The sequence below is a fragment of the Eucyclogobius newberryi genome, unplaced genomic scaffold (assembly GCF_026437365.1).
Source record: "Eucyclogobius newberryi isolate DKJ021-1_F unplaced genomic scaffold, fEucNew1.0.hap1 SCAF_20, whole genome shotgun sequence".
NCBI classification, from domain to species: Eukaryota; Metazoa; Chordata; class Actinopteri; order Gobiiformes; family Gobiidae; genus Eucyclogobius; species Eucyclogobius newberryi.
The window spans coordinates 17,094,510-17,224,106 of NW_027315835.1; the positions used below are offsets into that span (position 1 = coordinate 17,094,510).

The 129,597-nt window shown below is 40.1% G+C and overlaps 20 protein-coding genes and 1 pseudogene across 25 annotated transcripts in view; 11 read left to right on the plus strand and 10 right to left on the minus strand.

The window, feature by feature from the left end:
• taco1 (translational activator of mitochondrially encoded cytochrome c oxidase I) overlaps nucleotides 1–530 on the plus strand; it is a 2,321-nt gene extending 1,791 nt beyond the window's left edge. For both annotated transcript variants that reach the window (XM_072455506.1, XM_072455507.1), the window contains one exon: nucleotides 1–530. This exon is cut by the window's left edge and continues 85 nt beyond it. In XM_072455506.1, coding sequence (XP_072311607.1) covers nucleotides 1–125 — 125 coding nt within the window. In that variant the 3' untranslated portion in view covers nucleotides 126–530.
• Nucleotides 531–617: 87 nt separating this feature from the next.
• Nucleotides 618–6,284, plus strand: kcnh6b (potassium voltage-gated channel, subfamily H (eag-related), member 6b). Of its 2 annotated transcripts, none has more exons than XM_072455500.1 (12): nucleotides 618–934; nucleotides 1,313–1,454; nucleotides 2,267–2,692; nucleotides 2,999–3,392; nucleotides 3,477–3,676; nucleotides 3,772–4,024; nucleotides 4,096–4,289; nucleotides 4,561–4,669; nucleotides 4,758–4,979; nucleotides 5,196–5,355; nucleotides 5,443–5,647; nucleotides 5,719–6,284. In XM_072455500.1, exons 2-12 carry the CDS (start codon nucleotides 1,323–1,325, stop codon nucleotides 6,007–6,009), a joined length of 2,586 nt encoding a protein of 861 aa, XP_072311601.1. In that variant the 5' UTR covers nucleotides 618–934; nucleotides 1,313–1,322; the 3' UTR covers nucleotides 6,010–6,284. The 2 variants fall into 2 exon arrangements, with proteins under 2 accessions (XP_072311601.1, XP_072311602.1); XM_072455501.1 differs by having other exon boundaries at nucleotides 1,313–1,412.
• Nucleotides 6,285–12,385: 6,101 nt separating this feature from the next.
• LOC140369262 (G-protein coupled receptor 15-like) lies at nucleotides 12,386–13,301 on the minus strand. The gene has a single exon (XM_072456541.1). The coding sequence runs from the start codon at nucleotides 13,299–13,301 to the stop codon at nucleotides 12,435–12,437; it is 867 nt and encodes a 288-aa protein (XP_072312642.1). The 3' UTR covers nucleotides 12,386–12,434.
• A 611-nt stretch (nucleotides 13,302–13,912) lies between these two features.
• On the minus strand, nucleotides 13,913–33,904 carry erbb2 (erb-b2 receptor tyrosine kinase 2). Its single transcript, XM_072455509.1, has 27 exons — nucleotides 33,632–33,904; nucleotides 26,413–26,564; nucleotides 25,872–26,052; nucleotides 25,659–25,799; nucleotides 25,512–25,577; nucleotides 24,563–24,678; nucleotides 24,337–24,478; nucleotides 23,997–24,122; nucleotides 23,482–23,608; nucleotides 23,319–23,392; nucleotides 23,144–23,234; nucleotides 22,507–22,709; nucleotides 22,267–22,396; nucleotides 21,477–21,567; nucleotides 21,106–21,260; nucleotides 20,989–21,030; nucleotides 20,015–20,153; nucleotides 19,786–19,908; nucleotides 18,970–19,068; nucleotides 18,706–18,891; nucleotides 18,134–18,289; nucleotides 17,769–17,844; nucleotides 17,529–17,675; nucleotides 17,366–17,463; nucleotides 17,065–17,256; nucleotides 16,248–16,632; nucleotides 13,913–15,901 (listed from the first exon to the last, which is right to left on the minus strand). Exons 1-27 carry the CDS (start codon nucleotides 33,702–33,704, stop codon nucleotides 15,534–15,536), a joined length of 3,879 nt encoding a protein of 1,292 aa, XP_072311610.1. The 5' UTR covers nucleotides 33,705–33,904; the 3' UTR covers nucleotides 13,913–15,533.
• Nucleotides 33,905–39,733: 5,829 nt separating this feature from the next.
• pgap3 (post-GPI attachment to proteins phospholipase 3) lies at nucleotides 39,734–42,272 on the minus strand. The gene is made up of 8 exons (XM_072455505.1): nucleotides 41,874–42,272; nucleotides 41,215–41,312; nucleotides 40,975–41,127; nucleotides 40,817–40,879; nucleotides 40,669–40,730; nucleotides 40,443–40,579; nucleotides 40,160–40,364; nucleotides 39,734–40,083 (listed from the first exon to the last, which is right to left on the minus strand). The coding sequence occupies exons 1-8, from the start codon at nucleotides 42,103–42,105 to the stop codon at nucleotides 40,020–40,022; spliced, it is 1,014 nt and encodes a 337-aa protein (XP_072311606.1). The 5' UTR covers nucleotides 42,106–42,272; the 3' UTR covers nucleotides 39,734–40,019.
• A 3,037-nt stretch (nucleotides 42,273–45,309) lies between these two features.
• Nucleotides 45,310–47,809, minus strand: mylpfb (myosin light chain, phosphorylatable, fast skeletal muscle b). The gene is made up of 6 exons (XM_072455508.1): nucleotides 47,654–47,809; nucleotides 46,982–47,080; nucleotides 45,877–46,057; nucleotides 45,719–45,797; nucleotides 45,516–45,564; nucleotides 45,310–45,423 (listed from the first exon to the last, which is right to left on the minus strand). Exons 1-6 carry the CDS (start codon nucleotides 47,654–47,656, stop codon nucleotides 45,319–45,321), a joined length of 516 nt encoding a protein of 171 aa, XP_072311609.1. The 5' UTR covers nucleotides 47,657–47,809; the 3' UTR covers nucleotides 45,310–45,318.
• Nucleotides 47,810–49,105: 1,296 nt separating this feature from the next.
• Nucleotides 49,106–51,063, minus strand: LOC140369284 (sesquipedalian-1-like). Its single transcript, XM_072456575.1, has 3 exons — nucleotides 50,959–51,063; nucleotides 50,327–50,630; nucleotides 49,106–49,699 (listed from the first exon to the last, which is right to left on the minus strand). The coding sequence occupies exons 1-3, from the start codon at nucleotides 51,037–51,039 to the stop codon at nucleotides 49,257–49,259; spliced, it is 828 nt and encodes a 275-aa protein (XP_072312676.1). The 5' UTR covers nucleotides 51,040–51,063; the 3' UTR covers nucleotides 49,106–49,256.
• A 1,118-nt stretch (nucleotides 51,064–52,181) lies between these two features.
• On the minus strand, nucleotides 52,182–54,145 carry LOC140369252 (uncharacterized). The gene is made up of 3 exons (XM_072456526.1): nucleotides 53,948–54,145; nucleotides 53,534–53,721; nucleotides 52,182–53,456 (listed from the first exon to the last, which is right to left on the minus strand). The coding sequence occupies exons 2-3, from the start codon at nucleotides 53,718–53,720 to the stop codon at nucleotides 52,603–52,605; spliced, it is 1,041 nt and encodes a 346-aa protein (XP_072312627.1). The 5' UTR covers nucleotide 53,721; nucleotides 53,948–54,145; the 3' UTR covers nucleotides 52,182–52,602.
• Nucleotides 54,146–54,695: 550 nt separating this feature from the next.
• LOC140368888 (ras-related C3 botulinum toxin substrate 2 pseudogene) lies at nucleotides 54,696–55,454 on the minus strand (annotated as a pseudogene).
• Nucleotides 55,455–57,127: 1,673 nt separating this feature from the next.
• Nucleotides 57,128–61,004, minus strand: pkmyt1 (protein kinase, membrane associated tyrosine/threonine 1). Its single transcript, XM_072455963.1, has 8 exons — nucleotides 60,922–61,004; nucleotides 59,557–59,956; nucleotides 59,239–59,476; nucleotides 58,591–58,861; nucleotides 58,413–58,519; nucleotides 58,164–58,336; nucleotides 57,846–58,069; nucleotides 57,128–57,759 (listed from the first exon to the last, which is right to left on the minus strand). Exons 2-8 carry the CDS (start codon nucleotides 59,923–59,925, stop codon nucleotides 57,414–57,416), a joined length of 1,728 nt encoding a protein of 575 aa, XP_072312064.1. The 5' UTR covers nucleotides 59,926–59,956; nucleotides 60,922–61,004; the 3' UTR covers nucleotides 57,128–57,413.
• Nucleotides 61,005–61,023: 19 nt separating this feature from the next.
• LOC140368839 (elongin-B-like) lies at nucleotides 61,024–64,866 on the plus strand. Its single transcript, XM_072455965.1, has 4 exons — nucleotides 61,024–61,125; nucleotides 61,801–61,935; nucleotides 63,769–63,877; nucleotides 63,956–64,866. Exons 1-4 carry the CDS (start codon nucleotides 61,123–61,125, stop codon nucleotides 64,066–64,068), a joined length of 360 nt encoding a protein of 119 aa, XP_072312066.1. The 5' UTR covers nucleotides 61,024–61,122; the 3' UTR covers nucleotides 64,069–64,866.
• Nucleotides 64,867–65,216: 350 nt separating this feature from the next.
• Nucleotides 65,217–72,221, plus strand: LOC140368928 (transforming growth factor beta-1-induced transcript 1 protein-like). Of its 3 annotated transcripts, XM_072456094.1 has the most exons (12): nucleotides 65,228–65,449; nucleotides 67,258–67,305; nucleotides 68,167–68,315; nucleotides 68,393–68,448; nucleotides 68,732–68,868; nucleotides 68,950–69,013; nucleotides 69,641–69,725; nucleotides 70,293–70,481; nucleotides 70,577–70,750; nucleotides 70,827–70,908; nucleotides 71,080–71,228; nucleotides 71,535–72,221. In XM_072456094.1, the coding sequence occupies exons 1-12, from the start codon at nucleotides 65,437–65,439 to the stop codon at nucleotides 71,799–71,801; spliced, it is 1,413 nt and encodes a 470-aa protein (XP_072312195.1). In that variant the 5' UTR covers nucleotides 65,228–65,436; the 3' UTR covers nucleotides 71,802–72,221. The 3 variants fall into 3 exon arrangements, with proteins under 3 accessions (XP_072312197.1, XP_072312195.1, XP_072312198.1); XM_072456096.1 differs by lacking the exon at nucleotides 67,258–67,305 and having other exon boundaries at nucleotides 65,217–65,449; XM_072456097.1 differs by lacking the exons at nucleotides 65,228–65,449; nucleotides 67,258–67,305 and adding an exon at nucleotides 65,507–65,545.
• Nucleotides 72,222–73,105: 884 nt separating this feature from the next.
• patl2 (PAT1 homolog 2) lies at nucleotides 73,106–76,897 on the plus strand. The gene is made up of 19 exons (XM_072456153.1): nucleotides 73,106–73,228; nucleotides 73,385–73,535; nucleotides 73,600–73,841; nucleotides 73,919–73,981; nucleotides 74,054–74,092; nucleotides 74,158–74,316; nucleotides 74,381–74,437; nucleotides 74,501–74,634; nucleotides 74,755–74,829; nucleotides 74,899–75,022; nucleotides 75,110–75,227; nucleotides 75,302–75,408; nucleotides 75,470–75,523; nucleotides 75,578–75,720; nucleotides 75,792–75,948; nucleotides 76,201–76,341; nucleotides 76,426–76,523; nucleotides 76,589–76,729; nucleotides 76,819–76,897. Exons 1-19 carry the CDS (start codon nucleotides 73,205–73,207, stop codon nucleotides 76,850–76,852), a joined length of 2,061 nt encoding a protein of 686 aa, XP_072312254.1. The 5' UTR covers nucleotides 73,106–73,204; the 3' UTR covers nucleotides 76,853–76,897.
• A 2,485-nt stretch (nucleotides 76,898–79,382) lies between these two features.
• LOC140368755 (uncharacterized) lies at nucleotides 79,383–81,097 on the plus strand. Its single transcript, XM_072455815.1, has 11 exons — nucleotides 79,383–79,419; nucleotides 79,655–79,714; nucleotides 79,899–79,964; nucleotides 80,036–80,086; nucleotides 80,155–80,208; nucleotides 80,273–80,320; nucleotides 80,399–80,455; nucleotides 80,580–80,633; nucleotides 80,704–80,766; nucleotides 80,838–80,876; nucleotides 81,018–81,097. Exons 1-11 carry the CDS (start codon nucleotides 79,383–79,385, stop codon nucleotides 81,095–81,097), a joined length of 609 nt encoding a protein of 202 aa, XP_072311916.1.
• A 128-nt stretch (nucleotides 81,098–81,225) lies between these two features.
• Nucleotides 81,226–82,746, plus strand: LOC140368756 (uncharacterized). Its single transcript, XM_072455817.1, has 9 exons — nucleotides 81,226–81,263; nucleotides 81,341–81,385; nucleotides 81,458–81,493; nucleotides 81,582–81,623; nucleotides 81,691–81,738; nucleotides 81,802–81,861; nucleotides 82,029–82,070; nucleotides 82,149–82,643; nucleotides 82,742–82,746. Exons 1-9 carry the CDS (start codon nucleotides 81,254–81,256, stop codon nucleotides 82,744–82,746), a joined length of 783 nt encoding a protein of 260 aa, XP_072311918.1. The 5' UTR covers nucleotides 81,226–81,253.
• Nucleotides 82,747–84,475: 1,729 nt separating this feature from the next.
• Nucleotides 84,476–87,104, plus strand: cmn (calymmin). Its single transcript, XM_072456076.1, has 17 exons — nucleotides 84,476–84,539; nucleotides 84,615–84,722; nucleotides 84,790–84,858; nucleotides 84,942–84,983; nucleotides 85,103–85,168; nucleotides 85,237–85,293; nucleotides 85,369–85,431; nucleotides 85,542–85,613; nucleotides 85,676–85,741; nucleotides 85,807–85,881; nucleotides 85,946–85,999; nucleotides 86,182–86,241; nucleotides 86,307–86,366; nucleotides 86,453–86,491; nucleotides 86,576–86,815; nucleotides 86,877–86,945; nucleotides 87,016–87,104. The coding sequence occupies exons 2-17, from the start codon at nucleotides 84,659–84,661 to the stop codon at nucleotides 87,018–87,020; spliced, it is 1,101 nt and encodes a 366-aa protein (XP_072312177.1). The 5' UTR covers nucleotides 84,476–84,539; nucleotides 84,615–84,658; the 3' UTR covers nucleotides 87,021–87,104.
• Nucleotides 87,105–87,542: 438 nt separating this feature from the next.
• On the plus strand, nucleotides 87,543–89,662 carry LOC140369309 (progestin and adipoQ receptor family member 4-like). Its single transcript, XM_072456605.1, has 3 exons — nucleotides 87,543–87,868; nucleotides 88,533–88,751; nucleotides 89,098–89,662. The coding sequence occupies exons 1-3, from the start codon at nucleotides 87,706–87,708 to the stop codon at nucleotides 89,529–89,531; spliced, it is 816 nt and encodes a 271-aa protein (XP_072312706.1). The 5' UTR covers nucleotides 87,543–87,705; the 3' UTR covers nucleotides 89,532–89,662.
• A 180-nt stretch (nucleotides 89,663–89,842) lies between these two features.
• Nucleotides 89,843–92,487, minus strand: pelo (pelota mRNA surveillance and ribosome rescue factor). The gene is made up of 13 exons (XM_072456381.1): nucleotides 92,326–92,487; nucleotides 91,979–92,071; nucleotides 91,736–91,886; nucleotides 91,553–91,643; nucleotides 91,328–91,491; nucleotides 91,198–91,258; nucleotides 90,954–91,115; nucleotides 90,829–90,875; nucleotides 90,679–90,752; nucleotides 90,529–90,600; nucleotides 90,369–90,443; nucleotides 90,184–90,215; nucleotides 89,843–90,094 (listed from the first exon to the last, which is right to left on the minus strand). Exons 1-13 carry the CDS (start codon nucleotides 92,364–92,366, stop codon nucleotides 90,000–90,002), a joined length of 1,158 nt encoding a protein of 385 aa, XP_072312482.1. The 5' UTR covers nucleotides 92,367–92,487; the 3' UTR covers nucleotides 89,843–89,999.
• A 345-nt stretch (nucleotides 92,488–92,832) lies between these two features.
• Nucleotides 92,833–97,043, plus strand: ppp1cab (protein phosphatase 1, catalytic subunit, alpha isozyme b). The gene is made up of 7 exons (XM_072455644.1): nucleotides 92,833–93,221; nucleotides 93,614–93,745; nucleotides 93,927–94,157; nucleotides 94,528–94,632; nucleotides 95,410–95,633; nucleotides 96,077–96,211; nucleotides 96,301–97,043. Exons 1-7 carry the CDS (start codon nucleotides 93,167–93,169, stop codon nucleotides 96,394–96,396), a joined length of 978 nt encoding a protein of 325 aa, XP_072311745.1. The 5' UTR covers nucleotides 92,833–93,166; the 3' UTR covers nucleotides 96,397–97,043.
• A 6,712-nt stretch (nucleotides 97,044–103,755) lies between these two features.
• On the plus strand, nucleotides 103,756–112,152 carry atp2a1l (ATPase sarcoplasmic/endoplasmic reticulum Ca2+ transporting 1, like). Of its 2 annotated transcripts, XM_072456596.1 has the most exons (23): nucleotides 103,756–104,047; nucleotides 104,816–104,833; nucleotides 105,095–105,177; nucleotides 105,793–105,897; nucleotides 106,425–106,563; nucleotides 107,048–107,128; nucleotides 107,224–107,309; nucleotides 107,384–107,681; nucleotides 107,764–108,019; nucleotides 108,112–108,214; nucleotides 108,300–108,431; nucleotides 108,515–108,631; nucleotides 109,104–109,322; nucleotides 109,399–109,510; nucleotides 109,579–109,802; nucleotides 109,878–110,098; nucleotides 110,176–110,378; nucleotides 110,455–110,540; nucleotides 110,623–110,756; nucleotides 110,869–110,986; nucleotides 111,075–111,192; nucleotides 111,392–111,436; nucleotides 111,905–112,048. In XM_072456596.1, exons 1-22 carry the CDS (start codon nucleotides 103,930–103,932, stop codon nucleotides 111,394–111,396), a joined length of 2,976 nt encoding a protein of 991 aa, XP_072312697.1. In that variant the 5' UTR covers nucleotides 103,756–103,929; the 3' UTR covers nucleotides 111,397–111,436; nucleotides 111,905–112,048. The 2 variants fall into 2 exon arrangements, with proteins under 2 accessions (XP_072312697.1, XP_072312696.1); XM_072456595.1 differs by lacking the exon at nucleotides 111,392–111,436 and having other exon boundaries at nucleotides 111,905–112,152.
• sult1st6 (sulfotransferase family 1, cytosolic sulfotransferase 6) lies at nucleotides 111,919–117,307 on the minus strand. The gene is made up of 7 exons (XM_072456604.1): nucleotides 117,047–117,307; nucleotides 116,612–116,740; nucleotides 115,522–115,619; nucleotides 115,262–115,388; nucleotides 113,215–113,309; nucleotides 112,959–113,139; nucleotides 111,919–112,838 (listed from the first exon to the last, which is right to left on the minus strand). Exons 1-7 carry the CDS (start codon nucleotides 117,231–117,233, stop codon nucleotides 112,726–112,728), a joined length of 930 nt encoding a protein of 309 aa, XP_072312705.1. The 5' UTR covers nucleotides 117,234–117,307; the 3' UTR covers nucleotides 111,919–112,725.
• Nucleotides 117,308–129,597: the final 12,290 nt, after the last annotated feature.

Genomic DNA, 129,597 nt, shown 5'->3' on the forward strand with positions numbered 1-129,597 from the left:
TTGTTCCTCGTAGAGTCTTGCCTTTAGATGAGGATCAGATAAACAGTGCATCAAATCTGATAGAAAGCCTAAATGACTGTCCTGAAGTCATCCGTGTTTGGGACAACATCCAGGCCCAAAGCTGAGGATGCTTTGAAGACACTTGATGGACACTTTAAATTTCACATATGAATGAAATACAATAGACTATTATGAATTCAAAAACATTAAAAAAGATTTGCTATTCTTTTAGTCAATTTGCCTATTTATTTGATACCACATATATAGTTTCTGTTCTTTTAAATAAATCAAATGGCCATGATTTTTTTTATTAATTGGCTTAAATAATACATATGTCTAAAGGTTAATAATGAAGAACAATGTGGCCAAAGTCATCACAGCTCATTACCCATTCATATTACTTTAATGTCAACAATCCAGTCAATAAGATCCCACATTACCAACATGCATGCAACATATCGAACATATAATACACTAAGATATTCAATATTGGACTTCCTTTTATGTCACAAAGTCACATATGTGGCTGATGGCTTTACTCATCATTCATTCTTAAACAGGACAGCATTCAGGAAAAACATAAACAAGGAAGTTCAGTGTTATGACTTTGAGCCTTTTTGCTCCGTTTATCAATGCCCACCATTGATCTGCCTGTCAGTTCCTCTTAGCTATAGGATGGCATTGATTAGTTTCTAGTGTTGGCGAATGGTGCGAATCAACATGTGAGCCAGCAGTCAGTTGTTTGCCCTGTGCCAGAGCAGAAGGTTCATCATTGACCTCTGTATCACACCAAAACCTATTTGTTTTGCCTCAACATGAAACGTGAATGAGGAACCAAGACATTTCTCTTAAGTCAAATGAAAGTCGAGGGACTGAAGCTTGTGTCATGGATGCTTGAAGATCAAGGGGGAGAAACACATTTTATTTTCTACAGGTATGTGTATTTATTTTCTCATTTGATTGTGTTTTATTTAAAAGTTTCAATAGCTGTTTTATAATTAGCTTGCTCTTTGTAGCATGTTCCCTTGCTATGATATAACTATGAGCCGGTTGTTGGGATTGTCCAGTAATTAAAGCCAAAGTGTTTGGGGAGGGGCTAAATTAGATGAGCATTCTGGGAAACCTAGGTAATTAATCAGACTCCCCATCTGTGTAGACACGCACAACATGTTATACAAATCTGCTTTAAATCAATACATTAACAATTATTTTCTATTTACAATAAAACAAAACAAATGGAGACTTTTTAGACTAGACGACAGACAATTTATTTGGTACACATGTGACAGTTGTATTGTACAATCATGTTCAGGTGAAGCTTGATGTCCGACGTGACCCTGATGAGGACTGGGGGCCCAGTCGAGTGCAGATCCCCTCCGACCCCTCAGGTGGAGCTGCTCAGTCCCTCCAAGGTGATGGCCCGATCTCAAAACGTCACAGAGAAGGTCACTCAGGTACGGGGCTAGGAACCTTGGGCTCTAGTGTGCAAGGATTAGCACAATCTCTTTTAATTTTATGTTTTATAAGTGAGTTTGTTTATCATATGTTCCCCAAAAGCTATCATAATAGCAAACAGACACTAATTAGCCCACTAGTGGAAAAATCACTAAGTTTTGTGGCTGGATGCTTTCCTCCTGGGTGTGAAAAGCAAAGTTAAATTGAACCACTGTTCTATTGAATCCCACTGTTAGTGGAGGAGCCCTGGGGCTCGGCCTTCTGCATCACTGCCTCTGCGTGATGCTAAGCTCTGGATATGAAATAAATGAAAGGGAGGCATCTGTAAAAGCCAATGACCTTGCTGTGGTGGATCACTTGTTGATCCTGATGTGTTCAGTCTCATTCATGTGTCTATCCGCTGTTATGGCTGGGTCAGTAAGGATGCTTAAAATGTGCTAAATGGGCTGACAGAATAGACGTGAACTTCGTTATGGGACAGGCACCTGGATGGGGCAGCCCACCAGCTCCCAACAACTGATTATCGCTTTGCTTGGGAGACTTTATTGGGATTCATATTTTTATCTGGATATTATTTTGTCCTACTACTCAAGAAGACAGCATGATAAAGGATTTAATTGAGCTGCAAAGAACATGCAGCATTGACAAAGCATCGTCTCGAAAGGTCTGTTGGTCAGTATTAAAAATGTAGGCATTTATCTATCAATACAAATCATATTTACAATCATTTATTCAAATAATATACATTCAAAACTAGTAAAGACTATTCATATTTATATATTTATTTATAGTGGTGTATCGTTACCTACAGGTGCTTTCCTTGGAGTCGGATGTCCTGCCTGAGTACAAACTCCAAGTCCCAGAGACTACTCGGTGGATCTTACTTCAATACAGCCCCTTCAAAGCTTTTTGGGACTGGATTATCCTCATTTTGGTCCTATACACGGCTGTATTCACCCCTTACTCGGCTGCTTTCCTTCTAGACGAGCATGGGGATGTGCGCCAGAGGAGTTGTGGCTACACTTGCAACCCCTTGAATGTGGCGGACCTTCTGGTGGATGTGTTGTTTATTGTGGATATAGTCATCAACTTTCGCACTACTTATGTGGATCAGAATGACGACGTGGTGACTCAGCCTGTGCGAATTGCCAAGCACTATATGAAAGGCTGGTTTCCCATTGATCTGTTTGCAGCAGTCCCGTTTGACCTCCTCATTTTCCGATCCGGCTCTGATGAGGTAATGTATTTTTATTTTTTCGAGGCATTTCAACATAAGATAATCTTGCTATTTACAGTGCCCTCCAACAATATTGTAATTCAAAAATAAATACATGGTAAGATAATTAAGTGCCATCATTGCAGTTTATGGTGACAAAACCAAATACTCTTTATGTCAATTATTTAAAACTAATTGTAGTCTATCTTCTTGGCTATGTCCAGTAGAAATAGAAATGGAGTGTGCTATATATGTGTAATTAACTGCAATACAAATACAATTATCATCTGAACCGCCTTTTCCCTTTTCCCATTCTTTTTGTATAAGATGGCTACATTGACAAGTCTCCTCAAAACGGCTCGACTGCTGCGTTTGGTTCGTGTGGCCAGAAAGCTTGACAGATACTCGGAGTATGGGGCGGCAGTGCTTTTCCTGCTCATGTGTACCTTTGTGCTCATTGCCCATTGGCTGGCTTGTATTTGGTATGCCATTGGTTTTGTGGAGAGGCCGTACACAGAGACAGGATGGCTGGACAATTTGGCCGAGCAGCTGGGCAAGGCTTACAATGACAGTGACTCCCGTACTGGTCCATCAGTCAAAGACAAGTACGTCACAGCACTGTACTTCACCTTGAGCAGTTTGACAAGCGTGGGCTTTGGGAATGTCTCCCCCAACACCAATTCTGAAAAGATTTTCTCCATTTGTGTCATGGTCATCGGATGTAAGTGAAGTTACATTTCTGCTGATCATACTTCATTTTATTGTTTGTTCTTTAAATGTATTTGTATGACACATTTTTTTACAGCCCTGATGTATGCTAGTATTTTTGGGAACGTGTCTGCCATCATTCAGCGATTGTACTCAGGAACAACGCGTTACCATACCCAGATGCTGCGCGTAAAAGAGTTTATTCGGTTTCACCAAATTCCTGGAGGCCTGCGGCAAAGGCTGGAGGAATACTTCCAACATGCGTGGTCCTATACCAATGGCATTGACATGAACGCAGTAAGTAATAGGATTCAGAGCAGGTTGAGGGCTTCCATGCCACTGTTTCTGTTTCTGTTTTATATTTCTTTATCGTATGGTCTTGCTGTCAACAGGTGCTGAAAGGCTTTCCTGAGTCTTTGCAGGCCGACATCTGCTTGCACCTGAACCGGTCTCTGCTGCAGAACTTTAAAGCTTTTCGTGGAGGAAGTCAGGCTTGTCTTCGAGCTCTGGCAATGAGATTCAAAACAGTGCACGCCCCGCCAGGAGACGCCCTCATTCATTATGGGGACATTCTGGACTCTCTGTTCTTCATTGCTCGAGGGTCGATCCAGGTCATCAGGGATGATGTAGTTTCTGTCATATTAGGTAAATGTTCTTGTTTGCTCAAGTTTTTTCCATAGTAAGCAGATATACTATAGGTTTTTTCACTGTTGTAGAAAGGAATGACATCTTTGGTGAGCTCATTTACCTGTATGATGAGCCAGGGAAATCCAATGCTGATGTGCTCACTGTCTCCTACTGCGACCTGCATCGCATCCTCAGAGATGACCTGCTGGAGGTGCTGGACATGTACCCAGGGTTTGCAGACAATTTCTGGAGGAATCTGGAAATAACCTTTGATTTAAGAGATGTAAGTTGTTTTAACATAGTCAAGAGTACTCCGATACTTATCGATAATAGGCCTGGTCAGAGCTTTTTAAAAATGTATTTAGAATGAAATACAAATGTGTGTATAAAAATATATTTTTCAACAATAAAATGGAACAGAAATGATAGTCTCAATTAGTATTATTATTATTATTGTTGTGTTTTCAAACATTTATATTGCGTATTGATCCTTTTCATGAAGTTTAAGAAGTGAGACACTTGTTGGGAGACATTTTCTTTTTTATATATCTTAGACGGATCAAGTTCCAACCATAATAACAACAGATGATTCTGGTGATGAATGTGGATATCATCACAAATCCAGACACAAAATACACACTTTAGACTGTCGCATCAGGCCTGGTGAGAGCTTTTTTTATTTATTTATTTGGAATTCAATGCAAACGTGTGTATAATTATGTGGATGACAAGTCAATGCTTACTGTTCCAGATGGTATTGATCACGAAGACTCCTACCCACGGCAGGCTTTCCATCATCGCCACTCTCCCCCTCAGAGCCACTGGAACGACCACTGCAGCTGTGGATCAGCGTGTTCTCAGTCCAGTGAAGAGCTTCCCAAACCCCCAGCACACAGCCCCAAAGTGGAGCTGTACCCCCCAGATGATGCCCCATCAGTGGACAGAGAGCCAGGACTAGATGGAGGACACCAAGGTTTGAGTTTATATTTTCGTATAAACAGTTGTGTCTGTGTCATATTATGTGTAGGGCATGGACTAAAATACATAAAACAGCCTACTCTACTACTAGAAAACATTGTGCTCAACATTTATTATTGGTATAGTCTGACCTCTAGAGGTAAAACTACATCATGTTCCTGTGAAATTTTACAGTTTAAAACTGTCCCCTTTCTTCATGTCTCTGTTTCAGGAACGTATCAATTCTGGCCGGAGAGTCAGTCGCAGCAGTTCTCCAGTCGTCAGTGGAGGTCCTCCTCTGTGCGTCACACTCCCCATCCCCCACCTTTCACAGAAGACCGACCCAGTGAACTAGAGTCTCGCCTTGAGGTGCTGCATTCTCAACTCAACAGGTGCTTTAATAGACATTTACGTATTGAACATTTGGGGATAATTATCCTCAAATGTTAGCCAAACTGTCTACTCTTTGTTGGTCATAGACTGGAGACCAGGATGACAGCTGACATAAACGTCATTCTGCAGTTGCTGCAGAGGCAGATGGCCCCTGTGCCTCCAGCCTACAGCACTGTGTCATCCAGTGCCATACCGACCCATTCCACTGGCATTTACGGCACTGGAACTCCAGTACTGCATTCCATCTTCCCCATCTCTCCCATTCAGATCAGCAGCAGGACACCCACTGAGGTATGGTCCCATACCTGATCTTGTATACTGTATATTTTATATTGGCTAATGACCCTTTATTTTTTTTTCAGTGTTCAACGCAGACTGATCTGAAATTTAAAAAGAAGTCCCAGGAGTCGTTTTCCAGTGGGATCCATGTGACATCAGATGACGCTATGTCCATGATGGTCACCCCTGAAACTGAGAACCAGACAGGACTGGCCTCACAGCTGCCTGAATCCTCGGGTGTGTCCTCTCTTTTGGACAATCCCAGGTTGAGCAACAATCTGCGCTACCCCTCACTGCCTGGAAACCTGGATCTCACCTCTGGACTGAGCGATATGCAGAAGCACCTCTCAGACCCAGTGCTGCCAGTCACCTGACATCTACGGCCATCGTCACACCTGTAGAGGGATAAACTGCTGCTAGCACACCTGATGGTAGAACCAACTCATTCGGTCCACTACTGTCTAGAACAAGTTCTACTGCTGACAAAACCAGAGACGTTATGATTTATACACTATGATTGAGACGTTTTATTTTCTCCTTAGTATACATGCAACACAGTATTACTCATTTGAGTATTTTTATTTGTGGCTGTATATGGTCAAATAAAGCAGAACCTTAAATTGTTCACTCTCACTGTTTGAGAGATGTTGACAGAGCTATTCACTCACTATGCCTGGTAATATTTTATTAAAAGAAAAAGGAGAATTTCAACTAATTGTCCGCTTAATATAGATTTATTAGTTTAAAATTATAGACTAAACGAAACACAATTTAATGCTAGGACTACTTTAAATGCAAAAAATAAAATGCAAACTTGGTTAATTATGACAATCTAATAGAATGTTTAGAAAAAATTGACCTTTGACATGCAACATTTTTTGTATAAATGTTAATGATAAACACAATGTCATCCACATTAAAGCAAATAAGTGAGAGAGTTTTAGGTCCTTAGACCCGTAGAAAGAGTTGTTGTAGCAGATAGTGATCCAGTCTGGCTGTGTAGAGGCCCACTGGACATATTGATCTCATGCTCAGCAGTATAGGCCAGTGGCCTGTGGCGTCTGCTGGATGTCCCAGATCAGAGTCAGGTGGTCATCAGCTAGAGCAGACACCACTAGCTAATGCTATTAAACAAAAATGTGTACTCTGTTTATTGTGATGTAAGTGTATAGTCTATTGTTTTTTGTATCAAAGGTCCTGCCCTCATTCTCACAAGGATGCATGTTGTTATGTGTTAACCTGACGCTGGGATATTTTTTGAGTAAACTCTCATTCTGGTGCAAAAACAGCATATACCACTGTGACATCTAGTTTTATTTACCCTCCAGATTCTTTGGTCTTCTCTGTTGGTGACCAGTCGGGGTATAGGCTCCTTTGTGGATGGAGTCCACATAATACTGAAGTTAAAAAAGTGGTAAAATATATTTCGACACACAAACTTGGGGCTCTCATCCTTCAGACCCACAATCTCAATCTAAGGAAACACAAAATCATCATTATCTTGGGTTAGCCATGTGGAGTTACTGGTCTGAGCCACAGAGACACACAGATCTAAACTGAAGCAATGGGGGTGTTCACAATGCTAAATATGACGTATATGGGTGTAGAATGACTCGATGCTATTTCAGAATATTTATTAACAGAGCATTTTATTTAAATAAGACCATATTCTTTTCAATAATACATAATATTTTCTATATATATTTATTTATGAAAATAAATAAAAGTCTCTAGAGTCCAATTTCTACTTATTCCATTCAAATATTAGCTTGAAGCCACATTATTTTGTCATTGTTAAATTCCCAGTAGCTATGGCTATTTTTTAAATCAAGCTCTATAAGTTTTCATCATTGAAAGTGCACTGAAGGCTGAACAGTATTGAACCACTCTTTGCGGAGCATTGACTAAACACCAACTCAGTCAGTCTACCTGAATATGTATATGAAATGCTACTTGATGTCTTGACAATTTATATTATAGGCCTAATGTTAAAAAAAAAATGCAAATAAAAAATACAAATAAATCCCTATCTTTGTGTCCTTGTATTGCGCAAGCAAATTAGGCTTACCAATTGACAACACACACCCACATTTGCATGTTTCATAGGCTACAGGGCCCCTACAAGCCTACATTTTCCAAACAAGCTTTTTTAAAGTTGATTTGCATAGTTTTCTCACAAAGGGGCTACTGACTGATGTGTTAAAAGAAGTGTTGCAATGGCCCACACCTAACTTGCCATTCGTCTTTGAGCTGTGAGTGTGCGCCTTCTCTCATTTTATTATTAAATAATAATTCTCTGATATTTTTAAGTAGGCTATATAAACCATCTTGAGTATGCAGCTGCGTTCTAGACATCCAGAAGCGTCAATTTCTTTTGAAGAATTGATGAATTCCACCATTTGCAAAGGCCACGAATATGGAAAGATCATCTTTTGGGTTTTTAGCTTAATTTTTTTTCTTCTCGGCGTCTCCACCTACATTTGCATCTTTTATGAATGGTATAAAAAGTACAACTCTGGCTCCTTACCTTTGACCCCAAATGTCTTCTTTATGCTGAACCTGGCCATCATGGATTGGGTCTTCTTGGTCGTCTTTCCATTTGGTTTGAGCAATCATTTCTTTTTCCTGAATTGGACAATAGAAGCAATCTGGAATGGCATGTATGCCCTAAGTATATGTGGTAGACCTCTTGTGATGGCGTGCATTTGTATTGACTGCTATCTTGCTGTAGTTCACCCACTCTTTTACAGGAACTGGACCACGCTCACACCCAGGGTTGTTACAACAGTTGTCATATGGCTTTTAACTGTGGCTTTCGGGGTGGCAGTAGGAGTCAATTATTTACTATTCATGACCTTTATAGCAGTTCTTCCTTATGTCATTGCAGTGGTAATAATCATAATCTGTAATTGTTTCATCCTCTACACTCTAATGAAGACAGGTCCAGGGAGTAAAAATGTTCATCCACAAAAGCAAAGAGCCATACAAACTGTCATTAACAGTTTTGTGGCATCGCTGCTGTCTTATATCCCTCCAATCTTCATATATATTATTGGGAAAAGGCTTATAACTGATGCAGTCATGTATTATTGCACAATTTCAATGCCAATATCTGTTTTCTCATCCATGGGATGTACTGTGATGCCTATACTCTTTCTTCAAAATCTTGGTGGGTTTGATCGATTTAAAGTTTTGTGTGGCAAACAAAAGATAGAACCTAATGTTGATAGTTAAATAATATTGTTTGTGTATCAAGCATTATACTGTTAGTTGGTTTATTGGCCAGTTAGAGTGAAAACTACTTTTTTATGATAGAAATTTGTCAGAATATTCAATGTGTTGCATATATGAATGTGTAATAGCCTTGTATTATGTCATCTTTAATATAATGAGAATGGTATACCCAGACAGCATAGTGGTGGTGGTAGTAGTGGCAAAACTACAGTGTGTCTATAATTTTTCTCTTTTTTGTTCTTGTTTTGTTTAAGAAATTCCACTATGTTGTATTTAATCAGTGTCATTATCCTTCATGTTATTTTAGATGTTTGCATGTACCACAAATAATGAATACATATTTGTATTTTCAAGGAAATAAAAATGAAATTGAAATCAAAAATTGTGGCTTCACTTGTGACAGGGTTAATAATCTAATTTGAATGCCTCAGAGTGTGGTTTTTTATGCATAAGATAATGTTTCAAATGGAAATTATTATCACCACAACAGCAGCAGATGCAAAAGCATAGAATAAACATTTCCACACTGAGCCATGGACATATGAGAGGGGAACATTTACTCATTTTCTATAAGCACTAGGCTTTAGAGGTTATGTGTGATAACCCATTTACTTATTACATCAGTAAACTCTGAAAAGTTCCAATCAGTCTGATATTTCTGGCTTGTCCTCAAAAGGTTTTCAACGTAATCTTTCCCAGCCATTCATTTTCCAATTTATCCTCGTAGTAAGAAATCACAAAGTGATTTAGCTCAGCCACATGCACGTTCACAAATGGTTGTAGATAAAAACATATTTGAAGCGGAGGGCCAAAGACCTGTCGTCAGTACAGTGATTGATGAATTTAACATCCTGTAGCTTTGACAGAACCACCACACCTTTAATAACTTGGAAGTTGGAACATTATTCTCAGGTCTATTTGTACAATGCAACGTTATCGAGGATATAGTGGTAGAATTACATAAATTAGCCTTAAAAAGTACAACCTAGGATCATGTGGCCAATTCAGCTGGAGGCCTGATTCAAGGGCCACATTTGCATTTGAGCATTAATGGAGGGAATGATTGTTAATCGTTGCCTAAGGATCAGAAGCAGGACCACACCTCAACCTCCTTCTCCTCCCAGAAGCCTTATTTATACAGGCCTATCCCAGCATCACTGGTTATCTCTTGCTTGATTTTTGATAATCTATTGCTGTTATCCCAATACATGAAAATAGACCTGATAATCAAGTATTTTCCCTTAGGCCCTTTACACAGTATAAAGTATTAATTATTCTGCTTTTTATAGATCCAGAAACATCCACTGGAGCTGACACCCTCAAACCTAGGTTGCTATTGTTATCAGCTGCACTTATAGTGAATTGCTTAAATTGTGTTTTTAAAAAATATTTCCGTCCAATCTCAATTTTAAAAACCTACCAGACCGATTTTATACCACGGCATAGTACATCACAGCTGCAACCAAAGTTATAAAGTATATTGCTATTACATTGGACAATCATGTAGAATGTGCTGCTGTTTTTGTTGATTTGTGTGGCCTTTGATTCTATAGATGAATGCCTTCTCTAGGATTGTCTGAATGTAATTGGGTTCAAATGCAAACATGTGGTTTGCAGATTAGTTTATAAATAGAGCTCAAGCTGATGGCTTTCAAACTGAATTTTCTCATCTGAACAGAAGCGTTCTCCAAGGGTCCGTCCTTGGACCACCTTTATTTACAAATTATATAAACTCAATTAGCCACAATTTGAAACATAGTAGCATCCACTTGTATGCAGATGATGCGATTCTATATGCTAGGGCGCCTTCTGCTGCACAAGGGATTCAAAATATTTTACATCACTCTATTCAATAAAATTGTGTTAATTTAAAATTGTTAAAGGAATAATGGAGGATTTTTCGCCAATTTGAGAATTCATTTGTTTATTAGCGCGACGGATCGCATCGCATCTCTCGTCTCTGTAGATTTCCATCTTCCGTCTTTCTCTGTCTTAATTTTGTCCTGTACACTGAGGGAACTATATTATAATAGATCCATGCTCTTAGACACAGGGAAATGAGCTGCTCTCATGGGGACGAGCCAGAACGAGGCTGCAGGTGAGCAGTAGGTGCATCCAATGATTGATACGTGGCAGGACCAATAGGCAGTCCACGCCACGAGGAAATTCAGATTCAGATTTGGCGCAAAAATAATCGTCCATTACGCCTTAAATGAATTCAAATAAAACATGTATGCTGTTCTCCAAAAGGCACTCTAGTGACACAAAAATGTATCATTATTTAACTTGATGTGATTGAACAAGTACCCTTCAACCAATACTAGGGCTTCTGGATGGATGATAAATTCTCTTTCAACAAATACATACAAGAGCTGACAAATAATCTTAAAGCCAGATTGTCATTCGTCTATTAGAAATAAAGGTGTATTCCTCTTAATTGTAAAAGAAAACAGTTAATCCAGGCTATATTTCTCTCAATTCTGGATTATGGTGATATTATATATGCATTCTACAACACCAGTCTTAAAACTCAGTTCATTATTCAGAATTAAGGTTTATTACAGGAGAAGGATACCACTGTCCAATGATTGCCATTCTACTTTAGAATATTATTCTACTTGATGCAAGATTAAGTATTTACTGCTTTAGAGCAGAACATTTTTATTTTATAATCACAAAGAGTCAATACCAAGTCTGGAAAAAAGGCCTTCAGCAACTTTGCTCCCTGCCTGTGGAACAAAATACAGACTATTTAAGTAAGTATACTTAAATAAGTATAAGTAAATTATTGTATGCCTTTTAATGATTTTGAAGCACTGGTTAAAGGCTATCCACAGTGTCAGTGCTCTTGTTTTCAATGATTTTATCTTATAAGTGTGTTTTTAAGTATTATTTTATTGATTGTTTTATTTGATGTTTTATTTGCATTTTATTTGGATATCCTTTGTTTGCTTGATCTGTATTTAGTTTTTAACAGGGTACCTATTAAAAAGAGAGCTTTTCTCATTGGGGTTTCCCTGTATAAAAATAAATATAAATCAAAACAAATAAAAAGTAGGGGGGCTCTTGCATCGACTGGGGTGACTACTTGTATGTAGTTTGTGCATTCGTATGTAGTACATAAACAGTACACGATAATCTCTGTGCATCATATCTACCCCTTCATTTTTCTTTTTTTTTTCTCTATCATGTATAGTGTCTGAGGTGCATTAAAAGAAGGAGGACTTAATGAGTGTCTCCACTCGGGACAGAGATGCAGTCCTAAGGAAACCCACCAGCCTGAGTGTGTTTCAGTGTATGTACATTTCCCTTACTACACTGTGGTCCATTAAAAACACAAGCAATTATGGAGGGGTGTTAATATTCTGCATTACTTCTGATAAAACAAAAAATAATAATAATATTTTAAAAAATCAAATGTGTTAGAGGAAGGAATATAGGCATAAGAATTCAAGATGATTTGACAAGGAAAAGATTGAATGGTAATGTAGAAATACATCAGAATATATAGTGTTACTGGTATATTGATAGCTATGATCATAAAGTCATAGCTTGCAAAATCTATTTAATTATTACACAGACTTCCCAGTTTACCCAGGTTCCCCAGGTACAGGAGAGGCATGATGGCGCTCCCTGCTGCTGGAGCTATAAGTATAGGTATAGCCACAAAGCACTCATACTCATGTTCATCAGCGGTAATTATGCCTCCCAGGATATATCCCAAAACAGGAGGCACATAGGCAACAAAAGTCATCACCATACTATTGGTAATGATCTGTAGAGCTTTTTTCTTCTTGGGGTGGACATTTGTCTTCCCTGGGAATGTGGACTTCAGCGCACAAAAGATGAAGATGTTGCATGTGGTTATAATGGGAAGTGCTATGACATAAACAAACATGGCCCAGGGGCTATGGAAGAACTCATCAATGATGGTGGACAGAGCACCTTGAATGAGAGTTATGGTCCAAACTACAGCACACATGAGCAGACGTGGAGCTGTGCTTTTATTTGCCCTGTAGAAGACCGGGTGGACCACAGCGAGGTAGCAATCAAAGCAGATACAAGTTGTCAGAAGAGGTCGCCCAGCCAGATTGAGGGAGCACAGAAAGTTGGTGAACACTTGAAGTTCCTGAACGTGCCAGAGAAGGTAGTCACAGCAGCCAAATGGGATGAAAAGCAAGAAAACCAAGTCCATGCAAGTGATGTTGAGCATAAAGATGTCATTCGGAGTGAAAGGGGTACCTGCGTTGTGCCTCTGGAAAAGCTCCAGCAGGACGGCGACGCAGGCGGGAGAGCCCAGGATTGAGAAGAGGGAACTGAAGGTGGCCCACACCAGGATACCAGTGATCATGTCCTCACAGTGTCCAGTGGAGACGACGTCCAGTGAACTGATGTTGAAGGAGGTATTTTTGGGGTAAAAATCTTCAGGCATTTTGAGATATGTCTAAGAGTTCTTCAGTTACAAAACCTGGAAAAAAAAGACTATTGAAATATAACTGAGATTTAAATAATAGGTTAATAGTTGTCAGTATTTGTGCCTACCTTGAGAGGCTGTTGTGATAAGACTGAACTGATTAAGTGAATCATGCATATTTTGTCATGGATCTGCTTATTTGAATATGCAAGTGACATTGAGTATTTTATTACAATTTACCACGGCAATGTACTCAATGACAATAATACGTTTGAATACATTTGCATAATAAAGATAGAAGGTATTTGATGGAACAGAATGTATTATTCAACACCAAGATTGGTTAAATGTTATTTTTCTTATTTAACCTGGAAGCAAAACTTTATATTCTTGCCTCGAGTGATGGCCATTGCCACTGTGCAGCAATTTGTTTAATGATGGAGGCAATTAAGGAGTTACAAGTATTTTTTAAACTAGTAAATATGCTTTAAAATTGGGATTATACTCGTGTTTTTTAAGTATTTATGGTTTTGTAATGAAAATAACAGGAAACTTTGTCCATCAACCGCTATACCAGAATTCACCTCTGAGTGGCAGCAAATGCAAGTCATTCAATGTGTCTAAACAAATTTTAACACCAACATGATTGTTTTATTTATATACACATCAACACAGATTTGTACACCTGCACATAGTAAAAAATATTCACAAAAATTACAAAAAAATATATTTCTCCTCAAGTACACCCTTGAGTTAGTTTAATTTATATTTCAATTATCTTGCGCCACAAGGGAGCAGACGTGTATTGACAGAAATGAAGGCCTTTGGGGTTTCTTAATACAATTTAGTAAGTTTAAAATAATTATTTCTGTTTTAGAACACAATCATACAAAATGTATTATAATATTTTGTACTTTGCAAGTATGAATGCAAAACGCATTCAGTCTAAGGAAAGACTTCATTATTTTAGGGTTGAAAATTGCACATTACCATCACTTTTTATGCCCTTTTTATTGATTGAATAATTCCACTGTGTTTGCCGACTTAGACTATGGATGAAAAAAAATTCCTTGAGGATAAGTTTGTGTAGAGAACACATTTTCAAACCTGAAATCACAATCTAGACTACTTCCTTCTAAATCAAAATATGTTGTATAAATGAATAACCAAATAAATTATTCATCATTAGTAAACCATCTATTTCAAACACCTTTGTTGAGGCAATATCAATGGTTGAGTTGTTGCATGAATGACAGGGGTTTTACAATGGGTGCATTGATTATCCGACCTCCCCCAGAGTTCAACACCCTTAAATCTGAAAAAGTCTTCTAAAATGCAGTTGATCATTAACTGACATGCCAATGCGTTCACACTGAATGGAATCTGAACCATATCCAAAACCTGGATGTGTGTGTAGATATGTGTATTCAATTTGATTTGTTTCTCTCATACACATTCTTTCAGGCATACACATTTATATACTCCCCCTTCCCCGGCATTCGTAAAATCTCCTTGAAAAAAATGTTTTAAAAGTTGAATCCAATTTGACGGTGTATTCGTCCTCAAATAAAGCATTAGAACTTTTTTCAGCTTGATTAAGTACCATCCATTTTTGCATTGAGAGAAAACAGCCACAGCCTCCCACATACATCAGAGTGGCACAAAGCCTCTGTCTTGGACACACAGGGTGCTTTCTTCCACGGAGCACGTCTACTGGCCAGATGGGCTGCAGGCACTTCTCTGGCCCAAACAAAACGGCTTTGAGTGAACACTATCAAGTCCTGATGAAGTGACATGCATACTAAGCACTGGACTCAGCGCATGTCCAGGCTCGATTTGATGCATTTTGGTTCAATGTTTTCTTTTGTCGGATGAAGTACCATTACATCACATAAACATAAAACATACAAATGTGAACATCAATATTGCAGTCAAGGTTTGGAGACTGTCCATTATAAAACTGTAATCCTCTTCCCAGTGCATTCTACATATTTATTCACATACTTGTGAAGTCTGTAATGAGTATCTTGAAGAGTTGATGTGAACTTTTGTGGCGTCAAAGAGAGAGACCAATATATTGAAAAGGAGGGCAATGCCATTGATATAAAAAATGAATGCTACACTAACAATAAACTGTTGACTTCAGATCCTTGAGTATGTACTGGTAAATGTATGATGTAAATATCTACATAACATTCACTTCTTCAATATCCCTGTATTCAGTCTGGGATGTCTCTCTAGGTTTATTTCTCAAGTATAACCACTCCAGGTATCTGCTAGTCCGAGATATTCTGGGTTTTCTGCTGTGGGCGTTACAAACCCATTGAGCTGCCTGGAAACTGCTTCTCCGTCTGTTTCGAGGTCCCCATTGACTTCCAGTGATGGAGATGCGACTGCGTTGGCCTTTGCCACAAGGTCCAAGTAATAGGGGTTATCAAATGCAGGAGAGGTAGATGTCCCAGGGGCGCTAGGGACCAAATATCCGGGGTTCTCCACACTGTGTCCGGAGCCGAGGCCGTTGGGAAGGCGGCGGTCGATTTTGGAGCCTTTCCGGGGAAGTGTGGTAGGACGCTCAGGCATCATTAGTCGAAGATTGTGAATATCTTGATTGACATATTCTGGTAATAGAGACAAAGACAGTTGAGGTATAAAGTTATATAGTAACTACCATACACATAGTCCATGCACAACAAATGTCTTCAGCTGATCAGCAATTTAAGCCAACCTTCCCTGCCCACACACATCACCTGGTGCTGGACAATGAGGCAAGTTACGAACACTCCAAACCCAAAATTATGGTTAATTCTTGTCAAACTTGCTCTAGCCCTTACACTTACCATTTTACTGTGTCTAATAACATTGAGGCAATTATTTTTACTTAATTTAAGTCACGTATCATGCACACAAACTACTAAATAACATAATTCACGTTTGTAATGTATCAATTGTTGTAAGAATACAAACCTGGTAGGGCATGGTTGACATGATACCGAGGAGGCCTGGGAAGGGAGTGATGGTTGTAATGGGGAGGAGGGAATGTGACAGGACCGTCCATCTCCAAATCGCCCAGGCTGCCGTTGGGATAGGTGGGGTCCTTGCTGTAACGTCCCGGGCTGGCAGGGGGCAGTGAGGGGTTGTCCGGTGATCCATCCAGGAACACAGAGTCTGACTGGCCTCCTGCTGAGGGGCTGCGGGCCAGAATCGGGTACTGCGACCAGAGTCCGTTTGAGGTACTGGCTCCTAGGGGCAGAGTAGGGTACTGCGCCCTGCTCAGAGTGCTCATTGAAGAATTCATGTTGCGCGGGCCGTTGGTGAGAGAGGGGTCCAGATCCAAACCCTGGTCTCGACTCTGCTTGGGACAGAGGAAAATACTGTCAAACCATCAACCACTGCAATATATGTACACAGAATGAGAATATTCAAATCAATTCATTTTTGTAGAGCCCAAAATCACAACAGCTGTCGCTTCACAGTGCTGGTTAACAAAATTGGTTGATTTAACCTACAGAACGTTAGAAAATCAAACAATGAAAGTTGGTAAATAAAAGATAAAACTTATTTGAAGGCATAAGTACTTTCATCAAGTCTCATTTATTCAAAAAGCTCCTTTTACAACATCCTGAAGTAGAATTAAAAGTCAGACAGACTGTCTGCAATGTAGTCATGGGGTGCAATTGGTTAGTAATGTATTGCAAAATGAATATTATCCACAGTATATCTTTATCACATCACAAAAGTGCTTTCTGCAGAGTTCACAGATACCAAAGTAGCACACACTGACCCTGTATGACTGGTGTCGGGATGGCCCGTTGGACTGGACCCCGTCTGTCTGACTCCTCTGGAACATATTTGGCTGTGGGACCAGGTACTCGTCAGGATCTAAGAGCTCACTTATGTTTGTGCCCTCTTCCTCCATCAACATCCGGAAGAACTGACTGTCCACCGGACTGGACGTGCTCATCTGCTCGTCGTTCTGACATTAAAAAAATATGTCTATTATTATTATGCACATTTAATTCTCTTATATTCATATTTATTTACTGCACTAATGTTATCTAACGTACATATAAGATTGAAAGTACCTGTATGACCACATATCGCGGTGGATCTCTGGCCATGACACTGAAGTCGTTCACAAGGTCTTTGAAGCGTGGTCTGCTGTCTGGATCAATCATCCAACCTATCACAAATATTAATAAGTAAACTCAGTCCATTGTGAAACCCATCTTCCACAGCAGTACTAACATTTGACCATGATCATGTAGACGTCGATGGTGCAGATTGGTGGTTGGGGCAGTCTCTCTCCCCCCTCCAGGACTTCTGGGATTTCCCTTGCTGGGATCATGTCATAAGGTTTTGCACCAAATGTCATCAGCTCCCAGACAGTCACCCCTGAGAAGGACATACACATATTTGTACAACTAGGAGTAATACAGATTGAAAATGGATGAGAAATGTAAAATTAGCAGTTCCTGTAGCACTAACCATAGCTCCACACGTCGCTCTGATGAGTAAACCTTCTGTGCAGAATAGACTCCAAAGCCATCCATTTAATTGGCACCTAACACAAAAAATAAAACATTAACAATGACAATTATGCCTTTTTTTCTTAATCAAATCAACAGTAAAACACATAGTTTTGTAAGTGAAATGCGTTAGAAAATCAAACAATACTGACAACCGCAGAGTGCAAAACAATTAATACAATGTTGTCCTTATTTTCTTCAATAAACCAAATGTTATCCATGGCATATCTTTATGTATTCTAAATGAGGACAGTCTGCATCCTCAACAGCAAGAGTGATCATTGTAAAGAAACCATCTACTCGACATTCCCAGAGCCCCCTTACCTTCCCCCCGTCAGCGTGATATTCGGTCTCATCTATATCGAGAAGTCGAGCTAAACCAAAGTCTGTGATCTTCACGTGGTTGGGATTTTTAACCAGAACATTTCGAGCGGCCAGATCTCTGTGGACCAGACGCACCTCCTCCAGATAGCTCATTCCCTAAACAAAGAAAGACAAAACACACAATTTATCGGATGCAAAACCTATATTAAGTGATGTTAGAATAATACATTTTAAATTTAAATGTTCAAATCGAGCCTCATAACGTTGCATTAAAAGTTGAAACCAAGTTGAAGTGGATGTATGTTTTTTCATTACATAGTGTACATTAAATATTTAAAACACACATATGAATGGATAAACATCTGTGTAAGTGCTCGGTCTCTAGCATTAAGCTTTAATAAACCGAATTGTGCCCATTTTGCTTTTTTTGCATTACTTGCAATAACAATATGCCCTGTTAGCCTTGTTTACTTATTTCCTTTGTAATAGCATGTAAAATATGCGTCCTCATCCATTATTCATATCCAAACAATAACATTTTAATTCAATCTGTTATAATTTATAGTTCATACCTTGGCAATCTGGACACACCAATTGAGTAGAAACTGAGAGCCGATACGGTCTTTGTTTTCTCGGACATAGTCGAGCAGGCAGCCGTAGGGCATGAGCTGAGTGACCAACTGAACTGTGGAGGTCAGACAAATCCCCAAGAGACGACACACATAAGGACTGGCGACTCCAGCCATCACGTACGCCTCCTGAAAACACAGCAGATACAGAGTAGAGAGTATAATGCAGTATCTGAGTGCTATTGTGGATGTCGTGTTTATACTCACATCCAAAATCTCTTTGTTGGCCTTCGGTGAAGTGTTCTCTCGTAAAACTTTAATGGCTACTGGGATTTTTACGTTTTCTCCAACAGGGTTCCACACACCCTGAAAATAACATGAACATTTCATCAAACACTGATTACATACAATTTGAAGCAAACCAAAATTAAATGCTCAAAGTTTGACATTTTACTCTAGTGAATCAAGTGAATCATTCAAAATGTTGCATTTGACATAGTTTCGATACCTTTAAAAAGACTTGGAGGTTGGAATAACATCAAACTGCTTGCATTTTTTAAATTTTACAGTAAAGTACTACTTTTTGTGGTTTGGACCAACTTAAAGGTGGTATGAACGATTTTTTTCAGCAATTTTTTTTATCATATTTCCTCGTGGCGTGGCTAAATCATTTGTCCTGCCACGTATCAATCATAAAACGCACCTATCGCTCACCTGCAGCCGCGTCAGGCTCGTCCCCATGTTTCCGCGTGCCTAAGCGCATGGATCTATCATAATATAGTTCCCTCAGTGTACGGGGCAAAATGAAGACGGAGAAAGACAGTTTGAGCTGACGCAGAAGTGGACAGAAATCTACGGGAGACGAGCGATGCGATGCGCTCCGTTGCGCTAATAAACAAACGCACGTGTGTGTTGTATCAGTCCGCACGGGGGAGTGCACATGCGCACTTCCGCCTGCGTTCTCAAATCGCCGAAAAATCGTCCATACCGCCTTTAACAGGAACAAAAATTGGTCTGAGGGCCGCATTTGGCCCCCGGGCTGTAGTTTTCAAGTTATGGTCATGAGATGAGTGAACGCCTCACCTTGAAGACAGTACCAAAAGCACCAGCTCCAAGCACTCGCAGTTTCTTCAGCTCAGTTTCTTTCAAGATCCTCATCTGAGCCTGGTTTGGAGACGCACCACTGGGAGTCAAAGGTTCCACCAGCTGGACAAATATAATGGACAGAATTATTTGCACTGGCACAAATAGTACAAGCACTTTGGAATAGAAATACATATATATTTGACAGTATCTGTCGATGTAAAACCACCTCGTGCTCCTGCAGGATTCTCCTCAAAGTCTCTTTCCTCCTCAGCTTCTTCTGTCTCTTCAGGTAAAAAATGAGCAGAGCCAAGAGGATACAGAACAGCACCATGCCACCAACAGCAGCTGCAATGGTAGTCCCTGGTCTAAAAAAGCAACAACGGAAAGTGTTTACAATTAATTTCAGTAGTAGTAGTTTTTTGTACTTTTTAAATTTAAAGGTGCACTATGCAACTTTTCCTCTGGAGGGTCCACCTGCTTGTCTCCATCAAGATGTTATTGCTTTGAAAAACAGGAATTCTTAACCACAGATCAGACCTGTAACTTAGTCTGATGGCGCAACCTGATTGTCTCCATGGAGATAGGTAAGGCTGGCTGCGCACCAGAACACTTTCAGGTCGATTATAAGCCTGATATGCCTCTCCATGAGTTCCTGGAGGCGCGGTCAGAGTGGCACTTCTCGTAAGCCATTACCAATATTTATGAAGTTGCACCTCCAAAACCACAATCAGTGAGGTTTCCACATTTCACCTCTGCAGTCCTTCACTTGTAGCATATCCACTTCACTTTCTTTTATTTAACTTTTTTATACAGGAAAAAGATCCAGGTATGACTGTAAAGTGCCTGTTCTGCCGCATAGGACAAAATACACATCAAGAGCAGACAACCACAAAAACACTACAATACCCACACACTCTACAGTTCACAGACAATGACTACAGTGTAACCTTCAGATACAATCTTTACTGATTGTAAAGATGTGTGTGGTGTCACTGTCCTTCATGCGAGTGTGGGACAAATAATCATTGCACAATGTCCTCATGTTTGTGGTCTGCACACTTAAAATTATGCCATATTGTGTATCGTATTTTAGACAAAATAATGATATTTCCATGGAAACAAGCTGGTGGCACATCCTCCACCAGAAAGTTACATAGTGTGACTTTAATTTAGTAAAAGGAAAGAAACAGTTTCACTTGCCCAGTGTGAATTGGACATCCTCTTTCATCCATCAAAGTGCAACTAAAATGAAAATAAGTTGATGAGTATAATAGTGTTTGACTGAGGAAATGTGTTATCAAACATAAAGCCTCTTACGACAGGGTGCAGTTGGTGTTGCAGGGCTGGCAGTTCCCATCAGCGTCACTGTATTTCCAAATATAAATCTGATCCACTTTGACTCCACTGGGACAGCGATCCACACAAAAGTCTCCATCTTTGAAGTGTTGACACACTGTGCACATGTTGGAGCCCTGGACAGAGACCACACCATGAGCAACAACCAGAAATACTATTAGATTACTACACTATCTGCAAGTTTTAGCTTCAACTTTTACCTTGTTCAACTACAGAAAACCTGACTTTTGATAAATACTTATAACATACTGTCAATGATCATTGTTATTTATAGGTACAAACAAAGAAAGACCATCAAACTAGTGGGCTTATTTTGAGCATTGCATTCTTACCGGGCCGTCGCAGGAGGCAGTGTTATTGAGAGGCTCACACTCTGCATGACAAGCCACACACAAAGATCCATCAACATATTCACGAACAAGACTGTAAGGAAAACACAAAAGAACACAATTATTCTAAAACACAAAGGCATTAGGAGGATACTTTAATCCCAAGCACTTGACACTGTCATAAGGATGGTCATTTTTAGACGGAAGCCCCTGCTGTAAATAACCAACAATGCAGTTTACGTCAACACCAACATACTGCGAACATACCTACTACAACTAAATATGCATATCAAATATGCTGGTGGTAAAAATCAAACCATGATCTCATCTTTGTGACAATCTGATATTTTGGTCATAGCGTCACATTATGATTAATCTATTTCTCGACACAAAACCTTTTCCCCACCCTCTCCTCCTATTGGTCAGCCTCTGTAAGGCGAGTGAATGACAGCTGGAATTCACAATCACAGTGAAGAGTGATCTTTCAGAAGAAGCAGATAGAATAAACAGAATCGTGATATAATTTTTTTTGCCAGATATAAAAAAAAAATTCCAGCACAAGTTGAGAATAATCATTCCTTGATATCAGGAATATACAACATTTAATGTTTGTAACATTGTATTATTTATTAAATGTGAATAACATTAATTCATAAACACATTTTGTATAAATAGAAGTAAACCTTTTGCATATTATTAATAATACTTGACTTGATTCCTCAGTCCTGGCTCTTAATAATAGAATATTAGAGTGTAGATTGATTATATAATTAAATAGAACACTTGTCCTTACCCTTGGTCAACATTGCACTGCTCGATGCACTCTGTCCCACGCTGGAAATATTTGCAAGACACACACTGGCTCGGCCCGGGACCCCAGCACCCTCCTTCACACAGTGGGTGACACACATGCCCTTGTGTCTCTAAAAGTGAAAATGTTCATTATGTGCATTTCTACTCCACAATACACTTAATAATAAAACACATAATCCTTTTGAATACATCAATAAATGATGGTGTAGAAAGTGCTCACCACACGTCTGGGGGTCTTGGTTTTGGCTGACGATGCGATGTGGGCCCTGAGTGGGGTGCAGGAGCGTGTCCCAGGGCAGAGAGCTGGTGTAGCACAGCTGAGAGTTATTGTGCAACATGACCAAACCCCCACTGACACTGTGAAGTGATCGCAGCCCCAAAGACTCAATGTGGAGGTTCTGAACAGCCAGTGAAAAGACACCCCTGACAAGCACAAACACACAAGCAGGTATTACAATAAACTAGAATCATGTACAAATGTTTTTTAGTTTTTTTTTAGTTATATTTATTTGCATTATTTTTTACACTCAATGGCCTTCCTCATTCAACAGGATTTGTTACTTTTTGGGATTGAGGTTGTCAAAATTTACAATAAAGTTGGTGAATATTACACCTGTTACATTGACCTACTTTTAACTTGCTAAGCTAGCTGGCCCCTGTCTTGTCCTGGTTGGTTAGCTAAGTATTAGCTTTTATAGCTTAGAATGGGAAAAAAACAGCAGACAGACCCATACAAACATGCACAAAGTCAAAACAACCTAGTGGGAGCCGACGCTTACATCAAGTTACATCAGTTATTGAAGTAAAGATATTCACACATTAACATAAAATAAACAAATTGTGCTGAAATGTCTTACTTGTGAAGCATCCTTCCACGAATCACCTTCAGGTTTTCAAAAACGCTCAAGTTAGTCCAGTTTTCAGGCCACGCATCAATATAAAGATATCCTGTTTGTCAAGATTCAGAAAACAATTGAAAAATGCTACAATCAAAGTAAATGTGACTTTTGTGAACTTGTAATTGGTCAGCACCTGTTATTTCCTCCAGGCTCCTGAAAGCCATGAGCTGGTCCAGAGTGACGCCTGACGTGTTGGTCTGAGGGTCACTAAGCAAAGATAAATTATGTTAAAACAACTATGATTTCATAACGTAAAAATACCGGTAATTGATTTGACTTTGACAATGACTTTTCACCTTGTGAAGCTCTGAGGGCGGAAGGCCAGGCTGCCGAAGATCTTCTTGCAAGAGTTGAACTGTTCCACATTGGCAGCGGTAACCATAGTGACCGCTCCGAGGTGCTCCATGCCCAGACCATAGCACACTGCCACAAAAACATGTGATTAAGACTAATAAATACAATGTAAATGTAGTTCAAAAGTTCATAAAAATCTAAAATCTTCATGTTGGACACATTCACATTGTGTAAATAGGAAAAATAGAAATTTGATCAGGACTTTTAGTTACTTAAAACAAGCAAGACAAAACACCTGGCGCAATAACAAGGAAGTAAAAAAACAGGTTTGTTCAGCTTTCCCGTTGTGAGTATGCAAAGAGTCAAAACAACAGATTTATAATAGAACCAATTAATAATCTTTTTTAATCAATGCCAGTGCCACAGGAGAAAGCCCACAACACAGCAACCATGTCACCGATACTTACTAACTCACCAAACTACAACGTGTGGTAAACAGACTCAAAATGACGCAAACCTTTAGGGCAATCGCCTTCACAATTTTCACACTTCTGCGTCTCACTTCCGTCCGGGTTTGTGACGATTACCTCCTGGTTTGCTTTTGGACAAACCAAAGTGCAAGCATCCATAGCCAGGTAGTTATCTGAAAAAAGACACACAATGCCCAGGTAAGAATCCACCATCTACTAAGGAAAACAGGATAATAGTCGGTTTGTATAATATTGCTAATTCCAATATAGATACAATTTTTGCACAAAATCAGAGACATCCAGGAGTCCACGGCAAAGGTGAGTGACGGATTTGTTCCAAAAGCAAAAGATGAGAGATGATTAGTCACAATAGTCAGTCGCACTTACATGGACAGGTCTTCACACAGGTGGCCCCAAAGCTAAACTTCTTGTGTGGGTTGGGTTTGGTCTGATAGGTCACAGGGTCGTAAATGGTGGGAGCAGGACAATTTTCTCTACAAACTCCACTGTCATTAAAGTGACGACATGCCTAGGAAAAGAAGCATATGTGTGACGTAAGAATAAACAACACGGATAAAAAGACACAAAAACACTAGTGCACATTGCTCTTTACCAGACAGTCTGAGTCTTTGGGGCCAGTGCATCCAGCGGCGCACTGCAAATGACAACAGTCGCTGGAGAGAGGACCTTTACAGCGCTGACAGTCAGACGCACATTTAATGCGGGTCACTGTGGCAAGATTACAGTACATAATCAAAATATGTCATGGAACACATTCACATAATTGATTTATTTATGAATCACAGTGTATTATGCGGCCGAAGAAAATCAGCGCTTCACTTATGGCAAGTTGCAACGTTAATGTCTCGCTCAAATTGTAAACGGGGCAACTGTAGTGCCAAAGAACGTGCCAAACTGTAGGCCAAAGAAATCCAAACCATGAAAAGTAACGAGAACAGCTCAAATGCTGGGTCCTGCATTCAACGCCACTATCGCAGTTCAGCGCGCAATCTGGTCAAGAAACCATTTATTCAGACACATTAGGGAAGCCAAGATTATTAGGATAATCGATAATCGTAATTATTCCGGTCATAATATAATTGTAAGAACCAAAAAATAATAATCGTGACATTCTTTTTTCAACATATTGATCAAAATTTACTTAAATGTTATTTTATCTTCTATTTTTTATGCTGTTTTTGTCACATTTACCATCATTTCGTTTTTCAAGAAAGTAAAATGTTGTAAAGCTGGTCACAAAATTGAGGAATAGTAACATGTTAGACCTCAAAAATTAAAAAAAGAGAAAGATTTCACTGTTGTTTGGTCACAATAAGTCTCAATAATCATCAATAATCGGTAAATTGTGGTGTTTTTTCCCCCACAATAATCATTAAACACTCAAATTTGATATGGTGACATCCCTACAGCACATATGAATTTGATGTGAAATAAAAAGTGCTTTATAATACAGTATACTCTATTACTATGAACACTTTCCAACTTACAGACATATTTTTTTTTGTATTGTTTCCCTTCTTTCAGCTACACTGGTGACTCACGTGTTTGGCAGTCCTGTGCGGTCTCCCCCCAGCAGGCTATTTTACAAGAAGAGTCACAACCGGGACCTGAAATACATAATTCAAAGTTTACACATTTATACAGCCAAATCATCATAGTTTAAACGATGGAAGTTGAATTGCTTTTACAGTTAGCGGCCCTCTTCTGTAACTTGTGTTTTTCTGCGTGAACGTTCTTCTCGTCTAAAGTGTCCCGCCACACGATGCTCTGGGGGTCCGGGAAACACAGCTGAGGGTTGCTCCAAATATAAACCGCGCCCACGAGGATCTCTGTAGGATCAATGAGACGTTAGAGCAAGCGTACCACAAAAATCATCAAGGAAAAGATCCGACTGTCTGCACCTGTGAGACTGCGCAGCCTGAGCGTCCTGAGCCCTCGTCCCGCCTGAGTGTTCTCAAGTACAGCCAGAGCGAAGCTGTCGTTGTACAGCTGGGACCCCCGGATAATGCGAAGGTTGTCCAGTGGCACCAGGTCCACGGATACATGAGCCACGAGGACGTACCCCTGCACCTCCACTATACCCTGGCAAATGAAAAGACGGAAGGTGGTCAAGACAATAACGCAATATACATCTAATATACAGTCGCAAGATGAGTGTTCACATATAGCAAAGAGTAAAGAAAGGTGTGCCAATCTACAACAACACAAAAACTGCAGTTATAATGGTACAGAATATAATGCCCACACCTTTGTGATAACATTATAGTGAAGTGTGTTTGCAATTTACACCCAGCCACTAAGCAAAATGTATTAAGTCACTTCTGATTAGAATTAACGATCTAATATTTTGCCCAAATACAATAACTACATTTTCACTAGATTGAGAAAAATGGATTAGCTGTGTAAACCAAAGTCATTATTCTCTTTCCAAACACTAGACACCTGTAGAAAGGAGAGGTCTGGGTTGCCGTGGAGGTGTGTTATCTCCAGGTTGCCGTGGACGACCCTGCACCCGGTGTACAGCAGCCTCAGAGTCTCGTAGTGGTTTTCCAGACTGGAGGGCAGGGCCAGTTTCATGTCGGTGCCCAGACACACTGCAACACACACAGTAACATACAGAGCCAGGCTTACATTTCTTAACTCATTTTTAAATACGTGATTTGTCATAATCTTGTTAAGAACGAGACTGTAAAGTTTGGTGTTTGTAAGGGCTGATCTTTATGTCCCTATGAGAGAAAACTGCCTTTGACTTTACATTGTGGTGGATTAAATGAAAGAATAAAACCTCTTTTGGTGCAGATTGGACAATGCTGTTTCCAGGTGAAAGCTTTTATGTAGAGAGCAAACTGGACAAAAACAAACCATTAAAATAAAACCTCTCCCCTTTAGTAATGTGTTGTATCGCTTTGTGGCAATAACAATATCTCATAATATAAAACATTGTACAATGTAAAGCCATTTGAAATGTCCCCATAAATAAATAAATAGTAACACATTTGATACTTATTTGAGACTATTGTTGGATTCTGTTTTGTTTTGACAATTCTCATTGCAGGTCACCAAAGATAAAAACAAAACAAAAATTCCACTGTAACCCCTTTTTTTTAAACTATATACTACCATAAGTAAAATATTTGTGTGCAGAATTGTCAAGCCCTCCGTGTACTTCGGCTCAGCCTTTATTGGCCGGTGATTTATTTTCCACAGTGAGCGGAGATCCCTCAGTGGGTCGGTCACAGTATTATATCAGGGTCAAAAATGTTACAATCCAAGGGCGCTGTTACAGACACATAGCTGCCATACTTCAGGCAGCAGTCAGAGAGTGGACGGTCCCCTGCCCCGAGGTTATAAATGACTTCCTCTGGCTTCCTCCTCCAAGAGAACCCATGTGCTGAGCTATCCCGTCTGTGGATCTACTCCCAACATTTAAAACAGATCATTTAAAACCATAAGGAAACAATAATTTGATAAATGTTAAAGATACAGCCCTGGAAATAGCTTTAACACAGGATAATGTCACAAGTGCAAGAGGTCTGACTCACTTCTGAAGGTCCCAGTGCAAGACATGTGTCACGATTATTATAGATCCAAAAATACATGGGGGCAAGATGCATCAAATATCAAATAAAATGGTTTATCACAAACACAAGATTCAAGACAAAGAATCCGAATGATACTGTTTGCTTGCAACATGATACAATTAAATCCTTGAAATAATGGGAAAAAAAACTCAAAGCTCTAAAAAAGACAAACTTTCCATCCTCTAACCAATGTAGGCTACTTCTTTTCCATCATCGATCAATATGTAACTCCTGTGCAAGTAAGACAGGAGTAATAAGAACTGCCACTCTCTTCTATATTGACAATAATACCACAGTAACCTAAAAGATCCTAACAAACAACAAAGTAGTACACTAGCCTTTAAGATAGAATAGATGTTTTGGATGTAAATCAAACTGCAACATTAGCAAAGACATCATTGCACACTTCTCAAATAGAATCCACACTTGAATTCTTCCCTAGATTTCACAGCACTATCTGAATGTGTGCGTGGCCTTGTGGAGCCCACCCTCCTCCGCGTTTGAGGCCGAAAATACTCCCCAGCTATCTGCTCTGGTGTCCCCTTTGGCCCCCCGATCTGCCCACCGCTTGCAGTCTTTCAATCCCTCTACTCCAAGTTATGTCGACCGAATTACAGGCAATCTTATTCAAATGGCATTGGTTTAGTCCGTAACGCAGACGTTTGAGACTGGACTTGAGATCACTTGGACTTTCTCAAGGATAACAATGAGTCTAGACCCCGCGACCCCCAACGGGAACAAGCGGTAGAAAATGAAAGAATTTCTATAAGAAGATTTCCACCTAAACGACAGTACTATCGACGGAATATTTCTTTAAACCTAAAACGTGAGATTAATTATAGTAGTTTTTCCCAGTGTAGCTATTGCATTTCTCACAGATGACACATGCAGGTTGGTCCTCTGCGTCTTCATTTTGAACGTGTGAATGACCGATGACCTTTGAACTTTAGAGGTCATAAACCTACCTCTGTTAGGCCACCATAACATATCAAATTGACCACACGAGCAGAGTGATTATGGAGACGGTGCTGTAAGCTTTCTTGAAAATGTTAATTAGGGATATAATATTACCATGTAATACCAAGACGTGTGTACTATATTTTTTTAATAAAGTCAGTTCGAATGTAAAATGATGTTGTTTATACCGGGGGTTTAGATGATAAAAAACAGATTGATTGTATTTATTCTATTGTGATACTGATATTTTTTATTTTTTATTCTTTGTTTATTTTCTTTCACTGGTCAGTTGCAAGTCTGTAACCAAAAGGATAAGGAAATCACCTTTAAACTCAACTTTCTGTTATTAACTGATAAAAGATATTATCAGATCATTTTTAGTAGAGGAATTTAGTGAAAAATTTTGAAAAATATTGTCAACAATTCTCGATATTGCAATCGACCATAAAGCATTGTGTCCAATTCGAATTGCTCTTTTATGTTTGTATTATTTGAATTACATGCTTCAGTGTCTCTTACTCAGCTTAAGTGTCATCTAAGTGCTGTGCAATAGTATTCATTGTCCTACTATCAAGCAACATATTTACTATTGTCTCACATAAGTCTCATGAGTGACTCTTCATAGCATAACCATGTGCACCTAATTGTAATGGTGATGAGTAACTGCATATGAAGCTTGTTGTTGTAATAACATGTCACAGAAAGAGAACACACCTCCACGACTTAAGATAAATTCTTTACATTAAATCTTTTCTTTTGGGGTCACCAGCCCAGCTCATTATCCTTTATTTTTCTTAGATTTAGCTGGCATTAATCCAGATGCCCTTCTTCTTTTACAGATATAAAAAGCATATGTAGAGAACAGAATGAAACAAAACAGGACCGGAAAGCAAACCGTTGACAACAAAAATCGAAAACTGTAGACAGTTAGAGTAAGAAATGCCCCGTATTTCCAAGCAAGATGTGTTTCTCTTTGGTTTTGATTTGTTCCAGTACAACACAAAAGTAAAAGCCACACCTGTGAGTGGATGAGTGCCAGTTAGCTCAGGGAGTGTGTGTTTACCAGCCTGTGCAGGTGACAGCAGCGCGGCCGCCATGACACTTCTGTACCATTTCAATAGTTTACGACACAATTGCTACTCTTTGTACTACCACAGCAACGACTACCGTACAATGACTGATTCCTAACACTAATACTACAACTCATACTTCGGGATGGGGTGAATTTAAAATCTTCCAATCACCACTGTATTTTGGTGTGAGATGAGACAAAAATAGATACAATTGCAGACTACAGTGCTGTTACAGATTTAATACAGTTCATTTATACTGTAATACTGTCAATTAATGTGCACTGTCCCATAATAAATGAAATAGAGCAATACGTGCACCTCAACAACGAACTTACGGTAAGTTTGAGCACATTTCCAAGCAGGGATGAACTCTGTCAGGCCCCCGCTCTTGAGATAAGACCCGAGCCACTAGTGATTCAAAGACTGAGCCAATCACAGACCAACATTGTGGCCCATAACAAACATGGCGAAGCCGATGGACGTACTCAAACCTATTTTAGAACCAAGACTATTTGTTTCTGAGTGAGTTTTACATGTGTGCATATGTGGATGGAATAAAACAATGCATGTATATATACTGTCACATTTGGTGCATCACAATTTTAACCTTCTTCTATTATATATCCTGTGACGACCACCACTACTTCCACTGCATAGTACTGTGAATACTGCTAAGGTCTAGGTCTAACTACAATACAAGAAAACAGTAAACACCAACAACTTCATTCTAATGACGCTGGTACATGTCGTGCTAAAACTTTACACTTCTCTGGAACACATTCCTCCTGTTTGCTTCGCTGCCGATGAAGAGAAAACAGGTATTGCTCAACAGACAAGCAGAACAGGATCCGTGATGGGACAGACATGACACAGTCGCTAAGTACGGCACTCGTCGCAGCACTAAACGCTTTACTTGAATTCTGGTCTTTTGTAACACCTGTAAAGAAATTGCGCATGAAAAAGAACACTAAAGACTTCTCATGGTCACTAAAACTATTATGTATTACAATTACGGTACTTTTTGAGTCGATTTTAATATTTTTTCTATCACATTGTGGGGATGAAAACTTGCTTGAACATGTGGGGGGAAAAAACTGGTCTTTATGTAGTAAAATGCTTTATTATTAGATCGACTACGTGATTTAAAGTTCAGATATGGGTCAAAATAGGTTTAAGTTAAGCAAGTATTTAATCATTACTAAATGATTTGTTAAAAATGTCAAATTTTTCAGACAAGAATTGCGATTAGATTTGCAATTTGTGTTTTAATAATAGGATTCTGTTCAAAGTTCACAATTAAATGCAAATTGACAGGCCTGTAATGTGTGTACAGATCTAAACTACAGTTGGCAGTTTTTGTGCAGAATAAAACAGGATATTTTGTTGGTTTGTGAGGGAAATGATGCCACTTCAAAAGTTGCAGATTTGCAATCAGCATTCGATTCGATTGTGATTCATCTTTCAGCCCGAGCAAGAATTAACTTTGGTTAAGGTTAGGATTTAGGAAATGTAACGTAATAATCAGATCAGATCAGAGTGCTCTTTGTATCATTGTTTTCATCTAAACTGATTTTAAACGTGTTATAATAATTCAACTTAAAGAATAAACGTGTCTAATGAAGTCATTGTCCAGTCTTGGCCGGATTCCCCTGCGCTCACAGATCACTGACATCGGACTGAACGAAGTCACGGCTGATTAAATCCGAAGCTAATGAGACTAATTCAGGCGACTGTGTTCACTGTGGATGCACTCGACTGTGAGAGGGACATGGACCCTGTGGAAACCGGACAAAAACAGTGACTAGGAGCTTATTAAAACTGTATTGCTTATTCATCCATTTTTCTTCAACCTTATCTTTCTGCAAAATATTTTCACTTTTAATTTGACAAAGCTGACATGAGTTTTAAGACTGAAACATTTGTACTTCATAAAACACAACAGCAATAACAGATTAAATAAATAATTATTCAAGAAATAGACGACACAGACTGAACCAACTATTAAGAACAAATAATAATTGATACAATCACAAACAAGGAAGAAAATTACATATCTGACAGACTTTGGACTATTATGTTAAACAATAGCTGTCTTATGTCTCCTGTGCTTGTTTTTCCTCCTTTGTGTCATGTTCTTTGTTCAGTATTTTTTGGAGTCTGCATCCAGGACTATTTTATGAAAGTCAGACTAAAATCCTAACACAGGCCTACGTATTTTTCTGTCTTCACAAACACATCCAGGAAATACTTTTATCTGGTGACCTTTGGAGTGATACATTTGTTGACGTGTCCCTGCTCCCACTACAGTAGTGGAAGGGACAGTGTTGACATCTGTTTGCCTGTGTTGTTTGAACAATCAGCTGGAGACTGATGCTGGAGTAAGCAAAGTGCACGGACCTGTTCTCCTCAACAATGCAGTTTTTTGTTTTCTTTTTAAAATAAATCTCTTCACCTGCGACAATTGTCTTTGTTTGTTTGTGTGAGGGGGAAAAGGCTGGCAAATAATGACAGATGAGATTGAAGACCAAAGTTGACCAAGACACAGATATTTTATAGACAACCTGCAGAGCTGCATGGTAGTTTTTGGAATAACTTTAGGCCTATTTCAGCTACAATGCCTGAGAAAATGACCCCCATTTAAAACAAAGCACAAACAACTGAATGGAGCCTCTGTAGTTTTGCACTCTGATGTCTTTTTTACTCTAGACATAAGTAAAAACAATATCTACACTGAGGAAATAGGATTTTAAAGTCCACCTGGGTTTTCTTTGTTAAATATATGAATGAGGAAAGCTGGTTTCTGGAGGGATCGGTTGATTGACACTAAAATGCTGTCCAGATTTCACAATTCGTTTTTCAAAGCCAAAGGTAAATTAACTAAAAAATCATATAAAAGCCCTATTAATGTTTCAATTTTATTTTAGGGTAATTTTTCATTTGTTGGTTTGGAATACACACTAACTCTGATGCTTCCCAGAATGGTTGATTTTACTGGAAATAAGTGGGTTAGAGCTTTTTAAGTACAACATAACACACAGATTGAGAGACAAAATGGAATAAATATAGTAGTAAAATTACAAAGTCCGTCCTAAGCGTAAGGGTATTATTTTGAAGTAATAACTTTTACAAACCTACATGTAAGCTACAGGAAAGTTCTCAAAGCTTGTTTGAAATGTTTGGATGACAGCTTCTTACTTCAATGTTGAACACCATTTTTGGCAACACAATTACAGTAGCAGAAAAGCCTTGCTGGCCTAGATCTGCTGCACAATTTAACTTTAAGTGCAATGCATATCAAAGTGCTTTCATAGAAAACGTCAATATTCTGCCATCAGCTTCAATGATTTTCCAGCTAAAATGAATCACAACTAGATGCACATTCACAAAAAAGTAAGGGGCTTGCCATCTTCAACCTCCATTTTTTGGTATAATAGAAAAATAAGAAAGCAAAGAACGTTTTAGGCTATAATATGCGTAATGTTTGCACTTTCACTTAGCTCCGTGCTTTACTGGCATCCACTCGGGGGCCCCCAGTGTGACAAGAGGCTCTCTGTGAAACAATGTCCCGCTTGGAGCCGCAAGTGAATAATTGACACGGTCGTGATCCTTGGCACACAATGCGAAGACTGTTGCGCCAACTCTGTTTTTGTTTACGCGCACAGCAGGTCGGCCTGACGCAGAAGAAGCCCCGTGTCCCTCCGTGTCCCTCCGTGTCCCTCCGTGTCCCTCCGTGTCCCTCCGTGTCCCTCCGTGTCTACAGAATGCGGTGACTGAGTTGTGTGCAGAATGTGCGCATTAAAAGTGTCTCCTTTGCTGCTCTTTTTGACGCAGCGCGGTGACAGGTGCGTCTTTTCACACGCAAAAACCCCACAGCGGTGACTAAATGGGGACAAGGCTGCAAAAAGGAATGCGGCCGGGAATACCAACGCCTAAAAGCTCCACTGCACCTCAAATCCCAGACAAAACTCCACAAAGTAATCTATTTGACAGAAGGCGCGCGTGCTGCTTGTTGCACGGCTGTCCCGGTGTAGTAACTAAACTTTTACCCACCTTCTCTGCCCAACGTGCCCGTCACTCCGAGGAGCACGGCCCCGACAAACGCCAAACTTCTCACCGCGTCCATCTGCGGGATCCGTGACCTCTTTAATCCATTCTCCGGGAACAAAAGTTACGGTCGATCCCAACACGTGGCGGTGAACGTTCTTCTTCCTCTTCTCCGGGGGCGTTTTGATTCCGTTTGTGAGTGAGTAGCGCTGATTTTCCACAGAGGACCGACTTCCTCTTGAATTCCTGCTGTCTGTGGTAAAGCGTGACAGAGTCCGGGCAGGCGCGCTCCCGACGCGAGCTCCAGGAGCTCGGAGCACGGAGCGGGGAGTGGCAGGTTCCAGCCCGCCCCAACCCCTCCACATGCACAACACATACATACATACACTCCACATACACAACACATACATACCACATACATACCACATACATACATACACTCCACATACACAACACATACATACCACATACATACCACATACATACATACACTCCACATACACAACACATACATACCACATACATACCACATACATACATACACTCCACATACACAACACATACATACATACACTCCACATACACAACACATACATACCACATACATACCACATACATACATACACTCCACATACACAACACATACATACCACATACATACCACATACATACATACACTCCACATACACAACACATACATACATACACTCCACATACACAACACATACATACCACATACATACCACATACATACCACATACATACATACACTCCACATACAGTCTCCACATGCACAACACATACATACATACACTCCACATACACTCCACATACATACCACATACATACCACATACATACATACACTCCACATACAGTCTCCACATGCACAACACATACATACATACACTCCACATACACAACACATACATACCACATACATACCACATACATACATACACTCCACATACACAACACATACATACCACATACATACCACATACATACATACACTCCACATACAGTCTCCACATGCACAACACATACATACATACACTCCACATACATACCACATACATACCACATACATACCACATACATACATACACTCCACATACAGTCTCCACATGCACAACACATACATACATACACTCCACATACACTCCACATACATACCACATACATACCACATACACAACACATACAGTCTCCACATACACACCACATACAGTCTCTACATACCCTACACATACACTTACACACCACATACATGCATACACCCCACATACATGCATACACCCCACATACATGCATACACTCCACATACATGCATACACCCCACATACATGCATACACTCCACATACATGCATACACCCCACATACATGCATACACCCCACATACATGCATACACTCCACATACATGCATACACTCCACATACATGCATACTCTCCACATACATGCATACTCTCCACATACATGCATACTCTCCACATACATGCATACACTCCACATACATGCATACACCCCACATACATGCATACACCCCACATACATGCATACTCTCCACATACATGCATACACTCCACATACATGCATACACCCCACATACATGCATACACCCCACATACATGCATACTCTCCACATACATGCATACACTCCACATACATGCATACTCTCCACATACATGCATACACCCCACATACATGCATACTCTCCACATACATGCATACACCCCACATACATGCATACACCCCACATACATGCATACTCTCCACATACATGCATACACTCCATATACATGCATACACTCCACATACATGCATACACTCCACATACATGCATACTCTCCACATACATGCATACACCCCACATACATGCATACACTCCACATACATGCATACACCCCACATACATGCATACTCTCCACATACATGCATACACCCCACATACATGCATACTCTCCACATACATGCATACACTCCATATACATGCATACACTCCACATACATGCATACTCTCCACATACATGCATACACCCCACATACATGCATACACTCCACATACATGCATACACTCCACATACATGCATACTCTCCACATACATGCATACACTCCACATACATGCATACACTCCACATACATGCATACACTCCACATACATGCATACTCTCCACATACATGCATACACCCCACATACATGCATACTCTCCACATACATGCATACTCTCCACATACATGCATACACCCCACATACATGCATACACTCCACATACATGCATACACTCCACATACATGCATCCAGGTTATCCAGTTCTTTGGGACATTATGTGTCGGGTCATTGGTACATTTTCATAAGAGATCATGTCTAGACATATGTGGGCCCAAAATAGTTTTCAAGTATTACGTGGTCCAAGCAAATATTGCAATAACAATAAAGAAGTAGGCTATTTGGGGAACGTCGTCCACTACTCAATTAAAAGTCTGGATGGAATATCTTATTTCTAATTGTAAGTCAATATAATTTGAAAGACGAATAATGATAAAAAAATATGTTTTTCTCTTTTAAATTTAATTTCTAGACCACTAAATCAATCAATCAATAGATAGCTAGATAGATAGATCAATCGCTCATATATGAAGGTTCAGTGCAAAAAACACAATTGTTCAAATCATAAGAATGAAGAAAAAATCATCTTTGTCAATTTAAAGCATTTATCACTTGTAAACTTGTCCAGTGTCTAGTAAAGTGTCTAGTAAAAGTATACAGTCCAAAAACTACTCTACTCTAGAAGCACAATTCATTTTTCTAAAAAGATTTTATAAAGGTTGATCAAAAAACTGTCGGTTTATTGCTTAGTTCTATTTGAATGATTGCATTATTTGCTATGCGTTTTGTTTTTACAGTACCCTATAGTAGTTTTATAAAAGCATGAGCCCCTGATTTAGTTGGCAAAAAAAGGCCTTATAGGCATTTAGGCCTATAATAAAAAGACAAATAAACCTGGGCTACTTTTACTATTTTAGAACTTTTAAGTTTTAGCTCTAAAGGTCTAAATTTGTAACCCTTTAGTTGACATTCAAATAATTATCCCTGGAAAGAAATTCCATCCTCATCACACTAATGGTGATGTTGGCTGTAAGTGACCGTACAACAGTTCTAATTTCTTTTCCATCTTGCACATAAAATCACAGCCATCCATTTTCTCCCATTTCTCACGTCTTTGCTTCTCCACAGTCAGAGTCAGGAGCCGCGGTAGGAAGAATAAGCCCCATTCATGTGCCCTCCCCACCCACAGCAGCGGGGTCATAGTCCAGACTTCTGTACCACACGGCTATCAGGAAACAACAGAAACCTTCTCAATTCAAAACATGGCACAGAAGTTTCATAAAGGTTTCACTGAATTCCACTGAATACAAGTGATACAATCAGTGGAATTCTTGTTCGTGCTATTCTGGGTTTCTGAAGAGCAAAGGTTCATTATGTGATGCATCGTGACATGAAAAGATTTCCAATTGCAAAGTTCTAATGGTTTGTGAGCAAGTGGTTGTTTTTCTTGTATTAAATCTTAAATAAGAAATAAATGAAATCAACAATTTATTTAATCCAGATTATTTTATCACCTCTCCACAGTTCTGATGCCATACTGTGGATCTAAGCAAAAACAAATCAAATCAAATGTATTTATAGAGCACAATTCATACAAAGCACAATTCAAAGTGCTTTACAATGTTAAGTAAAATAAAAACACAATGCAGTTTATAAGAATATAAAATAGTGTATGTCAAAATAAATGAATGAAAACATAAAAACAAATTAATGTGGTATTTAAAATATTAAAACCCATTTAAAAGTATTTCAGTCATTGGCACGGCTAAACAATACAGTCTTTAGCTGTATTGTTTAGCTTTAGCTGTTTAGATTTAAACACAGCCAGGGTGGGGGCGGTCTCACAACTTCGGGAAGGCAATTCCAGACCTTTGCCCCATAGAACTGGAACGCAGATTCTCCGTGTCTGGTCCTGACTCTGGGCACCAGCAGGAGGCTGGTCCCTGAGGTCCTCAGAGTCCGAGATGGTTCATATGGCACTAACATGTCCGAGATGTACTTTGGTGCTAGGCCATGGAGAGACTTGTCACAAGCAGAGCTGTTTTAAAGTCTATTTTCTGAGCCACAGGAGCCAGTGCAGAGACCTGAGAACAGGACTAATGTGATGGTACTTCCTGGTTCCATTATTACTCCTAGATTTTTTACCTTGTTTAAGGGTTTTAGAGAGAGAGACTAGAGGTGATTGCTAACACTTTCTTTTTGTTTTTGTGGGCCAAAGACGATGATTTCAATTTTGTCTGGGTTCAGCAGAGAAAGTTGTTTTGCATCCACACACTGATCTGTTGAAGGCAATGACAGAGTGAATTGACTGGTCCATATTCACCTGCCGTCAGTGAAACAGATCTGAGTGTCGTCAGCATAATTGTGATAGGTCACACCACTGTTTTGTATTAGCTTTCCCACTGGCAGCATGTACAGATTGAACAGAAGGGGTCCAAGGATTGACCCTTGGGGCACCCCACAGGTCAATGCCATGCTCTCAGAGACACAGTCACCAATCTGAACAAAGTATTTCCTGTTTTCAAGGTAGGACTTCAACCAATTTAAGGCCATAGCAGTGATGCCCACCCAGTTCTCTAACCTCTGTAGAAGTATCCCGTGATCGACAGTGTCAAATGCAGCACTGATCCAGCAATACTAAAACAGAGGCCTTACCATCATCAGAGCTCAGACGGATGTCATTTGTCACCTTAATGAGAGCCGTCTCAGTGCTGTGATGCGATCCAAAACCGGACATCACAGGAGTCACTTATTAGGACGAACTGCAAAAACATCTCCATGGAGACATGGTGACAGACCCTCCACAAAAAGTTACACAGTGCACCTTCAACTTTTGTCCAAAAAAACCCAATTGAATTAACAAAAGTGTCAGATAAATGACCAAACAGACACATTCTTATCAACCAAAGTCATATTTATTCATATTTTTGGTCAGGTTTGATGTGAGGAAAGTACATGGGCAGGCAGGCAGGGGTCAGCACATGTGATTGTGTGATAACTGGACATTGTTATTATCAAGATGTTGTGAGATATCTGGGTCTACAGTATAAAATTTCAATACATTTAAAATTCCAAACTGTTTTGACCCAAACTACTTTTTCTACCCCCTTCCGTTCTTCCTCACCCGTTTTCACAAGCTGTCAGCGAAAGTTTAATTTACCTTGCCACACACTCGTGCAGTGAACCACTCTGCCACATCAGTAGAATTACAAATGGATCCAGTACAATCTGTGTGGGGCTGCAGGGTTTCAACATGCAACGGCAAAAACAACAGTGTCAAGGCGACGGCTACACGCATACTGCTCATTGTTCACATTTGCAGTGACATACAAAGGCATGTGCATGTAGACCGCACACGCCCCTAAAGTGCACATTTGGAAAGGACCTCTGAGAAGACATATGCTGACGTCTGTGCATGGATTTAAGATTAAGGCGACAGTGAATGAGAAGAAACTTGGTTATGGGTGTGAGACGACGAAGAAGTATGAAGGAATTATTAAGTGTATTATCTGTTGTAAGCAGCTTCATGTGAATGGGAAAAAAAAGAGTAACGATGGGTGCAGTAAAGAGTGTGTTAAGAGCTGACTGATGACATGCTCTAAATGTAAAGCAGCAATACTTTCTCTCTCAATCCATAAGGCAATCTGGGTGAACAAATCAATCTTTTACAGTACCTTCAAGTGAAAGTAGATTGTAATAAAAATATTGTGCAAAGTAATCAAGGCAGTAAAAAGTTAAAACAAAGAAATAAATGATGTGTGGGAATACAAGACAAAGCAGCAGTGGAAACAATGCAGGCACAAAAATAAAGGTGTGATGGTGAGTAAAGAAAACAACATAGTCAGCTGGAAATGCCTCCAAACATAAACCCCTTTCCCCCGATGTCTGGAACAATCCACTGCCCCCTCTTCACGAGGGCACCCCTCAGTGCTAACTCCACTTTTGGCACTGGAGCCTGGCTCATGCTGCACTACAGCACGGTGCATGGGGGGACATGGGATGGACAAGCAAGGATCTGGTGCCCTCTATTGTCAGCTACAGCAAACTGCTGATGTTTTTTTTTTTTATTGCCCACTGTGGTTGATGAAAGTGGACTTGTATGTTGTTGAATTATAAAAACCAAAGGATGACAAAATCTTTAAAATCAGAGAAATGGGGCATCACCCAGTTATGTAAACAGAATCTCCTCCAGTGGACATCACAAAGGTGTCACACCTCTATGATGGACCTGTCCCCGACTGAAGAGGTGCTAGGGTGTGGTGGTGACGAGGGGGCAATCTCCTTCTACTCCACTTTGACACCCAACTTCTCTGTGTTTAGTAGGTAAAGACTGTCATCTATAAGGAAGCTGTTGATGAATATATTTCACAGTTAAAATATCATGACATATTTTTATCAGATGCTGAACATGTGAGTGGACAAACCTGTAGAAGAGGAAGTGCACAGGGATGGTGCTGAGGTGCCAGACTGCGTGTGCATCAAACACCCAGAGCAGCGGAGGGAAGTCCAGCAGCTCCAGCAGAGCCAGTCCATGAAGGAGCAGCACCACCAGGCCACACTTCCACCAGTAAGGCAGGGTCCTCCGGTTCTGCCAGCACCAGCAGAGCCACCACAGCAGATTCACCATGCCTTCAAGCAAATCAAAACATAAGGTAGGTACAAACATAAAACCATGAAACATCTCATCAAACCGAATAGGTCTATTACCAATAGAAACATTGGCCAACATGTTGTACCCATAGTCAAAACTGACAAAGGTCAAGTAGGAGATGTGTGATGTGAAGACCAATATGAGTAGAACGCCCACTATGATGGACAGTCCCGGCCGCTTCAGACCCAATGTTCTGCAGGAAGAGGATTTGTTTAATAGAAACACTGTAATCAGGTTAGGGTTCTAAATCAATTTCCATCTGGACAAATGTAAAAATGTTACCTGACGCAGCATAAGTAGATTGAGTAGAGAATTACAGCTGTTGCACAGAAATAATCCATTTTCTGAAAGATAAAACAAATAAATTAAACTGCATGCTGTTTATTAACACAACATGGATGCATTATTATAACTAAGAGTTGCTCATTACCTCAGTAAGATAAGTGTCCCGGGTGTGGAATATTGTGGACCAGAGCCAAGCATTAAGAGACACCTAAAATACACATTACCGTAATTTGAATGCTGAATTACTGTTGAGTTAACAGTGCTTATAATACTGTTATTGCTCTTCTCAGTATTTTGCCCCACCAGTGAGAAGGCGTTGATGGTGTGGTACATGGGGCTCTGTCGTGGCACAGTGCTGCGATAGCGCAGGAGCATGAGGAGGCAGGCCAAGCCATTCAGCAGAGACGCCACGGCAGAGGCCGGCTCCTCGAAACACAAGAAGCGAGCAAATGGCCACTGACAACAGAGACGTAACAATACAGTCATTATTTAATAGAACTGTGGAAAAACTTGAATATAGCCCTGTGAGTAAAGAGCACAAACCTTGCCATGAAACTGAGGAACTCTGTAGCCCCCCGCCTCATACAGGCCCACAGTGGTCCACATGCACTGGTAACGACAGTCATCCCGGCATGTCCAGCCTGAGAGCAACACAAGAAAATGCTGTCAAAATAAATCTGTAGGCCTGTCAGCTGTGCACGATACTGTCATAAAGCACTCTTTTAAAGAATGGGCACTAACAGAATAACCTACTGGCCCTTGTTAGAACTAACTCAACCAGAAATACTGGGTTTAAAAACAGGGCAACAAAGAAATTTATGTCGGTGTTGATGTAGCCAAGAAAGACCAAAGCAGCTCTGATAGTAAAATATATTGTATATATTTATGTCAGTGATTGCCTAAATTTAATATTTAAGTAGTGTTTTGGCCTGTATAGCTACTTCATAATGTTTATGATAATACAATGGGCAACTCCTCTATTATGGGAAACATGGTTTCTAGTATATTTTATTTGTATAGCCTGGAACTAAAATATAGATTATATTATAATCATATACGTAACGTAATAACATAGGATCGCACATAGGGGTGTTATGGCACAAGTTACATTTGGGTAAAATGACAACAACATTGCTATAACATTCTGCACAGTGTTAGCAAGTTAGCCCCATTCACCTGAAGCCTGTCTCACTGTATCTCACCTGTGAGCGCCATGTACGGGGGCTGCGCGGATTCAAAGCCCTTCAGCCGGACCCCGGTGCAGTTGATCCGGACACACTGCTCAACACACTCCCGGTAAACGGGCTCCTTGTCACCCTGTGAGGACTCCACCGTGGTCACCGCCGTCAGCAGCAGCAGCAGGGCGACAGAGACAGCCAGAGCGGGCAGTCTGACAGATGTGCACCGAGGAGGGGGAGGACACGGGGAGGCCATGGTCGTCACGGTGGTCCCGGCCCTGGAAAGCAGCTCCGGAGCTCAGCGAGGCACCGCGGGACTCATCACGAAACCCCCAGCCACGGCGCAGCGGCGTGATTTTCGGGACATAAGCGTGAAACAGAGCAGCGCCTGGTTTCTGTCGGATCAGGGTCAAGTTTCACACTAAACGTCATTTCCTGTCACGAACCGTCGCAGTCAACAAATAAACATAAAATACCGTATTCTTATAATGGATGGAATCAATAGTATAGAGCTTCTTCTGTTCCACGCGTAGCTATTGATTTTCATAATTTTGTTGTATTATAACATGCTCTTATTTTGAAAATATTACATTTGTATTACTTCGTTTGCCTTTACTTCCTCTTGCAGGTTGGGAATCACGTGATTTGGAGACCAACGTGTATTATCATTATTATTAGGCCCGAGCGCCACAAGCTGGCGAGAGGCCTATTAATCTCGTAAGGCCGTGCGAAGCACGGCTGCGAAAGTGCGCACGTAGTGCGCACGAAATCGAGCGCGAAGCGCTCGCCCACTTCCAAACACTCACTAACGCACTCCTTCACTCATGCACGCCCCGTGCATACTAATTAGTAGTAGGAAAATGGAACATTACCGTTGTAAACGGGCGAAGCCCGTGCTAAGTAGCTCACGAATACGTTCCCCATCTCTTGCATGTTCCGTGCATATAAGCATGTAATGCAAAAATTGAACATTATTACTGTATAGAGGGCCAAAAACACAAAGTGGGCGGAGCCCACTCAAAATTAACGAAAGTACCCGTCAGTGACCAGGGACCCACACCATGAGGTAGGAAAGCGCGAGCGCTTTCCGAAAATGTATAGTTTATGATATTTGAAAAATGGGAAACATTGTTTTCGCATCGGAATATTATTCTTTCTTCTTCTCGGGACCAACCTCCCTATTTTTCACCCAGTGAACATTGACGAAAAGTCACAAAAATCTTCACATCTCTAAAAATCGTGCCTCTCTACATTCTGGCTATTTCCCTTTTCTAAAATAAAAAAAATTGGCGCGTCAGCGCCCCCAAATGTACCAAAAATGCATTGAGAGATGGGAAATGACCCAAAAAAAATCTGATCGTAGAATCATGAAATTTGGCGCAGAGGTAGATGGTGACAAGAGAAGTAAAAAATATTATTACGGCAACGCCGTCCGCCCAACCAAATGTCGGCCATATTGCTTCAAAAATGGCTAAACATGACTTCGGAGTTTTTCCAAACGTCGTACTTTTACGAACTCCTCCCAGGGCGTTGGCCCTAAAAAGCTGAAATTTGGTGAAAATGCTACTGAGGAGTGGGACATCAAAAGTTATCCAAATTACATTGATACCTCTCACGGTCTCTGTGCGGCGAAGCCGCAAACTGTAGCTAGAATTTCAGAAATCTCCCATATTTAAAATTTCTGCCGTTTGCGCAGATAAAGTCCGAATTGCGTCAAATTAGAATCAGTTGTTAAACTCTTTGCCCTAAACCTACTTGAAGTGAAATAACTTCATTTGGCGCCACAGCGCCCCCTACAGATTTTATATGGAGGTTAAATGTTTAGTTATGTTTAGCGTAATAAAAGGACAATTGGGGCGCGTAAGCGCCCCCTCCTCTTACGGCGTGTGGCGGCGGCGTGGCGAGGGCCGATCATTGCCGCTTGCGGCTATATTTATTATTATTATTGTTTTTTTTTTTTTTTAAATCTTCCACTGCGAAAATGTCTTAAATAAGCAAAAGGAGTGTTAAAATAGAATATATTTCATTAAATAGCCCAAGTATGTGTCAACTTCATTGGGAGTTTATCCAGATATTGTGATTGTGAGTAAAAAAAAAACAGAACAGCTTCTTTCACTATCAGATCTTACTTACCTTATTTAGTTTAGATAATCAATTATTTAGTAGTTCATTATTACATATTAAGCCTGTTTCAGATCAGACTCTAAAATTATATTTTTGGTTGATTCAACACTAGCCTTAAAATACATTTAGAAATTCTATTTTAGCTTTAACCTTTTAAGGTCTGAGCTATTTTTGCTGATGGATCTATTTTTTTGCATTTAAAGGTCAAAATGTCATTATGATATTATATTATTTATATTATATCGCTGGGACGTGAGATACCCACTTTTTGTTTATACATTTTCATGTAATTTCTTTACTGTTTTTCTTGGATGACATGAGTTTATTAAAATATTGATTAGATATTTACTAATATTGATATAGTATCAGTGGCTCAGACACTAACACAACACAAACACTATATATGCATATTCCAGTCAGTGCGCAGTCATCACTGTCCCCATTCAGTGCCTCAAGCAAGATCCACCCAGTCCCATTTAAACCAATAGACACAATATTTTACGAAAAGATAGTGTCTTTTATTTGTACGTTTTTTATTTGTTACAGTCACATCGACAGGAGAGAAACAGCGGCCTGGTGGAGAAAGGAGAGACCCAAAACAAAGTCATTTTACTTTTGCTTTGTGCTTAAATCCTTCCTCCTCCTCACCATCTTTCACCATCTCTTTCACTTACACATTTTACATCATGTTTTCCTCTTTTTGCCTTTCCTCTGTAAGGACATCAGGGACATTAAAAGAGAGGGGGGGCAGCCTATTTTAGAATGAGGCCCAGACTCTTTTAGTGTGCTTACCATAATACTAATATACCTGTACAAAAACATAACAAAACTCCAATATCCACTCTGTTGGTGAGGTTGAAACTAACAGACCATCTAAGTCAGACCGCTTACTTGTTTCAAGCGAGAGTCTGTGCAAGTGCCACAACACCCATGGGACTGACCGCTGCATACACACTTGACTGATATGCATACAAAATAAATATGGTTGGTATGAGCCGTGCACTGTTTGCCCCAACCCACCTGAACAGAATGAGAAGGAGGATCAACAAGAAGCAGGGAAAGAGATAGAGAGAGAGTTTCAGTGCCACAAGACTATTTTATTAAAAAAATAATCCCGTGTTTTTGCTCCCGTTGGTACTCACACACAAACACCCCCACAGCCTTTTTCAGTCCTTTCACTGAGAATCTCCGTGACAGAGACAAGTCCTTTCTGTAGTGAGCTGGGAACGTGGAGAGAGCGGGGCCGGGGATGTGTGAGTGTGCGAGGCAGCTACGGCGTTTCAGACAGAAGAGGAGAGAGAGAGTAGATGAGTGGTGTGGGTTCAGACGGAGGTAGGGGTCTTCTTTACTCCTCCTCCTTCTCCTCTCCGTGTGTGATGACGTAGCAGATGCTCTTGTAGTCCACATTGCCGGCCACATCCGGGGGGAAAGCGGCCCACAGGTTGGTCATCTGGACAGAGCATGGATTTGGGATTACAGATTAAAACCCCAATCTGTGTACAATTTGAAGTGGAGTTATTTGAAATGTGAGGATGTGCTTACCTCCTCGGGGGTGAACCTGTCGCACTGGGTGGTCAGGAGCTCATCAAGGCTGAAGCGAAATAAAGCAAATTATGATTAGAATTTATGACAGACGTGCTTGTGCTTGTATGAATGGTGTGAAAGGTGTGAATGGTTATGTGTGTTGTTGTGTTTTGTGACTTGTTAGTGGTATATGTAGGAAAATTATGTGTTAAAAGTCTTACAATTCCTTCTTGATGAAGCCAGTGGCCTCGGGGTCCAGGACCTTGAAAGCGCTAACGATAACGTCCTCGGGATCAGCACCTAAGAATCAAAGCATCTAATTTAATTCAATTACATAATAATAATACGACGAACCTGGTCTAAAAGTGTGTGGATTTACCCTTCAGCTTCTCTCCGAACATGGTCAGGAAGACGGTGAAGTTGATGGGGCCGCTAGCCTCCTTCACCATGGCCTCCAGCTCCTCATTCTTCACGTTCAACTGTCCCATGGTGGCCAGCACGTCCCTGAGGTCGTCCTTGCTGATGATGCCATCTCTGTTCTGGTCAATGATTGTGAAAGCCTGGAAATGGTAGAGAGGTGTAAGTCAGAATTAAGTCATATGCTATAAGTCGTACGCTAATAAGGCTGCCTAAAGCTGTGAAGTGAAATTCAACCAATTAAAATAGTGCAAATTGAGATCTTTGCCCACTAGACTTTTCCAAGATAATTATTTTTGTGAATTGGTTGATGTGTAAATTTGTGGCTCTTGTCCCCTTCTCTTTTCACATAGCTGGCTGTGAAACTAAAGATGGCATGGTAAACCTTTTGGGACTTGGCAGCTGGTCGCCCACTTGTCTTTGTAAGGTGTTAAAATGGTTTCGGAATCTGAGACAAGCCCCCGCGTGACATTTAAGGCGACCGCATTGATTACAGCTGTCACCCCTGTCCCCTTTCTTGCCATGTGACTGAAGCGATTTTGATGGGGGTAATAATGTTCTTCCAATGACCTCTAATTTGCCAATGTAATTACCGTATTAAGAATCCTGTCCGGTATCTGCGATAGTTAAAATCCTGCCTTTCCAACGTTTATATATAGTCACTATTTAGTCACCTGACATCACGCCTGTCGTTCTTGTGACTTCAATTTAAGAGTTTGTTCTTTCCTAGTACTTTAAGACCCTCGCTCCTGTTTTGATTGATATAAGAGTAAGACAGCTGTTGGGATACATTCCTTAAAGGTCACCAATAGGAGAGTTGTCAGTCGCTAAGGAAGATTTCTGGCCTTTCTCTAAAAGGCGACTAGGTTCTGTCACAAACATAGCTCAAATGTACAATTCTGCCCTGCTCATTAGGACATTTTCGCAAACCCAATCAGTTGAATATCCTCACATTTCCCTAAAGGTCAAATCACACAGGGCGTCACACAATGTCCTACATATATCTTGACCTGTTAGTGTCTCTGTATTTAATTTTGTAAAGTGTTAAGTTGTGAAAAGATTTTTACCTCCTTGTACTCCTGAATCTGGCTCTGCTCAAACATGGAGAACACATTGGAGGATCCACCCTCACCCTGCTGCTGCCTCCTCTTGGCCTTCTTTGGTGCCTGAGAAGAAAATGGTAAAATACACATTAATGAATAATATATATATATATATATATATATATATATATATATATATATATATATATATATATATATATATATATAATTTAAAACAAATTATTTAATATTTAGCAGACAGAGATGCCCTTCTAAACCGAGGGCACAAGATGGAAATTTGGCATGACAGTTTGTCTGAGATGTCAATCCTGGTTCACAAAATTTAAATAAAACTGACATAAGAATACATATATATATATATATATATATATATATATATATATATATATATATACATATTTCTTTTTTTAGAGCATAGGGTTTTTATTGGTGAATTACACCAAGCCCCAAAATTTTACTTTTTTTTTTAATATTTCAGATACATTTTCAGATGTTTTTTTCCCAATCCAGAAATCCCAAACTCAGACTGAGTATAATCCAGCAATTTAAATTTCCAAAGGTGTCTTGCTTAGATGTTATTCCAGATAGCAAGCTTCTCAGTGATGCTCTGGCACAAGCACTTGGTGAAGACAAGCTCCTGCTCCCTAGACTGGATCCATGGAGCGTGGCACTCACCATCTCTCAAGTTTCTGGGGTTGTTGGTGAAGAAGAGAAGACTACGCCAAGCCGATGTGACTGACATGTAAGAGGTGTACCCTTGGGGCCTTATATACCAGCCCATGGGGGACTAACTATAGCAGCACCATCAGGTTTGGCAGGAAAACAAGAACTGGGGGGAAGTAAGAGAAAGAGGGTGGAGCAAGGAGGTGGCGGGGAAAGATCATCTTTCACATGGAGCCAAAATAGGCCGCACAAGTCTTAGAATGAGGTGAATTCAATGCCAACAGTGACTGGCTGACTTTGGTGTCATCTGTGGACTAATATGGCAAAAGGAACAGGAGGGACAACTGAATGCCATCAATAGAACCGTCTTTTTGAAGGTGATTTCTGTTCTTTCAACTGCTTAATGTCTACAATCAGACATGAAACCCAATGTACAGTACAAGTCAGCTGTTTATCACCATTATGTTTGTGTCCTGGATCCAGTCTGTTTATGTTACGGTGTGCATGGTGCTTTATTTTAATTATCCACGAGAGAAGGTGCCAAGATGTACTCACCATTAACATTTCCTGAAGTCACCACCTTACTAATGACAGGATTAGTGTCCAAAATAAAATCACCTGTGCCAACAGCCAACGCAGTAAACGGGTATCAAACTTGAAAACAGTCAGCCGTGCCAATCTGATTCTATTCCAGTAATTACACTACTTAAGTAAGTTTATCCTTCTCTAGTAACAGTGACCGTGCAATAAAGACTAACAAGACAGTGATATATGGTTTACTTTATTTGAAGACATAAATTACTTCAAACATCAACTATATGACAAAATGACCACATAGACGTTGTTAAAAGAAAGTTAAAAAAAAAAGAAAAACATTGGGAACTTTGCTGTGCATGTTTGACTATATTTCACATTTTTTTTATTTGCTATAAACAAAAAGGAAAAAACTGATCAGTCCGAAATTTTCCAATGAATGCACTAATTTTGGTTGCTCCTGAAATGTCCCAGTATAGATGTTGGCCCACCCACTAACCTCCATATATGAGCCCCATCGGCTGCCATCAGTCACGTAACTCTGCGTATGTATCAGGTGCTGGCATGCAGTGCACATGTACTATATGTCTCGCTTCTCGTACAGAATGCCAGACAATATGTCGTGAAACAATTTGTGTGGCAAAATGCTGTAAACAACTATAACTGACTTGTCATTAACAAGTGAGCGGGCAGAAGAAGAGCACAAGTATGAGCTTGAAGGTGAAAAGAGAGACTCTGTTTAAGACCGTAAAAAGACAGCTGTAGAGATAAAAATAACTTTGCCTTGCTCCACTATTCTCATCCTCAATCATTCAGTCCCAACAAACGTTTATCAGTTTTGGTAAACATTTTTACTAATACATACATGTCTACTACATTAATAATTCATTATGATAATTAAATAAAAACTGTAAGATGATAAAAATCTATTTTAAACTTGGCCTTAAGCTTAAAGTATGGCTGTCAACATAAACATTCTCAAAAAATATAATTACAGTTAATTATACAAATATAGCCTTTTTTTACTTTTGGTCATTACATTTTAAATATACATTTTGGTTTAAACCTGTAATAACAGTTATCAGTCAAAGTCTATCAAGTCTTCTTGTCCGTCTGGTCTTCTTTTTGCCCAGTGTGAAATCAGTTTTTTGACTTCTTTTCCAAATTCTTCATGCAATTTCAAAAATTCATCCTGTGAATCTAATTTGACGCCTGCCATGTCAAAAAACATGGCAGAGGCTTGAATATTCACAGCATTGGTGGCTTTTTTGGGCCTGAGCATGGGTGATTTTCTGGGTGCTGGTTTGGTTGAAATAGCTGGAGATGGTTGAAGCATTGCCCCAGCACTTAGATCAAGTCCTAATGCAGGTCCTGCTTCAGAGCTGGAAGATGCAAAAGTCGGCTGTGAAGACGAAGGAGGCTGGGGAAAAGAAGAAGAGGAATGTCCTGCCTCTGAAACAGGGAAGTATGGCATAACAAAGGGGTTGGGTTTGGCCATCTCACGGGAAGATCCTCCTAGGGCTTCTAAGAAAGACAAAAAAATACAGTTTAATAATGATAGACAATGTCAATGTGAAGTGTCATTGCAACAGTACACAATGGCTAAACAAATAACTATAAAACAACAAAGCCCTAGTATTTCATATCTGTCAAATTTACATTAAATACTACATTTTCACTTATGACTTAATAACCTGTTAAGTAATGACATTTTTGTCATCAATACACCAGAACTAAATAATGTGCATATCAAAATTACATTGGTATTATATTAAATTATTAATATAATAATTAATATAACAAAAATATTTGGTTCAAGTTTACTACATGTTGACATAGTTATAGTGGTGAAGGATTTTGCATACAACTACAACATATAACTATAATTCAATATGATAAACATTATTATTTATTTGTGTAAAGAAAAGCATACACCTGAGTGATTGTTTGACACATACTCTTCTAATGTAAAGCACATGAGGATTGACCTCTACACCCTGTGAACTGCCTGACCACAGTACAAGCCATGTAATAACTATCGGCACATGTACCGCGATGTCACAGACAGCTGATGAGGCACACTGTCGCTCACAGTTGCTTTGCAGAACAAAGACGCCTGTCTTCCCCTTGTGTAAACACTGGGATTCTCACCTCTGTAGTTTTTCTCCATGTCGGTGAGCAGTACAGCCAGGTACTGGTGAGTGGCTGACAGAAGGATCTTGATCCAGTCCTCTAGACTTGCCTGGTCTTCAGCAGCTAATTTGTATGTTCTTAGTCCAGGTTCGCTCCACACCAAAGAGAAGGCAAACTGTTCATCGGACTCGCAGAGCTGGACAGTGCAGCCCTCCAGAACAATGACCCCAATCAGGTCCCGGTCTGCAGGCTTCTCCTTGTAGAAGAGGAGGTTTCCCTTCAGTATAAACCAGCGCTTTGAATAGGAAGTCTTGATCTCGCCCTGCAGGACAGTTTTGTAATTTGTCATATTTGCAAATGATTCATTCAAGACCTAACAAATAAAACAAGATGTTTAGAGCAGAAACAAGAAGCATGTCTGTTTGGTATTTATAATTTGGTTTACATTTGATAAATATTCATGAGCATGGTCCATATTATGCCAAAGTGTAAATGTGGAGGAGGTAAGTCATTATATTGATAAGTGTCAGTCGGCTGTGCAAACCTCTTGTTCCTTATCTCCGTGAGAATGAAGTAAGGGACATGCAAGCTTCATAGTGAGGTAGAAACAAAGCAAGTCTGTTATGCATGACCTTCATAGAGTGTCCTACCTTCTTGTACAGGTATCCTTCTTTGTCCACAGGTGAGTTGCTGGATTCAAAATAACACATAACCTTTTCATCAATCTTCATCTCAACATCCACAGACCAGTGAACCTGCCACACCAACACAAGGAAAACACTTAATGTTCAAATACTTCCTTCTTTTGTGTGAAAGAGAAAGATAACTATTACTAACGTGTTTGACAACTTTATCATTATTGTTATTATTATAGAGGCATTTTCACCGTTTGACTGTATCTCAGACATGGATTTGTGTACATTAGCTGGTGCTTTCACTTCGCCAACTCCTGGTGCAGTTGGCGAAGTGTCGACAACTGCACCAGGTTGTTTTTGAACAGCTCTGGACACTAACTTCGTTGAGAGTTTCCCACGTTGCTTAAAAAGCCAACGCGCAGTTCTTTAAATCATAGAGAAGGTATTTGGAGGAAGTAGTTGCGCCATAGGTTGCGCCAACTCACCTTTGTAAAGTGTCGATTGTTGTTGCGCGACTGTGCCAAGCCAGAGCCACTCACTTCCTGGTTGAAGGCTTCAGCAGCACGTCCATGGAGCACGTCACGTTCATCATCGTCTGTGGTTTTCTTCTTCTTCTTCTTGTGGTTTTGTGTCTCAAGTTATGTTTTACACACCTTCCCACTCGAAAAGTAACTATTTTTTTTTTTTTAAATGATATTAATGTCCAAAAATCACCCAACAATGCAAAATCCTTACAAACTTTTTTTTTTTTTTATTCTAATACTATTCAATTTCCACTTCACTGATGTAGAATACTATTAAAATCAATAAGCTAAATAGTAAATAATATATTTCCCAATTTTATTTTTTGTTTGTGTGCATTGACTAATTTGATGATATTGTTGTTTATATATGACTACTGTGCCAATGTTGTAACCAATCAACATTAGGGGATTTCTCTATGAGCCAAGGTGGTGATGTGTTCGATAGACAGACCAAAATGTATGAAGACAAAATTGATTTAATTGTTATTACTTCCCATGTCCATAAAATATGTACAAATTAAACAAATTTCAATGTTATTTCAGCCTTTCTTTAAGCAGTGCACATTCTACTAGTGAATGGTATTGATGCGTTTTTAGTTCTTAAAAGGACATAACTGATAGTAATGAAGAAAGTCAAATTTTAACATCAATTTTCCTTCAATAAAGTGGCACCACTTTTGAATACAACAAAAAGTGCAAGGGAAAAAAAAATCAAGCCTCAGTTTGACAAGTTGATCTCTCAAGTATATCATTAAATACTTCAATGAGAATTTCTTTTTAAACTAAAGTATGAACACAGATGTGATAATAGCTGTCCACCTTTTGGTTCTTTTACTTTTGAGTTTCTTTCAAACAAAACCGGTACAGGACAACAAGAAACCCAAGTATGCAGCAAGACAGAATAAGTAATTTCACTTATAGACAACATCATCACAGATGACTTACCATTTCTGAGAATGTGCTTCGTATTTGATCTTTTTTTTCTCCATCAGAATTTAAATGAATATAATGTTTATGATTATACAAGAAAAAGAAAATATAATCTGTTGCATCAATCGACTGGATTTAGATAATGAGGGAGCCTATTAGACAATGTGAGACTGCCATAGTCTCCTCTGTTGAGAGTAATACTTCTTTATTTCGGTTGGTCCCTCCATACTTGCTGTAATCTTAATGTCTCTCCTATGTGGATTCTCTGGTGTCTTTTTAAGTTTTCCCTTCGACTGAAACTTTTGCCACAGTGAGTGCAAAAGTAAGGTTTCTCGCCTGTATGAACCCTCTTGTGTTTTTTCAAGTCGCCTGCTTGAGTAAAACGCCGTCCGCACAGCACACAACCGTATGGCTTTTCACCCGTGTGACAGCGCTGGTGGATTCTTAAGTTCCCCACTCGGCTAAACGTCTTTCCACAAATGACACACACGTGAAGGTCCTCTGATTGAAAACAGCCCATTCTGCCTTTGGTCGTGTCAATACAGATTCTGTTTATATTTGAATGCATGTTCCCTCTAGACATAGCAATACTGGAATAGGCAGATAAGGCAGGTTGAGAAACTTCAGCAGCAACCTGTGCTCTGGCTGGTTGAGTAGATGTTTGATGAAAGGAGTTGTAACTTAAACCCACACAGGAGGAATAGTCTTTAGTCTCAAATGGTCCAGGTTCTTGTTTAATAGACAAGTTGGCTTCAGTCACGCTTCCAGACTGTGATGTACCCATATTTATAGCTGGGGCAAGGTTTATACTTTGACTGGCATCATCTGACATTTGTGCGGTGTTGCTAAAATCCTCTTCCTTAACAATACTGGTCTCCTCATCTCCTTGCGACCCAAAGGCTTCTGTGTGCGATTGTGCTGGAGACATAATTGTGTTGTTTGGTTCATCTCCATAAACGTCATTGTAAAACTTGCAGCCACTTATTGTCTGCTCAGCATGTTCAGCGATATGGTTTTGGGGAAGATGGTTCTCTGTGATGTGCTCTGTGTTGAGTCCCACTAGAAAAAAAAAAAAAGTCCGATATATCACAACTTTATTAGTACAAGAACATGAAAAATAGCTTAAAAATACCCACATCGTTCTTGTGCAATCTCCTCACTGAGCTCTTGAAGTCGTCGTTTGAGACTCTCGTTTTCTCTCTCCGTTCTGGCGGTTTTTTCTTGATAATCAGATACGGTCTCTTTTACAGCATCCAACACTTCATAAACTGCTTGGGTTAACAGCTTCGCCACACGGGCATTCAGATGTTGAAGTTTAGACATACTACAATAATTAACATAGAAACAAGAGTAAGAATATGTGTAAATATACTTGAACATTGAAATTACTTTATCACAGGTTAATTGGAGATAATAGTTTGTCATTTGAAACAATATATCACAAATAATAATTCCAGCCTATTTTAAAATAGCATACAAGAGAGTCTATGCACCGTTTATTGTGTCAAAACTAAAGCCTGTGCATTGCAGATGTTAGCTAACAACATTACCTGTAAAATGAGACGCGAAGTTAGCATACAAAGCTGACCGTGTTGACACTTCAGCACATTACGTTCACCACCCAACTACCATATAATGTGAAATAAATCTCTTTCTGTAACAAGTTTACTGTCAAATGTATTTTGAACAGCAATTGCTAAACGGTGAAGTTGTTTATCGTGACACAGAATACCGGAAATAGAACTTTGTACACTTCCGTCCAGTGACGTAAATAGAATACCATAAAGTTCATCGCCACGGCAACCGCCATATTCTGACTAATGTTCTAAAAAACACAAATTTCTCCTATACAACTTATAAATTGCTATTTTTGGTACTTTATCTACTGCCCATGTTCTACCATACTAATGTAATATATATATATATATATATATAACAGTATAGTGTTTTTAGGGTGGAAATACATTTGTATTATTCAGAAAGAAATGTCCTGACAGATAAGAGAAATACATGTCAATTTAAAGTCTAATTAATTTTAGTTTTTACATTATTTGTGATCAGAATTTTGCTCTTCCTACAAATCACAAGATGTGTCATTACCACAAAAACAGAACTCAAGCTCTCTGGCTTTTAATTCAATTTATTTTATAATGCCTTATTATACACAATTGCTTCAGTCAACAATAAAATAGGCTAGATAATGTTAACTTAAACACAGTATACATGTTGAGAACTACGTCAACAAACACTCATACATTCACATAGCATTTACATTTTAAATTAATTCTTATGCTACAGATGGTTTATAGAAGAAACAATACCTTATCATTAGGCTATAACATGACACAATGTTTCTTAGAGGGTGTTCTCTTTTTTCTTTGAAGAAAAATTTGTGCAACCTTTTCAAATATCTCATCCAACCCTTCTTGGTGGATTGAAGCACATTCAAGATATCCAGCAGCTCTGATCTGCTTAGCCAGAGCAATTCCCTGTTGCTGGGTTATTGAAGATAGACGTTTCTCTTTAAGTTTCTCCAAAATCTCCTCGTTATCACGCAAGTCATTCTTAGTCCCCACCAAAAGAATTGGAACTTTAGGGCAATTAGGTTCGACATCTGGAAGCCAAGTTTGTGTAACATTAACATAGGATAAAGGGTCCGAAATAGAGAAACAAACAACAACAACATTGGCGTCAGGATAACTTAAAAGCCGTAAACGTGCATAGTCTTCAGAACCAGCTGTATCAAAAACATGTAACTGAACAATCTGGTTATTTATCTCCACTTTTACAGAGTAACGGTCCAAAAAATCTGGATGGTACTCTCCAGGAAAAGACTGTCTCACATAGGTGGAAAGTAAATAGGACTTTCCAGTTCCACTGTCTCCAACAAACACACACTTAGCATTCTGCATTTTAAAAACTCCAGGCATGTGAATCTGAAACAGAAAATACAAATGGTTTATGTTATAATAAGAGTGATCATCTGATTTAGACTGTAGGCAACACAAACAAATATAATTGCATACCTTTAGGAGCGGCAAAGAACTGTTCCAAAATGTCCACAAATGTTCAGTTAAAGCAAGACAAGACACGCCTAGTTGTGAGTACACAGGAAATAGCTCCCGAGTTGGGCAATACTGTGTAAAAGAAGGTACCAAAGAAGAAGAGTCAGTTCTGGAATAAATCTAAAGAATAAAGTCTGGCGGTAACACTTGGATACCAACCGCCATAAAATACCAAAGAAGAGGTTAAATAGTGTTTTTTGTATCGTTTTGACTGTCTTAGTGAGCAGTTCTTAACTCAATCTTGGGTTTCCCATATTCAAGTGTTTTCTGCCAAGTAATTTGCTATAAACGAAGACAAGCCATTCAATAGTTTTTTTTTCTAGACTCTAGAACATGGAAATGCTATAAATCCCAGATAACCCATTTTATGTATGGGCCTTAGTGCAACAGCATTCATTATTATTGTTTATTTTTCAGTAGACATATGAAGCCCGCGTAAGTTCACCTGGAAGACCTTACTCCATCAGCATTGACCACCATGCCAGGGCACCTCTCCCCAGCCTCTATCAATGCACCCAAGTCTGTGACAGTCAGATTCCTCCTTCACGCAGAACTCCTCCAGGTTTCTACTTTTTTCCCAAGGAGGTTTTTGTCGTTTTTATGGCTGAAAAGGAGGGTCTAAGGATAGGGGACTCCTGGGACATCGCCCCTGCACCTGCTCCCCATCTTCAATTAAAAGTTGCTCCTCCTCATGGCACGGCGCACCTCCTCTGCTCCCAATCAGCGACCAGGAGTCTCTCCTGGGTGAAATAACTTTGTAGATCACTCTTATGTCTGATCATGCTTTTTCATATTAATTGGGTGGCTAAAACAGTGTCTAAATTCAAACAGGATTACAAGGATTTGAGATGAAACATGCATTTCAAAATACTAAAAAGAGAAAAAACATTTTATTTGTACAATTTTTGTCAAGTTTTAGTTTATCCTCTTCAGACTCTGGTTTTCCCTTTTGTTCCAAGCTGTCCTCTCCTTCTCTGGCACCGTCTCTTTGACCACCTCCAGAATCTCCTTTACTGCTACAAACAACAGTTTCTCCTCTTTGAGATTAAGACAATTTTTGGACGCTGAGGTGGACAACATAAAGAGGTTTAGATGTCCACCTCCGTTTTTTTATATGGTGATGTAATTGCTTTGCGTGAAATGTCCAACAGTATGGCTTTAAATATACTCATACATTTATGGAGTGCTATAGGTCAGATCTGTGGAGAGGTGTCACAGTAAGAAAGCATGTTACTTTTAGCATCGAAAACACTTAAACTAATGTAACATAGATATGTTGCAAATAAATATTTTGAATTTGTACCTCTTCATAACAAGACAGGTATACATTGTTCACAGCTAAAATTACCATGTCCATTGTAGCTTTTTAAAGGTATTTCAGAAATTCACAACGTTTTGTATATAAAAAGAATAATGTTATAGTACCTAATACACATAGGTCTTTGAGGTTTGAAGTGTTGACCACCAGCACCACCTTTTGGCAACCAGCATGAACTGCATTTACACAAGATGGCTACATTAAAATGACTCAATAAGTTAAGCACACTTCATTTCCTAACTAATTATTTGTTTACATAATTATCTAGGCAGCCCCTCTGATTATGTTAATGTACTGTAATCAAGCTAGTATGGCAAGCTAGTTCCATAAAAAAACGACAGCAACAATTTGGTCTCTGACAAATGTATTTTCAGCAATTCCTGAGGCACAAGACAGTCAAGTACACCTCAGTAATGATAACTTACTAGAGGAAACAATACATCATAACTTATCATTTCAGCAATATTTGCATTTGCGCAAACACAAAAAGTGCATCAAGTTCAAGATTGGGAGAAAAGAGAGAGTGTACAAAGATAATTTCCCAAATAAAATTCCAACGACTAAATGACAAAAACAATTTGTTAACCATGCGTAACGTTTCCCTTCACCACCTCATCAATGGGCCTGACAGATTTAGGGTTGCCCGTCCAAGGTTGTTGTCTCTTCAAACAGGCTCAGCAAGTTCTTTGGTTCAAAGTTTGGTCTAGGTCGAGTTTCATCAGCTCTGACCCAGTTGCGGCCACTTTGCTCAGTGGACTTGGATGATTGGCGGATGAGTTTAGACGTGTGGATGGGACTGCCATTTGGTGTCAGATCGTGACAAGAGCCAAATGAATTAATCCTGGACAGCCTCAGTGGTACGTCCCAGGATGGCAATTCCCTTAAAACTGAACAATTAGGTGAGTGAGTGGAGCTTCGGCGGTAGTTGGAAGGAGACCCAGAGAGGGGCGTAGATGTGCTTTCCGATCTCAACTTCAACCTGTAAATACAAAATAGATGGCACAGCAGAGTCATATTGTATTCAGATATGGAAAATACCTGTACATTGACTTATAAAAGACAGACCTGTGGGAGAAAGTAGGGGAGAGATCTGGGTCTATTTGATCCCCAAAAAACACAGATTCCTCTTCCTCTGGTGTTCCAGACTCAGCCATCATGGCACTGAGAGGCAGAGTTAAGTCTTTGTCCCAGCTGCCTTTGGGGGGAGTGCAGGGAAGTGACTTCGACCACTGAGGAACAAATGACCAAGGAAGAGAAAAAAGGACTCTCCAGCCAAAGCATACTGCCTTCTATGAGAAAAGGGACATACTTTAAATCAAATTCTTCAATTTATGTTTTCATTTTTTCCTAAATGTTCATTTTCAATATCATAATACAACATACTTGACAGAGAGAGGTGAGTGCAAGAACAGTTTCAGTGATTGTGAGGTAGATGCGCCTCTTCCATATTCGTTTTTTGACACATGGAAGAGCGAGAAGCTCCAAGATTGTGGGTCGCTTGGATGGTTCAGGCGCCAGCATCATCTGCAGAACTGTGTGAAACTCAGAGGAGAGACCTTCAAACACAAGGATAGGAGTATCAAAGTATGTACTATTTCCATTTAAGAGACATAGAACAAGACCAATAACTACCACTGATTAATTCTGCAGGAAGACAGCCTCGTCTTAACTGCTGCCATCCTTCTCCTCCATTAGGAACCTCAAGGTTGCAGGCAAGCTCCAGTATGGAAACACCCAAACTAATTGAGAATAGAATAAGTTGGTGACACTGCTTCATTTTGTGATTTAAACAACAATGCTGAAAATGTACCTGAAAACATCTGCAGCCGGCCCATACTCCCCTCGTAGTAGCTCTGGAGCCATGTATCGGGGATCTCCTTCTTGAATTTCGTCCTTGACAGTTTGATCTCCATTCTTTCGGCTAAACTTAAATAACAGTCCAAAGTCTGCCAATTTCAGGCGACCAGACTCTGTGACGAGGACATTAGCAGGCTTAAGATCCAAGTGCACAAAGCCACGAGAGTGCAAGTGTTCGAGGGCTGACAAGAGGTCACAAAGGTAATTCCAAGCTGCTGGTTCATCTGCATTGCAATGACAATAATAGGTACATTAAAAACAGTGTTTTATCAGAATTATGATCATTCAAATATTAAGTTTCAACCGGTTCATGCTACAATATACAACTGTGTTCATTCTAGCATTCCTATAGTTTAAAACTGAGCTGGAGCAGGTGAGAATTCTATTGCGTAACTATCCGATTAGCAGTCAAATTGCTGCTTTGTTGTTATGGTTCATATCTCTGCAATTACAGGCCTATCCACATGAAACAAAAACTGCCACAAATAATCAACTGTCAGCACAAATAAACAACAATAACAAAAGTGAAATTATCTTTTAACAATAGCCTCAGTGGTCATAGAAGTGATTAAAATGCATATGGTGTTGGTTCATAACTGACCTGGACCAGGAGGTTTGTTCTCGGCGTGGAGCAACAAGCTAGCGCTACACAGCTCTGTCTGGATGTACAGGCGGCCGCACTCCTCCCAGGCTGCTACAAAGTTCAGGATGTGTGGGTGTGGACACAGGCGCTCGTGATAGCTCGCTTCTCTTAAACTCTGGTTTCGCTCAGTGTTGCCTCTGAAGCGATGAGCAGAGCGTTTGACTGCGTACTTGTGGCCATCTTCGTTACTTTGCACCTACATTAAATAGATATGTATATAAAAAAACATCCATAAATTACATAAAAAATTAGACATTACAATAAAAATGTACTCACCTTGAACACTTCTCCAAACGAGCCTCTTCCAAGCAAACCCAAATTTGTAAAACATTGATCAAAATATGTCTGCTGTTTGTTCGGATCGTAAACAGAACTGGTCGGAGGTGATTTGTCCAGAGATTGTGATAATGGTGTGAATGGAGATGGTTGATGGGGAAACACTCTGCTTAGGGGGGGGCATCCTTTGGACGGCGGCAGGGGGGGCACAGACTGCGAGAGCCTTGACAGAGGGGAGTAGGACGAAGTGGATGTTGAGGATGAGGAGAGCGGAGTGCGTCGTTTCTTAATAGAAAAGGACTGCTCAGCATGAGAGAAGTGAGAAGGCAGAGGCAACCTGGCTACTGCCATCTCCACCGCAACGGACATTCTCCAGGGACCCCTCTTCTTGTACACTATGCTAGAAGAGAGCAAAGAGAGGTACTCGTGATGCAAGGCGGTCGTACAATAGCCTGTATGTAAATAGTCAAGACAGATAAAACAAATGATCAAATAAGCAATGATAAAATAGAGCTTAGAAATTACCACTTTGTAAACAAATATGTTATACGTTTCAGAGTGGAGGCAAACATGAACTGGAATACGATGCAATTTCAACGGAGAAACAAAAATGAGCCAGAAAAAAAAATAAAAAATCACAAAATATGACGAATCAAGATCATTTTGGCAAATATACAAAGATACATATACAGTAAGTGGGCCTGGTTTAAAGACATTTACAATTACATTTTGCATCATTTGTTTATCTAAGATCTAATTTTTAGAATAATATTTGTTGACCCCGCAATCATTTTTCATTTCATAAACCTTCCGATTTATCGCATACAATTTTAAGGCTAGAAAATAATTAGTTTGTCATCTTTTGTAATAGAAAAGAAACCTTTCTGAAGTTTTTTGTTGCTTATATTTGTTGAAAAGACTTCAAATTTGCCATTAGATTTAATGCAAATAAATCTTTGAAACTGTATGATAGTTTACTTCACTTTGCCTCCATTCTGAATTCTGAACACTCTGACGACTTAGCATTTTAATGATATCGAAGGCATTATATAAAGGCAAACAACGTAGCAAATGATTGAATTCTCAAAAAATAAGCAATACTACATGATGTGCAAGCATAAATGAAAAATAATGATACAAACCACACAATAAACAGCTTCAATCATCGGTCTCACACGAACCAACGTAAGGTGTGGGCGGAGCCCATAAAACGTTTAAACAACAACAACGTCTTATATTTGAATCTAATGTCAAAGTAAGAGTTTAGCAAGCGTCACGCCCCAGCACATACCTCATAAAAGTAACGTTACGTATACAAACGTTGCTGTCGAGAGAAGAATAGTTGAGGAGACGAGCAAAACCAACCTGGAAAATACAGTACAGTCCGAGTCTGACACGAAACAACCAGCCGGCGCCAAATTCTGAAAAAAATGACGTGAGGTTGCGTACCTTTTTTGTGAATACCGGATACGGCAGTACTCCACCGTTACGCAATTTCCGCTGGTGGTGCAGTCTGCTGCTACACAACAAGGCTGGCCTAACCGGGTAGCTAGCTGATCACTTGAAATGGTAAGCATTTTGTCTTCTTCTGTTCAGTGTTTTCAAACAATGCTTCAATAATTTAGGTACACCACCCACAAACAAATAGTAAAAATTGTGTTATGGCACACAGGGAATTGGAGAATTACCACCCAGCTTCATAGTTAGCTAGCCAGTGCTAATGGAGCTAATGTGGCTAACATAACTTAACCTTAGCGTTGTTGTTGCGGATCTTGGCTAACATAGGTTGGTGATGTAGCACTGTTATTGCTGTTGTTATCAAGTCAGGGAAATGGCACCGCGTGTGTAAATGAAAGATCTCTACTGTGAGGTATTTTTAGTTCCTGAAAGTCCCCTGTTATTGCCCAAGCTTCTTCACTGTTATATTTGATTGTAAATTATATAAATTATGAGCATACAAATCTATATTTTAAATCCAGAGATCTGTTGTGCCCAAGGACCTCTCAGTCTGACTATTAATTAACTTGTATAATGACAGTCATGCAAAGATTTGGTCTCTGTTCATATAGGCCTGTCAAGACAAACACATATTATTGCTCTGAAAATGGTAAAGAATAGTCCCTCCACACATCTTTCTGTTTTCACAATATTACATTATATTATATAAATAGTTATTAACATGAACATTATTTTGTCATAGTAATGATGATTTCTACAAACTTGGTTTAATTTTTTTTCTTGCAGGATGTTTTTTTAATGATCCGACGTCACAAGACCACTATCTTCACAGATGCAAAGGAGTCTACAACAGTATATGAGCTTAAGCGTATTGTAGAAGGAATTCTTAAAAGATCTCCTGAAGACCAGCAGCTCTACAAAGTGAGTTTGTATATTTGTTATGACTGTAACGAACTGATTAGTTTAACGTAATAATTGATCATTGTTATTTGGGATACAAACAGGCTCTAACATATCCAACGTGGTGTGAAAATGGTTTCAGTCACAGGAAGAATATTTAGGACATCCTGGACGTGTATTATATTTATTCCATTTTGTCCACCATCTTATAAAAGGAAACTCTCAAGCTGCTTGATATGTGGAACTTAAATATAAAGCTGTAACCCACTTATTTCCTGCCAAAGTAATCATTACATAAATAGAATTCACAAACATAGGAACTTGTCTTGATGATTCGGTGCAACATAGAACAATGAATAAGTTAAAAGAGAAACAATTTAAATCTACTATGGGATAAAAATAACTAACTATTAACTATTAGATAAATAATAAAAATAAAAAAGTCTTTATGTACACAAATTTACAGTTGAGTTTACATATGTAGTGCAGAAAGTGAAATATGCCCAAAGCGCTGGCACTTAAAGCAACGCAGGGGCGGTGGAACATATGGCCTAACGTCATGGCACATGAACCCAATGAACACCTTACTAGGCAGGCACCTCCCTTCAAGTGTTACCATTACCGACAAGCTGTCACATCTTACCCCAGACCGGGTCACCTTCAACCGCCTAGCGTCCACCACCGTAGCTCCATTTGACCCTAAAATGATCTTTAAAATTAATATGACTTTTATATGGATTACTATTGCAACAACACATCATCAGTAGGGTAAAACTAACCTGTCTCACGACGGTCTAAACGGTCTGAGTGATTAAATTATGGTTAAAGTGACAGTATGTCGGTGTAATCCCTCATTCGTCCAGGCGTGTTCCATTGTAGAAAAAGCTTCAGTTGTAGTCATCTGGACTCAGTTAGAAAAAATTAGACGTTTCGAAACTTCTAATTTTTTCTAACTGAGTCCAGATGACTACAATTAAAGTGACAGTGTTTAGGAAGTGTTCATGAGTTGAACGGCAGAGGGAAAGAAACTGTTCTTGTGGCGGAAGGTTCTGGTCCAGATGGACCGTAGCCTCCTGCCTCCAAACCCACAAAAGACATTTGACCCTAAAATGATCTTTAAAATTAATATGACTTTTATATGGATTCCGCCTGGACATTTTATTTTTAGTAAATTACATTTTTTGTGAATTTACCCTCAGCTTTTAAAAAATAATTGTCAAAACCCAACAAATGCTCAATCTAGTGTCAATCAGCCGCCCCCTCCAGAAACCAGCTTTATTCATTAATATATTTAACCCAGGTGGATTTTAAAATCAAATTTCCTCTGTGCAGAGCTTGTGTTTACTTATAAATGAAGTAAAACAAACATCAGAGGCCAAAAAGTCCTCAGTCAGTTTGCAGATTGTTGCTGGGCTAAAAGACACAATATAAAATCTGAATATTGCCTACAAATAAATCTATTGTAGCTGTAAGCTGATTTAATTATACAATGCACAAACTTCTGTTGATATCTTCCAAACAAGGCTATAAAGTTATATTTCTGCCCTTTTCTTGTTCATTTTCTTGTCCATTCACTTTTTGTGAAATACTTTAACCTCAAAGTCATTTACAGGCACATTTTAGCACATTTGCAGTGCATTGTGAAAATATTGTCAAGCTAATGCAACAACAACAAAAATCTGTGAATCCATTTTTGCTAGTAATGCTCACCCCCCAATCAACTACCAAAATAATCAACCTAGCCTAAAAATAGTGTAGTAATCAACCTAACCTAAAAATAGTGTAGTAATCGTAACATGTTTCTAATAAAACACAGATTTTTATCTTTTTCTTTTATATTTTGTGTTTTTACAGGATGATCAACTACTAGAAGACAGTAAAACCTTGGGTGACTCTGGTTTCACTAACCAGACGGCGAGACCCCAGGCTCCTGCAACTGTTGGTTTGGCTTTCCGTGTCAATAGTACGTTAAAATATTTAATACAATTCTGTTGATAACAGAGTAGAATGCTAAAATGTATTACTGTCATTTCCCTCCCAGATGAGATGTTTGAGCCTCTTCACATGGAGGCCTTCTCAAGCCCCCCTGAACTCCCTGATGTAATGAAGCCTCAGGACTCTGGTAGCACTGCCAATGAGCAGCCAGTGCAGTGACGGCATGTACAGTGAATGAGAAGGGGCAGTGTTTTTGAATTTACATCAGTGGAGACAAGAAGAAGATTGTTATTGAAATGATGTATGGTAACTATGTCCGTCAATGTTACCTTTGAGTTTGGGCCCCAGAGTCCCTTTCACAACAAAGACAAAAAAGATGCCGCACAGATTTGCTTTAACAAAACACCATTATGCTTTCCACATCGCATTAAGTTTTATGTCAGTCATACCTTTTTGAGAGATTGCAGAACAAATGTGTGTGCAATGTATTATAATTATCATGAATATTTTTGAAAAGGTGAAGGTGTAGTTGTGTGTCACAATGCCCTGATCTAACATGCATGGATAAGACTCCAGTGTCAGCGAACAGCATGAACAGACCATAACGGATCATACTTTCCCCAGACACAGGTTTTGCCGTTTATGTTCTTGATTTTGCAACTATTGTGTTGTTCTGTCACAATTAGGCTTAATGGCTTGTTTGCATCACACCCAAGCTTTTATTGTAATTTTGGTTTATTTCAGTGTTCTTTGTGGCATTTTTATGCACTGAGACCAAAGGCAGGTACCTCTTGGACATCAGAGGCCGTGATGTCTGTTGCATAAAGTGTATATATAAAAGCTTTCAGTTGTTAGGTTTCCATTAAAAAATACAATATTTCTCCATGTTTTGTGTCCGCATCCCATCAGCACACCATTTGTTGCCTATATGTTTCTTTAGGGTTGATTGAATAGTTTTAATATTTGGCTTAGCCTCTTTTAACTTTTCTTTTTGTAAATAAAGCTCATCTAAATTCATCCCGACTTGAAATAATCTTTGTTTGGGTTCTATATTTCCTATGGTCTTTTTTGTTTGTTTTGTTCTACAGTGCCTTATGCTTCTATTGATATGGGAAAATTCAGATAAGTGTCATTTAAAAAAAAAAACCTAATGCAAATGAACTCTTCCAAAGACCTGCCTTTCTGATTGTGATTGTGACTGTCCCTCGGGATGCGCATCCCTCCACACCAGCCCGCGCGCGGTGACACCCAATCCTCACTATTTCCTCCCAAATATGGACTCGGAATGTCAAGGATGACGTCAAGTGTCCGGTGGAATGCGGGTTTGTGACCACATTTATTTAACTACGCCTTCTCCGGTCTCGTCTCCCGGTTGTAGGCATTACACAGGAAGAGAAGCTCGTGTCGGAAAAAGCGATGGGACGCCCTTCTCTTTACCCCTCCTCCTCCCTCTGTGTGGCGGATAACGGGACAGAAGTTATTCGGCTCCGCGGCAGACAATAGCCCCGGTTACCAGGACTCGGAGGCGCCGTCAATTGCACTTACTGAATGGTGTAGCGCAAACGGAGGGAGTGATCACAACACACGATGGAGGATTTGGGTAAGAGATTTCGTGCGAAGCGAGGATGTGGATTTTGACTTGTATCTGAGGCTGGATCTGTGGGACGGGGTGGCGTGCCCAAATAGAGGAAATACGGTGGGAGTCTTTGGTGATCATGTCAGATTACACATTACATGCATGTCTCACAAGGACTGGAGCTAATATGTGAATTAACACGCTTGTTTTTGTTTGTTTCCCCCCCCCCCTAACTGATAAAAGGTTATGTAACTACATACATAGGTTCCATTATAACACCATTATAACAAAACAGACTCCCATATGGACCTCTAAATCAGATTGCAAAACACAAAGCGATGATCTCAGTAGACCAGCTCCTCCAGTGACCCGTCTAGCTGCTGTGCTTAGTGTCAGGCAAGCTCTGCAAATACAATAAATTCTTTGTCAATTAGATTAAAGTCAATCCACAGTGGGTCTTCTCAGGCATAAATAACAACAAGAGCAGTGAGGGGCAGATACTTGCTGCTTTAACATGGTGTCTTTCATTTCAAGGACACCCAAAAAGGTGCTCAGAATCAATCACTGGCATTGTTAAACGTTTTCTCTTTCAACACAGTGGGAAGGAGAGCCATGGGAAAGGCATTGTCGGGGGAAAAAAAAAGCCCTGAAATAGCCCAGACCGCTCAGCTATTTCACAAAGTCACAGAGTTCAATGAAAAAAGGAAGTTTTTTTTATTTTTTTTCCCCACAACTTCCCATTTGCCTTTGTGGGATTCTTCTTCTTCCACGAAGTCCAGGAACACGGGTTTAGCCCATAGGCAGGCAGCGTCGTGAAGAATGGCGAGATTGCCAGCGCACACATCTGGAAAGGATCGTGTGAAAGTTACATGGTGACTGTGTGAGGGCTACTCAGACAACCCTGGCCATGTTTGGGACACGGAGTCTGTGCCGCTTCCCCCGAGTGTGTTGTACGTTTATGTATTGGCTCTGGTGCGGCTGTGTTTTGAGAGAAACCACTTGTAGAGAGAAATCATGGCCAAGACAAACAAGTCGACAAGCAGCCCTAAATATGGTCAGCATCCCCACTGAGAGAACTTCAGCTCCTTATATGTGCAATCTGGAGAAATAGAGTGAGCAAAATTGTGTTCGCACCACATGGCCGTACCTAAACTGTGAATCATCCGGGACAGTAGTGCCCACAGGGATGAACTAAAATTGAGAAAAGCCTGTAAATGACTATAAACTGTGCTTTACTAGAACAAAAAGACATAAAAACAGAAACCATAGAGACAGCCACTGACTAAACTGTTTGACCACAAGCTTTGTACTGGCATTTATTCCACGTCCAACAGCTCCTAAACGAGAACAGGGGAGAGTTTTACTGACACACACACACGGGTTCAGTTTTTCTAAAATCTAAAGAAAATCTTGGAAAATAGGCCAAAAATAAAATACTGGAACAATACTATGCACCCAAAACAGAGGCGTCTTTGTCATCCATTTTGTGATGAAGTATTTTCCTGACTTCAACTTTTGGGTTTACTCCGAGCTGACAGTTGTAAATGATGTCATGCAGCTGCAAAGGCCAAACACTGAACAACTTCCACTTGAACTTCAATTCTGTGTGTAGGCCGATTACATATCATTTACAGAACACTCTTCTCCCTCTGTTTCCTGTCCACTCAAGGCATGTCACAACTGCACCAATTTTTGTGTCTATGTTATCTTGACTTTGCCAATGCTGTCCGCTCCGCTCACTTCTGACGGTGATAATGCTGCATTTGTTATCATGGTCTGTCTTATTACTGTGTGCTGACCTTCTGCTGCTGTATTGGTGTGTGTTTCTTTAGGGGAGCCTGAACCTAACTACCCTCTCAGTCCTCGTATAGTTGTGTTTGGTACGTAACTGTCGTGCATGCATATCTATATGTTTGTTTCCTTTCACCTGTCGTCCAGATTGTTCTTTAAGCCTTTCTCAATACATGTGTGTGTTTGTGTGTGTGTGTGTGTGTGTGTACGTGTAAGTGTGTACGTGTGTGAGTGTGTGAGTGTGTACGTGTGTGAGTGTGTGAGTGTGAGTGTACGTGTGTACGTGTGTGTGTGTGTGTGTGTGTGTGTACGTGTGTATGTGTGTACGTGTAAGTGTGTACGTGTGTGTGTGTGTGTGTGTGTGTACGTGTGTACGTGTGTACGTGTAAGTGTGTACGTGTGTACGTGTAAGTGTGTACGTGTGTACGTGTAAGTGTGTACGTGTGTGTGTGTGTGTGTGTGCGTGTGTACGTGTAAGTGTGTACGTGTGTGTGTGTGTGTGTACGTGTGTACGTGTAAGTGTGTACGTGTGTGTGTGTGTGTGTACGTGTGTACGTGTGTACGTGTGTGTGAGTGTGAGTGTGAGTGTGAGTGTGAGTGTGTGTGTGTGTGTGTGTGTGTGTGAGAGTGAGTGAGTGTGCGTGCTTGTGTGTCATTCCTCATCATGACATAAGCACTAACACTCATTGAAATGTTGGTTCCTTGAATTCACGACATTACTCTTGTGGCTGATATGAATCAACAATCAGAATGATTTGCTAATATCTTACTCTTTGACACAATAAACAAAGTCATTGTATTTTGATGAAGTCAATGTTCATGTAGCTAGGACAAATAATCTATGATTCTTTTAGTACATTTCCATCACATGACAGTTGCAATGTAAATATTCCTTTTGCAATTATTATAAGAAGTCAGGTATATAAATGTATTATCTTAATATAATCCAGATGCCCTCCTCGCTGATTTGGAGAACACCAGTTCCCCTCTCGCCCATTGTCCAGTCCTGTTGACGTCTGAACCTCCACTAAATGCTGATCCCACGTCCCAGGACACTGCCCAGGTGCGACCCCCGCCTCCCGCCTACACCCCACAGCAGGTACCCTCCAGACACACAATTCATGCAGTAATTCTGCTCTTAAGTAGTGTTGATGTTTTTTTAAACTTATTTTTCAGACGGTTTCTGCTGCAATGAAGTCTTCACAAAATTCAAACCCTGACAAACTTTACAGGTAACTGTAGTTACTTCTTCAACATCACAGAGGTTCACTTTAAGTTTGTGAAGAAATAATTGACGTGGAACTATAACACTAGAATTCTATACACTTGATTTTGGCGTTTTTTCTTTCCTTTTTTCCTTCTTGCTAGACATATTGAGAAATTATGACAAATACACCACACTTATTATGTATTACTGAAAGGGAACTCTGTGGCTAATGCATGACACATTTAATTAAGACATGCTCAGGTACAGAATATTGCTATAATAGCTGCCATTGTGGTCTGCCTTGTCAGCACTGTGAACAAACCTCGTTCTCCTCGTGCTGCGGACCCCCCTCCGGCCTTCTCCTCCTCTTCGCTGTTGGGAGGGGGCCTGAGTGAACTGGATCATCTGCTGCAGGAGCTAAATGCCACACAGTTTAATATCACTGGTCTGTATGCAAGTTAATTTGCCATGTTTATTTTTATGAGAACGACCACTGTATTCCTATGGCTGTATTCTTGCATTCTAGACGAGATCCTGGCCCAGTTCCCTTCTCCTAAGAAAGATGATAAACCTAAAGACAGGACCATCAGGTAATAGTTGACCATTACAACATATTTATCACAATGGGTGGGAATTTGATGCAGTTTTATGACTACTGAACTATTAAGTATGAATCAGTCATTAAAGGTGGTATGGACGATTTTTTTCAGCAAATTTTATCATATTTCCTCGTGGCGTGGATAAATCATTTGTCCTGCCACGTATAAATCATAAAACGCACCTACCGCTCACCTGCAGCCGCGTCAGGCTCGTCCCCACGTTTCCGCGTGCCTAAGCGCATGGATCTATCATAATATAGTTCCCTCAGTGTACGGGGCAAAATGAAGACGGAGAAAGACAGTTCGAGCTGACGCAGACGTGGACAGAAATCTACGGGAGACGAGCGATGCGATGCGCTCCGTTGCGCTAATAAACAAACGCACGTGTGTGTTGTATCAGTCCGCACGGAGGAGTGCGCATGCGCACTTCCGCCTGCGTTCTCAAATCGCCGAAAAATCGTCCATACCACCTTTAAATAATGTAATTGTGTTGTATTATGCTCAAATAAACTGTATTTATTATTTATTATAATGATGTATTTTATATATTATGTATTGTGTATTAGACTGATTTCAATAAATAGTGTTTATATTGTACAATTGTTGTTTGTGTTTCAGCTCTTCAAAGCCCTCAGCCACATCAGCAACACTTGAACTGGACAAACTTATGGCCTCTCTGTCAGACTTCAGAGTCCAGAGCACTGTAAGCTCATTTTCCTCATACACAGTATTATCTGCATTTTGTCCACACGATACAATTAGAACCAGATAGATTAAAGGTACACTATACTTTTATTGCATTTATTCAATTACATGTGTTTTATTGCTCAAAAATGACATTAAAAATATGCATTCTTACTGTGTGCAGCCCCACTTCTCCATTGACCTGACCTGTAACTTGTCTCCATGAAGATAAATAAGTTGAATGTCAAACTGCGCAAAATTCTAGGCAAAGCCACCATCAAGCTCCATCAGAAAAGTCACACAGCGCATATTTTGATCAGTAACTAAAAAAGAGGAAATAGAGCTTGACTGTTTTCTTTTTCTAGCAATAGCCAAAGTCATCCTTCTTCATTTAGTACTGTAATTACATTGTGTTCATTAAGGTGGACATTACAGAGGTCAGTCTAGGTATAATAAATTCAATAAACTGTCCATCATATCATAAAATGTATAGGAAACAGAACAAATTTTGAGTTACGGATGGCCAGTCTGGATGAAGAATTACTCTGCGTCTTTCTAAAATAAAATGGCAGAGTATATTTTCCAGCCTGTTGCTCCAGTCGCCCCTGTTACTACACCATCCCCTCCGCCCGCCTCCACCGCCCCACCTCAGGCACCGTCGGGGGGATCACTGGACAGCATGCTCGGCCTCCTCCAGTCAGACCTCACCAGACAAGGAGTTCAGACCTCCTCCAAAGGGATATGCACGGCGTGTCAAAAACCAGTTGTGGGACAAGTAAGACATTAAATACAGTCGTTAGTAATTCTCGACGTAGCGCCATTATACTGTGACTCTTATTTATACACTCTCTGCTTAATTGATCTTCCTAGGTGGTGACTGCGCTCGGGAAAGTGTGGCACCCAGAGCACTTTGTTTGCACTGAATGTGAGACCGAATTGGGCAGCCGCAATTTTTTTGAGAAGGACAGTCGGCCATATTGCGAGTCAGACTATTTCACTCTCTTCTCACCTCATTGTGCACAGTGCAACAAGCCCATCTTAAATGTAAGACCAGCTGCCAATAAAGTGACAGCAAGCTTAATGCATTGTAACAAACAACAATTTGTGTGTACTTTCTCAGAAAATGGTCACTGCCCTGGATAAGAACTGGCATCCGGAGTGTTTCTGCTGTGTCAAGTGCAGTCGTGCTTTTGGGGATGAAGGTAATTGGTGGAATATCCCTGTATTCAGAGAAAACCAAGTTGTAATATGCTCTACTAAGGCAATTTCACACTAATAACTCTCATAGTATTGCCCGTGCATAGCAAACTAGAGCTGAGAGCTTAATGTGGATCAAAATAAACCAATATTAATGCAGTGATCATCTCTTGCAGGTTTCCATGACCGCGACGGCCAGCAGTATTGCCAGCAGTGTTTTTTGACTCTGTTTGCATCGCGCTGTCAAGGCTGCAGCCAACCCATTCTGGAAAACTACATCTCAGCCCTCAACTCCCTCTGGCACCCTCAATGTTTTGTTTGCAGAGTAAGTGTTTCTCCTTTGTGCCCGAGGGGATATATTGTGTTATCAATGTTTTTTAAAGGAACGACTCATCTCATTCTCAATCTTTTTGTTTCAGTTCAATCAACAAAAAACAAAAAACTGCAGAATTAACATATATTAAAAGAGTATCTTATAGACATCTTTAAGCACAGTAGCCAATATGTTAACATTTTCAGATAATTCATTACTGGCGTTGACAAATACAGCTTGGCCATTCATTGAGTGTCTTTTGTGGAAAGTAACAATTTAGTTAAATTGTGTTTCACTTTCTTTATGAATCTATTTCAGGAGTGCTACTGTCCCTTTGTGAACGGAAGCTTTTTTGAGCATGACGGGATGCCTCTCTGTGAAGCGCACTATCACCAGTCGCGCGGTAGTATGTGCCAGGCCTGTCAGCAGCCCATCCTGGGACGTTGCGTCACTGCAATGGGGGCCAAGTTTCACCCTCATCACCTTGTCTGCCACTTCTGCCTAAAACCTCTGAGCAAAGGCTGCTTCAAGGAGCAGGAGAGCAAACCCTACTGCCATCCCTGCTTCATCAAACTCTTCGGATGAAATCAAGTCTCTGTTTACTGTGGCATCTGCGATGACTTTTTGAAATGAATATAAACTGCCCATTAGTATATGAGAGAAAGGACTGCATTACAGCACAGGTGTTAAAACGAAAGCATATCAATGATGCCAAAAAAAGCAATCAGGAATGTAAACAATTCAAAATCAAGCTTAAAATGATTTTCTGTTTAACAGAGGCAAAGGACAAATGGGGAGCTCTCCATGATTGTGCAAGCAATTGCCCTTTAAATATGCGCTTATTCAGCAAAAATGTATTCTGTCACTGCATTTGCATTTGTACATTGTATTATTGCTGTATGTTTTATATGTTAGACCATGCTATGTCAGATATTTTATTATTTCACCGCCATTCAAGTTGACCAAAAATACTGCCAAAGAAAGAATAAAAGATAGATAAACACATTTTGTCATTCTGTCAATCATATTTCTGTTAACACATGTAGATCATGTTATTCATGTTCATTCAGTAGTTCCACAAAAGTACACATCCAATGGATGTAAAATATATATTTTTATTAAATTGTGTCTAAAACCTAAACTGTGTCTAAAGACTAAACCCATACACCTAAATAGACACGAGAAAATAAATAATAATGTGTAAATAATATGTGAAATGTAATTTTCCATTTGTTTCTTATTTGACTTGTTTCATATGGGAGCAGCGGGTGGATCAACGACTCGGTTCACTTTATCCCATAGTGACTTTTTTGGATAAATAGGATAAATGCCTGTTATACTTTAAGAAGGCATTTACCTTAACTGTTAATATAGCATATGGCATATATAATATGCTATAGCTTGCAAAATTGCCAACCAACACTCACTTTTTATTTGTCTTATTTGCTCTAAATGAATTACTCTCACATTGAGTGACTAACATGTTCCAAACATAAAGATGTAGCTTTCAGTGTGTAACGTCTTATGCATGGACTGTGAATCCCAGATCTGATTTTTACGGCTTATGGTCATATACCAATAAAAATGTAAAGCTTTCGAGATTCATTTAGTGGCTCAACTTACCCCAGTCTCCTAAGCCACATTTAGTGCCGGAACACAGCCGTTATCTCTGACTGACGTCACAGCAGAGGACTATGTCACTAGAGGTCGCTATTCGCTGGTCAGTGCAAAGCGCCCAAGAGATAAAGGCCATATTTGGACAAGCGATTTACTCCCCTCCCCACCTCACCCCACCCGACCCCACCCCATCCTTCACAATTACTGCGTTAGTTTAATTGACGTAAAACGTGATGACGCACTTACGTGCGTGCCTGCGTGGACACGGGTGAGTTCAATTAAAGGCTGATTACAGCCTTTCTCCGTCTGACACCAGAGAAAGCAAAAAAGTCACTGGGACACACCGACATTAAGTGTCTTAATAATGCAAAATGAGTGCTACAGAACATCAACAAGTAAGTTTAGTGTCTGTAAAATATCTACAGGTGTAATCATCTTTTGCCTCTCTGTGATCTGTTGGAGATATCTGTACCACAAATTATGACATTTACATACTTTGAATTTGACCTTTCATGATCTCTTGTGTTCAACATTTCCCTTTGTAAACAAAGGAATCTGACACGCCAACGCAGCCTGAGTGGCCTGAACATGGTGGAGAGTGGAGTGACACAGAGGACGGCACAAACCGGGATCTTCTGCTCCAAGCCATGGCCGAGGACGACGAGGAGATCAACCTCTATAATGATGAGACATTTGGGATGGGTGAGTACCACTCTTCAGAAGTTTGTAGGGATGGTGCGATGTGCCAATCAAATCTCTTCTGTAGATGACGCAGCAGGATCAACTGAAGAGACCGGTCCCCTGCAGTTTGCCCCTCCGCCGTCAACACCACCACCTCCGGACAACAAGCCTCCATCTCTGCCCTGCTCCCCATCCCCCCCAAGAAGACCGCCGTCCCGGGCCCCTCCAGGACGATGCGGCAGGGGACTCCGGGGCGGGACGGGAAGAGGGCAGATGTTTGAAGACCCTGCTGTGATGAGGATGGTGGAGGGAAGACCCAGTATCAAGGTGATTTTAGCCCATCGTTGTGAGTGATGTACATTTTGTTGTTGTGTTGTTGACGTGATCGTTATGTTTTTCTGAAGAGTCTTGACAGCGCAATAGTGGACTGTGGAAGTACCCTATACCGGAAGCCTTATGAAGAAACTGTAAGCTCAAACTTTGAAGACACACCTGTAATGTGTTATTTTTGTGCTGATAATCGTTTTTTTTTTCCCCAGTGGATGGGTCAAAGAAAAACGCCACAATCAATACTTGAGGTTTTGAAGAGTATTGAGTTATGTAATACGATGACGATGCATATTTTGACACACGTTTTCTTCAGGACAGCGCAATAGTGTGTGTGATTGATGGTCACAGAGGCAGAGGTCAACATCTGAACACCTTTTCGGACTTTGATCCGGTCTCGACCTTCAGGGGCCGAAAAGGAGAGCCCAGAGGGTCCTACGCAAGGAGGCAGTTTGGCCAAAAAGAGGCATCTCAGGTGGACTTCTGCACTGACATTGTGTTTTTTAAAAGGGGATAAACTCATTAGTTTTGTCTTGCAGATTCCTTCACCCATATTCCCACGCCAGCCCCTGACGCCAAGGCAACATTTCAATCAGGTGTAGTGTATATTATCATTTTGTCACACACTAGAAATATTAACATACTTTCTGTTGACTCAGACGAATCGTTTCATGTTTACTCCAAACCGTCAGTGTCCCTCAACTCCAAAGATGATGCATCTACGCTTCGGAGCAAATTCACCGAGACCCTCCCCATTTTACAGCCCTTCATCTAACCCAGTGCAGCGGTTCAGGTTAACACATTTCTTTGGCCATATTAAGCAAAGCATAAACTAGACTCATGCCTCCAAGAATAGAGTTTGACGTATTTAACTATTGAGTTTTAATTTTTTTTTTTTTTTTTTACCATGTAGGTACCCTGATCCTGTGACTCAGCTCCATCCTCAGCACAAACGAATGCTGGTTCAAAAGCAGCGCATGTTTCAAAGGTTAGTGGTGTTGCCTTTTTCTTTGTTGCATTTGCTGGTATATAGAGGCCCATTGTCTGTCTTGGGCAGAAAATCAGAGGACTGGGACCCTTGGTGTAATCTAATGACGGGAAAAGAAAAGGAGTGGATTACACGACTACAGATGATTCAGCTGCAGAGTGAGAATCCCTATCTGGAGGATTACTACTATCAAGTACAGTAACTTTTTTTCCCCCAACTGAAGTATTTTTTTAAAGTGTTATTCGTGGCAAGAAATGAATGCTATGCCCCATGCTTTAAGGAGTATTATCGGCGCCTAGAAGCCAAACTGGCAGAAGAGGAACTGGGCATAAGGGGCAAAAAGGAGCCCCCCAAACTCACCACTCCTTACATCACAAAGATTGACGCGTATACTCCAGGTTTTCTGATGCACTTTAAACAATTGGTTGGTGTCATACATTACTCTGCATGCCTCACACAGTTTGTTTTTCAGTAGTGCACATTGAAGGCTCTTTAGGTCAAGTGGCTGTATCAACATGTTACTCCCCTCGTCGGGCCATTGGAGCCGTAAGCGCTGTACAAGCGCACACCCAACATGAGGTAGTTCTAAGTGAGGTTTCAAATGGGAAAGGCAAATTTTATAATTTTTTTTATATTCCAGGAACACAAGGACACCAGACGACAGCGACTTGAACTCCTTAGTAAAATAGAAAAGGTAACTGTAGATGAGGTTGAGGGGTTTTATGCAATTAATGCCTCCCTTGTGCAGTTATTCATAGTGCTGCTGGAGGTGGAGGAGACTGAGCGGACAAAGACCACGGTCCTGTCTGACACTGAAGAGAGAAGATTAATGGAGAAGACGCAGCGGAAAGTAGACCACATCTACTCTCAGATGCAGTACCACGACCCGTTGTGAGTGGCACAATGACTGGTGCACAAAAGGTTTGCCATTTATGGACCGTCTAACTTTTTACTTTTGGTAGAAATTCAACAGGGGAATTTCTACATTTCCTGCTTGTTTCAAAGGGCAAAAAGCTAATGGCTCGTCTTTTACCATTCTTGAAGCGTGAGTCTTCCTTAAATCTCCTGCGAATTGTGGTGCGCAATTTGCCTACACTGATGAACAGAGACCCTGAAGAGGTAAGGCTTTATGCTTCTGTGTTTAATGAAAAATAAAGGACACCTGTGTGAGTCTAGCAGTCTGTTAAACAACATTGATCTGTTAAGTAGCCGAGTTTCAGAAGTTTTCTATTGACCCATTGAACATGTGCACAAGGGGAGGAGAACCCCATAACTTTAGTTTTGAAGCCTGAACAAAGCCAGACCAATGCTGAGCACATTAAATCTTTTATCTGTGTGTGGGCTGTTAACAAATGATGCCCTCTTGGTTAGTCTCTCCCAGTGCTCTACCCTCCGCTACGAAACGTGATTGGAGGGTTGACCTTCAGTCAGCTGATCGGAGTCCTCAGAGACTTGACATTGTCAGAGGCAATGTCCGCGTACGAGTGTCTAGCTCTGGCCTGTCACAACAAGGTCTGTAATTTTAACTGACTTTTGGCTTAAAACAAACATTCCATGGCTAAAACTTGAACAATGCTTTTGATGCCCCCCCCTCAGTTTGGTTTGTCCTTGCTTTATGCGCTGCTATCACAAGGAGAAAAGTTGCTGTCGTCAGGTGTTCCTCTTGAGCCAAGTATTGGTGACTTTGAGGCCTGGTGAGCACTCGTTATAATCTCCCATTTGTTTTTAAAGATAATTAGTTTGACATTTGTTTGTCTAGGACGGACACAATTTTCCAGGTGGCTGGACAGCTCTCTCAGTGTTCGTTGGTTGAACCTCTACTCCTGCCTTCAAACTTACTCACGCTCTTTTGCCGTTACCTTGACAAGCGCACAGTGCACCAGCTCAAAAGTAACATAGAGTAAGTTATTAAACAAATCAGACAATGAGAATGTGGCAGATTCATTCAATGCCATTCAGATAACTAATCTGATGTCTTTTGCTGTTTAGGTCGGCGACGGGATGTGTGGCTCTTCCATCTTAAAGTGAAGAATAATGTGCTTGTGAGGACTGAGCAGAGCATCATCATTATGTTAATGTTAAACACGCTTTGTAATGCATATTAACTTAATCTTACTGCTTTTTCTTTTTTTAAACTTTGATTTGTCCTCTAACCCTTAATCCTACACTTGATCACTTTAACTGTTTCCATTTTACTTTCTTCATCTTACCTTCCTCTTAAGTCTTCAGTAGGTTACCTACAGTGCATATTATTCCTTGAAAAACTACTTTGATTTGTAAATTACAAACTATACTTGGCCTGCCGGCAGCAATTTTCTGATGTTGCCTAACAGTTGTAATTGAACATTTATGTGAAATACCACGCTCATTTGGTTTACAATTTGAAGGTTCTGCTTTTTGAAGTATGTTGGCTTTTGGTGACCAGATGGAGGATTGTGTTAGTGTACAGCTGGAGCCAGCTCATAGCAGTTATGTGCTGTAGTAATGAAGTTTTTGGTTTTGTAAAAGGATAGTATATATTTTGTAATACTACTTGATGTGTATTTTGAAATGTCTTAAATGTTTAAGTTGTAAAGATTTTTTTTATTTTGGAAACAGATTATTTAAATTGCACTATTGTAGAGCACATGCAATATAAATAAAGTATTTAAAAAAATAGTAAAGTATACCACTTGGAACACACTGCAACTGCAAATTTCATATTGTAATATTGACTTAAAAAAAAAAAAAAAAAAAATTCCATCGTGCCTGTAGTTTGCACACTTCCTGGACATGAGCTCAGATTTGACCTCATAACTATTACATTTATAGTCAATGTTGACTTGTATGTTTAACTGTCCAAAGTGATGACTGAGTTACTGAAGTATGTGAAATCTGGACAGTTAACCTTTTCTTGACCCCATAAGAAGAGGATTTGGACTTTAAGTGAGGAATCTCTGTGAAAGGTGAGATTTTGTTAAATTCAAAGCGCTGGTCCCTTTTTTTTTTTTTTTTTTTTTTTTTTTTTCCAATCAAGACGTTCATAAACTTACATTTTAAGTTGGTTAAAATTTGGATAGGTTCTACCCCCACTTCAACTGTCCACTGTATTTGTTTTAGCTGTAAAGCTGCACATTCTATTGGTCATTTTATGACCATTAACTGCGACAAGTCATTATTTGTGACTATTGCTGGTTCTTTGACCCTTACCCGGAGTTTATTAGTCACTGTCCAAGTTGGTGAAGTCTCTTTGTATGCTTCTCTAATTTTCTCCAATGTGTTAATGTTTTAGTGCCCCGTTATTCAGTTTGTGTGCCCTCCTTGTGCTAACTGAGGGGCTGGATTTGGGCGTCCTCTCTTCAGAAGAGGGGACGAGCCGCTGTATATTAGGACCTAACCGCCACAGCCCGCCTACTCCAGATAATCTCTACACATCTCGAGTCTTTCACATGGTTCCAAACTTTTCCATTTCTTTTAAGATTCATGATGTGGAGACTTGCAATGCTACAGAGTGTGGTGGTCCTTTGTCTGGTGCAGATGGCATACACAAGGGGTAAGTGTGCCACACAGATTTGAATACTATAGGAAACAAATGAATGAGGATTTAATTGGGAGATTGTCCTGGATATTTGAAGATACAGTAGCTAAGGAAAATGCATAGCTTGTGTATGAGTAATATGATTTATATCATCTTTGTCTTTGTGAATGTTGTAAATTGTGTATGGCATTACTTAGTCCCAAAATAAAACTACATAATTTACTTACGTTTTATCCATCATCTAACGCTTATCCAGGGCCAGCTCGTGGGTACTTACATTTTAAAACATCTGAATCTAGATTGACAGGGTCAGCAAATGGTAAACAGCCCAGTTATATATGCAATAACATTTTAACTCAAGTATTCACCGTTTGAAAGGGAGGTCTAAAGCTTTTGAGGTGAAGTATGTACATTTGTTTTGGATATTAAAAAAATTAAAACGCAGCAAGTGAATTACTCAATTGTGTTGTATTTTATGTTGAACCCAGATACAGGACATTGATGTGTAACACAAGGAGGCTATGGTGCAAAAAAAAATCTTTGTTCCATCCTCAGCCTACAATCAGCTGATAAATGAAAGGTGGTGTTCGGATGCTTGGGGTTGCCTGCCGAATTTCAAAGGAGGATGTTAAACTCAAATCTTAGCAACGCTGGTTGTGGAGTTGCTTGGTGTGTTGAGGTTTTCTTGACGTGATGTGAAGCACTCATATTTCCTTTTTCTTTGCTCGAGGCCTCAGTTGTAGAAATCAAAGGCAGCTGAGCCCGAGTGGCAGCAGTAGTCTAAATGTAACAGCTCAGTGTGAGGAGAGTTTGAATGGTTTTACTCATTGACTCATGTTTGGGCATAGCAACTGCCAGATATGACAAGTGAAATTATATGATTATTTGTCTTTTTAAGGTTTTGGTGCAGTGTCTGGAGTGAATACACAGGGGCCACAGAATAATGGTAAACTCATCCTAATAAAACTTTGACTTTTAATCAAAGTAAAGGTTAATTATAGAGGGCTTTTTCTCTTTTTAGGAAGACATCCGCAGAATGGTGGAGCAAAAGGTACATCACCTAAATATGGAAGGCAACTACAATGAATATTGTTAAAATGCAGACTTTTGTTGCAATAGAATGAGTTCAAAGGAAATTATCAGGTTGAATTAGATTACATTAGATATTTTGTGGCAAATCCCAATGCAATCAATAGGGAAAAGTGCTCTTGCCCCCCATCTGAGGTTATGACATCAAATTCTAGATGTGAATGCGGCCTATTGCTATATTATCTGTCCATAATTTAAGAAAATATATTTTCTCCGTAGGAGTGGGTCAAGTGATGGGTGCACAAAATGGCTATGGGGGATATCCAACTAAAGGATTGGGTGAGTACTTGCCAATTGGCTTGCTCTAGCTGAGTGGGGGGGAAACTGTTTTAGATTATTCGTCTTTGAACCAGGTTATGGAGCAGCGACTGGGATTTCAAGTACAAATAGAGCTAAATATAATGGTGTGTTGAAGAAAATGTCATGCGTCAAATGTAGACCTATCCTGTCCTATATTTTACAGGTTATGCTGCTGCTGGAGCACAAGGTGTCCCACAAGGTGTCCCACAAGGTGGCGCAGCCATGAAAGGTTGTCTCACTGACAAAAGCAATAGTCTACAGATGGAATATTACTTATTTCATGTTTTTTTTTTTTTTCAGGATATGGAGCTGCAGCTGGTGTTTCAAATGGACAAAGACGCAAGCCACAGGGTAATACAAAATAACACAAATTTACACAATTTGGGGATTTCTGTAGAAAAGTGTTTTGATCTTCACAGGTTACAATCCTCTGGCTATTCTAGGACAGGGTGGACAAGCAAATAAAGGAAATGGTACAACAAAAAAGTAATTATATAGACGTAACAGTTGGATGAACAGATTTCAATATTTCTACAGGCAACACTGCTTATCAAGGAGCACAGAATGGATATGGAACAAAAAATGGTAAAGACTTTTTAAAGACGCATAGTAATAGTAGGATAAAGTCAGTTTGTGAATAAAATGCTTTGTATGTTGTTTCAGGACAGAAAGCCATAAATGGCCGTGCCAGCAGGCCTACTAATGGGGCAGGATCAACTGGTGGTAATTTTAAAAATTAAAATTCAATTTATCATTGTACATTTTGTGCTGCTTACCCTTTAGCCCTCGGAACCTTGTTAAAAGTTTGCGTTAATCGTTGTGGTTTTGTCTAAATGTGTTAAAGGCCAAGCTGGAGCAAAACCAATGAAGGGATATGGAAGGCCATCATACGGTGCAGGTTGTTCTCCAAATGTATCAATAGGCATATTATTGAAGTACATTTGACTAGTGATGCTTTGTTGCTTCAGGCACTGGGATGGGAGCCTTCAGAGGGATGGGCGTACCAGCACAGGCAGGACACCAAGGCTCAGGTACAGAGAGGCACTCGCTGGAAATTACCAAGCAGTACGATATTGTTAATACACTGATCTGATCTCCTTAGCCTATGGTGGCAATGGATATGGAGCCAAGAATATGGGTGGTGAGCGCATCTTTTTGTCACCGTAAATTATAATAGGCTCCTCCCTTCTGCGGCCAGGACTCTCCTGAAAGAAATGCTAAATCTCTGGGACATATATCATACTTTTACAATCAGACTAACTTAATCTTTGTGCTCCTGAAGGCTACAGGCCTGGTGGTTTTGGTCCCAGTTTGGGATCACGTTTTGGAAATGGAGGAATGAAGGGACCAAAGCCAGGTTAACTCTCATATGTAACATTTGTACACTATTGTATAACTTTTCAGGTGGTTAGTTCTTTATCAATTTACAATAGCATAATGCATCTACTGCAGTAAAAGATTGGCTTCTAAAATTAAAAGATATTTGCAGGAAGTCAAGGCCCTAATGTGAATGGAGCCATGTCAAATGGTTGGTTACTATGAAACCTCATTAAAGTAGATGTGGATTTGTATCATTCATGATATGGTCGTTTGGTTTATGTTAAGGTTATGGATATGCTATGGGTGGAGCCAACAAACCAGCAAAACCAGGTTAGTCCTTTCTAATGAAAAGACGCTTGTTTCTTTAATTAAATGTATAATGTAATCTACACTCAGTTCCAGGATATGGTGGCAATGGCCATGGAGCAAAACCAAATGGTGTGTTTTCACTCAATGTAACTGTCTAATGTAATTCTTATTGCATCTAAAATTCCTGTATTTACATTTGTACTAAAATCACTGACAGGATATAACGTGAACGGCGCCGGATCAATGAGCCCGAAGCCAGGTAGTTAAATTAATTCTGTTTTGATGTTTTGAGCATCCTAATCCGATTGGTAATTTTTTATTCTCAGGCTACACAAATGGAGCAGGGATCGGGTCGTTTGGAAGCAAGCCTAAAGGTCAGTCAAAAATTAAGGGTCAGTGAGCCGCTTTGAGATGTTGAATATTCCGTTTCTTCTCAGGTTATGGATCAGCTACAGCTGGAACTGGTGCCACAAAAGGAAATGGAGCAAAAACCAATGGTATTTATCATGATTCTCCAAAACTGGTCACTTTGCCATAACAATTTATTTTTCAAAGTTTAAAATGGAGCTAGTCTTGGAGGTTATTGAAATAAACTAAATTGTGCATTTTATGTAAATCCTTATTTTTGTGTGAAAGTAACGTTTGATCTGTTTGTCTGCTTTAGGTTATGGAGTTCCAGGACAAACCGCTAGAGTGGGGAATGCCGGTAATGTTTGAACAATTTTAGAACAGTCTAAAACCTTAGTTTTATCAATTATCTGAACAAATGTAATTGTTTGGCTAGGATATGGCATACCGAGTGGTAAGACAAAGCCTGCAGGTGGCCGAGGGGGACAAGGCCTGAAAGGAGGACTTTTTTCTGCTGCTCAGCCAACTGCTGCTCCACCTCAGGGCTTTGCTCCTCAGGGCTTTGCTCCTCAGGGCTTTGCTCCTCAGGGCTTTGCTCCTCAGGGCTTTGCGCCTCAGGGCTTTGCTCCTCAGGGCTTTGCGCCTCAGGGCTTTGCGCCTCAGGGCTTTGCTCCTCAACTGTCTCAGGGTGGTGCACCAATGGGCCAAAAGCCCAGTGATGCACTCCTGGGAATGATGACCCCAGACCAGTACCAGAAGCTGCAGGGCAAGGTCTTCAGTCCGGAGGCTCTGCCCCCCCAGGCCACAGCTGGGCCCGCTCTGGGGCCTCAGTACACCCTGCAGTCTGGCCCCACGCTCATGGGCTCAGGGGGTAAGAGCTCCAAAATATCTGGGGCTGCAGCGCTCCAACCATCTGCTTTGCCTTCACAAGGCAACTTACTGATTATTCAGACTACCTTACTCGTAGTGGGATGTCCTGCCGGTGCCTCTAACATACACATATAAAAATGTTAAATGTATGGCCTCTAGGTTAAGTGACGGTGAAGTACCTATGTAGTGTTGTAGTGACAGATATTGTTTTGGGACATATCCAGATTGAGGGGAAAAGCGAGGCAATTTATATGTAGTTCACAATTCGTACACAAGGCAATTCGAAGTGCTTCACACAACAGGAAAAAAATGCATTGAAATCACAAAGACATGACAGAAATCATAACCTTAATTTCTATTAATTCAATTTAAAAATTCTGACATGAATCATACATTTTGTCCGTGCTTAGTGATCCGCCATCTATTGGACCACACTGCTACTTTACCATATTTGACATTGCCAGCGTGACATTTGTCTCCGGGATGGGGACATCGCTTTTAGATTGATTTCCCATGTTTTGACCATCCCTTTAATACTGTAGTTAACAGTAAGTAACTCCTTGGAGGTGGCACATAAAACCATACTTTGAAACATTTTCTGTATAAAGATTGATATGTTTTAAGGATTATTATAACCTATGGAACAATGTTTCTATGGATTGACGTACGAGTCAGGTTTGTAGAGATGCAAATCCACTCACACTAGACTTGGTTTTCTAAGTTTTTAAAACTTCCAAAATTAAAAACCATGCTTTTATTTGTCTATTTTTTAGTTAAAAAGTTATATATTGGGGCTTTAATCAACCATGTAACGCATGGTGTGAGTTTTAATCCACTGACCGAAAGGGATATTTCACCATTTCTATCCTAAGAGATGCTTGTTCTTAAATTTCAGGGGCAGGAGGAATGCCAACAAAGGGACAAGGAGCAGGGCAGCCTGGTAAACCTTTGATCTATATAGTTAACCGAGTTGCAATAATTGTGTGCCAATAGTGATTGTTTTTGTCAGACTGTGGGCCCTCGGGTGTTTCCAATGGACAGTGGATGAAAATACCCAGACCTGGTAAATGGGAGGCATTAAAAACTAAAAGTATAACTTAAACATAACAATACTGTATGTATGTAATACTTTGATCCCAGAATATGGCGCTTATGCAGGAGCCGGATCCTCGCCACACACCAAAGGTACTTGTGTTTTGCTTTTGCATTAGGCTAGAACTATTTATAAGGCACTAACTATAAGTTACTATGCAGGTTATGGAGCAGGCGCCGTGGGTCCAAATGGATATGGCTCTAAGACAACTGGTAGGTATCGATGATGTTGTGCATTAGACCTCTAAGAACACACTTTATTTTATTTACAGGATTTGGAGCAGCTGCTGGAGTTAATTCAAATGGAGGAGCCAGTGAGTTTTCAAAATATTCCGTGGTTTTCTTTTTAGATCTTTATTTCATGTCTCATGTCTCTATAGGCCAGGGTGCAGGGGCATATGCGGGCATTGGACAGAACAATGGATTTGGAGCTGGTATGATTTATCCCACATAATATAAAGATGTTCGATTAACTTACTCATATTTACTGTTCCCTGTAGGTCTTGGTTATCCATATGCAGGGAAACCTGGTAATTGATTTATTTGTAGAATTAATGTATAGTAAAAATTTAAATCCTAACTGGCCAAGACTATGTTCTCAGGATATGGTCAGGGAGCGTACCGTGGAGCTGGTAATGTGTTTCTTTTTATCCCATTCTCCTGTATTGACTAATAGTTTTACAGCATATACAGTATACTGTATTTTCCCAGGTGGTGCTGGTGATGCTGTAAAGTCCAAGTCAGGTAGATGGAGATGTAATGTCATGTCAACTGTCAGTTTAGTCATGATTCACTTTTTTCATTCTTTGTGGCTTCTCAGGATATGGAAATGGCAATGTTGGTGGGGTACAGCCCGATTTTGCAAGTAGGTTTAAGTTTCAAGCTTTACGTTTATGCAGGTGGCAATATGAATAATTTCATCTCTAATTCCTTTTTGAAGGTCTTCAAGGCCAAGGAATTCCCTCTGTACAGGGCAAGTCTGGTATGACAGGGAATGCCAAACCCAGCTCATATACTGGAGACTCGCTGGGTCCTAGTGGAATTGATGGTACATTAACATATTTTAATGCATTACCTAAAGTGTGTAATATGAGATATTTATTGATTTTATGCAGGAATAAACAGATTTCAACCCCAAGCAGTGGGTTATGGGCCTGGTCAAAAAGAAGGTGGTGCATATGGTGGTAAGTATTTGATAATAATGGTAATAGTGAATAATATAAATAAGTTTTAATACCATTGAATTAAAATATGGTTTCTGTTTAAGGAATTGGTGGTTTGCCTTTTGGAGGTCAAAACCACAAATTTGGTGAGTGCATATTCTACAAAATAAATTACACAATGATAAACACTTAATCATAATTGCCATTATACCATGTATTAACGATTTGATGATTAATGATGGCTCATTTTAATCAATTTGTTCAGGAATTGGTGGTTTGCAGTTCGGAGGCAGTCCTTCCAGTACAGCAGCAAATGGAGCTGGAACATATGGTGTGTCCATTATATTTAAAGCTATACTCGCAATCAAAATGTGACAGTGTGCACTTTGCCTTTTGTAGGTAATGGCGTTGGTAGCTCATATGGACCAGTCACTGGAGGAAAGTCTGGAAAATATGGTAAATGTATTTTTGTTAGATGTAGTGTATTTTGTTTTCTTTATGCCGTAATTAACACAAGTCTCTGGTCTGAAGGATCAGGCAATAGACAACAGCATCTGGGGCTTGGCAGCACCACTAACACACCAGGCAAATATGGTATGTAGTTCTTTCGCTATTTTTATTGCATTCATTTTTGTATTGTTTTTGTTTGTGTGTAAACATTTATGTGGGATATATAGTATGAGATGCTACAATCTTTTCCTCAGGTTATGGCAGAATGCCTTACGAAATCCAAACAGCTGGACAGAACCCCAAAGCCAAATCTACCAGCAAACATGGTAAATGGTGCTTTTTATAGCCTAATCAAGTGAAGAGTTGTGTAAATTTTGAATTTTGACAGGCTCCGCTTATCAGCCCAAACCTGCAGCAATGGGACAGAATGGGCAGGCAACTGAACAATATGGCAGTAAATAACATTGTATTGATATTATTTTTTGTTAAACAAAACTGTTAAAATGGCTTGATTTTTAGATTTGGGTGGCAGCCAGGTACCTTATGCGGCACAAGCCATTGGAGCTGGTGCTGCAAAGTCTGCAGGAAAACATAGTACGTTTTCATTGCCATAAGTAATTTTTGTTTATTGTTCTAATTTGCATAAATGTATTTTAAGTGGGCCAGAGTGGATACAAATCTCAACCACTAGAGACATCTGCCGTCAGATCAGGTATTTTCATGTTATTCCTGTTGAATTTGGTTTGAACAAAATTTTATATAGCCAATATGTAACAATTATATATCTATGTATCAAATTCTGTTCTAACAGACTTCCACATGTCTGTTTTAAGTTAATTTTATATAAAGTACACTTATATATATCCATATATATTGTTTGTATTTTCTAAACAGAGTTTGCTGTACCCTATGACTCCTTACCGCTTGAATCAGACACGGGTGCAAAGTCCTACTGTAAGAAACACTACATACTTTTACTGCAAATGACTTAATCCTAACCCTGTTTTTAATCTTTATAGTCAAAGGAGAAAGCCCAACCCCAGCTGCTGCAGTAGAGGCGGCCTCCATGGACAGACGTGGTAGGTGCACAAGAAGGCCCTTTTATCATTGCTAAAGGTTTATGTTCAACTGCCTTGCCTGCCTGTGTTCACTGACTATCTTGCAGAGAATGTGGGCTACATTAGTGGACAAGTGCAGCCAGAAGGTAAAATCTCTACATATTACAATATAAATGAAGCTGCTTACAAGCATAATCAATTGATAACAAGCTCTATTCTGCTGCCCATAGTTGTTGCCTTCCCCGCTGCTCCCACCCCTCAGCCCTCTGTGCCCTACCCCTCTGCTGCACCCTACCTGCCTGTAGACGCTGCTGTAACTGCTTATGGAGCGGCTAAAGGCCCTGTTGATTCTGCCCCTGTCACAGAGTCCCAGGTGGCTTCTCAGGGACTAGAGCAAACTGATGAACTGCAGCAAATGCCACAACAGATACACATCCAGCAGCACCTCAAACTGCACTTTCACCCTCAAGGTACACATCTGGTCATGTCTGGTAATAGTGCAAAACTCAAAATACTGTCTTTAACTTTTAGGTGGAAATGATGACAAACATGATCTGAACGGCTTTTTTGGGAATGCAAATGGAAACGGCGGCTACAAAGGTATAACGCTACTGTATGAATCATAGTACGGTATATATTAAACATTAAAATGCTTTCTCTCCTTTTCCAGGTTAAGAACTGAAAATGTGATTTTCTGTCTTTGTATTTTGTGACCAATTGTGTTGAGGTATTTTTTGTATAAAACAATAGCTGTCTGTTTTTAGTGTTTGGTGTATAATTTAAATTGTCTTGCACTTCACATTTCAGTGTAAATGGGAATTATTTGGTTATCAATTGTTTTATACAACAGCTTCAGTCTAATTTATTTACCTGTGAGATTTCAAAACCCCTGCTATTCTGCGTACAGTGTTATTGATGCAAATAAACCTACCAAGTTCAGAAGAACCTCATTGTTTATCGGATTTCTTTTGCCGCATTTCTAAATTCATGGAAAATAAATGCACCATACTTGTATGTTTAAGAAAATACAGCATGCTTAAAACTTGACCATGAAGTTGATGAGCTAGTTACAACGTGCCATGAAGGGGGCAGCTGCCTATGTGGATGTGGCTGCTTGTGAGGATTACCCAGTATTATCCCTTAGTGTAAGAGCCTTGTGCTGATTGGCCCTTCTGAAAGCATGCCACTTGGCCAGCTCAACAGGAGTTGTCTACTTTGAACTTTACCTAGCCATGGATGTCTCTGAAGTACTCGAATCTGCAATAGTCATGATTGTATGTACAATCATGAGTGTGGCTTGTGGAGGATGTGATTTTATGAACCTCAGCTTAATGTAACTGCAAAGGGGGAGGACGTAGTCATGCTTTATAAAGGACCACGGCTCTTGGAGTTGGCCAAAACTCCCAATCATCTTCAGTTCAACAAATTTGTGCTGACGGGTTACCGGCCGGTGTCCACAGGACCAGAATGCCTTAGGAGCCTGTTCTACATGCACAATGAGCTGGGGAATATTTACACCCATGGTAAGTGTGTCTCGCTTTTTTTTACATCACTACCTTATTTTAAAACCAATGCATAGTGCATTACAGAATCCGTTAAGGGTGTAACACTAGTAATAGTATAGTAATTATTGGTGTCACAATATACAAGAGCTCTACATTTTCAGAGGGAAGTGAATATACAAAAATGAACTTGTACTTTCACAACCGTGGAGTTAATACTGTCATAATGCTATTGGGTGACATTTCGAGATTGTTGCATTCATACTGGTAAGGATAAAATACAAAACCTACAGGACTCTCACTTAGCCACTTAGCAGCATACCTACAGAGAATAATGAGGATATGGAGCATTAGCTGTAATCTGCCCTGGGAATCCTTGTCCTTTAAATATCCCACACTTAGCTGGGTCTTTAACAGGCTTCACTGACACTTTTCGTCTATATACAGTGCTGGTCTCATAAGTTGAACAATGTCCTAATGATTTTGTCACATCCAGATGTTGAATATTCGGAATAAAAAATTTCCATGTGCCTCTTGGAAGCTGCATAGCCTTGAATTTAAAAAACAGTAATTGGCCTATTATGCTGTCTAGAACATGTTGATTAACGTTAGCTCTATTACTAAAGGAAATGACTAATGTAAGCATTTGGCCCCTGCATCTGAATATTTTTTTTTTGGTGCACAGGTATCCCATTCTTCCTGTTCCTGGTGCTGCTGCCGTTCAGCATCCCCTGGATGGAGGTGGACTGCACGTGGCTGTGTGTGGCTCACTACCTGGCCTGCCTTAGCCCCACCATTGGCTCAGTGCTGTACCATGTGTTCATGAACCATATAGGGGGAGAACAGGTCTATGACACACTGCTCTCCCTGGACATGTTCGGGGTCTGTCTGGTGAATACACTGGGTATGTCTGTTTGACAAACTATGGGCGAACAACTTAATGCAGAGTGATAAACATAGCAATCTGGGGTGAACCAGGTTAAGGGCAATGATGTAGAGAGCTTTCCACCACTTGAAAAACAACTATAATCATATAGTCAACACTTAAATAATTTGTACCGTTACAAGTAAAAAATGGGATGGAATGTTTTTTTGATGCTCTGGGCATAAATTACATTTAGTTCCAGTGGCATGGTAGAAGGTGTAGTGGGGATTGTCATGGATCCTTTGCTCTTTTTCATTGCATTATAGGATCTATGTAATTACATACTAAATATAATTTCTCATTTATATATTTTTTGGGTCATCAGGTGCACTCCCCATCATCCACATCACCCTCTTGTGCTACCCCAACCTGCAACAGGCTGCCCTCCTGATATACATCTTACTGTCTGCTTATGGGATCTACTGTGCCACTACAGCGCACACCAACGTCCTGCGCCTCAGCGCTTTTGTGTGGCAAGGCCTGTTCCGCTTCGGCCTCTTCTTGTTTCGGGTGTACGGCAATGGTGTGGGCAGCCCTAACTCTATGCGCCTCTTTGTGATCATGGACTCCTTGGCTGTGCTGGGAGGTGTGGTCAATATCGTTCAGATCCCTGAGCGCTTCAGTCCAGGCCTGTTTGACAATTGGGGCAACAGTCACCAGATAATGCACATCATGGTCATATGTTCGATAATTTACCTTCACTGGGGCACACTTGAGGATTTAGCCTGGATTAAGAGCTACCAGTGTCCTTCCGAGTGAAACAAAGTGCATGTACTAACTACTAATGCTTTTAAATAGAAAACGACAATGAATGTAAAAGGTGTATATGAGAAGTTTCTGCTAATCTATTTTTTCAGGGTAATAAGGAGGAATTCAAACATATCAATCCTGATCATACTTGACTTAGTTTATTCAAGTGTAGTAGTTTTGGGTTAGGCAAAAGCTGATGACCAAAATAGATTTGAAAATGTTATTTAATACTATATTTATTAAATGTATTTTTATATTTTGCTGGGTGTCTTCTGTTTCTTAATCAAGCCAAGATCGAAACAAGAATCAAAAAGGTGGTTAAACAATTGTGATTTAATTGTTTTGGGGTCAAATGGTGCAGTATATTTACATTATTTTTTACAAGATCAAACGTGTTTTATCCAGACTTTGCAATTGTATTTAATTGGCATAACAGTATGGTTTTCTTATCTGTACTCTCCCCTCTAGTCTCTGCTCTTAGTTATCGTCAGAACTGCTGTCATCCTCTGGTTCAGAAAGATCTGCAATGGGAAATCGCAGGAGGGCTGCCACTCCACTCAGCTGAGTCAGTTCTGTAGACAAATCCAGTTAGGACAGGATATAAAAAAGTTGCTCAAAAATAACAGCTGATAGCGAAATGCAAAGATTTGGTATTACTTACGTTCACCAGACACATGTAGGCTTGAAAATATTCTGCAAGATCACAGAACACAAACATTACACAACAAAAAATTGAGGGACTGGAAGAGATTTTAATCTTGCATCTATACCAACAGAATTGTCCAGATGTTTTAATTTTTTTATAGACACATTTTACTGTAAAATATTCTGTTACCCCTCACCTACCTGACATTTCCACCATTGTCCCTCACATTGTCCACTAGTCGCACATAACGACTCCTTGTTGCGATATCCTGATGTCTATTCAAGCATAAAACAAAATGTACAAATAATACACCCAGTTTGGTACAAAATAACACTTCATGTCATAATGGTCTTTCCATACCTGAACAGCTTATCACTTATCAACAGGGTATCTACTGCCAATGCCTCAGCTGCTTTCTCAACATGAGCCACTCTGTCAGTAAAATTCAAAGATTACAGTTTTAGTGATGATTTAGAAAAAGACCACACTTTATTATGGACCATCACTTACCCATAAAATGCTCTGTCTGGTTCATGTTGAAGCATTTTGTAGAAGTCTTCCAGGGCCTTCACTTCTCCAGCAGCCTATTAGTATGAGTCATTATCATTAGTAAATACACCTCCTTTAACAGCAGGAATCAATTAGAAGATCAGTATTTACCTTTGTATCTGACAGTCTACTGGTTACAGAGGGATCCGAAAGAATTTCTGGGGGAATTGTACAGCATTTAGCACAAGCACAGACAATATACCATGTGTTTTATTTTATCTCGGAACAGCTCATACCTTTGAGAGAATACTTGTGCCCTGATGATGAATGGACCAACATGAATTTTGGCCTGTTTTCAAGTAGTATCTTAATGTCTTGTCGAACTGCCTCTTTGTAAAGATATGTGATAAACTGGTCTTTCACAAACCCAGGACTCCCCACAAGGATGCACTTCACCACTGTATGTGAAAATTTTGAAATATCTGTATGACTCATCCAAAAACTTGTGAAAAGGCCAATGACTACAAAGTAACAGCTTACCATCAAAATTGATGTGGCGAAGAATTCCCTGCATCACTGCCTCATAAAATCTCTCAAGTGCCTGTACAGATGACAGTGTGTTAATACTCTACTACTGTGTGTGAGACAGTCTTGTTTAAAAACAGGACACCTTCTCATGCTGAGTGCAACTGCCTCTTCTTTTGCGTGGAATAGTGAGCTCCACTTTTGCTCTGAGAAGAGTCATAGCCGGCGTTACCAAGACAATGTTTGCAAGACCCTCCTGCATCACAACAGCTGCCACGTCTGCCTTCTGCGCGACATCACAAGCCTGCTCTAAAGGCAAGGGAAGACAGTTGACTATTTGAAGAACGAGAAAAGTTAAATTATTATTTACCAATTCGATCCAGGTCAATACTATCCCAGTTTTTCTTTGCAAGCGTGAACTTCCTGTTGAGCTCAAGTTCAATTGTGTGGTAAGCTCCCATCTAAAGAGCAAGACAAATAGCCAAAACACAGCATGTTTAGGTGCTATTGTACAACAGTAAAATTAAATAAAATAAAAGTCCTTATTTTGCACCTTGACATACTGATTTTCCTCTAAATTGGTGCCTTTTACTCTAAGCTTGCAGGCCTGAGTGTCAAAGTCTATTGTCTCGACACATAAAGTCAAAGTGGTTCGCACTCTGGAACTGCCCACACTCCCTGTTGTGGACTCAGTCTGAACCTTTCTGAAATCAACAAATGACAGTGTCAGAGATGGAAACAATTCCTGTATTTTGACAACCCATTGTAAGATAAATGTAAAAGCAACCAAATTTACCGGATGGTTGAAGCTCTCAAGCTGTCACCAACTTGTAGTAAGTTGTAGGTGTGCCACATATCCTCAGCCTCCTCTGGCACCAATGTGACCTGACTGGAAGTACATATTATCAGTCGAATTAGTACCATGATCTTTAGGTGTCATTTGTAAATTGAACGTACATGTAATAATCTACATACTGGACATACATAATCATGTTTCCTTCTGCCTAAAGGTATTACATTAACGGCATTTTAACAGAAACGCAAAGACTTGTTCATCCCACATATGGACACACAACACCATTATCAACACGGGGCATGCTGTTTAGCCAGTTAGCATTGGCACAGCACAGCACAACCACTCACCCGGCATTATCTTTTTCAATGTCTTTTTGGATCAACTTCATGGTCCGATGTTATTGCGGTAACTATCATAAATAGGAAAAATGTGTGCCATTATTGTTTCGATAAACTATCAAAGAAGCCATGCTATATCTAAACTTAAAATGAATCACACTGCTACCAGGCTGTACGAGATTGCGTCATACCGTAAACGTCCACGGTTAACTTTCTTAGGTCACTTCCGGGGAGTAGCTCAACCCATGGCTCAAACGCACAACAAACACCATAAAACACACGCAAACACGGGGCCTGGAACAAAAATAACTTAGCTGCAGTTTTATCTGTTCGCCATACGGGACAAAAGTCATACTTGCATGTTGTATTAATAGAATATATGCTATTATTCAACGTTTACGTTTGAGATAAGCAAATCCTGACAGGCGCTCAAAATATCCAATCAGCAGCAAGAATAATCCTCAAAAGAACCCGCCCATCGATGTGAACAGCCAATGGGAGCTTGAGAATGAATGTGCGCCGCCGCTAACCGTTGTAGAAGCTAGGCTCTTTTTTGTCGATGGCGTGGTGCTAGTTGCTACGCAGACAGATCTGGCAAAATAAATCGATTGTTTTTTTGAGAGTTGTGGCGTTCAGAATTAGCTTAGTCGATTAGAGAAACTTTTAAGTACATGTTAGCAAACAAACATTTAATAGTCCTTCAACTAGCCTCGGTTTTGAGGTTGCCATTTTTGTCCCAAGGTTAGCTAGCTAGCTCCCAGCGATAGCCGATTATTGCTAAAAAGCCAAACGAAACGTAATAGTGAAGTTAATTCGTTCAAAACTTCGTAAAAACGATTACAACAATAGCATGGCCGAAGCTGATAAACTAAACATCGACTCTATTATACAACGTCTGTTGGAAGGTAAGCATTTAGCTCAGTATTTACAAATGTAGCCATCTAAGCTAACTTCACTATCAGGCAATAGCGTACTGCATTGACCATAAAGCCTGCACCTTACTTTTATTGCTAATGCCTCGATCACGCGCTTAAATCCGTCTTGACTGGAAAGTTTTAATATTGACCTAACGTTGGTGTGTTTCATAAATTATAACTAACGCCTAATACTTGTTTTTGAGTAAATTGACTAAAATGTCTACAATCGGTAAAATTTTGTTTTTTTTAGTAAATTCTTGTGTCCCCTTGAACGCCACGAATTCATCATTTTTACTGAAATGTTACCATATTAACAATGTTAACATATTTGTATTGATCTCATGCTTTGTGGAATTGACCCTCTGTTTTTGTCCGCTCAGTTAAAGGTTCAAGACCTGGAAAAAATGTCCAGTTGACAGAAAATGAAATTCGCGGACTGTGTCTGAAATCCAGAGAAATCTTCCTCAGTCAGCCAATCCTGCTTGAACTTGAGGCTCCTTTGAAGATTTGTGGTGAGAACAGGTTTTAATTTGCATTGTTTTCACAAACACACCTTAATACAGTGCCAGCCTTCCTGATGTTATGCCTCCAGCTTCATCCGTTTTCCTCATGTGTACACATCATACTGGCACTGTGTACGAGCCACTCCTGTGGCTAGATATAGCTTCTCTAATGCTTTGTTTGTTTAAACAGGTGATGTTCATGGACAGTACTACGATCTGCTTAGGCTTTTTGAATATGGGGGCTTTCCACCTGAGAGCAACTACCTGTTCCTGGGTGACTATGTAGACAGAGGCAAGCAGTCCCTGGAGACCATCTGCCTGTTGTTGGCCTACAAGATCAAATACCCGGAGAACTTTTTTCTGCTCAGAGGGAACCATGAATGCGCATCTATCAACAGAATATATGGCTTCTATGATGAATGTAAGTGTGTTGTCTAATTTAGGAATTTGTCTGTTCTATACTTTTTCTAGACACGCCCACAGTCTTGACTCGGCACGCAAAGCTACAGCCCGAAATGCGCACCAACCCTAGAGCTGAATCTACTGATAATTTTGTTCTCCAAATGAAAGCATGTGCTGTTGAATAAGCTTAGTGCCCAGTTGTGAGAAAAGCTGCAATAGTGCTTAACTGTAAATCGGTACAAAAGCTCGAGGCTAACAAGTGTGATCGGGTAGTAATTGTGCCTCTCCCTTTCCAGTGCTATGTGGCGCACAATGTAATATTTGTTGAAACTGCAGAGGTTTTATGGTTTTTGAGATAAGATTGTGACAACGTTGCTGTTTTTCTACAGGTAAGAGGCGGTATAACATAAAGCTGTGGAAGACCTTCACCGACTGCTTCAACTGTTTGCCAGTCGCAGCCATTGTTGATGAGAAGATTTTCTGTTGCCATGGAGGTATTTCATTCACTAGTTCATTTGGCTCTCACTCAAAAGCGTGTACGTGTGTGTGTGTGTGTGTGTGTGTGTGTGTGTGTGTGTGTGTGTGTGTGTGTGTGTGTGTGTGTGTGTGTGTGTGTGTGTGTGTGTGTGTGTGTGTGTGTGTGTTTGTGTGTCCTATGGAGACTGCCTATTTATTTCAGATTCATTGAGTTGAGGCACTATGTTAACTTTTTTTCTGATAACATTTTAAATATAGAGGATCAGATCTACGGCCATTTTAATGATTTAGTTAATTGAAAAGTGTTTTCTTGGATTAGAGTGCCTTTCTGGTTATGATGCCAGTGACCAAGAGTGTTGTGATGCGTACGTTTCATACTCTTCTGTCAATACTGAAGGATAATATTACTGTATCTGACACCCTAATGATTAATAAAACCCCTAATTTGTTATGTACTAGAATGTGATTTTCAATGCAAAAAGTTTGTCGTGTGATCTCCTGCAGCTCTGATAAAGATCAAGATAATTCTAAAACTGTTCAGGAAAGGTCGTACTTAATCCTATTTCTGTTCTTTCATTATTGATAACTGCTCTATTGAAAGATATTGAGTATCTTTCAGTATTGTTATTTCTGCACTTCAAATTTATTACTAGCTCTGTATACATTGAGATCTATAAATCTGACCAGCTTGTGTGCATTATGTACTCTGCTCTCAACGATGGGCTGCAAAACATGCTCCCAGAAGTTTGTTGCATGTTGTACCAAAACTTATTTTTTTAACCCTTCTTCTGTAGGCCTGTCCCCTGATCTTCAGTCTATGGAGCAGGTGCGGAGGGTCATGCGTCCCACCGATGTGCCTGACCAGGGCCTCCTGTGTGACCTGCTCTGGGCTGATCCAGACAAAGATGTGCTGGGCTGGGGAGAGAATGATCGCGGGGTGTCCTTCACTTTTGGAGCTGACGTGGTTACAAAGTTCCTCCACAAACACGACATGGACCTCATCTGTCGGGCTCATCAGGTTTGTACACGTCTAGACTCGGAAATGACACTTTAACATGGTCTGCAACGTGACACCACGATAAACTTGTGGTCTGTACTCTCTATGAAGTTGAGATTTTTATTAAAAGTACATATTGATATCTTCTGTTGCAACATTTGTCAACAGCTGTAAATTATTTTTCCTCCTCGGCATTGTTTGATTTCCCTAATGAACGTGTAGGCAGGTTCTGAATCTATATCTTTCCGGAGGTAGAGTGATAGACCTAAATAAAAATAAGCCCTTAAATGTTTTTTTTAAATTTATCACAATGACTATGGAAATATCTGCTTTTCCCTCCTTAACTGGGCCTATGCCATTGTTAACAATGGCAACAGTTTAAACTGTGATTTTATGAAGCTCATGACTTGAGAAATAAAATATTGAAATATAACTGACAGTACTATTGTATTTTGTCATTTCAGGTTGTTGAGGATGGATACGAATTCTTTGCAAAAAGGCAACTGGTGACGCTGTTCTCTGCACCAAACTACTGCGGAGAGTTTGACAACGCAGGGGCCATGATGAGTGTAGATGAGACACTCATGTGCTCATTCCAAGTAAGAGACAAATCTGTTTTGTTTGGTACTGCGTGATTTAAAATGTGCATGTTTGTGGCTAAACCTTTAATTTGCACCTCTATTTACAGATTCTTAAACCTGCAGACAAAAAGCTGTTCTATGGGGGCGGAGGTGGCATGGGCTCTGGGCGCCCGGTCACCCCTCCGAGGAAAGCCAAGAAATGACAGCAGTAGTTTGCCCTTGACCCATCCCTCTTGTCCTCTCTACCTCTTTCTCCTTTTTTCACCAAACAGACAGAAATCAAACCTATACCCAGGGCTTTTCCTTTTTTATCTGTACTTCTTAAACATGTAATGTTACAAGTGGTCTGAATGTGTGCGTGTGCAGATAACGGTGGTCTGCCAATGAGCTTACAAATCATGTGTGCACATGTACGTTTTGTGTGAGAGCATTAGAAAATTTATACTTTCCCCGTTTTACCACTCTTCCTGTGGAAAGGCTGAAACCACATGCGTCTGTGTAGTAATTGTGACTGAAAGGCAGGCTTTGAGAAATGACCTGCTTGCAGAATGTGTGAGTGTAATAAAGGAGGGGAAGTCTTTTGTTTTCCCTGTCCTCTGTACTGTAAAATCTCTAACACGAGTGTGCATGTGTGCATTGGGAGCATGCTCAGTTTTTGTTTGTCCCACATAAGGACAGGCCTGTGCCCCACACACACATTTACACTACACTTCAGATTCATATGAGCCAGAGCTGTTAAAAAAAACGTACAGTTTAGGTTTGTACAGATTTGATTACTTGAAAGAGATTTTTTGTGAATTCGTTTTGTAGTCTTTCATCAAGTTGACCAATAAAGCGAGAATCAAGCGAATTGTTTGTCTTGTATTTCAATCTTGCCTAATGGAAGTATTTTTTTAGTCTCAAATATATTTTAAAAAATTCTAGGTGAATACTGTACATTGTAATTGCATCTCCACCAAATGAAACAAGATTACTGGCATAAATGTAACTTAAAATGTAGAAATAAGGCATTTTATGCAGTAAAATTAACAATTGCATAGACTAAAATATGAGACTGATAGAGCTCATTAAATGTACATATTTTTAAAATTTGATCAATTCTGCAGAACCTTAATATCTGGATGCCACTATAATGGAGGTCTTGGTCTCAAGAGTGTGTTGGCAATAACGTTATTTTAGCAGCTTTCCCAGTCAAATCTGAGTGAAATCAATGGAATCTTTATTTACTCAACAATTTCTCTGTTGAAAGTGAAGATTTAGATCAAGGGACAGACAAATAAAATCCATGTATTTAGCCTCATTTGAATCTTTAGTGCTAGTATTCTTTTAATTTAGTTTTTTGCTCTTTGTTCTTCTGTTTTATTTGCTTAATTGCTTAATCTTTAAAAATACAATGCAACTAAAACAATTCTAGACTTAGAATTGTTTTTGGTAAGAATGGGTGAAAAGGGGAACGACATGCAATAAATAGTCGAGAGCTGGATTCTCACGACAGGCACAGTAGATTATATTATGTGCAGTCCACTAGACCACGGGCCCTGCTGGCGCTTTCCACCACCAGGTGGCGCTGTTGAGCCCTCATAGATCCTTGACCTTGCTCCCACAGTCAAAGGTTCCTACAAACTAAATCATTGTTCTCTAGTTCTATCAAAGAGCAAGCCAGGCTTCAAGATACAACTTAAATAACTTGAATATAAATTAATAGTAATTCCATTGTGTCAATTCAAATAATGTCCTATGCCCCTGCTCTATTGATCCACGTTGGTGTGGTCTATTCTATTTTTGTCAAAAAGTATCCCATTACTTTCTTTGGCATTTTCTCCAGCTCTTCACATTCATTCATTCATCTTCCTCCTGTTGCTTGTAAGACAGTGCTCCTCTGCCAATATCGCACTGCACCACAGTTAACATGATTGATATTTATACTTGATTTACAGTTAAACATTGACTGATTTTAACTTTACCCATGGTACCGAAGGTCACACTTGACTTGATTTCAGCTGTGTTTTATGTGAGGCTCCGCAGTCATCTTTATAGCAGCCTTGCTCACAACGCTATTTGTCACTTGGAGGCTCAGATTCTCAACATGGAGCTTCTTCAGGATTAAGTTTCAAAGTTTTCTGTCTTGAGAACGCAAAGTGACCTTGTTCCTGCGGTATCAAGTATACGCTGAGTCACTTTAAATAGAAAAGAAAAACGAATTGTGAGGAAAACAATCACTATTACTCACAGTTTCTAATTAAACCATTAACATGTGGACATTGGTGCTTTGTTTGTTTGGGGACATCACATGACCACATTGTCCATAATCTAACTTCTGACTGACTGGAAATTTTATTATTATTCATTCAGCCAATTTATTTAAAAGGACAGATTTGTTTAGTTAGACATATGCTGAAAAGTCTTGGACTCAATGACAGTCATTAGCAGTGCATATCTTTCCTATAATATGCACATGCAGCCAAGTGAAGGACTCTTTGTAGGGGCCGGGAACACCGCATTTAACCAAGAGGCTCCCCTGTGGCTTAAATGTGTAAGTGTAAAGAATTGTGTGAACAACCAGGACACCCTGGGCCCATTAGTCCACACCTTTACCAATGGCATGATGCTGTTAACTCCACACGCCAATAGATGTGAAGTAGAGGGAAACCACATTATGAGCCTCAACACAGGCACAGAATTCTGAAATTAAAAAGATGCAAAGCTGTCGTTGTGCCATACCCTGCAGCACACTGTCACCTGCTCTATTTATAACCTAAGAGGAATTCTGGATTCAGAGACTCAGCTGCCACTTCTATTATTACTATTAGCTAATACTGTAACAAGTACCCCACTAACACCAGCACTGGACCTGCTTTATCCACTACCTTATTGCTCACTATAATGATGTCTTCACTGTCAGTCTTGTCATCTCATGTTGTTTCAATGATTTATAGACAGTGAATCAATGAGTACTAAACGTAATTATATCACATGTGGTGGAATGTAATGTAGACCATCTGTAACAGTTTTGTTTGCATCCATCAACATTTCATCAAGCTATCTTTTTAAAAGCACAGACGTGTAACATCAGGCAGTCCAGACAATGCAGCCATACTGTGGCCCCGGGCCCTCAAGGGCCTTATAGGCCTTATCCTCCTCCTCTGCAGTTATTGTAGTGTCTGTATTGTTACACTATTGATTCATGAATGAATAAGTCTTTGTTACAACTTCTCACTGTGGGAAGGTCCTATTTACCCGGTCGTGGTGTTCCCTTCTTTTCAAATATATAAATAATCACATTTAAGGTCTATTTTAATATATATATTTATTATTAACACTGAATAAAGCTCAAGCACTTGTTTGCACGTAAATGTGTGTGTGTGTGTGTGTGTGTGAGTGTGTGTGTGTGAGTGTGTGTGTGTGAGTGTTTGTGTGTGTGTGTGTGTGTGTGAGTGTTTGTGTGAGTGTGTGTGTGTGTGTGTGTGAGTGTGTGTGTGTGAGTGTGTGTGTGTGTGTGTGTGTGTGAGTGTGTGTGTGTGTGAGTGTGTGTGTGTGTGTGCGCGTGTGTGTGTGTGTGAGTGTGTGTGTGTGAGTGTGTGTGTGTGTGTGTGTGTGTGAGTGTGTGTGTGTGAGTGTGTGTGTGTGTGTGTGAGTGTGTGTGTGTGTGAGTGTGTGTGTGTGTGTGTGTGAGTGTGTGTGTGTGTGAGTGTGTGTGTGAGTGTGTGTGTGTGTGAGTGTGAGTGTGTGTGTGAGTGTGTGTGTGTGTGAGTGTGTGTGTGTGTGTGTGAGTGTGTGTGTGTGTGTGTGTGTGTGAGTGTGTGTGTGTGAGTGTGTGTGTGTGAGTGTGTGTGTGTGTGTGTGTGTGCATGTTCTGAGGCCACTGATGCCGCTGCTTGTACAGAACATTCATTCCAGATTGAATACCAAACTTTTGTCCTTGCTTTGTTAATGACATTATTAGCATTTTGGATACTGCGTTCCAGTCTAAATTAGACTTTCTTGGCTCCACAGCTTTTAGTGACAAATGTTGCCATGTCCCTCTCACTTTGCTTGTGTCGTGCGAGTCAGCAGACAGACTTAGTTGCATAAGATCGCTGTGCGTACAGCTGCAGCCCCTTGGTACTTAACACTTGTGCAGAACTGGGAACAGAGATTGGGTTCGCAGGCTGAGGAGGGAGTCTGGCACGAGGGTGGGGTATGTTAGCGCCACACTGGGGTTGAAGGTGATAGAGGGGGGGTCCCCGCTTTAAGGGCTTTAGAAGAAGTGGTAGTCCCGCACACATGCTACTGAAACCAATAAGCGGAAGATGCAGGCAGCACACAGCACAGGAGTAACTTTATCCTAGTGGGATATTGGGTTAAATGTCATGCTCTGCTCTGAGGGAGAGACTGACTGGCCGACCCCATCCCAGCCCCAAATCTGACTTTGAGATGAAATTATACAGTTGGTCAGTGTTGGTCAGTGCACTGTAGATCAGACAGTGGATGTCCAGTGTGTCGACATATCAACATTGGATCAGTGTTCATGACATAAAATCCCACTGTTTAAAACCATTTATTTTCAACGTGTTGTGTTGTCGCCATCAATGAAAAAGTTCTAGCAGCTGTTAGTAGCAGCTGACTGGAAATGTGAAAACTCCTAATTTAGTAAGTCATACACATACTGTGGAGCAACAGGGGTAGTGTACTTCTAAATAGTCACGTTTTCCTAAGCCACATGAAGGTATAGAGTATTGAGTATAGGACTAACAAACGTGTACTGTAGTTGTAACACACACAACCCTGTAAATAGGGTAAATATGAGGCTAAAACACTTCTATCTACATAAATAGCAGGTGAAAATTACCCTCTAATTTTCTACTTATATTTTCAACTTGTACACAAACTGCAACTTGACTGATGTAAAACTCTAACAAACATTTTTCACATGCACTATTACATCACATGATGTAATTACTAGAAAAAAACATGAGAACCTGTTATATGCAGTGTGCACTTAAACCTTTCAGAATATGGTTTAGTGCTGCCTGGTGTCTGTGTGGTTAAGGCGACAGCACATATGCCAGGCTGTGCAGCCGGCCACAGTATCGTGATTTTGTGTCTCAGCTCTGACAGTTTTCTCTCTTCTCTTTCATCCCCATTTCATGCTGAGTTGTCATGTCTGGTAAAGCCTACGGGCCCAAAACATATCCTTAAATTTTTAAATTTAAATTTAAATAATTAATACAATGATTATAATACACATTCATGGTAGAAAAACACAGGGGTGTCAAACACTCTCTTGGTTTCTTGGTTTCTTCCATAAGTCTTCTTTTACGGCTTTAAAAAAAAAAAAAAAAAAAATCACACATTTGATTTAATTTGATTTGGAAAGCGAAAAACATGTATTCAACTCATGTTTTATTTGGCCCACAAAGGCTCTTAAGACGGTTGATTCAAAATTCAGCCAAACGATGCAAATATATACCGTGTTTTCCGGACTGTATATTGCACTTTTTTTTCCTTCATAGTTTTGGACTTATACTCCAGAGCGACTTACTGTATATGTGATATTATTCGTTATTTTCACACCGGCAACCGCAAGAGGGCGCTCTAGGCTGTAAGCGATGCAGAAGAAGAATCCTCCACCTCTGGAGTTGTTTATAAGTGACACAGAGGAAGAAGAATTCAATGGGTTTAGTGATTGTTAAACTTGTTAGCATGTTCTTTATGCTATAGTTATCTGAATAACTGTTAATATGTTACGTTAACATACCAGACACTTTATTAATTCATTAAATGTCTGTTATTGGTCTTGGATTTTATAATAATAATAATAATACATTTTATTTATAACACACTTTACATTCGAATGGAACCTCAAAGTGCTAACCAGACATCAAATACATTTCCCAAAAAAAGAAATGCTACTTATACTCCGGTGCAACTTATAGTCTGGAAAATACGGTAGATATAAATGTATATTCTATACATTTGATCATGTAGGCTAATCAATGAGAATTTTGGTTTTCATTTGTGCATCAAAAAGCGGTGACAGGACCTGGCCTTCATTTTATTTTGATGTTTTTTATTAGACAGGAAAGAAATGGGGGATGAGAGAGAAGGAAGAACAGGCAGGATATTGTCAAAGTTGGGATTTGAACTTACAACACTGCGGCCTGGTGTATGTGTGCAGTGCCTTAACCACTCAACCACTGGGCAGCACTTGAACTTTATTTTAATGAACAAATCATTTTCTTTTTGGTTTTAGCTATTCCCATCAACACCCATCTTAATCAACGTTTTAATTTAGGAAGATTTAACTCTTTGTCTCTTTGCCCGAGGAAGCATGTGAATTGAAACTTTGTTGTAATCCCTATATCAGTATCAAAGTCGGCAGTAAATGGGTCAGTGTTGCCGTAGCAGTCATGACAATCTGTCAGATTATTGATCAGCTGCAACAACTGGGATTTCTTTGTAGAGTGTTGGTTGCGCAATCCTGCTGTCGGTTTACTGCAGGTTACTGCGGTTAAAACAAGTTGTAAATCAAAGGTTGCTTCTTGCCACTGTTTTTCTTCTTGTCTAAATTGGGGACTATAGTATAATTGTTATAGAAGACAGCTTGCTCACAAGACATGGAATATAGCAAGCCCTAAAACTACAAACAATTACAAAAATATGTTATGATAATTATTAAAACAGTTCATAAGAAGTGTTTGCAGAAAATTATTTTCAGTGGTGGTGGCTTAATTTTAATAAACAAAATACATTACAACACAAAATTCTGTCCAGCACAAGGGGCCATTGTGTCTCTGCATTATCTGTTGTCCTAGCACATAAGTTCATGCATATCACTGTCCCCTCTTCCCTCTCTTTCCTTACCCATAAAAAAAGAGAAATAAAACCTGATCCGACATATCTGTGGTGGGGACTCCTCTGCTTGGTGAGATAGTCTGACAGGCTGGATATGTCTGTGGTCTTTGACTGCGGCTCCTTTAATGTACTTTATGTATTTATTTATTTATTTTAAACATTTCTACACTTGCAATACATGTACCTGTATTTAAGAGATTAAAGTTAAGATATGTTTTACTATTTTCCTCACCACACGTTGTGTAGAAGGCTCCAAAATAATAACTTTTCTTCAATGTCATTCTTCCTCTGCTCTGGCCTTCTTCTTCAGCAGAAACCAGTTGAGCCGTCACTCATGCACCCCTCCTCCCCGCTCTGGATGTTCTTGTGTCCCGCTCTCTCACCTTCTCCCTTCGTCTTATTCCACTGACCATGCATGTTCCAAAAACAGCCTTCATTTTCATCCATGGTACAACCCTTGAGTCCCCCTTTCCCCCCTTTCCCCCCTCTCCCCCCGCCCTCTCCACCTCTCCAACACCCCTCACCACTATAGCGCGTAACCTCCTGTTTCCAAATCCAAGCCTGGTGCCCCCCTAGTTCCTGTCCAACTCCAACGTCTCACCTCCCCATTGCTCCACCTCAAGACCCCACCCTTGACCCCCCACTATGTGTCCCGTAGTGGAATTTGGAGGCGTGTGTCTGCAGGGTACCCACCAATCCCAGGCCCAATGCCAGTATAAAACCCTGACAGTGCATGTGCCTATTCGCTCTTTCTGTCAGACCAGCACTCCCCAAGTAGAGAGTGCCACACTTCCAGGTAAGGGTGGTGGACCAAAGGGTGAACATTGCAGAGAAACAACAGAGAAGTCAAAGAGCGCGGATAGGCACGGTTAGACGGCCCATCCCTACTCTATCCACCAAGGATGGAGAACTCACACGCCAAGTCGACGGCTGAATGCCTGACCTACTTTGGAGTGAATGAGGAGACTGGTCTCACTCCTGATCAGTTCAAGAAGAACCAGGAGAAGTATGGCTTCAATGGTAAGATCAATGGATAGTAACGTTTGTCTAAGCTAAGAGCTTAAGCCCTATGGAGTGGGTGAGGGGTGCAATTTTTCTGTGAGATTTATCACTTTGCAGTTGAAAAAAAAATAAAAAAAAATTGGTTTTGAACTAGAAGGCCAAGATAGTTTTTGTTGTCTTGCTTGGGAAACATCACTGGAGGTTTCTGAGATAAAGACTGGATTGTCATTCTGAATGCAATGCAATGCTTTTAAAAGAGGAGTTGCAACAGCTGGTAGAAATGCAGAGACATTGAGAAGCAGAGACTTTGAGGGCTTTGAAGAGCTATTTAAAGATTGCTAAAGGAAGATGGCTGGAGACCGAGAGAGACAGGTGATGGCTCAAGAAGCTTCCTGGGTGATATATGGGGCGGGCGCTAATAGAAGAGGTGTGTAATTTTAGGATGGGTTAAAGGGGAGGTCCAAAGCAGGTTTACTATTGAATGGTGTGCAATATGACTGCTAATCAATAACAATAGGAATGGCTTATCACGTCTTTGTAACATGGCTTCCAAGCAGCCTTTTGTTTACACAGATCTGTGCAGAATTGTCCCTCTAATGAGTTTTTATGAGAGTAAGACACTGGACATTTCTAATATGATTGTAGTGGGATGTAGGACACGCCATGAGACCAGAAACAATGCATTGTAAAACTAGACAAGTTACAAAAAGTACAGTTTAAGAAACATAAATAACAAAAATATTTCTTCTTTTTTTTTCATGCTTTGTTCTCCTTCGTGAACTCCAGAGCTGCCCGCTGAGGAGGGTGAGTATTTCACACACACGTTGTATATTCTCCAAATAAGCAGTTTTTATTTTTTTTTTTAACACATTTATTTAATTTTATTATTTTTTAACTGTGTTATTGTTTATTTAATCATGAGCCAAAATTCAAATAAACATGTGAAATAAAAAAAATGTCATCAAACATATTTCAAATTGAAAAAACAAATGGGGTTTAATGTAGCAGTCGTTGTCTGCTGTGCGTGTTTTAATGGTGATGTATTTGTGTTGTCACATTGAACAGGTAAGAGCATCTGGGACCTGATTGTGGAGCAGTTTGAGGATTTGCTCGTCAGAATCCTGCTGCTCGCTGCCTGCATCTCCTTTGTAAGTATTTTGATATTTCATCCTGCTGAAAGATTTGTTGGATAAAATTTGCAATTTGATTTTTTATGTAATTTTGAAAGAAGATAACTTTTTTTGCCTTCAACTTTTCCCTTTGCACCTCCTGTTAACACATTGTGACATCCACTTATTGAAATATGACTCTAATATCACTTCAGCCTGGTCACTTTGTTCAAACAACTTGTACTCCTCCACCCTCTAAGTATTGGAGAAGATGACAACTTGAGGGGAGAAAACAGATTGCCGGGGCTTGTAGGAGGTGTATTAATTCCAACAGGCAACTTTCACCCGTTTGGGCAGCTGTCACGATGGCCTTAGAAGGCAAATATTGAGGAGCAACTGAGAGACGGGGTCAGGAAGGCAGAGGGGTAAGGGTTTATTTTAAGAAAGGCCCAAGCTGAGGAGAGAAACTGAATCCTTTGGGAAAGGTCAGGCCTGAGAAGAAGAGTGGAAGGCTTCCACCTCAAGAGCAAGGAGTTATGAGAGCCTGAGATCAAATTAATAATCATGTAACCAGTATTTAGTCACTTACACATTCACTAAATCAGATTAGTTTTTGAATGTGTCAATGACAATGTTTTGCTCTCATGATTGCAGGTTCTGGCCTGGTTTGAGGAGGGTGAAGAGACCGTCACTGCCTTTGTTGAACCCCTTGTCATCCTTCTTATCCTCATTGCCAACGCAGTGGTTGGAGTGTGGCAGGTCAGTGAGTGAGCATTGCGAAACGGCAAATTGCAATTGCAACAGTGACACAAGTATAAGTTACAGTCATCAAAGTGATTGCTCAAGAAGACTCAAAATAGTGAGCTCTTACAACACAGTAAAATGTATTATAACCTTTAGAGCATAAACATAATTCTAACTCTAACAAAATCAATCATATGTGAACAGACCTACAAAAAATACATTAAAATACATAAGAATATATAACTCTTAGCTGCAGCTCCAGGCGTCAAAGCCCCACACCACCAGAGGGCGCGCCGAACCCAACACGAAGACTATTAGTTCTGTATGTGATATCTGAATAGTTAGTATTTGATAGTATTAAAGAGGTTACCACACAAGTAAATAGATTTATACCTGATACAAATCTTAAATGTTAAACACGTTTTAAATTGTTCTGTGACAACTGAAGTTAAAATTAATTAAAAATCATGAAATATATTTGATATACATACATAAAAATTGTAAATGTGTATTAATCATTCTTTTGGTTTTACTGTGTTCAGGAGCGTAATGCTGAGGACGCCATTGAGGCTCTTAAGGAATATGAGCCAGAGATGGGCAAAGTTTTTCGTTCTGACAGAAAGAGCGTGCAGAGGATCAAGGCCAGGGAGATTGTCCCTGGAGACATTGTGGAAGTGTCCGGTAAGAGGCCATATTGGTTTTATTTGGATGCTTTTAGAAGCAAAACAGGCCAAAGAGATACTTCTATAACAAGATAATTTGCACAAAATATATGATACAGTAGTAATTACTTTACTTTAAATTCAGTCAGCCTCATGGTGAAGCCTTGTGTCTTTTCAAGGCAGTGGGACTGAGGGAGGACAGAGTAGGGCTGCAGTGAAAACATGCTGACTGAAGAAAAACAGAATCAGGAGTATAAATACCCAGGCTCACAAACACCTGCTGCACCTCTTCTCCCCTACAACCAATACCACCACTGCCCACTTGTGTTAATTTGTCAGAGTACTCTTGTCCTCTCTGCACACCCCTCCCAAACCATTCAAGCTGAAATGTGTCACTACATTACACTGTATTATCCAAGTCATTGTCCAGTGATGACACTAATCATACAAGTGTGAAGACGCTTATAAGAAAACATGAGTTAAACTCTTATTATTTTCCACAGTTGGTGACAAAGTACCAGCTGACATCAGAATTGTCTCCATCAAGTCCACCACCCTGCGTGTTGATCAGTCCATTCTCACTGGTGAGCATTCAAGACAAATGTAGCGCTTGTTTTCGTTTTATTTTCTGTTGTCTCTTTTGACATTTGGCCATGTTTGCTCCCTCTGCTGCTCCCAGGTGAGTCTGTCAGTGTGATCAAGCACACCGACGCTGTCCCCGACCTCAGAGCTGTCAACCAGGACAAAAAGAACATGCTTTTCTCTGTGAGTACCATTTACCAACACATGTGTCTCCTCCAATCCAAACGTTTTTCACTTTTGCCCTGTGTTTTTCATAGGGTACCAACATCGCTGCTGGCAAAGCCATCGGTGTGGCCATTGCTACTGGTGTGTCCACAGAGATTGGTAAGATCCGTGATCAGATGGCTGCCACTGAACTCGACAAGACCCCTCTGCAGCAGAAGCTGGATGAGTTTGGTGAGCAGCTGTCCAAGGTTATCTCCCTGATCTGCGTGGCTGTGTGGGCCATCAACATCGGACACTTCAACGACCCCGTGCATGGCGGCTCCTGGATCCGTGGTGCTGTCTACTACTTCAAAATTGCTGTTGCTCTGGCTGTGGCTGCCATCCCTGAAGGTGAGCTGGAAGCACTTGTACAACTTTATTTGTGTGCACTGCCTTTTATCCCATGCACATCATCCTCACCGCTGTCCCGTAGGTCTGCCTGCTGTCATCACTACCTGCCTGGCTCTTGGTACCCGCCGTATGGCCAAGAAGAATGCCATTGTCAGAAGCCTGCCCTCTGTGGAGACCCTGGGCTGCACCTCTGTCATCTGCTCTGACAAGACCGGCACCCTCACCACCAACCAGATGTGTGTGACCAAGATGTTCATCGTCAAGACTGTGGAAGGAGACCATGTTGACCTTGATGCCTTTGACATCTCTGGCTCTAAATATACTCCTGAGGGCGAAGTGTAAGTTGAATTTTCATATATTTTAGTATGTAGGAACAATTTCACATGTTCACCAACTACAGAAAAATATATTAATTGGCTAATCTTTACAGTTCCCAGGGTGGTGCCAAGACCAACTGCAGCACTTATGATGGACTTGTGGAGTTATCTACCATCTGTGCTCTGTGCAACGATTCCTCTCTGGACTATAACGAAGTAAAATAGTCATTGTCAATACATCAAATGTTTTTGTGTCAAAACTGGACTTAGGTCAAAACTATTTTATTATTATATTTTCTAGACCAAGAAGATCTTTGAGAAGGTTGGTGAGGCCACTGAGACCGCTCTGTGCTGCCTGGTTGAAAAGATGAACGTCTTCAACAGCAATGTCAAGAGCCTGTCCAAAATTGAGAGAGCCAATGCTTGCTGCACTGTAGGTGACATGTTTCATTAACAAAACATATTTACTCTTTATTCATCAACCACTTAACCCGGTTCCGTCCACATTATAAACAGGTTGTCAAGCAGCTCATGAAGAAAAACTTCACCCTTGAGTTCTCCCGTGACAGGAAATCCATGTCAGTGTACTGCACACCAGCTAAGGGAGATGGTGGCGCCAAGATGTTTGTGAAGGTAAATACTTCTGCATTTGTCATTTTAATTTAGAGGATCTGCATGTAGCCTGAGTTCTTACTGTTTTAAAAGAGGTACTACAAACACGACTGAAACAGGGTTCCCAGTTTCTCCTTCTCACTTTATGTGTCCAGCTCATAACCTCCAGAATTCCAAGCTCACTGAGCTGCAGAGGCTACTCTAGCACAGGTGCTGGGCTTTAGTTACCATTCAGATCAGAGAGAGGCAGCAGTAGTTTATTTTATGAACTGGAAACCCAAATGGAAACTCATTTTGCTTTCTGGTTGAGAAACTGATTGAGATTGAACCAAAATCCCAAATTGTAACAAAACAACTTGGCCAACATGTCCAATGTTTTTGTAATTAACAACTGTTAATTTGTTAAACTATTAATGTTAATTTATTCATAACAGCAAAATCAAAATATTTGACATAAAGCTGTGCAAAAGTGACCTCTTCTTCTACGCTTTAGGGTGCCCCTGAGGGAGTGATTGAAAGGTGCACATATGTGCGTGTTGGCACCACCCGTGTTCCTCTGACCAATGTCATCAAGGATAAGATCATGTCTGTCATCAAAGACTGGGGTACTGGACGCGACACTCTGCGTTGCTTGGCTCTGGCCACCCATGACTCCCCCATGAAGCCTGAGGAGATGAAACTGGAAGACTCCACCAAGTTTGCAGACTATGAGGTGAGACCTTCAGAACTATATCAACGGCCTGTTTTGTAAACAGTCCAGATTAAATTAGTATTCTTTGTCTCCTTAGACCGATTTGACCTTCGTTGGCTGCGTCGGTATGCTGGATCCCCCTCGTAAGGAGGTTGTTGGCTCTATTCAACTGTGCAGAGATGCCGGCATCCGTGTCATTATGATCACTGGTTAGTGTCCTTATGTTGAAAAAGTCTGCAGTTTCGACAGATTACGTAACTGACTCTGCTTCATGCAGGTGACAACAAGGGAACTGCTATTGCTATCTGCCGTCGTATTGGCATCTTCGCTGAGGATGAGGATGTTGAGGGAAAGGCCTACACTGGACGTGAGTTTGATGATCTGGACCTCCATGACCAGGCTCAGGCTGTCCGCAGAGCCAGCTGCTTTGCCCGTGTCGAGCCTGCCCACAAGTCCAAGATTGTTGAGTTCCTGCAAGGTTTTGATGACATTACTGCCATGGTAAGACTGTCTCAAATGTGGGAAGTGACCTGGAGCATATAGTTGTTGACAGAAAATATTTTGCCTTCTGCCCAGACTGGTGATGGTGTGAACGATGCCCCAGCCCTGAAAAAGGCTGAGATTGGCATCGCCATGGGCTCTGGCACTGCCGTTGCCAAGTCTGCCTCTGAGATGGTCCTGGCTGACGACAACTTCTCTTCCATTGTGGCTGCTGTTGAGGAGGGTAGAGCCATTTACAACAACATGAAGCAGTTCATCCGCTACCTCATTTCCTCCAATGTTGGTGAGGTTGTCTGGTGAGTGAACTCAGATCTGTAAAGCCTATAATCTATTGGGTTTTAGTCTTTCAACCAAAATCATGTTTCTTTCTCAGTATCTTCCTGACCGCTGCCCTGGGTCTGCCTGAGGCTCTGATTCCCGTGCAGCTTCTGTGGGTGAACCTGGTCACTGACGGTCTGCCCGCCACCGCCTTGGGCTTCAACCCTCCTGATCTGGACATCATGGGCAAGCCCCCACGCTCCCCAAAAGAGCCCTTGATCTCTGGCTGGCTCTTCTTCAGATACATGGCTATTGGTGGTAAGTAAAAGTGTGCTTTTTTATTACTGTACTTGTGAAATTATTTGCATTCATGTTTTTATGTGGTTTCCAACAGGTTATGTCGGTGCCGCAACTGTTGGTGGTGCTGCCTGGTGGTTCATGTATGACACAACTGGCCCCGGGGTCACCTACTACCAGCTGGTATGTAGATATTCTCAGATATGGTCATTCTCATATAATTAAAATCACACCAGTAATTAGTTCTTCCATTTCCCTTCCCCAGTCTCACTTCATGCAGTGCCACGATGAGAACGAGGATTTCGCTGGTCTGGAATGTTCGATCTTTGAGGCTTCTCCTCCCATGACCATGGCCCTGTCTGTGCTGGTCACCATTGAGATGTGCAACGCCCTCAACAGGTGTGTCTGAGATGAATTTTACTATTTTTTTTTATCTGTGCAGCTTTACACACATATACAGAAAAAACAACTACAGCATGGAAATAACTCACTCCTTTGTACCTTTTTCCAGCTTGTCTGAGAACCAGTCTCTTGTGCGTATGCCCCCATGGAGCAACTTCTGGCTGCTCTCTGCCATGACCCTGTCCATGTCCCTCCACTTCATGATCATCTATGTTGACCCTCTGCCCGTAAGTGTCCATCAGTCGTCTCCCTGATTGGACTAATTCTCCTCATTACTGCACATCTGCACTGACCGCTCACCCGTTTATCCCACAGATGATCTTCAAGCTGACCCATCTGTCAGTGGAACAGTGGTTGATGGTCCTGAAGCTTTCCTTCCCCGTCATCTTAATTGATGAGGTGCTGAAGTTCGTCGCCCGTAACTACGTGGAGTGTAAGTATTCACAATTGGGCACAACAGATCGACACATCCTTTCTAATTTTCCCTTTTCTAATTCATCACTTTACTATTCATTTCATAACATGATTCATTTTGTATTAATATGATCATTCTGACCAATTCTCATGTCTTTCACTTCTATCATTTTTCATTCATTCACTAACTCTCTTACCTGACTCTTTTCATATTCCAGACTAAATCAGTCACTGCTCCACCTTTAGCCTGTAACCAAAGAAAGGTATCCAAATGCTACCAGATGTCATTTGTTGCTATATAATCCTTGATTCATTGATCTCCTACTAACATTCATTTGTGTCAAAATTATTATTTAAATAAGTGGATGTGGTGGGAGATCCCTGTATCTTGTTGCTATGTGTCTCGTAGTATTATTTTTACAATCATGTCTGTGTTATGCCTCAGAAAGTGTCAGTCACTTTATGAGATGCTGTGGCCATTATGGAAAATGCATTTTGTCATTTTGTTTAGCAATATAAATCATGTGTTCAAGTGTAGTTTATTTGGTTTATGCAGGGTTTATTTGTCATGGCCCTTTTTGACACTTCAAATGAAATGAATCAAAATAGAATGTCTCTGTGTGCCAGTAATACTGTAGATTTTAGTATTATAATGCTTCAATCATACTATATATAGTGTATGCTTTCAGGTGCCTTGTGTTTTCATCTTCTAACATCCCTTTTCTCAATAGGTACAGAAAAATAAGGATCTTAACGGTTGGAGAAGACAGACACAAGAGAAGAGATCAGATCTGAAGTCTGAAGCTTAAGTGAGCCAACCATTGAGAAGATATGGGAGAAATAACTTAAAAAAGAACTAAAAAACATGTTAAAAACATCTGTGTAAGGAAAAAGAGGAAGAATGTTAATTATCAAAATATTTAAGAATTTATTCTGAGAAATAAACTATGTATTAAAGGTGATTTTTTTGTTAAACTTGGATACTCTCACCTGTTGTGTTATTGTGTCCTATGTCATTTTCATATGATTGACTTTCCAGCTCATTACTTTGACATTAGTCTGTGTAGCTCTTGCTTTTGCTGGGCACTGCAGAGCGTGGTGTAGCAGATTTATTTCATATGGGCTAAAAAGGCTCAAGCTTTTAGCTGCCAGTGCTCCCTATAGGCTCCATTCAGTCAGTGGACTTTATCAAGACACAAACGGACACTCAGTCACAACACTTATGGTCTTATATATTGTTTACGTGATCTACTGCAATAAATTGATTATTACAAATTTATTCACTTGTGTAAAAATCTTTATTATGCAGGTTTATTGTATTGTTCAACATCTTATAGAAAAAAGTAAAGATCTTATTATACCGAGATTATATTATTCAACACTTTATAAAAAAAAAAAAAGTTGAACATTTTATTGTACAGTCATTATATTAACACCCAATTCTAGAAAACAGTCAGATCTAAGTTTTAAAATGTGGGTCAGCCAAAGATTGGTTGTCCCAGTTCATCTCCCTTTGGTGTTCAAAGCTGAATCTACCCTTTATTTATTTCTGTTAAATGTGATCCCGGAATGGTATATTCACATCCTTCATTTTCTCTTTATAATCTTCATCAAATATATTTGATTGTTCAGGAGTAAAGTGGTTTCTCCAGTCGCCAACTTCACCTGTAAAGAAACACATCAGTTACATGTGCATTCCAGTCTTTTTTCAGACGAGGGACACGCACCTCCGAATGAGAGATTATACCGACTTCAAGACATAATGTAAACTTAAATTGATCTGACCTTTTCTCATGAACGGGGAGACTTCATGGTTAAACACAGGAGCTGGGACACAGGAGTAGTTAGTCATGGGATTTTCTTTCATGTTTTTAAATGATGTAAGCTCCACAATCCGACTGATAACTTCATCAGAGACAGACAAGTCCAGATATCTCATGATTCGCTCCACTTCCCGTCTGGGGTTCTGGGCACAAAGACACGTGAAATAAATGCATTTCAAAGCAACGAGTACTTGGTCATGCATGTTTTACATCCTCACCTCCTTCATGTCCTCATAAAATAGGTACAAGATGTTCATCTTTTCTCTCTCTGCCCAGTAACCTTTCACATGATCATACCAGGAGCCCCATCCTGCTGTTAAAATGTAAAGAGATTTTTTTTGTTTTAATGCGAAAGCTGTTAACTTGAAGAAAATCTATATGCAATAGGAACAAAAATATACAACTATATCTGAAATTCATAAACAAACTGAATAATACCAATAAATGCTTGTGCATAAGATAATAGATTAACAACTTTAATTAATTGAATTAAATCACATGTAAAACAAACAATCAAACGTTTAAATACAATATATCAAACATGTCCACCCAAGTAGCCAAAATGTACATGCACTCTATGGTTTTTGTTACCACCTGACTCCCTGCCTGACAAGCCTGACATACTACACTCGCACCTCTACAGTTACTATAAAACCCGACACTTAAAGTTCTAGACAAGAGACCACGCCGCTTCCATCATTGTAGCATCTTGTCTAATCACAATACATTAAGCTGGTAGAATCTGATCCGATACACAGACATCACAGAACTCCCCCACTCCTCAGTGACTTTGCCAGTCTAAGCGTTGCCAGCACCAGTTGCGTCACTAGAGGGACATCTTGAGGGCCTCAGCCTTTTCCATCAGAGCTCCAAAAGAATGGAACAGCATCTCAACAACAATCAGGGAATGCTCATTATACAGTTTATTTCGGTCTGAACTAGAATGTTGGCTCCTAACAAGTCAGACTTGACAAGTCAGACTTGTCAGGACTAAATTCCTGCTGCTGCCATCTTCTGGTAACACCCTGCATGTGCCTCTCTGTACTGCTGCCTTTGCAGGTTTGTAGATCACACCATCAACATGACACTTCACTTCACCCTGCAGCATCTGGACTCCACGGGAACCTATGCCAGGATCCTGTTTGTGGACTTCATCTCTGCATTCAACACCACCCTCCCCGCTCTGCTCCAGGACAAGCTCTCCCAGCTCAACGTGCCTGACTCCACCTGCAGGTGCACCCTGACGGCTTGGAGACAGTGCAGGTTGTTGGGGAAGTATGTGGACACATCAGCACAGGACCCCCACAAGGCTCTGCTCTTCTCCCTGTACACAAACTGCAACACCTCGGGCCACAAATCTGTAAAACTGATCAAGTGGATACCACCACCCTCATCGGGTTCATCTCGGACGGGGATGAGTCTGCCTACAGGAGGGAGATGGACCGGCTGGTGTCATGATGCAGTGGTAACAACCTGGAACATTAACGCCCAGAAGGCAGTGGAGATGATCGTGCACGTCAAGAGAGTCACAGCCTCCAAGCCCCCCCTCACTATCACAGACATCACCATTGTGGATTCCTTCCGCTTTCTTGGCACCACCATCACCCAGGACCTCAAGTGGGAGCCCACCATCAGCTCCCTCATCAGCTGAGGAAAGCCAAGCTGCCAGCGGAGATGATGGTGCAGTTCTACAGGGCCATCAGTGAGTACATCCTCACATCCTCCATCACCGTGTGGTACGTTGGAGCCACAGCCAGGGACAAACAGAGATTACAGCGCATGGTGCGCTCTGCTGAGAAGGTGATCGGTTGCAGACTTCCATCTCTGCAGGACGTGTACGTCTCCAGGGCTCTGGGACGAACAGGTTGGATCACAGCCTGATCCAACCTGTTCGTCCTGGACACGACATTTTGAGCCACTCACCTCTGTCGTTGGACTCATGAACACTTCCTGACACCTTTAACAATTATATAAATCAACATTGATTGCACTGTGGATATGATCAAACTGTTATTTTATTACCAAAATCCTTAATTTTGTGCATGCCTTTTTTATTTATGTAGCTAAAACAAACGAAAAATGAAAAAACAAAACAAGAAATGAATAAATAAATGAAATAATAATAAGTTGCACATTACCTCCAGAGCAAATTCTTAGTTTTGTTCACTGACAATGGCAATAAACTTTTCAGATTTTTTTCAACCCGAATGGTAATTTTGAAAAGTGTGTAAAACAACCCGTAGGAATGTGTGCTAATCTGCTTACTGTTTCCTCTCATGAACTTGTGGATATAGTCGTCCCATGGGCCCGGCTCTGGCTGGGTTTGGTTCATCCGGTCAAAGTGAAAGTAGCTCACCAGGTTGTCCTTGGCGTTGCGTGCCACATATATTGTCTGCACATAATATAACAAGATTTATAACAACAATGACACGGGTCACCAGGGCACCGCAGGATACCATAGGAGAGGCACAGCAGTAACTTTATGCAGGCAATAAACTGAAGTCAACTGAGATATGAAAACTCACTTTGCACTTGTTTTCCCAGAAACCTGGAGGCACCAACTGAAAGGGGAGGTGTGTCTTTATCATTCTGGGGGGCTCCATGTTTTTCAGTAAATCAAGACCTGAAAACACACACACACACGCGCACGCACACACACACACACACATCACGTTAACATCTGATGTGAGTAATTTGGTAATTTGATAACTGTGCCAATTTTGACAAGGAAAATGTATTTATTTTTTAAAACTGATAACATACAACATTTAAGAAATGTTTTAAGGCAAGGCAAGGCAAGTTTATTTGTAGAGCACATTTCATACACAAGGCAATTCAAAGTGCATCACACAACAGGAAAAATGCATTAAAATCACAAAGAAATTACAGAAACAGAAATACAATAAAATTAAATAATTAAAAACAATTTAAATCATAAAAGAGAAGAGTGCAAAGTCATTTGGAAATTAATTTCAGCTACTTATTTATCTTAGGCATGTAAAAAGTAAAAAGGCTGTCATTTTTTCCGAATTTGTTGTCAAAGTTGCAATTTTTTTTGCATTTTAGACAGGTGGAATTTCAGTTGCACTCCAGCAAATTTGGTCGTTTTCCAGGTCAGGGTGTAATCGGATATTTTAAGCTTTGTATTAGTTTGTAAGCATTTTTTCAGGACTTTTAAGGTTTGTATTATTTTCAGCACTTTTAGAATTCTTGTTTTTCTAGTACTTGTAATTTAGTTCTACATTGAAGTACTACATTATGGAACTTCTTGTACTTTTAGAATTCTAGTAATCCAAGTACTTGCAGTCTATTCAGTATTTTTAGTACTATGTTAGTACTATGTAATACCTTGTAGCACTTTTGGAATTCTAGTAATTGTAAGCTTCTGTAAGTTTTCTTTCTCAGGTTTGTTGTTTTGTAGCTTTGTTTTGTGCTTGTGACCTTCCGCAGTCACTCTCAATAGCTTGTTCCCATTGCAAAGTTTCTAGTTATTTTAGTCATCTGATTTTTACTGGTCATGTAAATGTATCCACAAGTTGATTACATTTTAAGAGGTGTAAAAACAACATTTACAATATACATTTGTGAGTTTTTGCATTTCTATCGCGGACTTGCCTGAAGGGATGGGTTTTGGGGAGCAGATCTCGAGAAAGGGGCTGCGGACTGGTGTGGGGGCTCGCTTACATGCCTCAGCATCTCCGTTATGTTGAAGCAGATCCACTATTTCCTGAGTCCATGTTGTTCCTGTTATACAAACAAACAAACAAACAAACAAACAAACAAACAAACAAACCAGTCAATAACTTGTTATGTAAAGATACTTTTCTGCTTCTCGACATCAAACCAGGGCAAATATTTTGCAGTCTTACCCGGCGCATAATATGGGCTCTTATTTATTATTCAGACAAAGTTAAATATACCTTTAACACAAACCACATTGCATTTATTGGGTGTGCTTAGCAACGTCTGATGTCTTCTTTTGATTTCTTCTATAAATGTTAACTGAAAAACAAGTTGAAAGCTTAATGCATAAGAGAATCAAACAGTTACCTGCTTTTGGATATGTAGCGATTAGGAGATCTGAAGGGTGTGGATTGAAAGCCCAGATGTTTTCAAAGTTGTCGGCAATGAGGGACATTAATGGTACATTTCTCACAGAAATCAAAGGGAAGCGATGAAGCTGCTTCTCTGCTTTCTTAATGGCAGTGTAGTAGTCCATTGCTTTCTCATCTGACATGACAGGAATCTGCTAAATACACAAATCCAACTAAGTTGCTCAAGAGATCCCTCAGCTGAGTGTCAATGCTGTGAAAGACAGAGCTTGGCTTTTGTGGCGGAAGTCTCCTCCCCCTGCTTTTCTAGATCCAATGAGAGGTAAGAGCATTTTAGCCGCGCCCCCATGCTCTGCCATAACCTATGGACGTATGCTCTTATGTGGCTGTTGAGTGTGTGAAAGTGATTCACAGAAACAGAGAACAATTTAAAAAACACAAAGAGAAAACATTAATCTACCAGATTTAAAACAATCAAACCAATCAAATCGAAAGCAAAACACATAAAATAGGATAAATAAGAGACACAAGACAACAGAACTATACTTTTATTCTCTGGCCTTTATCACAGTTTAAGACTAGGTTTAAAACACTCCATGATGGGGGGGATCAGAGTTGGAGCTTGGGGAGCTCTGCTATATGCCTCTATGTTCTCTGTCTTTATCTAAAAATGCTTTCTTTCTTCTTTCGAAAAGGTTTAATCTCAACCCAAGACAGCGGCAAAAGCTGAAATTTAGTGCTTTATTTCAAGTTCAAGTTATTGAGACAAGAAAATCTTGACCTTCCTTACAGTAAAAGTCCTATATTATAATTCGACCCGATTCGACCCGCAGTAGCTTCTTCAGGGCTAAGAGGAAAATTTATACCAGCGGTGGAATTTAAAGACCCTGGGAGTCATGTGCCTTTCGCCACATGACTTGCTCATTAAGACCAGAGCAGTTAATAGACTGTGAATATTGTTGTTTTTACATCGGTCGTACCAAAAGGAAACTTAAGGAACGTTTTACAGAACACAAATACGCCGTCAAAACACAAAATATGGATTATCCTATTGCAAAACACTTTGACAATGCTGGACACACAACCTCAAAATCGTGGTCATTGAGTCAATCCCGATGGACTCATGGGGTGGGGACAAACTCAAAACGTATAAGCTACTGGATAGATACTCGCTATGAAATTCCCAGGTCTCAATGAGGAAGTCGACTTCTCCTGCGCACTGTTCTTTTAAGATTACAAATCACTTTTTCCTGTCTCAATGTCATTCTGCCTTGGTCCGTTAGAGCAACTGTCGACTATCTACATCTTCATTCTTATAAAGGGATTCTCAGATGCGCTCGCCTATCTATTTTTAGTTGTTTGTTTTGTTCAAATATTGTTTACTATGAGAAAGTGTAGGCAATTTCTTCATTTTCAGCCCATCAAAATGACAGAAAGTTCTAGAGACAGTGCCTCTATTCAGTAATTCAGACAATGCAGTCTAGATGAGATGTTAAAATTATTAAAAATATCTAATTATTTGTCAGTTTGAATGAGAGCAATACTGTACTGGTGTGACCAAGAATGTGAAGCTCAAAGGAAAAACATTGAGTGTAAAGTGGTGCTAGTTCCTGTACAGGCCAGGCAGTATCATCAGGCAGTAACTTATGACTTGATCTTTTACGGAGTCCTTTGACTCAAACAGGACTTTTATTGGTAGGCTACTTACAAATGAGGAATTATTAAACCATAAAATTAATCAAAGCAATGTTAACCATTATAACCCTCTGATTAAATGTTTTATTGAGGCATACTTTCAATGGGAATCATGTCTAAACGATATAAATGCATTCATTATCTGGACAGTCACACTACCAAGTAAATAAAACATGAGTGAGAAAGAGAAAGTCATTTTGTTTGACAAATGGGAGAAGAGGAATTCCAGAAGATTATGGACACACATATATACACTTCTCAATGGGGGACCACAAAATCACATGTTTGGAAAGAATTCTGGAAAAACATATCACTGTATCATAAACTGTAACACCAAGTTACACCAAGTGCTCACTATTCAAAGGGAAATCATTATGTGTTTTCAGAGTGCCTAATTTTTGATTAAAAAGAGATTAAAAAGCACGACACTACATTACACACTATAATGTAATGCAACTCAGTGTGAAAGTATTCCAAGTATTCAGAATACAGTACTCTGATTAGACCAAGAAACAGAATTCGTTATAAAATACATTTGAATGCAGGTATTCAGTGTTCTACAACAAAATACATTTTCAAAGTATGTTTCCCCAACAATGAAAATGGATGACACAAACTGACCCAGCAATTGAACTCTGGACACAACTTATAAATGACATGAGTAAAATGGAAAAAAATACCTTCAAACTCAATTTGAAAATGGACTTATTTGACTGACAATATATGCCATGATTTTTTTTCTTCTCTTTTTTAATATCTTGTGCTAACAGTATCCGGTTTGTTCTCTGTGTCATGTTCTGTGTTTTATACATTTAAAAATAAAACAAATATAAATAATAAAAGGCTTTTCTTACATACATACATTGTTGAGTAAAAGTCAATTATAGATTTAAAAAATGAAAAGTGCAAAAGAAGTTACTCCAACCAAATAGATTTTGGATTTCTTGTGATATATTCCACTCTTTTCAAATGTCACCAATGTCGGTGACAGTTCTGCAGTAGTTAAGCAGCAGAAACACGCCAACGCGGTAACATCTCGCAATTGATTGTTTTTAAAAAGAACCAAAGTGTGTGGTTGCTGAAAACAGTGTCCACTTGTGTGTAATCTTATCTCAGTACAAAAGCTGTTCTGTGAAGGCCACAGAAGTTTGTTAAGAGAAGGGGAGAAAACAGCATCATCAAGTCCAAGGAACACAGCAGGTCAGGGATAACGTTGTGGAGACCTCTTTTCTGGAAATGAATGAACACTTTACCAAATGTGGTTTATGAAGATTTATTGATCAAATTATTAAACAGATACATATCAAATATGCAAATGAGTCAACAACAGATGGAGCCACTAGATATGATTGTTCTATCTAGTTCTGTTAGTTAATGTTGATTAAAAAATGAAATTATCAGCCAGATTGTGAAATATTGTCATACGACCATATGCAGGAGCTCTGGTCCAGAGGAGATGGCTCGGTATGTCCATGGGCCTGTGTCGGTCACACTGGGCAGGGCACAGCCACTCTGGAGCCCTCGCTTTGATAGTATCAGAAGAAGCACTGGTTCAGATCTCTTGGCTTTGTTTTCCTTGGCTCTGAGGCGTTCCCAGATAACAAAAAGGACATTGCACTGATTCACTGATGAGGCTGGTTTGGAGAGATTGTCCTGGAGCCAGGTTTTGTTGTAGACTTGGAAAAGTAGCAAAAATCCTTTGCTCGAGTTTGCATGTTGCAGTTTAAAGCAAAATCACATCCAAAGACAGACACAGAATTCTTATGAGAGAGAATAAATTAGGTTCCCCGGGCATGTCTCTTTCTCTCCTCAATATACTTCCTCCTTGAAGACCTCTAAGGGAAGAGAGTTTGGTCTTCCCTCTCGCTCTCTGACTGACCCCTGTGGAGGTTGGTTTCAATGTTCAACCAATCAGCGCACATGCTGAGACAGAGCTGATCAGAGAAGAAGACCTGGAATATATCTGATGTAGCCATTTCGGACATTAGGCAACATAGTTACAAAGGAGTTATGAACACGCAGAACACATTACCATTATGTACAGTAAATTAATCTTGTGGACAAAGTCTGCATTCAGATGATTTTTTACTTAAAACCGCAATGTTTTTAACGCTTTAGCTTTTGTCTTGGGAGAGAAAATGGCTCTGTGAGTTCTAGTTTTACTGTAATCCAATACCAGTCATTTGATGGGAAATGTTTTTCCAACGTTCAAAGCATTCATAAATATGCAGGTGAGTTTGTACCATAGTAACCTTATGCATTCCTGTCACCATGGCAACATTCAGAGGCCATCCGCAGGTCACTACTATTACCTACTAAACTGTTACCTAGCAACCATACTGAAAACAAGGGCCAACATCCATATAAATGACAATAGTTATGATTTGATAAACAATAGCACCTTTATTTCGTTGAATGAGCATTTTTTAAACAGTCAGAAAAATATGTCAGTTATGTGTAAATGTTTTTGATGGCACGTCGCCATCAAAAAACATAGAGGCATAGAGGGATTCTGTATTAGAATTCTGCTCTACTTCGAGTCATTTTAAAATTCAAATGAAAATTTGTTCACAAACTGCAACTTACCAGAAGTAAAACTGTCATATCCTTCTGTCTTCACTTCATTTTTAACACCACCATGGAGTCATGCCACTTTCCACGTCCCCAGTTGTCACCACCATCACCCAGGATCTTAAGTGGGATCCCACCATTAGCTCCCTCATCAGGAAGGCCCAGCAGAGGATGTACTTCCTGCGGCAGCTGATGATAGTACTGTTCTACTCAGCCATCAGTGAGTCCATCCTCACCTCCTCCATCACCGTGTGGTACACTGGAGCCACAGCCAGGGACAAACAAAGACTATAGCGCACTGTGCGCTCTGCTGAGAAGGTGATTGGTTGCAGACTTCCATCTCTGCTGGACCTGTACGTCTCCAGGGCTCTGGGATGTGCAGGTCGGATCACAGCCTGGACATGGTCTACCTCAGCCACTCCCCTCAGTTTCTTTTTCTCTGTCATTGGATTCATGAAGACATAACAGACGGCCACTTTAACTATTATTCAAACTAATAACCACTCATTGCACTGCTAATTTGTTTCACTATTGACAACTGTAAATTGTGTATATATTCAAACCAAGTCCACTTTATTTTATTTATAAATTCAAAATTGTATGCATGCCCTTTTTGATATGTATTGCTACTTTTATTCATTGTTGCACCGTAATGCCAAAATAAGTTTCTAGTTTGTGAATTCTGTTCACTGACAATGGCTATAAACTCCTTTTTGATTCTGAATTAGAAAAACAGGAGTTCTGCGGTTCTCCTGTTTTTCTGTCATATAGACTTCCTTTGTGCACTAGGCCCAGTATGGGGCAAGCGTACGTCCAGGGACAACATGAGAGAAGTGCGGGCAGCGGCATGTGACTGCGGTCAGATGTGAACAGCGAGTGCCAGAGGGCCCCAGAGCGGCTCTGTGGTGACTCTTTCCCACGCGCTCTTGCCTTTTTTATATGTGCTTTCCGTGAGGGCATGTTCACGTTCCCAAATTGTTTTGTTTTACACAAACCTCATCCACAAATGTGCTTTCTTGTCTCATCTATAGAATAAAATAATCCAAGATTGAAACTTAACAAGACTGCTGCAAGTTCTGCTAAAACCAACTAAATTCTTTCCGTGACTTATGAAAAATAAAGGCCTCCATGTCTTCCAGATACAGAAGCAGCTTTGATCTGACAGCGAGAGATCATTTCACGCTGCACAAATATACATAAAGACAACGGTCAGCTATAGTCAAATATTTTTTACTTTTTCATCCGTTTGCTTGCAAATTTTTATATGACCAGTGTTGGGTAGCGTTACTTTTAAAAACTTGTTAAGTTACCTTCCCACTGCCTTGGAAAACTGATGTATTAAGTTATTGCGTTGCTTTGTTATAGAAGTAATGCGTTCGAGTGCTATTGTATAGCCAAGAGTCTCTTGAGCACATGATCAAAACACGCCGAAACAAGTGTTTGCTGCCTCTCGCTCTGCTAAACAAACCTGGCTTTGGTTCTGGGGTGAGAGGAGGTGATCACCTAACCAAAACTAAAGTGTTACTGATTTTCAAAAGTAACTAGTACTAGATTACATGGGTGCACAAAACATGTTACATTCCTCGATAGTCGTAAACATATACTTACTTGTAAACATATCCCAGTCAATATTCATAGAAATGTTGTTTGAGACTGAATTTGTACACATTCCTGGGGCAGTTATGGATCATTTGAAGGAGCCCAGGTTCAGGAAGTGTGTTAATGTGTGCTTTTGTGGCGACCAAGAGGTAGGGTTATAGTTTAGACTACTAAATTCCCCAATAAATTCCCCCCAATCCCAAATTTTACGCAACGCCACCTCATTAAGGGTCCAGGAAACCCAACTGAAATTTAGCCCACTATAATTGGGGCGCCAAAGAAAAAGGACAGACTGGTCAGAGACAGGAAGTATAAACATTACATTCTTTATTCTGACATAGTAAAATTGACACATTTTAATTACCAATATTCTAAAAGCAAATCATACAAAATGCACTCTCTCATTCACACATAACACATGTTCATATTCGCACTAGCAACCCAACTAGTTCGCAGGGCGCGGTGTAACGCGCCTTGTAGGCCTTTAAACTGCACCAACAACGGGGAGATGGCAAGCGGAGAGGTGATCGGAGGCAAAGGCGGAGCAAAAAGGGGAATGCAAAGGGGAGGCTCGAGCCAATCCTGTAGATCCCACAATACATTTGGAATTAATCAACATAGTCACTATGGGTTTAAGCCGGCAGAGAAACATACCTGTAGCACTCTAGAGGCGAAATACCGCGTAGCAGTGGTCCGAACAGTCCATGCCCTAAACAAACACCAGACATGAACCGCACGATCAGTTTATGATTGACTTATGAATTAAATAATTAGATTGCTAATGGACATGGACAAGCGAGGACGCTCAGTACTCTCCTACGTGATTGGCCAGCCCGCGGATGTGCGTGCCACTGCACTTTCAAATACAAAATGTCTAAACCATGGATCTGTGGTCTAAACGCACAAAGACAAGTTTGATCAGCTTTCCCATAGAAAAACACGGAACCAGTGCTGCAGCCAGTGCCATAAGGGCCTTTAAACACACTGCAGGCCACAGCGTTTACTTGCGTAAGATCGAAACCACAGTCAACTTCAAGTCAACTTGAAGACAGCCACAGCATCAACTCCAGCAGAACAACCTGAATAGGCTTGGATTTACCATCTGTGCAGCTGAGCACAGCAAACCCAAAGGTTTTCAAAAGTAGATTTGAAAACTCACATTTACAGTCTTAACCGCTGTTCACACCGCAACGTCAAATTTGCACCCGACGCAGAAGTTGGACGCCTGTACATTTGAAGACAGACGCCCCGGACGCGCGTTCTCGACCCCCCGGACGCGCGTTCTCGACGCCCCGGACGCGCGTTCTCGAAGCCTCAGGTGTTTCATTTTATTACAGTAGTAGAATATATTTAGTGCATAGTATACATTGTTTTATCAATGTTGTTTGGTCCAGGCTCTGTGTGCACTTCATCTTAAAGTTCCAATAGGCATAGACTTGTCTGCAGCTTCTAGCATCTGGGTTTATAATAGTCCTGCATGTTTAGTCTTTGTTTAGCCTGTTCTTGTCCTTGTCCCAAAGGGCAGTCTAGAAGTGTCTTCCAAATTCATCGCCTAAACTCTTTCAAAACTCTTTTCAACTGCACCGGTATTAATCCTCTTCTCCAGTAATGGGCAGACGGTTCTTAGATTTTATCCTGCTACTCTTCAGAGAGTCCTTGACTATTCGGCAATCTCTTCTCTCGTGCCACTCAGTTAACACCATAATTTTCAGCCAGGATATTACGTTGAGATCCAGATCATCTTTGCTCATTATAAATCATCTTTGGGGGTTCTGAATCGGCTGATTACCAGAGATGGCGCCCCCATCCTGAGTCTCTACCAAGCCAACTCTCATCGATCCATCATCGATCCATTATCGATCCATCATCGATCCATCATCGATCCATCATCGATCTATCATCGATCTATCATCACTATTATCAATAAACATCAGATTCCATTGTTGTGGCGTGGTCTTGCTAGAGAGGTGCCAATGAAAGATGAAAGTTGTTATGATGCAGTGATTCATTGCATTGGCCTATTTGATGAACTCAATACAAGTTTAAGGCTTATTAAGGCTTAAGGAAAGTAAAATGTATCTATATTTAAAAAAAATCAGACCACCTGACACTCCTCAGAGTTCTGTCTGCTCTGTCCTCCAGAGAGAGGACAGAGCACACCCCCCCCCCCTAATTTGGATTCGGGGCTAAACATCCGTAGACATAAATTCGCCTGGTGATGCCTATGCTCTGGACAACTTCTCCCACGTTGATCTAATGCTGTGCTCGTAAGACTCAAGACTGAATCCACACCGCAAGAACAGTGAGGTCTTTCTTTCAGCAGACACACTATATATATACCGTGTTTGCTCACAAGAAATGTCACAAAGATTAACTTAATTACTACTTGCTAATAACATATTTTAATGCATCTTCGTTTCTCTTATATGTTTATCTCTATAGGAGTTGTGGGAATTTGCTTGTTTTACTTAGGACTCTCCAACAGTCTGGATCAACTGGAGGGATGCAGATGTGATGGCCGTGTCTGTCACCTCTGGGCGGATCTCATTTCCTCCTCATAGTGAAGCTACAAGGATGAATGGAGTCCACATCCTGCCAAGTTAATTTAACCAGCAATACAAACTCAGACATCGGGCCAAAAGCGACCCTTCTCAAGGTTACACGGATCCCTAAAACGGAGCAGTATAGACCGCAACGCACCTCTGTACACGTACGTGGCTTATGAGAAAGGCCTCTGTACAAAGTTTTCCCCAGCAGCAGAAGTACAGTGGGTCTTAACAAACCCAGTGTGCCCCAACCTTAATCTCTACTCATTCACAGGATTGTTTCCCCTTCTGCCCTTCATCTCAGTACTGCTGTTACTCTGATACAATTTGAGTTTTGACAAAAGGCTTCACCTCTGATATACTGAGAACTTTTCAACCCTTTGGATAATGCTGCTTTCATGTCTTGAATCCCTTGTTTGAATTTTCGTGTCTATTTCTAGATTTGTGTTTTGTCCGTCTGCTATAAAGGTTCTCTCCACTGTTTTACGCAGGTGTTTCCTGTTCCTCCTGTAAACTCTACCATCAGGTGTATGAACCATAAACGAACGTGGCCGCTCATCTGCTAGCTGCCACGACTCTCCTCTTTGCATCCGAACATTCTTGCCATCTTGCAAGTCGGGCAGTGTCCTTCTCTGTCTGTCGAAGTACAGTTTCTGTTTCACTTGCTTTTCTTTCAGTTTCTGATAAACCTTGTCTGATCCAACTGGAGTGAGCAGTGACAGAGATGTTGGCAGTTTCCCTGTCCGCCTACGTCCTATGAGCAACTGTGCTGGGGATAGTCCTACATTATCCAGAGGTGTTTTCCTGTACTCCAAAAGTGAAATGTAGGAGTCGCCTTTACTGCACTCTGTTCTTTCGTCCTTGGATTGAGCGTGTGTGGAGCTGGAAGTGATGTGTCTGACCTCCCATCTTTTCGCAAACTTGAAATAAGCACTGACATATTGTGGACCATCTGATATGAGCACATCAGGAATACCATGTCTGACAAACACAGACTTATTAGTAAGCTTATAATATAGCTACAAGAATTGTCCTTCAGCTTCATGAGTTCCGGGAACTTTGAAAAGTAGTCTTCGCGCAAAAGAAACTCAGATCTATTATAATGAAAGAGATCAATGCCTACTTTCGCCCATGGCCTGTTGGGTATTGGATTTGAAAGTAGTGGCTCTCTTGGATTGTTGTTTCTATGCAGGATACACACTGTACACTCTTTTGTTCAACGTGTGCTAAAATATTTGTCCAATACAAACTCTCTCTGGCTCTCTATTCACACTTTTTTTCTCAGCATTTGTTGTCTTAGCTGAATGGGGTCAATGATCTGTGCTGATTTAAACATCCGTCCAGATGTGTACGTGATCTTGTCCCCAAATGTCCAATCTGGCAAAATGTATTTTGGTACAGCGTGCCTTTCATTTTCTCAACCTTATAGCGCCATGTACGTTAGTAACTGCAAATATGTATCTTCAGCAGTAGCTTTTTGAAACTTTTAGTTTTTCTTCTGACCTGGGTAATTCCAGTGTAACCATATGTGGCATGTCAGGGGTGTTTTAACTTTAGCCGTTACTGGAAATATGTCGGTGTAATCCCTCATTCGTCCAGGCGTGTTCCATAGTAGAAAAAGCTTCAGTTGTAGTCATCTGGACTCAGTTAGAAAAAATAGACGTTTTGACTCTCATCCAAGAGTCATTGTCAAACAAACAACAAACAAACAAACAAACAAACAAACAACTCTTTCTACTTCAGGAAGGCTCCGCCCAATGTCTTACCACAGAACAGTATTAATATCGGAGTTCTCGATCTAAATTCTCTTATTGACAATGACTCTTGGATGAGAGTCGAAACGTCTATTTTTTCTAACTGAGTCCAGATGACTACAACTGAAGCTTTTTTCTACTATTTAGCCGTTACTGTTAAAACCCAAATCAGAAAACCAACAACGCCACCTGGGCATTAATGGGATTAATGCATGCTTCACCAACACAGTTTATGGTGCGGGTGGAGACTTGGTGACCTCAAATGGGGATATCATTGGACGGTGGAAAGAATACTTTGAGGACTTCCTCAATCCCACTGTCATGTCTTCCGAAAAAGAAATACGAAATTTCCCCATGTGTGGAGATTAAAGGATTATTTTATCTTATCTTATGTCTTCCGAAGAAGAAGCAGAGCCTAAAGACTCGGAGGCTGATGCGTCCATCATCTGGTGGTTGGCAAACTCATTGCCGGCAGTAAGTCAGACCTGTTCCCAGTGCATGCTGGACTCCGCCAGGGCTGCCCTTTGTCACCTGTTCTGTCCAGTGTTTTTATGGACATCATTTCTAGGCTCAGTCACGGGCAGGAGAGGTTTGGAGCCTACAAACTTGTCTTGTTCATGAGTGAGGAAGAATGAAGTGTGAGATTGGCTGTTTCGATTTGAAACTCTCTTTACCAGAGAGTTTACCAGTCAGTCTACATTCCTACCCTCACCTATGGTTATTAGTTTTGGGTAATGACCGAAAGTACAGAAAGTACCGAAATGATCGAAAGATTGCGAATACAAGCAGTCAATTATACTGTAAAGTAGAATAGCAATCATTGGATGCAGGAAAAGATAAGCACTGCCTTAAGTTTGTTTATAAGGTTCTTGTTGGCATTTTGCCTGATTATTTATCAAGTATGCTGAACACCAGATTAAGAATCAATCAATTGAAATCTCAGGACATTCTTTTATTACAGTTTCACCATGTCAACACAGAAACAGGAAAAACTGCTTTCAGCAACACCCTGCCTACGGAACAAAACATGCCTGTTAATTAATTCAAATCATTGGTTAAAAAGAGCCATAACATTTTTATTTTATGTAAAGAAATATGTGTACTCCTGTACTATATAATGCCCTACTGTTCTATCCCACTGGTCACAATTGTGACAAGCAAACATCTATCATGTTTCATGAACCAAAATAAAATGATGTAATTGAAATGCATTTATCATTACCATGCAGACACCCTAAAGGTGATGTGTACTAAATATCATAGTCCCAAGTTAAATGTTATACACTTGTACCCTCTTATTTAGGAAATTTCTGGATGTCATCTCCTCAAGGTGTTACTTTGGCGTGACCATCTCTGGCCCTGTGACTTGCATTGAAATATGTGTACTACCAAAAAGCTTTAAAAGTGCACATATTTGTTGAAATGCGTTGACCCTGTATTAGAATCTATATGACAGGTTCTCCTGTTTGTCCACTTATGACTTATTTTGGTAGGATAGCACCTGTGGTAAATATTTGTCATAGTTTTGCTTCTGTAAAGTTTGTCCCGTAAAGAGTTAAAAATTGCAGGAAGGAGAGCGGAGTTCTGAAACGCAATCCCATTACCTATGCATCAATATGCAAGGTGCCATTGAAAATACAGAGACAGTTTACACTAAACTGATATGCTTTTTGACAGTTTAAATGTTCATTCAACAAACTATAGGTGTTAAATTGTATTATTGCATGTCAAATCATAACTATTGTGTAATTTATATGGATTTTGGCCTTTTTTCTCAGTGTAGTTACTAGGTGACAGTTGTGGAATTACCTCTATCTACCGGGTATGCCATATTTGCTGCCCGTGGTCAACCATACAGTACAATTATAAACTTTACAACAACAACAACAACAATTAAACTGGGGACAAATGAGCAAAATCTTTAATAAAATCTAAAATATAATTGTGTTAACTATGTTTCAGTGAAATGTGTAGTCTAACTTGTCATAAAGACCTAAAGTAAATTGAGGCAAAACTATACACACAATGATACTTGAGAAAACTGTCCTTTGTATGACTATCAAACCATATAACTTTATCCACTTTTGCTTTTCTTGAAAATCTTTAAACCAACTTATGGCTTTGTTTGTATGGACTTCACCAGTGTTTGTCCCAAGATAAATTACATTCTGAGGACACTTTCCAGGGTTTCAACACCCAAATTCCATCGAGTAGAAATAATGTTTTCATTCAGCCCAAGTATTTCCAATGTAAACAGTCCTACAACATCTTTATATTTAAACAGGTCACACATGTTTTTACTCAGGGGTGAAAAAATGCAGGCAGTTGTGTTTATGCTCTGCAATTCACCCCATAAAGTATGTGTAAAGATCAAGACAAATGAA

Coding starts and splice junctions, on each gene's coding strand:
- LOC140369262 (XM_072456541.1), bottom strand. CDS start 13,301: ATGCCTGAAGATTTTTACCCCAAAAATACCTCCTTCAACATCAGTTCA.
- pgap3 (XM_072455505.1), bottom strand. CDS start 42,105: ATGGCCTCCCCGTGTCCTCCCCCTCCTCGGTGCACATCTGTCAGACTG. Junction 41,128..41,214: donor TTCCTCAGTTTCATGGCAAG/GTTTGTGCTCTT, acceptor CTCTGTTGTCAG/TGGCCATTTGCTCGCTTCTT. Junction 40,365..40,442: donor GTTGGCCAATGTTTCTATTG/GTAATAGACCTA, acceptor ATTTGCTTGAAG/GCATGGTGAATCTGCTGTGG.
- pelo (XM_072456381.1), bottom strand. CDS start 92,366: ATGAAGTTGATCCAAAAAGACATTGAAAAAGATAATGCCGG. Junction 91,492..91,552: donor TATTGACCTGGATCGAATTG/GTAAATAATAAT, acceptor CCTTGCCTTTAG/AGCAGGCTTGTGATGTCGCG. Junction 91,259..91,327: donor GTTGCACTCAGCATGAGAAG/GTGTCCTGTTTT, acceptor TCATCTGTACAG/GCACTTGAGAGATTTTATGA.
- kcnh6b (XM_072455500.1), top strand. CDS start 1,323: ATGTCCGACGTGACCCTGATGAGGACTGGGGGCCCAGTCGAGTGCAGA. Junction 2,693..2,998: donor TCCGATCCGGCTCTGATGAG/GTAATGTATTTT, acceptor TTTTTGTATAAG/ATGGCTACATTGACAAGTCT. Junction 3,677..3,771: donor ATGGCATTGACATGAACGCA/GTAAGTAATAGG, acceptor TGCTGTCAACAG/GTGCTGAAAGGCTTTCCTGA.
- mylpfb (XM_072455508.1), bottom strand. Junction 46,058..46,981: donor AGATTCAGGAGTACAAGGAG/GTAAAAATCTTT, acceptor TACCATTTCCAG/GCTTTCACAATCATTGACCA. Junction 45,565..45,718: donor GGCTTCATCAAGAAGGAATT/GTAAGACTTTTA, acceptor ATTTCGCTTCAG/CCTTGATGAGCTCCTGACCA.
- ppp1cab (XM_072455644.1), top strand. CDS start 93,167: ATGGCCGAAGCTGATAAACTAAACATCGACTCTATTATACAACGTCTG. Junction 94,158..94,527: donor ATATGGCTTCTATGATGAAT/GTAAGTGTGTTG, acceptor GTTTTTCTACAG/GTAAGAGGCGGTATAACATA. Junction 95,634..96,076: donor TCATCTGTCGGGCTCATCAG/GTTTGTACACGT, acceptor TTGTCATTTCAG/GTTGTTGAGGATGGATACGA.
- LOC140368756 (XM_072455817.1), top strand. Junction 81,386..81,457: donor CAACAAACCAGCAAAACCAG/GTTAGTCCTTTC, acceptor ACTCAGTTCCAG/GATATGGTGGCAATGGCCAT. Junction 82,071..82,148: donor CGCTAGAGTGGGGAATGCCG/GTAATGTTTGAA, acceptor TTGTTTGGCTAG/GATATGGCATACCGAGTGGT.
- LOC140369284 (XM_072456575.1), bottom strand. CDS start 51,039: ATGAAGATTGATGAAAAGGTTATGTGTTATTTTGAATCCAGCAACTCA. Junction 50,631..50,958: donor AAGGATACCTGTACAAGAAG/GTAGGACACTCT, acceptor ACTGTCCTGCAG/GGCGAGATCAAGACTTCCTA. Junction 49,700..50,326: donor CATGGAGAAAAACTACAGAG/GTGAGAATCCCA, acceptor TGTCTTTCTTAG/AAGCCCTAGGAGGATCTTCC.
- LOC140368755 (XM_072455815.1), top strand. CDS start 79,383: ATGGTGGAGCAAAAGGTACATCACCTAAATATGGAAG. Junction 80,321..80,398: donor TGGATATGGAACAAAAAATG/GTAAAGACTTTT, acceptor ATGTTGTTTCAG/GACAGAAAGCCATAAATGGC. Junction 80,877..81,017: donor TGGAGCCAAGAATATGGGTG/GTGAGCGCATCT, acceptor GTGCTCCTGAAG/GCTACAGGCCTGGTGGTTTT.
- cmn (XM_072456076.1), top strand. CDS start 84,659: ATGACAGGGAATGCCAAACCCAGCTCATATACTGGAGACTCGCTGGGT. Junction 84,859..84,941: donor AGAAGGTGGTGCATATGGTG/GTAAGTATTTGA, acceptor TTTCTGTTTAAG/GAATTGGTGGTTTGCCTTTT. Junction 85,294..85,368: donor AGGAAAGTCTGGAAAATATG/GTAAATGTATTT, acceptor TCTGGTCTGAAG/GATCAGGCAATAGACAACAG.
- atp2a1l (XM_072456595.1), top strand. CDS start 103,930: ATGGAGAACTCACACGCCAAGTCGACGGCTGAATGCCTGACCTACTTT. Junction 107,310..107,383: donor AAAAGAACATGCTTTTCTCT/GTGAGTACCATT, acceptor TGTTTTTCATAG/GGTACCAACATCGCTGCTGG. Junction 109,323..109,398: donor CCAAGTTTGCAGACTATGAG/GTGAGACCTTCA, acceptor TTGTCTCCTTAG/ACCGATTTGACCTTCGTTGG.
- LOC140368839 (XM_072455965.1), top strand. Junction 61,936..63,768: donor AAGACCAGCAGCTCTACAAA/GTGAGTTTGTAT, acceptor GTGTTTTTACAG/GATGATCAACTACTAGAAGA. Junction 63,878..63,955: donor TTTGGCTTTCCGTGTCAATA/GTACGTTAAAAT, acceptor TTTCCCTCCCAG/ATGAGATGTTTGAGCCTCTT.
- pkmyt1 (XM_072455963.1), bottom strand. CDS start 59,925: ATGTCCGTTGCGGTGGAGATGGCAGTAGCCAGGTTGCCTCTGCCTTCT. Junction 58,337..58,412: donor TCCTGCAGAATTAATCAGTG/GTAGTTATTGGT, acceptor TTGTGTTTGAAG/GTCTCTCCTCTGAGTTTCAC. Junction 58,070..58,163: donor CACTCACCTCTCTCTGTCAA/GTATGTTGTATT, acceptor CTTTTCTCATAG/AAGGCAGTATGCTTTGGCTG.
- LOC140369252 (XM_072456526.1), bottom strand. CDS start 53,720: ATGTCTAAACTTCAACATCTGAATGCCCGTGTGGCGAAGCTGTTAACC. Junction 53,457..53,533: donor GGAGATTGCACAAGAACGAT/GTGGGTATTTTT, acceptor TTTTTTTTCTAG/TGGGACTCAACACAGAGCAC.
- LOC140369309 (XM_072456605.1), top strand. CDS start 87,706: ATGCTTTATAAAGGACCACGGCTCTTGGAGTTGGCCAAAACTCCCAAT. Junction 87,869..88,532: donor GGGGAATATTTACACCCATG/GTAAGTGTGTCT, acceptor TTTGGTGCACAG/GTATCCCATTCTTCCTGTTC. Junction 88,752..89,097: donor CTGTCTGGTGAATACACTGG/GTATGTCTGTTT, acceptor TTGGGTCATCAG/GTGCACTCCCCATCATCCAC.
- erbb2 (XM_072455509.1), bottom strand. CDS start 33,704: ATGGACGCGGTGAGAAGTTTGGCGTTTGTCGGGGCCGTGCTCCTCGGA. Junction 21,031..21,105: donor AACACCAACTGCACCCTGTC/GTAAGAGGCTTT, acceptor TTTTCATTTTAG/TTGCACTTTGATGGATGAAA. Junction 18,892..18,969: donor CCAACAAAGAGATTTTGGAT/GTGAGTATAAAC, acceptor CTGTGTTTTCAG/GAGGCGTACGTGATGGCTGG.
- patl2 (XM_072456153.1), top strand. CDS start 73,205: ATGAGTGCTACAGAACATCAACAA. Junction 74,093..74,157: donor CGCCACAATCAATACTTGAG/GTTTTGAAGAGT, acceptor CGTTTTCTTCAG/GACAGCGCAATAGTGTGTGT. Junction 74,317..74,380: donor GCCAAAAAGAGGCATCTCAG/GTGGACTTCTGC, acceptor TTTGTCTTGCAG/ATTCCTTCACCCATATTCCC.
- LOC140368928 (XM_072456094.1), top strand. Junction 69,014..69,640: donor CCTAAAGACAGGACCATCAG/GTAATAGTTGAC, acceptor TTTGTGTTTCAG/CTCTTCAAAGCCCTCAGCCA. Junction 70,751..70,826: donor GCAACAAGCCCATCTTAAAT/GTAAGACCAGCT, acceptor GTACTTTCTCAG/AAAATGGTCACTGCCCTGGA.
- sult1st6 (XM_072456604.1), bottom strand. CDS start 117,233: ATGTCAGATGAGAAAGCAATGGACTACTACACTGCCATTAAGAAAGCA. Junction 115,389..115,521: donor TCTGGGAAAACAAGTGCAAA/GTGAGTTTTCAT, acceptor TATTATGTGCAG/ACAATATATGTGGCACGCAA. Junction 112,839..112,958: donor CTCCCCGTTCATGAGAAAAG/GTCAGATCAATT, acceptor GTTTCTTTACAG/GTGAAGTTGGCGACTGGAGA.